Source organism: Crotalus tigris, unplaced genomic scaffold (assembly GCF_016545835.1).
Source record: "Crotalus tigris isolate CLP2741 ecotype Arizona unplaced genomic scaffold, ASM1654583v1 scf7180000024447.884657, whole genome shotgun sequence".
Taxonomy (NCBI): domain Eukaryota; kingdom Metazoa; phylum Chordata; class Lepidosauria; order Squamata; family Viperidae; genus Crotalus; species Crotalus tigris.
Genome location: NW_024100616.1, coordinates 1 through 144,179, shown reverse-complemented (window position 1 = coordinate 144,179; position 144,179 = coordinate 1). Strand labels below are relative to the sequence as shown.

The following is a 144,179-nucleotide window of genomic DNA, read 5'->3' as shown; positions in this document are numbered from 1 at the left end:
GTACTCCTACAACTTGAAGGGCAACACGGGCTGGAGCTCCTGCCACTGCCAGGCCAGCTGGGTCTGGCTGGCAGTCACCAACTGGGTCCCAGATGTGCCTTGGTCTCTTGCCAGCCTCTAACTCACCTAACCTAGCACCATCAGGTGGGGTGGAGAAGGGAATGAAGCCGCCACATGTTGACCCATTCCAAGTGTTGTTCCCCAGGCTAGGGATTTCAACAGTTCCACTCCTTGCATCTCTATCTCAACAAACGTCTCTCGCAGCTGCTCCACCGAAGGCCCTGGGAGGTGGTCAGAAATCTACATCCTGCTGATTCTTCCAAATCCTCAGCTCTCTTGGCCTTCCACTTGCTCCCTTGGGGATATCACAACCTCCAGTGGGATGAGGGAGAATTCCATCTCAGCTGTTTTTTTCACTCCTCTGGTCCATTATATTTTTGAGCTGGTGTGGAAAGAATCCTGCCACACCAGTGGCTGCTCACACCAGTGGCTGCTCAGCTTTCTCTGCTCTCACTTTGGACCATGTTACCACTGGCTGCAATCTGGAGTCCACCAGGGCCAATGCCAGTGCCTCTTGGGCAGGGTTCTGCCCAGACTTTGCGGTGGCATTGATCTTCTTTTCGATACCCGATACCACTATGCTACAGTCTTCTCTGATGAGAGCTGTGTCAAGCTTCAAAGAAACTTGATTCTGCTTCAACCATTGTTGTTTCTTAGCTTGCCAACAGACCCAGGGGGAAGGAAGGGTGAATGGAATGTGCAGCTGCAGCTGTGAGCTGTGAAATCAAGGTCATTCAGATTATTTATGAAGTAACAAAAGATTTATCTCGTAACAATTGCCTGATGTTTAATTGGGGAATGTGACTTGCACTATCAAGGGAAAGGGGAGTTTCTATACTTTTAATTTACTGTTCTGGCGCCAATTTAACTAGAGCTGGTTTTCTATTCATCAGTGCTGATATGCTGTACTCAATAAAGTTTTGCATTAGAGATTGGAATGTCTGAGCTGTGCTTACTTCATTTGGATCATCAATCGGAACCTTGACACTAAACCAGCTCTTCTTTAAACTCAATTCTAACTAAGGGGTCCTGAGCCGCTATGCCCCATTTGGCTAACCCCAGTGGTAAAGACTCAGGAGAAGATGCCTAAGAGGGAGCAACCGGCCAAAGCTGGGATGGGGTCAAAGGACGGAACCCCAGGCAGAGCCAAGGGAGACTCTGGTGCCCAGCCAGCCTCAACACATCCCAAAGTGAAGGCAGAGGGGACGGAGTCACCGGTGATGCTGAGATGGACCAGGGCAGCCACGGCCTTCAGCCAGACAAGCCTGGAGCATTGGCAAGAAGGAGCACGGAAGGCATCCAAGGCTGAGTTCCCACCGGCTTATTCTAGATCTAGGTTCACTAGCCTGGAAGTGTGGGGAGGACCACTCTGAAGACTGGATCTACCACTGCAGATGAGATCTGGTCAAATTTTGGCAGCTGTGCTAACCTCGCCACCTCAACTCTGACCAAGAACTGTGATGGCTGCAACCGTTTCACCTCATCCTGGTCCCAGTCCAGGGCTTGGGGCAGCAGGCCCACAGCCAGCAGCTGGAGCAGCTGGTTAGCAGCAGTCACAGCAGCCAAAGTTTGGGGCCCAAGTGGATGTTCGCTTTTGGAATGGGGTGGTCTCCGGTAAATTGGGGCCCCTGGGGGCCCCCAGCCCCTGCTACTCAGAGCTACTTTCAACAGAGACCCAGAGAAGCAATGTATGCTGATGATGAGGCCCATGTGGATACAATTGTGGCCAGTCTCGAGGGAGAAGCAGCCGAATGGGTGATGGCTCTCCATGACAAGGAAGCTCCCAAGCTGGAAGATCCTGATGCTTTTTTGGGAGATCCAAGGCACCTGTAAACTCTACAATGAGCATGGCTGCAGCCATTTTTTTCTTTTCATTCTAGGTTGCCACATAAAACAGTGGGAGGGGGTTGCCCAAGTGCTTTATTAGACAAAATAATCTTCTGTCCTGTGGGAACCATAGTCATCTGCTGCTCCCAAAATGAAGGACTTGGCATTGCATAAAAGGCCCACCAAATAAGTATATTGGAGAACGTAGCTGCTTGCGTGGTTTTATGGGTGGGACATTTAGCTTTGTAGTTTGGCAATTGTTACTTGTATATTCAGACTTGGTTTCACTTTTGACCATGCTGATACTTTGTAACTAATAAACATGTTCTTTGAGGAATTTTCAAGCCTCGGAATTCTGCTTTATTTGTCTCTGTCTGTCAGAACTATGACATTAAACCAAGTCTCCTAAAACTTTAGTTTTCTTTTTGGGTGCTGGGCCCCAACTGCCTACCCACCCTAAAGACTCGGCAAAGATTTGAGGACGGAGGAAAAGAATGGCGATATCACCCAAACCCAACACATGGAAGCTGAGGTTCGCAACATAAGGCAAGGGACCAGGTCCATGTCAGAGTACATTAGAGAATTCAGGAGACTCATGGGGAAACTGAGGCATTGGCCAGAGCAACTCCTGACCCACTACTTCAGAGATGGCTTAAACTGTGAGGTATACCACATATGCTTGCCTAAAGGGATACCAGGCTGGCTGAATGACTGGTACCAACTGGTGATGAATGTGGAGTTGGACCTGATGGAATACAAGGGATGCGGGAGATTTTAGACCCCCCCCCCAAAGAAGAGCCAGGAGAAGCGCACACTAGGTAGAAAGCAACTGGCTGTGCCATCTCCTGCCCCCATTGAAATTCTGAGGCGTGCTCCCAGCTTGTGCTTCTGTTGAAGTCAGGTAGGCCACAATGTGTCCTGCTCCAGCACCCAGGGCAGTGCTGGTGGCCCTGCCTCCTCCAAAACCCCAAAAGCCACCAAACAAAGGGAAAGAAAAGCTGCATGTGGCTCGCTAGGTCGTCGAGGTCTCACCCCCTAAAAGTGAAGGGGAGGGAACTCCGGCCAAAGAGGTCTTGAAACTGAACCTCTATGTGAGCAACAGTGAAGAAGAAAATGACCCCATGGTGAGTGGACCTGTCAGCCCCCTTGTAACCCAAGTGGATATTGTAGTGCTCCATTTGGGGGCGAGAGGGGTAGTAAAGGCCCTAATAGACTCAGGGTGCACTCGATGCCTAATCAGCCTGCCAACTGTGCAGAAACTAGAGTTGCAAGTATTGGGGGAAAATCCAGCAAAAACAAAGACAGCACATCACAAAAGTCTCACTTTAGAATTCAGAGGTTTATTCTATTGAATTTAGAACACATATAAAATACTTACACTCAACAACCCATTGCAATAAGGATCAACATTGGACTAGCAATAATGACAGTGATGGCTAGAGGCCATGTGGCCCTGAACCAGGATTGCCCTGGCCAGCTAAGTGGAGCCCCAAGGCCAGTTGGGAGAAAACTTCAAAACGAGTAGTAATGAAAAGCAGGAGCCCTGACCTCCCAAGGGAAAAGAAGGATGGGTCCATACTGGAGAGAAAGAAAAAGGGAAACCCCGATGCAGCAAGGCTGCATCAGAGCAGGGGGAGGAGGAACAGACAGTCCCAAGAGAATACCAAGACCTCATGGAAATGTTCAGTGAAAGAGTGTGATGTGCTACTCCAGTGTTTCCCAAACTTGACAATTTTAAGGCATGAGGACTTCAACTGCCAGAATTCCACAGCCAGCAACGCTGGCTGTGGAATTCTGGGAGTTGAAGTCCACATGCCTTAAAATTGTCAAGTTTGGGAAACACTGTGCTACTCCTTCACTGCCCCACAGATTGTGCAATTGAGATTCTGCCTGAAGCAAAACTCCCAAAGCCAAAAATGTATTCCATAACTTCAAGGGAGCTGAGGGACTACATCAATAAGAATCTGGTGAGGAGTGGCAAAATCTCGAATGGCAGCCCCTGTGCTATTCAAAGAGAAGGGTCACTGAGATTGTGCATTGATTTCCATGGAATTAATGGAATGGAAAACATGTACCCACTCCCCCTTATGAAAGATATATTGGGATACTTAGCCAAGGGAAGATCTTCACAAAATTAGACCTGAGGGAGGCATACTATCAAGTGAGAATCAAGGAAGGTGATGAGTGGAAAACTGCTTTCAACTGCCTCAATTTAAAGTGATGCCTTTTGGCCTACAAGGGGCCCCAGCTGCACATTTATGCAGCTCATACAAGGGGTTTTTGGTTTATCTGGATGACATTCTCATCTACTCTGAGACAATGGATGAACATGTAAAACTTGTGCGGCAGGTGCTGAAAAAGCGGATGCTAAACTATATGCCAAACTGTCAAAATGCAAGTTTCACAAAACCAGCTTAGATTACCTAGGCTATAGAGTATCATGTGAGGGGGTGGAGATGGGCCCGGGGAAAGTGAAATCCATCTTGGAATGACAAGCTCCTCAGAACCACAAACAGCTAAAAGTTTGGGGTTCACAAACTTTTACAGGAATTCATCCCCTCCTTCACCAAGATTGCCTTGCCCATCACAGGACTATTGAACATGGGAGGAGGGGGAGAGAAGCACCAGCCAAACTAGCCCTTGAATTGGACGATGGAATGCCAAGTGGCATTTGAAAAATTGAAAGGGCTGTTCGCTGCTGAGCTAGTTTTAAAATACCAAACTCAGAGGAGCTATTTGTAATTTAAGTGAATGCTGGTGATGTGACCATAGGAGCGGTCCTTCTCCAGTGAAACCAGGAGGGGAAACTGCAACTATGCGCATACATGTCCCAAAAACTGAGCGAGACCAAGAGATAGTGGGCCATGTGGGAAAAGGAAGCCTTTGTAGTATGGTGGGTGCTTTTAACCTGGAGGCAATTCCTGGAGGGGAGTAAAATCCAATTTGAGGTGTGGACTGACCATAAAAACTTGGAGGCTTTGAAACCCTCCCCGCAAACTTTCTCCCAAGCAAGTCTGGTGGATGCAGTATTTTAACCAGTTTGACTTTGAGTTGAAATACATCCCAGGGGAGAAGAATTTACTAGTGGATGCCTTGTCCCACATGCCTCAGTATAAGAGTAACCGAGAGGAGGTGGTGAACTCTGTTATCCCAATAAGGCAGCGAGCAGCGTAGGCCACCAGGTAGCAAGAGAAAAAAAGGGGCTCACCTCTTACCAAGGCCTTTGCAACTGAAACAGGAGCTACAAACTGATATGTGGTTTGGGGCTCCTCAAAAAGAGCTGACTCTTAGGGAAGGTTTGGCATGGAAGAGGGACAAGCTGTATATCCCAGACAACTTGCAACTACAAGTTTTACAATGTAGCCAAGACGCCAAGCAAGATGGCCACTTTAGATTCCTAAAGTCTTTACATCTAGCCAACCATCAGTTCTGGTGGCCAAAGATGAAAAAGACATTGAGCTACATGAAAAGCTGTGTTGTGTGTGCAGTAAGAGGTAAGAAGATGCCATGGAAGAGCCCGGGGTTGCTGCAGCAGGTTGATGATCTGACCAGATCCTGGGAGGACATAGCCATGGACTTCAGTGTGGAACTACCTGAGAGTGGGAGGAACACCATGATTTCAATTGTCGTGGACCTGTTCTCCAAGCAAGGCCATTTCACTGCATGCCCTGGACTCCCCTCCACCCAAAAGCTAGCAAAGATGTTTCTACAGCACATTTACTAACTGCATGGAGTGCCCAAGCACATCATTTCAGACCAAGGGATCCAGTTCACTGCTAGGTTCTGGCGGAAGTTTATAAGAATGATTAGGTCCTCCCAGGGGCTTAGGTCAGCTTTTCACCTGAGTACAAATGGTGCTGTAGAATGAGCAATGGTGGAACAGTACCTGTGTTGTTATGTAAATTACCAGCAGTCTAACTAGGCAGAGCTCCTGCCATTCACTGAGGTGGCATATAATAATGTAGTACATAGTAGCACAGGTTTCACCCCTTTCAAAGTAGCCACGGGGTTAGAATTTGCACCTATGCCAGAATGCCCTCAGGAGACTCCCTCCTTTAACTGATTGGGTAAATTCATTCCAGAGTGTCTGGAGCAATGTAAAGAAAGCCTTAACCAAAGTAACAGAGAGCCAGAAGAAAAACGCAGATAAGAAGCAAGCTCCCCAAGGGACATTCCACGTAGGAGATAAAATGTATCTGTCTACAAAGTATTAAAGTTGAGACAACCTTGCAAAAAGTTAGGTCTGAAGTACATAGAGCCTTTTCCTATTGTAAAAATCATCAGTCTGGTTACAGTAGAGTTAAAGCTGCCCATAATATTGGGTAAAGTACATCCGGCGTTTCACTGCAGTCTACTGAAGCCATTTCAGAGTTCTAGGATGAGGCCAGTTGAGAGAGAAGCCCCCGGTCCAGTAATGGTATCAGAAGAGACACACTATGGAGTAAAGTGGATCCTAGACTCTAGGGTCCACAAGGGTAACTTACAGTATTTAATCCAGTGGGTTATCCGATCTCAGAGGCTAGGTGGACAAAAGCCCATAACGTCAAGGCGGATCGATTAGTAGAGAAATTCCATAAGTACCCCCGGAAAAAAGGACCCTTGCAAGAGAAGTAATGTGTGCTTATTGTTTTTTAGGTTCCTTCTGGCTTCCAGAGGGCCAGCCTGTCAAGCTTCAAAGAAACTTTATTCTGCTTCAGCCATTGTTGTTTCTTAGTTTGCCAACAGACCCAGGGGGAAGGAGGGGTGAATGGAATGTGCAGTTACAGTTGTGAGCTGTGAAGTCTGGGAATCAAGGTCATTCAGATTATTTTTGAAGTAACGAAAGATTGCTTGATTGTTTAATTGGGGAATGTGACTTGCACTGTCAGAGGAAAGGGGAGTTTCTATACTTTTAATTTACTGTTCTGGTGCCAATTTTACCAGAGCTGGTTTTCTATTCATTAGTGCCGATATGCTGTACTCAATAAAGTTTTGCACTAGAGATTGGAATGTCTCAGCTGTGCTTACTTCGTTGGTTTAATGTCAATCGTCTGACTAGCATACTCAAAATCAAGGAATCCTCAAGGCTTTGAAATGCTATAAAAGATAAAAACTTTATTGAGTACACATCTCAGAAGTGAAGAAGTAAAACCAGCTCTGGTTTTCCTGCACAAAAATCTGCCTAGCTAACAATAGCTTTCCTTAACCCTCATCTACTGAGTGTTAACTTGCCCAATCATATGTCTTTGGTTTGTTATGAGAATGGTCCACTTCTCTGTCAGACACCTGCATTAGTGACCTTGGCATTCTTGTAGGCTCTCATGGTCTATGGATGGCTTCTTAGACTCAAGTTTCCTCTCCATGCTTTCTACCCTGTTTCTATGGCAAATGAGTAGTGATAGACATTAGCAGGCATCTTAGTAATTCAACCACTTCTTCTGCCAGAGAAGTGGACTATTCTCATAATAAACTAAGGATATATGTCAAAATTGAACAGTCCTCTCTCAACAGAGGGGGGGGGGATATGAAATCATTTATCTCCAGTCTACAACATAGTTCTTTCAACAGTTCCAAGAAGGCTCCACACCCATTTACACTACTCAGATGACCCTGATGACATAGATAAACCTTCAGGTGGCCTCAATGATTCTCTAAAAGAATGCATCCAGACAGAGCTGAAGAAGCTTCTTGGATGAGAAGCAAAACGTCTTCAAAGAAAAACAAGAAAGTCCAGTTGCCTCATGAAAAATCATATTTGGGACAACTATGACCTGGATGACTGAGAATCTCCATAGACAACTCCAGATGAAGGCTAAAGCTACTTTTATTGAAATTGCCTGTAACAATAGAATCTTGCAAATCTGATTGTATTGTGTCCAGTCCTCCCTCTTATACACCAATGGATGAGCAGGCTTGACTTGTTAGTGGCTGAAATATTTTGATGGCCAAATCAAATAGGAATTCTCCTGATAACTTAGGGAAATAATAAAAGGGTAAGGAGAAATTAACTGAAATTAGAAATACAACTTCAGATTTTTTTATTGAAACCATTAACCTTTTGTTGAACATTAGTGGTGTGCAATACTTTGGATTTATTTCAGAAGATAGAATGTGAACTGAGCAGCTGTGACCAAGTGATTAAAGCAGCCTTGTCTGTTTCCAGAATCACCCAGAAACTTCCTTGAAGCAACTGTATGACTCTTGAAAGGATTGTACACATTGTACTTGTATGTGTTCCAAAGCAGCTGTTTCACATCAAATCCAAAATATTGCACAGCTCTACTGGATATATGTGGAGTATGTTAGACAAGCTTGCTGAAACACAGGAAGATATGATTATAGTAACATCCCTATAACAGAATTTAACTGGGCACAGAATGGAATGAATGGATTTCAGCATGTTATTTCAAAAAGTAAAAGATAATTTGATAACTGAATATATGAAAAAATAAACATCAAAGTGAAGGTAGTGTGTCTGGTCAAGATCAATTAAGTTACTAGTTGATGGATATGAAGAGTTGAGTCACACGTTCACTGTGCTGCCAAGAGGTCACATTAGACATGAATAATAGAAGTTGGTCAAAAACACAGGTAGGGATAACATATTTTTGATGTTTGAAAGCAAAGAGAGACAATGGTGGCTAATAATGAGGAATGTTGGAGGGTTTTTGAGAATAGTGGTATATTTACACACAATGGAGAAAAGTATGCAGAGTTACAGATTATATGGTTGTAGCTATGGGTGAATATGATATTAATTAAAACATAGGGATAAAGGAGGTATGGTAGTAATGGCTTTATAGCTGACACTTCTGAGAAATTGTGGAGTAGAAAATGCAAGCAGGTCATAGGTACAATAGATTGAGTGAGGAAATAAATTACTATCTGCCCAAATGTAAAAGAGGGGTACAGAAAGGAAATATCCACTGAAGAGTCAAAGCTATAAGACAGGCTCTTTATGGAAACTTTTGGAACCGTGGTGAAATAATAGAGATTGGCCAAATAAAGAAAACCCATTATAGAAAGAAAAACCAAGCAGAGCGTTCATTTACTCCAAAGATGTTCTGTTGCCCAAGAAAACAAGCAAAAACTACAACTGGGTGAATAAATCTTGGAATCAGCCTGCCAAGAAATGCAGGATACATAAGAAGAGTTGAAAGTAAAAATTGGAGAAAGTATAAGCACGAAGTAAAGAAAAGTGAGCTAGAATACGATTGATGTTTCTAAAAGACACTCTGTTAATGTACTTCAGGTTACAGAAAATGAGAATCATCACCTGATATATACTGCATGTTTCTCTAGATCATTTTGTTTGTTTTAAAAGGCCTTTTCCAAGGGCTTCCACCAAACAGGAAGAGGTAGTGGGGTTATTGATCTTATAGTCATGGGTGCCCTCCCCATATGAATCTGCTTGGCATTTAGGGGCTAACTTACACTTTTCATAATCTTTGATCATTGACAGAACTTGCAGCTAATGAAACAGTTCAATAATACACATTACACATTCCCACAGGAGTATAGTAACTTTGCCCAACACCCCCCCCCCCCGGCATCAAGTTAAATCTTTCATCATCTAAGGGATGTAATATCTTTATTTTCCTCGCTGTTTTGTAAAGTCTTTCCATGTTCATACTGTATAAAGCTTTTGTGATTTGTGAATATTTTAATTGCTTTTCTCCTGGACTGTAGCTTTTCCTTTGAACCAACAACATTCGCCAATCATCATTATCCAAGGTCAATGGACCAATATTTAACATACCTATTCCTTGGTCTGACCCATATATTTATTTGAAAAATGTCAATTATCAACAGTCTCTATCTTCAAAGTTAATAATGAGTAACTGGGCAGAACAACATTCCTCAATTGCACTGAGTGTACATTTTGAAGCTTCCCCAAAATAAAAACAAATGCACTGCATGGTTGTAACAGCCAAGGTCACATTGTTAATCTGTTTTGGAAAGCAGACATCACATTTCCTTCCTTTGGTTTTGTAATTCACCGAAGTCAAAATGGTGCCCTGGACAGTGAAATGGGTTTGAATAAACAGAGCAACAAAGGATCCACTACCCATGGCTGGGTTTAATCTGATCCAGAGCTTTCTCTTGAAATAATGTCATAATTGCAGCAGAACATTTTTATACTAACCAAGGCTTTGCTCCTCTAAAATGGGGACAAAGGACTGGAGAGAGGGGAATAATAAACTATCAGAAAGCAAGACCCCCCTCCCCACCCAAAAGGAAACTTTTTAGTCTTTTCCAGCAGCCTCCTGTTCATTTTTCTCTTTCTGGATGTTATGTTCTTTTTTCAGTACTTTGGTGACTATTTTTCTAGTAATCCCTTCTTTATATCCTTGTTTCCCCACAATTAACTTCCAGGTTGTATTTCCCCCCCCCCTTTTTTTTTAAATCAAAATGAGAAAGGTTTTCCTGACTTACACATTTTCTTCTCTCCATCCTCCTCCTTGAAACGCAGTGAAGGGCATTTGATACTTTCCCCCTAACTGCAGGACATCTCAGAAAATGCACTTTCTACCACCCTTTGCAACATTGCTTTCCATCCTTGCTCTATACACCACATATGTCCAAGAAGCAGAAGGCAGCTGTGAGCAATTCCATACTTGGAATCCTTCTGGAGAAGGACAGAACTATAAAGATGTCCTAGTGAGTTTCCAGATGTGGCTTATGGTTTGTTTATTACATTTGTGTGCCATCAAATCATCCTGACTCCCTTCAGCTTGCAATAAAGTAAAATAAAATAAAAACATGTCATAATTAAAAAACAAGCAAAAAAGTTTCTATAATTAAAAAGATAGAAGTAACAAACAATTAACAATTTTTATTCCAAACCCCCTACAATAATTGAAAACCCCAAACTAACAATAAAACAAAAAACAATGAATACATTATAGGGTTGAGATCATATCTCAGTGCATAAAGGTCTCAAGAATTAGGACTGATGAATGCAGCCAGGTTTCCTTATCATGGCTTTTTTAATTTGAAAAAGCTAAGGATGTTAGTTACATTGCTTCCTTATTTATGGTATTAATGCTGCTTCTTGACAAATTCCATGAAAATAGGCATAACAATTAAAACATCAAGAAACTATAAAATATTAAATCAGCATTAAAACAATATTAGCAAGCTCACTGCACATGTTTTTAAAAGGTTAACTCAAGAGATGTGACTTAATTCTTTCTGAAGCATCTCGAGACAAAGCACTAAGATCATCTTTAAAGAAAGACCATTTCACAGTTGGAATCAATGCAGGAGAAACGTGGTATGTGATACATCTTAAGGTAAACAAGTGACAGATACTCAGTTGAGGGGGGAAACCCCTTATGAAAATCACATTTCATCAGAAATGTTGGGATTATTTAAAAAAAACAGACTAACTGGATACACACATTATGATAAGCCACACTTTGCAAACCCATGGTTATTGAAAAAGCTTCAGCTGAGACTACATTGATTTGTGTTGGTTTATGGCATAGATTAGATTATATCTATACACTTGAGGTATAGTTCTGAAGTAAGCCAAAGTTGGTTTTAATTTTATTATATATAAAATTATACATAATTTGATTATTTTAATATTTTTTTGAACAAGCCATTTTACCTACTTTACATATCAAGCCAATATTCAGCTGCAGCAATGTTGACTTACAAATTACCCAGAATTGCCTGTGACATTCCCTCAAATAATTTCATAAGTATTCAGATCAAGTTTTAGTCTCTGGATCTCTGGAATTTGAGAATTTAGAAAGCATTAATTTATATTGTTTAAAATAAAACACTGAAAATTGAAATTTGGCATTAGAGAGATATATACTATGTTTAAAATTAGTGTTTGAAAATAAACTTATTGCTAGCCTGCTGGTATGTAAAAATGGATCAATGGCTGGATACTGAAGCATACAAGGGACAATGCAGGTAGCAATCTGAGTACAGTACTAATATTTAGAGAGCCTGGCAGGAAATACAATTCACATGCAGTTGCCAACTATGAGACTGCATGTGCTATGTTAAATGGAAGTATATTCTCTGACAAACAATTGAAAAGGGAAATGTGAATAGGAAACAAAAGGATGAGCTAAAAATTGAATTGCATTGCAATGTAGATTCACTCAGTCTCATCCATTTAGTGGTTAGAAATATCTATTGAGGTATCTTCCTAACCAGCAGGTCTGTGTTAAGAGTTTTTAATATGGTATAGGATACATAGAATAATTCAATAAGTAAATAAAGTTTAATTTGGGATATTTTTTTGTTCAAAATTTAGTTTAAAAAATACTTCAAAAATGGCTGAGTGGTCCCAAAATTTAGTTCTAAAACAAAAAATATAACAGCAGCAGAAGAAACAATGGTAATTTATACTAAAATATTAAACAATATTACATATTATTTAAAGCAGGTGATCCTTACTTTGTATTTAAAATTAATCCACATTTTTTAATATTTTTTCAATATGATATGGTTTTCATATTTGTATTTACCCACTGATTTGTTTAGTATTTTATACAGTAGCATTTGATACCATAAACAAGAGGTCCCCAACCTTTCTTGGTTGGGGAAGCGGAAGCATTTTATATGCACGTGTGGGCAAATGGGGCAGTAAGCACATGGGTGATGCAAACAGGGTGGCACTAGTGCCCACGACACTTGCAAGCCCTGCCATTTTTGCTGTGCGGCATCCCATTTTTGCCGCACAGTGCCCAGTTTAGGCCTCATGGTGCCCCATTTTCACCACACGGTGCCGTTTAGGCTGCACAGCACCTCCTTTAGGCCACACAGCTGCAGCGCTAGCACGAGTGGGGATAAGTGCACGCACACACATGCGCACAGTGGCCAGCCTGTCCCACAGCCCAGTAGGCACAGCCCAGTAGTAGGCTGCAGCCCACAGGTTGGGGACTCCTGCCGTAAATAATAGCTTGCTAGCTCTTACCTTATGAAAATTCAGGTTTACCAGTTGCTGAAACAATTTCAGATCTTGAGATTTGAAGTAAAAATATAGCAACCTATTGTACTTTATATAATTTTGTAGAAATGGCAAAATATAAATTATGGTGTTAACCAATGCAGCAATTTTCAAATATTAGTTAATGTTTTAGTTGAGGCTATGCAGAAGGCAAGCACAGCAGTAATATATTTGATATCAAATTTCATCCCTGGAACATCTTAAAGATGTGATCCTCTCGTTTCTCTTTCCAATACACTTCAGTGGAAACGAGGAGCACTGGAGAGACATCACTTGGATCTTGCTTTAACCATGAACCCTCCAAGTAGCTTGAATCAAGCCACATCCTATCAAGGTTTACATTAGGGGTGTCCAACCTTGACAACTTTAACACTTGTGGGCTTCAACCCCAGAATTCCCCAGCCAGCATGATCAAAGAAAGGAAGTGATACCTTTTCTCTCCCAAGGCAGCAATTTTCATTATTATTGTAGTTTCAGTTGGTGGAACTCTACATATTAAACTTACGTATATGAACATCATTTTTTATGGTGTTTGAGGAATGTCAAGGGTCAAAATGACTCTTTACATGACCTGCCACATAAATGTAGAATACTTCTATTTGGACTCCCATTTTATCCTCTCAATTACACCATTCAAACTGGGTGCTGACAGGACAATTTTGAAATATTCCAAGAATTACCAAAGAAATGTTCAGGGCTCTGTGGATCTCATGGCTGAGTACTCCTTTTGTAAAGCAAATCACTAATAAATTGTCTAGATTCTTTGAACACACTGAAAATGCTATACAATTATTAATTATTCACTTTTATTTATGTAAAATCTGTTAGTTTAACACTTCTGCTTTTCTCTGACATTTAACTATAGCTTACCTGTAAAAGAATATATTCCTGTTCAAAGAGAGAAAAATTTCTAATTTTTATTTTACAGCTGGCAGCAGCAAAGGAAGAAAGATGACTTTAGTCAGTTATGGGCCTCATTTCTGCATGAGCCCAAAGTTGAAAAGATGCCATGGACAATGTTTTGAACTCCAATTTCATATGAAATATCCACCATTTGGAAATTGTACAGGTTGAATATATATGCATGAGTTGTTTTCTACAGTTAAACATAGACCAAAGCCAAGCTCTGAGCCCACATTTTGAAAGTTTGTTGGACCTATGGCTTAGAGTGGCTGTTATGGTCCAATAAACTTTAACAGGTGTGGAGTAGGAATTGTAGATTCTCTAATCAAAGGAATGTAAATATCTGCCTGACAAAATTTTCAAAGAATGGTAAGAAAAATTATTCTAATAACCTGGACTTAATTATGAACTAGGCAGAAAGTTCTTTTCCAAGCCTGTATTTCTAGTTCTTCTCTTCTTCCTTTTCTGGCAAAAGTGAAAAGAAATTGAAAACCAGCAAATGAAATGGAAAAGTACATCTACCTGATTTCAGAGATTAATACAGTTTCAACAACTGTTAATGTAAACTGGTTCAGATTTGCATATGGAGTTGTTCTTCAACATGAAGGCATGACATCCCACTAAGGTGTCCCTTGCTTGTAAGAGTTAAATATGCCCTTTAAAAGCTGGCCACAAATAGATTTCTTCTACATACTGTTAGGATGTGAAAATCAGGAATGTGTGTGCTGGAAATGAGAATTATGGCTATCAGTTCAAAATATCTGGTGGCACTTTGCCAAAGAATGAATCTTGGGCACATTCATAAGACTTTCATTAGAAATTGGTAACATTTCAAACAGTGTTGACCCTATTACTGCTCAAAGATTTAGATGGAGATCAAGAGTTTGTAATACAACAGCAAGACTACTCTCAGCAAGTGATGGGAAACATTTATTTTGAATTTGTGCTTGTCATCCGATTGCTAGAGATTTCATGCTGCCTGAAAAAAGATGCTGACAATTCCAAAGAAACAGTTTGGAAGACATACAACCCATCAGCAAATAATCTACTATGTATCACATAATTCACAGCTGGTAATGCAATATAAATCATTATGTGAAGTGATATTGCTTTGTAGGATTTTTTTTTAATCCAAAGCAAGATCACTATATATTTATGATCATGGCTTGACCCCAAAATAGAAGATAAGTTCTCTGACATCCTCAGTACATTGTGTTCTATTCTTCTACTCATGTTGTCTAGATTCTTACAGCTCTTTTTAAAGGGCTTGTTTTGCTCTTAGCCTTTCCTTCCTGAGTCCAGCTTGTTATTTCTTCTCTGAAAATTTGATGCAAAGCAGGTTCCATTCATTTCTCTGCTACTACCATAATGGGTGTGCCTAACAGTGACAGAATGGGAGCAGCGTATAAATAATTGGAAGCAACCCATACAGCTAATGTCAAAGTATACTGTTATAGCTGTGAGTTTTGTTTCCTGCTGTGGCTTTGGCCCATTAAGTTTTATAGTACACTTTGTGTTTGGATAATTGTAGAGGAGCATTCGCCTACTGAAAGATTTTCAGATTTATAAGGAAGTTTGAGAGTTGAAGGACTGATCTAAGAAAAAGAAAGAGCATTTCTACTGCTAAGGCTGTTACAGTTGTATCAAACATATAAATGTAGTTATAAAATGGCTATTATGGTATAAGCCAGTGGTTCTCAACCTTTCTAATGCCGTGACCCCATAATACAGTTGCCCATGTTGTGGTGACCCCCAGGGGCGTGGCCAGGTGGGCGTGGTGGCCAAGTGGGCGTGGCAGCCAAGTGGGCGTGGCGGCCAAGTGGCCACAACCAAAATAGCTCTCAGAAAAACACATGTGGATATGTTTCTCAGGCGAAGGGATATGTTTCTCAGTTTCTCAGTGTGTAATAATTTCAGAGATATGCTACTTGTTATGAGAACATGTAATCCAGTGACATTAAGTACCATATCCATGCAATTTGTTTTATGGTCCATTTTATAATCCCTTGTGTTCAGCTGCCAGAAAACTCTCGTGGTTTTTTTTTTCTTTCTTGTACAAGGGATCTTGGAGACTATCCCTCTGGGATAGTTGGAAGGCCTGGAAATGGGAGACACTGTCTTTTGTAGTGTTTCTTCTCTGTTCTAAGCAGGTGGAGAAAGGAGAAGTTGGGTTCTTGGGAGCTCTGCTATAGGATGTCTCCCCAATCTACATGCTGGCTGGGGAATTCTGGGAATTGAAATGCACACATTTAAAGTTGCAGAGACTGAAAAGTACAACTATACATGAAGGGATTGGGAGAGCTCATCTGCCAGCATGAAAGAGTCATCATGATGCCAATGTTACTCTATTATAGATCTTCATGAGGTGGAGACCTGACCCAGATCCTGAAGGCCCAGTTCTGGATGGGGAGAAATAGACTTAAACTGAATCCCAGCAAGGATGTGTTTGTGGTTTGGTTTGGTTTTGTACCACATTGTCTGGACTCTGGTAGAATTCCATCCTAACTAGGCCAGGGGTTTTTTTGTGGTCCCTAGGCAAGATTGTTCAGGTACTGCTGTTGCCTGTAAAATCTTTATTTTTTAAAGTGTCCCTTTTGACTTTTTTAGGTACAGGTAGTCCTCATTTAGTGAGTGCCTCATTTAGTGACCATTTGCAATTAAGATTGTGATAAAAAAGTAACTTTATGACCAATCATTGCATTTACAATTTTCACAAATATGCAAAGGAAAGCTGAAGTATGATCATAAGTATAATCACCATTTCACTTAGCAACTTAGTGTACACGGACTGGAAATATTCCCTGAGTTCCTTTTCTTTCTGATTTTTGATTATAGTCATCTTCCACAGCCTTATTCAAACATTGCCCTTCAGCCAGCATGAGGCAGGAAGTGTATGTTTAATATTTATCAAGTAAATGGGAGGGGAACAAAGCATGAGAATGTTTATTGTGGTGTTTATTGCTATGCAAAAGGGGGGATGGGGCGGGGGGGAATATTTTTTTTTCTTAAAGCAACACCACTGTCAAGCCCCACAGGGCTTGCCATTCACGGGGGGGGGGGTGTGACACACAACGGAGCCCGCAGCTGCCGACCGCAGTTCCAATGCTGGTCGCCACATCGGAGCAAGGAAGCCTCCAGCGCCATCCCAGCCATCACGGGAGGGAGGGGGGATGGGGCTCCAGAGCGCCGACGAGGCAGCGCCCTAAGAGATGACCGGGCCGGGCTCGGCTTTCCCACGGCAAGAGGGGCCGCCGGGAAGAACCAGTTCTGAGAGGAAGAAGTGGAGGACCGAGGTGGCAAGGATGGTGACCATGTCTCTTCAGTCCGCCGCTGCCTACTCCTCCTCCTCGGAGACTCGGAAGTTCACGCGGGCGCTCAGTAAGCCGGGCACAGCCGCTGAGTTGCAGCAAAGTTTTTTGCTGCTTTCAGACAGACTCGCCAGGCAGGCGGGCGGGGTGGGGGTCTGGCCAACAATCTACAAGTGGGACAGGGCTGGGATGAGCGACTCGGGGTGGCTGCTGCCCCCTCGTTCCAAGCAAACAAGGGAGGAAGGGGCGCAGGGGTCTCTGAACCCACCGGAGGTAAGAAAACCACCTGCTCCGCTCGAGGGTCCTCCCGGATTCACCGCCCGCCCTTCACCGCCACTCACCACAAGAACGTAACCCCGCACCACTTCGGAGACAGCCCTCTACGCGGGTCTCCTTCCAGAAAGAGCCCCGCCAGGCGCGAGCAACCCATCCCCTCCCTTCCTTCCACTTTCCGCCCCGTTTCCCTCCGCAGCCCTCAGGGTTAGACCCAGCGCACCCCCTTCGCCTCTGACCCTCCGCATCGGCCCTCGGCACTCTTCCTTCGCCCAACCCCAGCCCAACTTCGGCTGGCTCCGAGCGGAAACTGCGCCTATCCCTTCTTCCCCCCCACTCCGCCCCGGCCAGGGCAGCCCGAGAAATGGACCGAGCCTGCTCCAATCGAGCCAAGGTTTTTCTTTCGCCTCTTCTTTTCCCTTTGCTTCTGTAAAACCAGATCTCTCTCTTTCTCCCCCTTCCCTCCCCCGCCCTTCTCTCCCCGTTTCCCCTTTTAAAAAATAATAATTAAAGCAGGGCGAAGAATCAACGTGCTGAAAACTTACCGCTTTTGCTTGTTCTCTCTCTTGTTTTCTGCCACGTGCTCTGAAACCGAAACTTCCTAACTTTATATTGGAAAAAGCTGCGCATGTGCAAAGAGGAGGGAATAAAGAGCACAGCTAGGGAAAAGGGAAAAAAATGGCGGACAGTGCTGTTTGGCGACCCCCGTGAAATGGTCGTTCGACCCCAAATGGGGTCGCGACCCATAGGTTGAGAACCGCTGGTATAAGCTTAAACTGGGGGGAAAGTTTTCCAAGAGAACAACATTGTACTTTCCCCTAAAAGAAGAGCAAAATATTGTTTTCTTATTTAAAGAGAGCTGAGGGCATATATTATAGGACCCTTGGGGAAGCAAAGCAGATCAGGATTCAGCCAGTGTCTGGATAGGGGGCCATTGAAACCCTTTGCTATTTATTGTCTTGACTTCCTTGCTGTGAGAAAGCAGATGTCATTCATTAAATCCAGGGACTTGTTTAAAAAGTACCAAATAAATTAATAAGGGAGAGCTACAAATATGGTTGCTTCTACAAAACAATCAGCAACTGGAGAGGTATTTGATTCATCTGAGCAGTTTGATGCTAGGAACACAGCTTGCTAATTTCTGCTCATCTTTTCTCTGGTGACAGCTGGTGAACATCTGTCCTATCATCTATTACTACTGTATGTACTATTTAAGAAAATGAGCTGAAGATTACTAACAGGTTACACATTGAATAAACACTCAAACAGTAATGTAGATAACTGTTTTGTAGGCACAGGCTGACAGCACCCTGAATTGCATCTAGAAACATATTAAAAGCAGTGTAGTATGGTGCATTCAATATTGCACATGATGCTACATTTTGGACTAACTGAAGCTCCTGAATGCTTTTCAAGGTCAACTCCAAGAAAAACATATTGCAATAATCCAGATGGGAAGTGACCAAGCTGTAACTGTGAGCAGAGCCTCCCTAGTCAGAACAAACACTGTTAGTGCACAATATGGATTTGTGCAAAAACATACAATCCACAGCTGCCCCCTGTTCATCAAGCAGGAGTCCAGGAGCATCACCAAATTGTACACTAACTGTGTGGCTGGAGGAGTATTATCCCATTCAGAAATAACAGCTCCAGAACCAGAGATTCTGAAAACCTGGAACAAGGTTTTGTCTTGTTAGAGTTAAGTCACAATTTGTTCATCCCCATCCACAGTTGCAGGCTCAGGCATTGGGTCAGCATCTCCACAGCATTACATGTACAGCCCAGAGTGGAGATGTAAAAGTGGTATCTTTAGCATACTCATCATGACTTCAAGCTGTAGCTTCAGGAGTGGAAAAAGTCAAACATTGAGGCATATATCCACAGAGGTTTAGAATTAGATATCTCCCCCATTATCAACACCAGCTAGAAACAGCCTTGGAAAGAGAACTTCCACAAAGCTCTGCCTCTCATTCTCAATGTCCTAAATTAATTCAGAAATATATCATGATCATTGATCTCTACTACCACCAAGAGACACAAGTGGACAAGAAAGTGGTGCACCAATCCCATCCCAAACCTTGTGGAAATAATCCACAAGCATATACAATGCTGTTTCAGTGATATAGCCTGGCCTGAAATCAGGCTGAATTGGGCCCAGATATCTCATTTTCTTCAAGGCCCTTTGAAGCTCAATGCTGATCAACCTTTCAACAATTTTTCCCCCAAAGGGAAGGTTGGAGACTAATAAAACTTGTCTAATACTGATGTATCCAATTATGACCATCCCCTCTTATAATATAGGTGAAATATTCCCTTCATGTAAAGAATTCACTTCAGCCAGGAAGAAATATGAGTCTAAAACACATGGCAGAACTCACAGCCCAAAGGACTTCCTCCAGTTGAAATACTTCCCAGATAAGCAAACTACGTCTCAGTAATCCCAAGGTGCTTTTTCAAGAGGCAAGTGGACTTACTTGTTTTTCTTTGAAGACATTTCATTTCTCATCCAAGAAGTTTCTTCAGTGCTGAAGAAGCTTCTTGGATGAGAAGCGAAATGTTTCAAAGAAAAACAAAGTCCAGTTGCCTCTTGAAAAACCACCTTTGGGACAACCATTACCTGGATGACTTAGAATCTCCATAGATGTCTCAGTAAGTTCCATAGAACAGGGGTCCCCAACCCCTGGTCTGTGGACCTGTACCGGGCCGCGGCATGCCAGCAACTGGTCCACACAAACAAGCCCCATCCGTGGGATGCTGGCAGCACACAAAACCACACACTCTCTGGTCCATGGAAAAACCTTTCTCTACAGAACCGGTTGTGGTGCCCAAAAGGTTGGGGACCGTTGCCATAGAACCTGCCCAGTCAGAATCTAGCTCTGAGCAATTTCAAATAACTAACTGACGCTTAGAATAATCCTCACAGAAACCCTGCAAAAGTTTCCCCAGACTTCTTATCAAGGGTTCCAATCACTTGAAACAGTGCTGTTTGCCAGCTATCTGCAGATGTGGTAAGAATGGGGAAATCACCCTGATTTGCTGCTTTTAGGTAAACCTTGATAAAAGTTCTTACCTGGACTTGGTTGAATTTACTCTTTGTATTCTGAAAACCACAGGGTGGGAGAGAGAGAGTCCATACAGATGTGATCATGTCCAAGGCCACTGTCACCCACTCATTTCAAGCTGCAACTAAAACCTCAGTTGGGCTGCAGGGCAGAGCTTTAGAGACAATTCTAAGTTCCTTTTGAGTCCATCAGTCAGCTGTGAACTGATTCAATATGTACTTCCTCCCTATACTGTAGATGGGTAAGTGACATGGCACTCCAAAGTTAAGAGGGAGTGATGTGTCTAACAAAAGACTAATGTCACATCATGGCATACCAAATTATGTTTCCACTACCCAAGGTAAAAGTCAGATCTAATGTATAATGCTCTCTCCTGTGAGTAGGATATCCAATAATCTGGATCAGATTGCCATGGTGGCTGTAACCTCCAACCCACCTCTGATTCTCTGGTCAGAGAAAGCATGTTGAGTTCTCCTAGAAAAAATAGCTTGGGAAATTCCATGAACTGGATTACAGGATCGATTGGAAAAAGGAAAACTACTATGCTGCATGAAGGCTGGTACAATGCTTGCAATCCCAATTGATTTCTTTGGTTGAATTTCACAGGGATTCACATCTGGTTATGGCTGATGCAGTTCCCCTGAAACCTACCACGGATATTAAGATGATAACAGCCATACCACCATCCTTGGTCAGGACTGTAGTTAATGTCACACTTTAAACTCAGGAAAGGCACATTTTTGAGAGGAGAAACCCAATATGTTCCCCAGGTTTTAGTAATGTATATGTCACCCATAAATGGTATTATTACAGGCTAATCTTGCATTGCATAGCAGATGAAAAATAAGGTTTGAGAGATTAGGCCTTCAGTTTCAACAGAGGAACATGACGTCAGTACCAAGCAGTGAAGCCATCTTCTGAGAAAAGCCTATCCCACATCACCAACCATACTTTTCCAAAGTCAGTAGGGAGAACAATGATGAGTAGAAAGAAATATAAGTACTTAAAACACTACTAACAATTTCTACAGGGAGCCACATTTCACCAGGGCAAAGAGGTTTTCTCCTTGTGCTTGGAAAACAGAGAAGACTGCACTGGAGCATGGAGCATTTGGAAGCTCTGGCTGTAGTGTTGACATGTCACAAAAGCATGCAAATGCATTCCACGAGTACCAGCTACTCCTGGCCTTATGGAGCATAGAAATGATTGGTTGGTTGTCAGAGTAACACAGTGATGGGGATTTCCATAGATGGACCATTTGGAACCATTCTGAAAAGAATCATTAGGGCATTTGAGAATCCAAACAAAGCTGGAATCACTGTTTAAAGGCAAGCAATTAGGCAAACCAGAGAATAGTTATATCAGACACCAACAGATGAATATTTGTGCACCTGGTTACCATAAAGCAGGGGTCTTCAAACTTGGCCCTTTTATGACTTGTGGACTTCAACTCCAGAATTCCTCAGCCAGCATGCCTGAGGAATTCTGGGAGTTGAAGTCCACAAGTCATAAAAGGGCCAAGTTTGAAGACCCCTGCCATAAAGAGAAAGGGAGAATGTACACAAAATAATCAAAGCTGTTACCGGGCAATTGTTAAGGAACTATATTTTAAATACACGGCAGATAAAATGCTCCAAAGCTTTTTAAAAAGCTGGCATAAGTAACTGAAATACCAGGTTATCGCTATTCTAAATTTGAGTTGGGAGAATTTTGAGAACTCTATTTTATACAGGAAAGCATGGAATCCATTCTTGTTGGGAGACATGAATACTCTTTCTATTTTCATGCTGTCTTTTGTAAATGCGATGAAATTTGTGTCCAGTGTAATGATAACATAGCAGCAGCATTTATAGAAAGTCAATATAGGAAAAATTTTGGACAAGATTTCATTTTATGTTGCCTAGTATGTATTTGGAAGCATGCTGAAGTTGGTTCATAACCTTTGACAAAACCTGATTTAATTCTGGCCTCCTGAAATGTTTGTGAATATATTCTGGAAATGTGGATTCTCCCCCCCCCCCTTTATCTTCTCTTAAGGGGCCAATGGCAATTAAACAAATTTTTATCTTGACTGTAAACTTACACTTGCAAAGTATAAGACATTCAAATTTAATGTACCTTATTTTGGGCTTGGTTATCTTGCAATTATCTTTCTATTCTGGTTGACAGAGCCCTTTTTAAGAGGGAGTTTCAATGCAGACCCTTTAATGCTTGGTCTTGATCATCAGCTAATTCACCCACCGCCAGATTTTCTTGAAGAAGTGATTAATCACACAGCCTTATTTTTCAAGAACAATAATTATAAAACTCTCAGGACAGGCTTCCCAGATGTAATATTTTAATTAATTAGAAAGAGTGGCACTGTTATACAGTACCTTTGACAGGAGTTAACATTTTGAAGATGCCATGATAGCTTTTTTTCCCCTTGCCCACTATAAAATTTACATTGCAAATTGAAACATTAAAATGTAGTGCAGAATGAATTTCCTTACTTCCTTGGATCTACTAATCATAGTAGTTGTTCTGTCATTACAGGTAGTCCTTGACTTTGACAATTGAACCCAAAATATCTGTTGCTAAGCTAGACAATCGTTAAATGAGTTGCCTCATTTTATGACCTTTCTTCCCAGTTGTTAAGTGAATCACTGCAGTTGTTAAATTAGTAATATGATTGTTAAGTGAATATGGCTTTGCTTGTCAGAAGGTTGTAAAAGGTGATCAAATGACCCTGGGACACTGTAACCATCATAAATATGAGTCAGTTGCCAAACATCTGAATTTTGATCATGTGATCACTGGGATGCTGCAATGGTTTTGTGAAAAATGGTCATAAGTCATTTAAGTACTGTTGTAACTTTGAATGGTCATTAAATTAACTGTTGTAAGTTGAGGACTACCTGTACCTTTGTTCCATTAGCGCAGGAAAATCCACAGTGGCAGAAAGAAATTGCTTTTGAAAAAGGATGGCTGCTTTCACAAGCATGGTAAGTTATTATTTGTTTAATATGATGCTGCAGGCTAGCTTTACTCAACATGTTCAGTCATAAACCAAGTTTACAGGCTGCAGTAATCAGATTTACAAAGCAGGCTATGCCAAAACCAAAATACATTGCAATTCAGCACAGTGTGTTACTCTATCATTGTTGCACAGAGTCTACTGTTTCTTCTGTCTGGTCTAGCTATAGAAAATAAAACTGTAGAATCATTTTATAAGTTTATTTAAAACCTAAATGCATGAGTGTTAATAAATGTGAAAATATAGCAAAAATAATTTATATTAAAAATACAATAGTGGTATAACCACTGACTCAATATGGGCCAGCTTAGCCTAATATCCAGCTGCTAACTATTGAATAGGTAATTTCAAGGGCTCAGCTGTTCCTCCTTTGAAAAGAGAAGAATGACATTGCTTCAGACATTCAGATCATATTTGGATAAAGCATTGTCTCCTTTAATTTCCAATGCACTAATATTTCTATTCATATATTCTGGGTGCCAAAACACTTCATATACACAGGGATGTACATGTTATTGCATCATATTTCTGAAATGACAAAAAATTATATTAGCACAGTATAGCAGCTTGAAAAAATATGATCTCAAGGATATTATATACTAAAAGGTTGGTAGAGGTGCAAATCATAATACATAGTTTTATTAGCACAGTATTATATAGCAAGTAAAATATATTTTTATAATGTTAATCACTTGCAATAATCATGCTGTAGCAAAATAGATTCTCTTATTTCATAGAATACACAAATTATTTACCAGTCTTTCCTAAAATATTTATTTCAAAGTAGGTATGTGCCTGTGTTAAAACAAGATTTGGCAATGTTACTCTTATCCTAAGGTTATTCAATATGCAAGAACTTCTTCCAAAGATTTTCTATAAAATTCTCCTTGAAAATAAACGCAATAGTCTACAAGAAATCAAAATAGACCGAATACAATTCTAACATAAATAGTATTTACTCTGCGAGGAGCAAATACATAAATTAAAAAAAATCTATTAGTTCAACTGTAATTCGTTGCTTTTCCTTCCATTGTCAAAAGCAGTTGTGGATTCAGAGCATGTTCTTCTGCTTAGACAAGACAGACTGTCACCTCAAAATAAATCTTACTCTACCTATTCTAGTTATTTAGAACCTTTATGTTTTATTTTCTACTCAAGTTGCAATACAAAACTGACACCCATGTATCTCCTCCTGGGGTCCTAATTGGAGGATCTCCCAAATTAGTCTTTTTTCTTTTATGCAGTTCAGGGTTTTAAGAGTTAAAAGTGGTGCCTTAAAGGTTTGTGAACATCCATTTCACACCTAGAACCTTTTGAAATTGCCCAACTGGGACTTGTTCCTACCCAATTTTGGAATATGGCTGACACAAATTGCCTATCCCTATAGTAGAAACTCTAAATATTATTTTAAAAAAACACATATTAAAACATTGCAATTAATGTTCCAAAACCACAAGATTAATCATGCTCATGGTGTAAAGTGACTGGAGCCTAAGATTATTATTTTTTACTTAAAATGAGACCATCAGTGAAAAGTTTGAAAATGAAAATCAAATATATAAACGGCTTAACTTTTTATATAGCAACTTATTCTATAAGAAATTTAACTTCAGAACTGGCATTATTCCTGACCCATGTTTTGGGCACCGTACAGGAAGGAAGTGACATAATTTTTGACTCTTGTATATACATGGTCTTTTAAATATGGTATTTCCCCTCTGCACTTCTGTTGGTGCAGTAACTATGGTTCCCTAGTGCAACACTGGCAAGGAGCTGCTGAGAATTAGTGGAGAAGTGAGGTGCTCTAAACCACACTCCCCTGAGTATACGTTTGAGTAAATAATGGAAATACATTAACACATGGCTATTGATACTTAAAGGGATATTACTACCAATTGTTCAGAGGGAATTTCTAAATTATGTTCTTGTAGGCAGTAATTATTCCTGTCTCCAAAAAAGAGAACATATATATTTAGTCTAATTAAGTACTTTTGCACAGGAGATTTTGATAAAATTGAAATTGTTCCTTGAAATGATTATTTTAAACAGCTCTGAATTATATATAACACTTCCAGATTACTATTTCAAACAACATTGTATAAATACCAGTCAACACATTGTTGGTATATTGAAGTATATTTAAACTGATGACATTTGTATTGTATTGTATTGTAAAATTGCTCATTGTTTAAGATTTATATACTGCACTCCTAAGAAAGTTTCTTATATGCATAATATGAGTGTATTAATCATCAAAATAAAATGAACCAGTTTTGCAATCTAAAATTCAGCTGGAGGATCTGTTAACTTAGCCTTTTATATGTAAACTTAATTTTAAATCAAGTGTACTTTTTGTTCAAAGGAATCGCTTCGTATTTGTGTTTATGCAGTGCAGTTCTGTCATCACCACTTGAGAGCATGGCATTTTTTACAGGAGTCTTTCTTGTTTCATGATGCAAGGATTAAATAAAAGCATATGTTACATATGCGATTGGGGCCAAGAACACAATTAAGATTTTCACTGTATGAAAACAAGAGAAAGCAATTAATGATTGGTTTAATGGAAATGGGCAAGATTTTGTGATGTTGGATTCTATGCTGGCTTTACAAGTTAATAAGACTTGGATTCTAAAAATGAATAATATGGGCTATAAAATGAACCTGTCTGTTTCGGATCCACAGATCATGTAATCCCACATGCATTTTAATAGTAGCCAGACAGCTGTCTTTTGTGAGCAAAAACAACCTTATCTTGTTATCCTTCTCAACCAAAGGAACTGATGCATTGTGGTCCACTGCCTTGAATACTAAAGTTCTAATGAGGTAGCATGGTCACTATCAATTACATATCTATTCCTGTGAATTGGTTAATCTCTTTTACAAGCATTCTAAGTCATGAGCACATTTTTAGTAATGTACAATAATTTGCAAGAAAAATGAACATTTAAATGCAGAATATTAAAAAAAAAAAAAGCTTTCCTAGATGCCCCTTTCTTTAAAGGATCACTTTCTCTGTGGGCATGGTAATCTCAGCATGCAAATCAAGTACTATATATTTTAATGCAAGCCAGACAATGTCACATTCTTATACACATGTACTATGTTTCTCACTGGCACAAGCAAATTGGGGGGGGAGGGAACCAGAACACTAAGTGGAATTGATATTTAATAACAGAAACAACATATTAATAAAATATTAATCCCAAAGGAAGAGAAATGACTTGTGGACTGGTAATAACTTCAACAATTAAACACAGACAATTCTAGACGCAAAGCTGATCTGCTTTAAATGAGATACAGGTAATCCCCGAGTTACGAGCGTTCAATTAACTCTCATTCAAAATTACATGGGAGCTTCCGGTACAAGGCGACGGCGATGGCGGCTACTTTGTAGCCGTCCAGCTGGGAAGGTGTCAGAACCGAGGAGCGCAGTGTCTATCAGCTGGCCCGCGGCTCGGAATTCCCTTCCCGGGCAAAGGGAAGGGACAGAGAACGCAGGAGTAGAGGTAGAACCCCTGCACTCCCTCTGGATTTTTTCCTAGAGGGGGTGAATGGAGCGTTCCCTCGGAGCTCCTGCTGATCTCCGCCTCCCAGCTGTTTTTGCTTCCTAGGAAGCAAAAGAAACCGCCGCTTCTATCTCCGTGCTTATAGTGTATTGGTGAGTAGTTTTTTTATTATAACGGACAGAGTGGTTTAAAGGATTTTTTTTATATAGTTTAGGCTTTTAATTTCTTTTTATTTAGCTTTGATTATTTCTCCTTTGTTCTTTTTATTAGTTTGGACAAAGGAATTAAGATGGCGTTTTGAAAGTGTCGGAGTTTTTTTTTCCTTGCCTTTTGTTTCATTTTTCTTTTTTCTCTTTAAGGACTGGATTTTGCTTTTGCCTTTGGTATTGAATTCCTTTTTCTGATTTCTTTTTTGGTTTTTTCTCTCTGGATTTCTAAGGATTATAGTGTTTTTGCTGTCTCTTTTAAAAGAAGGAAAAACTTTTTTTCTCTCTCCCCCTCCTTTCTTTTTTTGGGGGAAAGGGAAGTGATTTAAAATGGCTTCAAAGAGACAGCCGCCTTCTACAATATCCAAGGTGGTTTCTTCTCCTATAACCTCTACTGCACAACCACAACAACAATCTAAACATGCACCACCGGCTCAGCCACCACCCTCCCCTCCTTTGCCAGGATTTTCAGCACAAGAGGCTAGAGGCATAATGGGAGATGCTGTAGCTCAACTGAGAGAGGAAATGAAGCAATTTGCTATACAGATTAAATCAGACATTAAATCTGACTTTAAAGAAGAGATAAGTGGGATGAAGGATCAAATGGAAGATAATAACAACATTTTGCGACAAGATATATTTGCAGCAGTCTCAGGCCTGGCTACGGTGGTGGTGAAGCTGGATGCAAGACTGGAGGAAGTCGAAGATAAAGTTGATTCTTTTGATGACAAAATCCAAGAGGTGGAAAGGAAGGTGGAGACTTCACAAGAAGATATTTTGATGTTTCAGTACAGACAGATGGAGTATGCCTTGAGGATCAGAGGCCTCAAGGAAGATAAGAATCAAGATTTGATGGAGGTGGTCCTTACTGATTTAACTGTGGTTCTGAATATGGATAAAGGAGAATTGCGTGGAGAAGTGGAAAAAATTTATAGACTTAACTCTTGGATTGCTAAGCAGAAGAATTTGCCTAGAGATGTGGTGATTTATTTTACAAAGAAGTCTCTGCGTAATGAGATTATACAAGCCTTTTATAATAAAAGATTCCAGATCGCTGCCCAAGATGTCATTATCTTAAAGGAAATCCCATCAAAAATTCTAAGAAGCAGGAAAGATTTTGCTTTTCTAGCTAATGAGCTTAAAGCTAGATTGATGCCATTTAGATGGGAAATCCCGATGGGTATTGTTTTGAGCCATGCGGGGACACGTCACAGATTGAATACGGTTGATAAAGCTAGAGAGTTTTATAACACGGTCCTGGGTGCAGGCTCAATTTTACCTGTTCAGAAATCTTTGAGTGGTAAAGAGGTGGAGCAGCAATCCGAGGCATTAGGTTTGGTTTCCGCTGGGATGCTGCAAGTTGAATGGCAACGCCAAACGGAGGTTAAAGAGCAGAGAATGACTCGTGCAGCTTATAGACGTAAAGAGAAGGAGCAACGTAAGAAAGAGGCTAAAGAAACTTCTTCTGAAAGTGCATCATCGCCGGTGGGAGGAGCAAGACCCAAGAGTTATGCAACACATGCAGCAATGGCAGATCTTGAAGGTGTCTTCTCCAGGCTGCGGACCAAGAGTGATGGCAAAGTTTCTGACCTGGAATGTTAATGGATTGAACTCTCCTCAGAAAAGGAAAAAAAATCTTTTATTATTTGAAGCAACACAACAATGATGTTATCTGCTTACAGGAAACTCATATTTTACTTAAGGATCAGAAATATTTAGTTAATGCTCGTCTGGGATCTCACTTTGTATCTTCTGCTCCTGGGAAAAAGGGGGGAGTTGTTATTTACGTTAAACAAAATCTACCAGCTTGTCTGGTGGAATCAGATCCCCAGGGAAGATATGTGATGCTTGAACTTGGTTTATATGGTAAGAAAGTACTTATAGTGGGACTTTATGCACCAAATCAGCAACAGGAACAATTTTATAAGTTGTTACATCAAAAAATAACATTGCTGGACTATAGATCCGTGGTTTTAATGGGTGATTGGAATGGTGTCTTAGATATACAAAGGGATAAGAAAGGTTCTTCTCCTTTTTTTAAACAAGCAAAATTACCCAAAGCCTTTTTTGATATGAAGGAGGACTGGGAATTAAGGGACTATTGGCGGGAATGTAACCAAGAGGAGAGAGATTTCACTTTTTTTTCTGATAGACACCAATCCTTTTCAAGAATTGACTTTTTTTTGATTACAACGGACTTGTACAATAGAGTAAAGAATGTAAAGATTTTTCCTAGATCATTGACGGATCATAGCCCAGTTTGGCTGGAGTTGACTCAAGAAAAAGAGGAGAGAAGATCCTGGAGAGTGAATGAAAATTTGTTTAGACAAGAGAAGAATGTTCAAAAGTTAAAGGAGTGTTTAAAGGATTATTTTGTTTTGAATATGTATAAGGGGACTTCAATCTCAATGGTATGGGATGCAGGTAAAGCATTTATGCGTGGTGTTTTGATAAAAATGAATAATTGTTATAAGCGAAAGCAGACTCAGAAACGTAAAGAAATGGAAGATGAAATTAAATCAAAAGAGAAGTCCTTGATTTTAAATCCTTCTGATGAAAGTATTAAAGAATCTTTAAAGTTATTAAGGTCACAATTTAATATGTTGTTAGCAGATCAAGCTGCAACTAACTTGTTGTTTATGAAACAAAATACATTTTGTAATGCCAATAAGCCAGGGAGGTGGTTGGCTTATCAATTAAGAAAGAAACAGAGACAGAGAATAATAGAGAAAATATACTACAAGGGTAAAATAGTTTCTCAGAAGGAATGGATTAAGAAATCCTTTTTGGACTATTACCAAAAGTTATATAAATCTACTAATGTGCAGATATTAGATATAAATAAATATTTAAGTGAGGTTAATTTCCCTAGACTGACAGAGGATCAGAAACATGAAATTAATGGGATAATTACTAAGGAGGAAATTGCGTCAGCAATTCAACAATTGAAATCAGGGAAAGCACCGGGTACGGATGGGTTGACAGCTGTTTATTATAAAGCTTTAATGGAGGAGATGATCCAACCATTAGGTGATCTTTTTAATGGTATTTTACAGGGTTCAGAGATCCCTCCTTCATGGCGTAGTGCTTTTATATCATTGATTCCAAAGGAGGATCAAGATCTTACTTTACCAAAGAATTATAGGCCCATATCTCTTTTAAATGTGGATTATAAGATATTTGTTAAAATTTTGGTAAACAGGTTTATGAGGGTTGTGCCTTATCTTGTGCATAAAGATCAATCTGGGTTTATAACTGGAAGGTATATGAAAAATAATGTTAGACAAATCATTAATGTATTAGAATATTTAGATAAGAACAACCAAGTCTCTGCAGGGCTGATATTTTTAGATGCCGAAAAAGCATTTGATCAATTGAATTGGCATTTCATGTTAAGAGTAATGGAAGAGATGAATTTTGGTGAAAATATATTACAAACCCTTACGGTAATATATCAAAAACAAACGGCGCAACTTATTGTTAATGGAGGTTTGTCAGAGGTTTTTACAATAGAGAAAGGTACTAGGCAGGGGTGTCCATTATCACCACTGTTGTTTGTTTTAACATTGGAAATATTGTTGATTAAAATTCGAGAGTCGCAGGAAATTAAAGGAATAGAAGTTAACAAAAAAGAATATAAGTTAAGAGCCTTTGCGGATGACTTGGTTGTTACTTTGTCGCAACCTGTTCATTCTACAGTAAAACTATTACAGTTGATTCATTATTATGGTTTGGTCTCGGGTTTCAAGATTAATGTTAATAAGACTAAAATTCTACCTAAAAATATGACTAGTCAGGAGAAGCAGACCTTGGCTATCTCGACGGGTTTTGAAATTGTTAATAAGGTAAAATATTTGGGGGTGATGTTATCTGTTTCTAATGCAAAATTATTTAAAAATAATTATGAAAAGTTGTGGGTTAGGGTACAGAATGATTTGAAGAATTGGGAGAAGTTGCAATTATCCCTCATGGGAAGAATTGCAGTGATAAAAATGAATATTCTACCCAAGTTTCTCTTTTTGTTTCAGATGCTACCGATTTTGAAGAATGAGATTAATTTAAGTGAATGGCAGAAAGGCCTTAATAAATTTATTTGGGCAGGGAAAAAGCCAAGGGTTAAGTTTAAAATTATGCAAGACTTTCGTGAGAGGGGTGGACTCAAGGTACCGAATTTGAAATTATATTATGATGCGGTGGTTTTAACACTAATTAGTGATTGGGTAAATTTGACAAATCCTGAGATACTCCATCTAGAGGGATGGGATTTACTTTTTGGATGGCATGCCTATTTAATATTTAATAAAAAGATCGACTGGGTTTTTAAATCTCATATTTTAAGAATTTCTTTACTTAGGACTTGGAGAAAATATTATAAAAGTGATTTTAAAGTACCATTATGGGCTATACCTTGGCATGCGATAGAAGGAATAAAAAGAGGGGCTAAAATGGACATGGTGTCTTATAGACAGTTACTTAGGTGGGATGGACAAAACTGGCAGTTAAAATCACGGGAAGAGTTAACACAAGAAAATATTATTTACTCTTGGTTCCAATACAGGCAACTAGCAGATAGATGGAAGGTGGATTGTAAGGTGGGTTTTCTTAGAGAAGATGAAAATTTTATTAAGCAAGTGAAGGATCAAAGACAAACCCACATTAAGAGAATTTATGGGGTTTTAGTTGAATTGGATTCAGAAACGGAACTAATTAAAGATTGTATGATCAGATGGGCGCAGAATTTTGGTGAGCCAGTTCCATTGGACACCTGGGAAACTATTTGGGTTAGAAATGTCAAATTTACACAAGCACAGAATTTAAGGGAGAATTTCTATAAAATGTTTTATAGATGGCACCTTGATCCACAAAAAATGTCTTTTATGTACCCTGACCTACAACCTAAATGTTGGAGATGCGGGTGTATGGATGCTACTTATTATCATATTTGGTGGTCATGCAGAGAGATAAAAGCATTTTGGATTAAGATATGGTGGAATATCCAGAGAATTTTTAAAAGGAGGGTAAAATTTATTCCGCAATTATTTTTGTTAGTTACTGATTGTGATACAAAGGAGGTTATATTGATGTTAAATTTGATTACAGCCGCGAGGCTGTTAGTTGTACAATATTGGAAGAAGGAATCTTTGCCTACACTGCAGGAATGGTTTTTTAAAGTGTCTAACTTGGCGGAAATGGCAAAGATTTCGGCTTTTTTAAAGCAACAAACGCAAGAGAAATTTCTTGCTGTTTGGGATAAATGGATAAAATTTATACAGTTTAAAATGGATATTAAAAAATATTATATAGCTTTTTCTTAATTTTTATTCTTATATATATATATATATATATATATATATATATATATATATATTTTTCTAATTGTTTTTTTAATTAAGCCTATATTCTGCTCTGGGAAGCTCGGGGGGGGGAAGGGCGGGTGCTTGGGGGAGGTTGGGGAAGGGAGGGTTTCTTGTGTAATGTTTAGTTTTTTCTTTGTATATGTTTTTTGTCTTTGTATTGTTTTGTTTTTTTCCTTTTTTGTAAAATTTATAAAACTTTTAATAATAATAATAAAAAAAGTTACATGATGAGCACCCCTAGTGCTTATGAGCAAGTCTCGAAGTTACAAATATTGCAGCACCATGGCAGTCATTCACCCTTACGAGCAACCGCAGTGGCTCTGCAACATTCACTCTGATTATTCCCTCCCTCCCCAACCCTGCCCGGGTCTCCCTAGGCACCAGGCCTTCAATACTCACCCTGTGAAGATTGAGGTCCTTTCTTGGCTGCTCCAGGCCTTCAGTGCGTTTGCAGAGAATGGAGGCCTAAAGTAATGCCAGATCACGCAAGATCAGTGTGACGAAATCTCATGCTACTGATTTTGCATGGTCTCATGGTAATTTAGGCCTCTGTTCTCTGCAACAGAGAACAGAACCGAAGCCAGGGGATGTTTCTGTGTGTCTCCGGAGGCTGGATTTGGACTCCAGAGGCCTTTTCCAGGCTGCTGAAGCCTGGATTTGAGGCTGGGGAACGTTTCCATGCACCCTGTGTGGCCCGATCTGGGCTCTGGAGGCTTTTTCCAGGCTGCTGCAGCCCAGATCTAAGGCCAGGGGAGGCTTTTGCCTCCCCTGTGGCCCCAATCTGGGCTCCGGAGGCCTTTTCCAGGCCTGATCGGGCCACGAGGGGGTCGCGGAAGCATTCCCCGGCCCCAAATCCAGGCCAGAGTGACTTGGAAAAGGCCTCTGGAGCCCAATTGGACTGTGGAGGGTCACAAAAGCCTCCCCTGGCCTCAGATCCAGGCCACAGCAACCTGGAAAAGGCCTCCAGAGCCCAGATTGGGCTGTGCAGGATACGTGGAAGCGTTCTCTGGCCTCAAATCTGGACAGCAGCAGGAACTGCAGCAGAGAAGAGATGGATCTTTTCCAGGTGAGTCCTGCGTGGCAGGAAGGGAGGGGGAAGCATGCAGTATCTTAGTGGGTTGGAGAGGCCTTGGGAGCCTGTTCCAGCACTAGCCCTCCATGGCCTTCCCCACCCTGAGATACCTTATGTTCGCTTAACGAGCCACATGAGTTTTAACAAACAAGGAAGTGATTTCGTACCTCAAATGAGATTCACTCTACGAGTTTTTGATTTATGGGTGGAATGGGCAGGCTCCATTATACTCATAACTCGAGGATTACCTGTACACTTTAAATAATGACTACTGATCTATGGCTAATATGTTAATATTTTTTGTAAGCAAAAGCATCAAACCTTTCAGTGTTGCTATTTTTGTAAATAATTTTATGAAATTTAAGTAGAAATGTTCACAATTTATAATTGTGAACTAGTAATGAACTAATAACAATTCTATTGGGCTGACTTAACTAACCAATCAATAAGAATGCCCAGTTAGTCTCCTAGCACACAGTTGTGAATAAATAATTTCATGGTCTGGGATAATATACCATCCATTAAAGAACTAGAACTATATTAAACTATGGCTACAGGCCACTGTACATTGCTTCCTTCAAACTGCAGCAGAAATATGGGAACAGTGGCAGCATGTCAGCTTCCAGAAATAGGCAAGAAATTGATATGCAGTGTTAAGTTGTAGAGAGAAGAGGGTGGATATATTTTATCAATACAAGATTTGTGCTTTCTACCAAAGGTGATTAGTGATCGTAAAACAAGGAGGAAAAACTAGGAAGATATTATACATGATAAATACAATGTGCTAAAATGCTCATAGAAAGCATATGAAAATGATAAATAAAAATATAATATAGTATTAAGCAAAATATAAACTAATTTCTTGGATACACATGCACAATATAAATGTCCTCCTCCCTATCCTTTGGAAATAAAGGGGTGGCTAGATTATTGGGAAAATAGACTAGGTATTATGGTTGTCATTTGGATGGTGTGCATCTTCTTGCCAATATGGTAACTGGTACAAGAAATGTAAAGATATTTAGCAACTATTTTTTCCAGATGAAGCTGCCTTATTAGAAAAAAAAATATGCCAACATATTATACAAAGTGTCATGTTTTATAGAACAAACTGTATGTAAAATAATGTCATAAGACAGTTACAGGTCGGTGTTGCTCCAATTGAGTTTCCAGTGCAATTCGTTCCCTGTGAACTTCCTAGATAGCACAAATGATATGAAATAATTAGAGAGCATCTTGGTAGAAACATGCAAATATAAAAACAATCTTGCTTTAAAATGCAGAAGTATGAACTCTACTTTTGCAGTTTCTGAGTTTCACTATGTGTCCTTTCAATAAACTATAGCAACAACAAAATTGACACTCAATTGTTGGATAGCTTGGTAATTTATATGTTCCACCATCATTCCCCTGATTTTTTTTAGTTTAGTTTACATTGTGATTCCTCAAGAAGTTCCAATACCGTATATTAAGAGTACAAACATTTTTTTTCTAAAATATGCTTTAAGTTGCTGAAAGCTGAACTATGGACTTTTGATCTATCTTTGAACTCAACTTGATCAAAAATATGAAAGAAATGCAGTCAATAACCCATGTCAATCACTTGATAAGTAGTACCACTGGAAAGAAGATTTAATGTTAATAATGTCACATATTTTTTCCACAGATGTAGGCAGTAAATAAATTATATTTCAGAAAATAGTTGTTTCAATTTTATTTGTAATTTAGGAAGTCTTTTGCTGTCTTATTTGTAGGAAACTGACTTATTTGCAGTTAAGAAAAAGAATTCTGATCAGTATCTTATGTGCATTCTATATGTTATATATGCATACACACACACACACACACACACACACACACACACACACATATATATAACATATGTAATATATACATATATTAAACATATATTAAAAACCCAAATTATCATTGTAGCAAGGTACCTTTTGCTTTAAAAAGATTAGTTAACTAGAAAGAAGACGTCTTACTTTCCACTTCAAATACATTTTGAATAATGGGAGTATGTCTGCCAAAAAGAACATTTCCTCATCACATGACCACAAAGTTTTGGGGCTTTTTAAGCGCTAATATGATTACATATAAACATTTATTCATACAGGGCCATGAAGGGAGGGGGTAGCTTCTGTCAGTGTAGAAAATGGTATGAGGATGTAGGGAAATCATATTTATCATTTCCATAAATATATTTAAATTTATTTAATTTGTGGAAGGTTCCTTTTCACTCCAGTTCTCAGCCGTTCTTCTATTTCAAGAACATTTATATTTTATACTAATTCTTACATTTTCTTCATGTATAAGTGCAAAAAGAGATGCATGAGCATGCCTTACCTTCAATTGTTGCTGGAGTTCGCTATTCAACCGAACTAACACTGCATTAGCTTCTTTGTTTTTACGAATAGCAGTCTGAACAGCTTTCTTCTGTTTTGAAGACTGTCTGCCAGAGATAAAGACAATCCCTATTTTTAATTAATAGGACAATCTGGATGGTACACAAAGAGGACATGGTGGGCTTGAATTAAAATCAAGGGGAAATATTGGGGTGTGCCTCTTTAAAATATGTAACTCCCGTAGAAAGTCAGTACAATATAAGTAACTATTGTTATGGTCTCCAACCTGATGTCTAATTTCCCTACAGAATTCTCCTCTGTGTTTCCTTCCTGAATAGAATCAACTTTATTTCTAAGAACAACTTAGGCCCACAAATATCCTGAACTCTTATTCAGATCTTTCTGAACGGACATAAACACCCTTATTGTAAATTGTATGTTCTGCAACATTCTAACATAAATATTTTTCCAATTCTAGATGTTAAAAAGGCTATTTCCATAAATATACATCATCAAGTTTCAGATAAATCCATATGGAGGGATCTCTAATCCAAAATGATGATGTACTGACCTAACTGCCCTCTCATTATATGGTCATTTCATATGACCATATACTCTGAGTGGCATACAAACAACCCATAAAAACTATTTAAAAAACATTTAAGATAAACAAAAGTTAATATTATTATGAAAAGGCTAAGAGAAGACATCAGATTATAAAAATGGAGCCATCTCATCAGATCTCCATTTCCTTGGGATCCTAAGGCCTGTTGATACAATCAGGTTTTAAGGAACTTCTGAAAAGTTGGCAGAGATGGGACCAATTTTGTCAAAAGTGAGATAACAGAATAGAATAACAGAGTTGGAAGGGACCTTGGAGATCTTCTACTCCAACCTCCTGTTCAGGCAGGAAAATTTATACAATGTCAATCAAATGGTTGTCCAATCTCTTCTTAAAAACTTCCAGATAATAATAAACTTTATTGTCATAATCTGTTCCACTTATAAGGAATGTTTCCTACTGGCATAATATATTAGAGGGAAATGCTTGAATTAAACATAATTTGTTTTCCACAGTTAGAATGAGATGGGGAAGTCAGTTGAAGAGACTATGAACTTTTCAGGAAAAGGCACTGGGAGATTCAAGAGCTCAAACTGTCAATTCTGTCAAACTGTCAAACACTGGTTCTAAGGAGATTTCAAATTTCCACATTATTCCACATTATTCATATTATTTCCCAGAACATTTGGGGAAAAGCAAGGACTGATGCTGAACAGTCTGACACTGTGTATCAGTGCTATAGCACATTTAGTTGTCCTCATCTGTTAACCACATTAGAGTCGTGGAAGGGACATACATTTTTTCTGTCCAGGCTATTGCAAAACATCAATGTTCTCCACCCACAACTGAACCATGGATTAACTATTCTCTAGAGAGTCCTCTACATAGTCCAGAGGGTAATATTTTAGCAGCAGAGACATTTTCACAACGGGTTTGCATTCCCTAAACTAATAATAAGAAACGAATTGCACAAACGCTATCTCTATCTGTTCTTTGTGTACTGTGTATTGTCCCTAAAAGAGATATTTTCAAAGTAGCTGACTTGCATTTTATCCCATATTACCTCTGAAGCATATCTAAGCCCCTCTGTGTTGTCACAAAACCCACACCTCTCCCAGTTTCTCATGTAGCATAAGTCAGCCCTTTTACTTTGGAAATGCATGGTGAGGTTTGATGGTAGGTAAGGAAGAAGCAGTTGCACTTTTCTTTGGGGAAAGTTCCTGGTTCTCCAGCATGTGGCTTTCAGGTTGGAATTTCCTGTGAATTGTCTTTGATGATAGCTGAGAAAGTACAAGGTCCTGTGAAATAAAAAATAAATCATTGTTTTTTTAAAAATATTTTTATTAGACATTTCAAAACAATATGGAAACTTTGAAGACAAGGAACAAAAAAGAGATAAAACAATAAAATAAACAAGGGATCTACAAACATCTTAAAAGCTATAATTTTCCAGTAATGTATACTGAATTGATAGTTGATTGTGAATAATGGAATATACCATATCTTTTAATAAGCCTGAAAATGGCTATTAAACTCCAAACCAGAATTTCCCAAACTTTCTTGGTTAGTGTCTCAGTAATTTTTTTCATAGTGCCTCACAGTTTCCAATTGTGCACCTTATTACCCTAGGATACTGCAGTGCACAGTTTGGGAACAGTGGGGTTAACAAAAGCAGCAAACTCTTAAAGGCACTTTGGGATATTTAAATATTCAAGGTAAACACAGTGATACTAGATTATTTTTTTTTGCACTGTGTCGAACATAAGACAAGTATTGCTTTATTCCATTCGAACATGGAGAATAAAATACAAGTTTGTCTTTTGGTAACAGGGTATTTCGTCAATTGTAAAACCCATTGTGGCATCCTCTTTATGAACAGACAACATTCTTCTGGCTACTTTCATGCTTTCAGTCAATACATCCTATGCTTTATTGATGTGTTCTAAGGCCCAAATCTTTGTTAATTTCAGCAATAAGCTTTGACACTGGCACAATACAAAGATATTTCTGCAACTCTTTGTTTAGGACTGAAGCAATATTTCAAGTATTAAATGAAAAAATGGACTAAAAGTGAGCACTCTAAAAAATGTTACTTGAAATATGAAGCAGAAGATACTATGGAACATAGGTTAGGCTACTCATAAGGGAATGTACAGTATATCAATACAAATATAATACAACACATTACAATACCATCACTCTAGAAAAAAACAGCTTTGTAGAATGAATTATTTTAGCCTGAAAGTTAATTATAGCTGAAAAATATCTGTAAAGCATCCAGTCTGTACACTGTTAATATTAACAGAACTACTGCTAAAAAAAGGAAGTATTGTGCCATCTTGTAGAATTTTACATGTTCAGGGCACATGTGTTTATTTGGCAGTCTGCAATTGCTGCCAATCTCTTGATTCCAATCCAGGTATTTTACTTGAACATTCTGCCAGGGATGCTATACTTTTCTAGTACTGGATTTATTCATATATAGGAGACATGGAGTCCTTCTGCCAAATAATTCATCTTTATAAATGCAACATGAGTTATGCTAAAAAATATTGTCACAGCATTAATCAACTGAACTAAAAAATATATCTCAGCTCAAAATACCTAATTATATAACTTCATGAATTTATTATTATGAAATCCTGGGAAAAATTTCTTACTTTGAAAATTAATTAATGATGGGAAAGTCTGATTCTTTCTACCAGAAATAATTTCAATGGCAGTAGGATATTATTATCCAATCTTTATTTAAAAATAGGTATACTTCTTTTCTTTAAGCCTAATACTGAGATAATCTTTCCTTGGATTAAAAACTCTGAAAGATTTTCAGATGCTCAGATGTATGTTCACTGTCTTGAGATATTTATAAGAATAATAAAGACAGGATTTTTTAAAAACAACAACTAATAAATCATACATCTGTTGATTTTATTAGCTTTTTGATTAAGACTGCAATTTTAAGAAGACAGACTTATATTTTCTCAGTTTTAAGGGACCAAGATTAAAATATTACATGAGCAATTTTCTTAGCTTTAATATTTTCTTTGTTCCATAAAAACACAATGACAATAATACATTTTATTAGAAACTAAAAATGGCAAAATGGCATAAACAATGGGAAATAAAAACAGTAAAGGACAATGCTGAAGTTATCTATGCCATACTGAACAATATAATTATATGTATATATGGAAGTATATAATTAATTTTATACTGTAGATCTGGAAAGAGGACTTACTACTGAAGATTACATGATATGGCCTTACCTTTTTTGCTGGGTTGTTTTCTGGTGATGGAGAAATATTCACTGGCAAATGTGAGTTTATTTCATAGTCTTGTTCTATCTGTAATAATGTGAAAACTTCTGTAATATCAAAAATTGCAGCCTACTTTCATTCTTACTTTGGATATGGTCATGATACAAGCTCTGTCACTTTTCTAGGCACATTCAGACATAACATGCTTCCACATATAAAGAGTAAAATTCATCTCCCAATGTTGATTATTGGATTCTATGGAAGCCTTTTAGTTTTTAACGTTTGACAGGACTTCCAGAGATGAGCTTAGTTTTTAAAGTTTGGGAAGTTTATTCTCCATTCCAATTAGTTTCCTGGATACACACTTTCTCCCAGTTATTAGGAAAAGATGCTGTTCATGCCTATTTGTTGTGTGGAGAGAAAGAAGAGGAAACAGTTGCTGCTACATTTGTTGTCATGTTTACATTGAGAATAAAACCTGGCTCATACTGAGAGAAATTCTGAGCCAAGGTGGGTTTTTTTTTTTTTTGCATATTTACTACACTGTTGTAATGCCTGGAAGTGTATACTGAAACCATGGATACAATCTAAAAGCACTGTCACTTGTCAGTTGTAATTTTGTGCACTACACTAGAAATCTCCACGGAATAAAGACTTTATTGTAAATGAACCTGCTAAATAATAGTGATTTGTGCAATATCAGGAAATAATAAAATAAAATTGCAACAGAAATGTTATTTATGTCATGAGAATGCTATCAAAGTTCACATCTCATTTAGAGTTAACAAGAAGCAAACATTTACTTCCATTAAGAGTTTAGATTTCTGCATTTGATCACCATTGGAGACTTGGAAAGACCTTCATAGAAATGTGTATCTTTGCGAGAAAAAAGCCAAAATAATTCAGAAACAAAATTCCCAGGGCTTTTGTTTTCTTTTGGAAAATGTTGGAAAAAATAAAAACAAAACAAAAATCTCTCCAAAGAAGCACTTACTGTTAAGATAATGCTTAGAATAAGACAAGAGTTTATTCATTGTTATCTTTTACTCTTTCAAAGTATATTAGGGAGACTTTTATCTGGACGACTAGAACACTACAGTTCTATAGAGAGGAGAAGTAGAACTTATTTGTGTTAGTGTCTTGGAACATGTTATTATTGGGGCTGTGCAAAGTTCGTAAAAATGATGCTTCAAAAAGCATATTATAATAAGTGATGCATTCTTCCTCAAAATGTTACAATAACTTTAGAGCTTCTTCGACATCACAGTACAGAGTTTAGCTGACCAAACTACCAGCTTCAACATATGCTAAGAAATCAATTTGGTTCAAAAGAAAAGTCCTAAAGAGAAATGTAAGATGAAGAAATTGAATAAATGGCTGTAAAACTGAACATTTGCCTTCAAAGTCTGGCTGAGAATACCAAGTTAACACTTCACAGCTACAGAACTATTACCCCTTTTCTTTTTCTGTGTATGCAGCTTCTTAGGCCCTATAAGTTATCTTCTAAAAAGTTATTGATATTTCCATAATTGTTTTAATTCTAATTATATATTGGGGTACTCTGTCAATGGGTTGGAGTAGTCTAGAAACTACAGAAATGAATGAATGAATGAATAAATATGTTTTCTGAAATCCTCTTTTAGCGTATAAAACTCCAGATGCCTTACATATAATGAAAAGTATCGAAGGATAACTTCATTTTCAATTAAAAAGATTTTGAATAATATAACCATCAGACATTCCCTACATACAGTCTATGTATAAGACAGCAACAACTATGCATCTCATTTTCTAAACTTTCCTAATTGAGTATTTTATTTTTCATTTTTATCCTTTAATCTAGAAAAACCAGGCCACATAGAACAATGTGTGCATCTTAATAGAATGTTTAGTATAGGTAGTCTTCAAGTTATGAATATAATGGAGCCTGATTTCCAGCTCCGTGGTGTTTCTCCCCACAGCTCAAGATGCTCTTCTTTAGCTGGACAAACGAAAAATCAGCACTGCAAACAGAAGAAATGTGCAGGGAAACCAAAGGAGTTTGTGGGATTAAAAAAAAAAAAGTTCAATCAGACCTTCCAACTTTGTGAGATCTTTCTTTTTTTTTCACGAGAAGTTAGAAGGTCTGACTGAACTTTTTTTTTTTTTGTAGTCCTACGAACTTTGGTTTTCCTTCATGTTTCTTCCGTTTGCAACATAGCTTTTCCATTTCTCCAGTGAAAGAATAGCATCTTCAGCTGCAGGGAGAAACACCATGGAGCTGGAAGCAGGTGTCAAGAATGAAACATGGGCAGCTATATGCCTCTCCGTTTCAACTTGTCATTAGAGATGGAGAAGGTATTGACTATGAATGGATTAATTTGCAGAAATGAAACATCTGCAGTCCCACTGGGCCTGTACGTCACAAAATGACCCTGTAGGTCACAAAACAGGCCTGTACATCATGTGATTGAGGTTTTCAGGAAGGCAGTTGGAGTGGAAGTTTCCACATGGTAGTGGAGTTGAGCCAAGATGGCAGCAGCGTAGGAAGCAGTATCAGTTTATGAGGAGAGAAGTTACAAAATTAAGTAGGAAAGTACAAAGAGAGGAGGGAAAAGAGAGGAAAAAGGAGCAGAAAGTTAGATAAGGAAGATAGAAAGAATAAAGGAAAAGAAGAAATTGTGGTAAGGAAGCAAAACAGCAGCACAGCAAATGAATGGTTGTACGTGGAGTCAGAGGCAGACGGCAACAGAGAACAACAGATCCAGCTCAGGAGCCCAACTAAGCAGCCCGATGCTGGAAAAGGGGCAGCTGAGAGCAGCAAACTGGTGGCTGGACAGCAGACAAGAAGGGACGCTGTTGAACTGGTGGGTCACAGTATATTCAGTAATTGCCTAGATCCATACTCCAATCTAGGTAGCCCAGCTTGAGGGGGCAGTCAGGCATCCCGACCTAGGGCACAGGAAACTAGAGGTAGCCCGACTACCACAGCCCTCCCCCTGCATCTTTCCAGCCCCTCAATCCTCCCCAATGACTTGTCCAAGGTGGAGGGCTTGTGGAGAACTTGATCAACATTCCCTCCCCAGAGAGATCAACAGTCTCCCCTCAGTCTCCTGCTAGCCTGGCAGCCTATCTGGTGTGGCAGAGGACAAAGGGCCTGGAGCAATCAGTTCGCTGTGAGAAATTGGTGATAGCAAAATCTGTGGAGGGGAGAAACGTAGCAGCAGAATCAGCAAAGAGGAGAAATGCAGCAGCAGCAGAGAGATGAACAGCACAGCAGCAGCAATAGAGGCGCATTGAGTTAGAGAGCTCTGATCTCTAAAGCTGAGTGGCCGGCTGAGCGGAGCAGACCAGATAGCAGAGCTGAGCCAATCAGAAAGCTGAACAGCAGGCCTGATCAGAGCAGAGACAAGACCGAAAATACCCGAGCACCGAAAGAAAGAATGGAGCTGGCAGAGAAAACGACAAGAGGCCAGAGCAGCAAACAACAGAAGTGAAGGGAACTTAAGTTTGAGGTCCCAATAGGAAGGGAGGGAAGATCCCAGTAGAGAATAAAAATAAATATAGGACAGAAAATAAATAAATAGGCAAATAATAAGGACAAGAGTGGAACATTAAAAATCAAGGAAGAATAGCACTAATAAAGAGGCAAATCTTAACAAGATAAATCTCAAATAATAAGGTAGGGAGGAATTGGAGCTCAAAAACATTAAAAAATAGATGGAAGAAAAGGATAAATAAAACATAATAGTAAGAACGTTAAATGAACAATAAAATAGAAAAAGGAGCACAAACAGGCAGAAAAAAGGAGAGGGAAAAAATAGGCAAAATTACCTAGAACAGAGAAGGAAGAAACAAGGCTAACAGCAAAGCACATCCGCCAAAGAGGGATTTTCAAACAACAAACTATTGTGGAATGCAATACATGTTCCATGTATGTGCTTATGCCCAAAGAACACCCAAAGTTTGCATTAAATGTAAACTATGTGAACTACTAGAGGAAAAAGTAAGGGATCTAGACGCAATTCTAGCCAGACTCCAACCTACACAAGAAAGCTATACCCAAACCGAACCAAATAAAGAACAAATAACTCCCAGAGGATTTGACCCTACTGATAAACACTTGGAGGACGACAAATGGAGGTATGTCACACATAGAAGGACAATAATCAAAGAAAGAAGCAGCATAGATCTAATAAACTCCTACTGCCCAATCTAACCCAATCAGAAGTAGACCCATTAAAACTGAGCAATCAATTTGTCCCCCTAGATGGAAATACGCAGACCCACAACCTCCCCTCCCAAAGAAAACATGCAGACAGCTAGCAAAGAAACATCACTACAAACCAATCAGTCTAACATCAATACCTGGGAAGATCCTGGAAACAAACAAAGTTATAACTGGTAGCCAGCAGGGATTTGTTAAAAACAGATCATGCCAAACCAATCTTATTTCATTCTTTGATAAAGAGACCAAATTAATAGACCAGCGAAATACTGTGGACATAATACACTTAGATTTCAGTAAGGCATTCAACAAAGTAGACCACAACCTACTGCTTGGTAAGGTAGAAAAAGGTGGAATAGACAATATCGCTACCAGAGGGATTTGTAGCTGGTTGACAAACTGTACTCAACGAGTAGTCCTCAATGGTACTACATCCACATGGAGAGAAGTAAGCAGTGGGGCACCACCAGGTTCCATCTTAGGCCCAGTACTCTTCAATATCTTCATCAATGACTTACTGTAGATGAGGGAATAGAAGGGGAACTCATCAAATCTGCAGGAATAGCCAACACTCCAGAAAACAAGCTCAGGATCTAAATAGATCTTGATAAACTTGAACAATGGGCCCTATCAACAAAATGAATTTTAATGTGGAGAAAAGCAAAGTTTTACATTTAGGCAGGAAAAATCAAAGACATAAGTACAGATTAGGTGAGACCTGGCTCAAAAACAGTAACTGTGAGAGGGTCCTTGGAGTCGATGATCACTTGACTATGAGCTAGCAGTATGCAGCAGCAGCCAAAAAAGCTATACAATCCTGGGTTGTATAAACAGAGGCATAGAATCAAGATCACACAAAGTATCAGTACCGTTTTATAAAACTCTAGTGAGACCACACCTGGAATACTGCAACCAATTTTGGTCACCATACTACAAAAAAGATGTTGAGACTTTGGAAAAAGTTCACAGAATAGCAATTAAGATGATCAAAGGCCTAAAACATCTGAAGAACAGCTGCAGGATTTGGGTTTCGTTAGTCTAAAGAAAAGAGGAAACGGGGGTGACACGATAGCAGTATTCCAGTATTTGAGGAGCTGCCACAAAGAAGAGGGCATCAAATTATTCTCCAAAGCACCAGAGGGCAGGACAAGAAACAATGTTTGGAAACTGACCAAAGAGAGAAACAACCTGGAATTAAGGAGAAACTTCCTAACAGTGAGGACAATTAACCAGTGGAATAGCTTGCCTTCAGAAATCATGGGTGCTCCATCACTGGAGGTTTTTAAGAAGAGACTGGACAGTCACTTGTCTGAAATGGTATAGGTTCTCCTGCTTGAGAAGGGGGCTGGACTAGAAGAGCATCCAAGGTTCTATTCTATTCTATTCTATTCTATTCTATTCTATTCTATTCTATTCTATTCTATTCTATTCTATTCTATTCTATTCTATTCTTTGCAGAAAAGGTCACCGAGCAGTCGGCTGTCGCAGCAGACTGCCAATGAAAAGGAAGGATCGCCAGCTGAGCTGAAAATCAATGAAAGTCGCACTGAGCCAAAAGGAGTTGGCACTGAGAAACGCGGAGGTTGTAGAGCTCCCACGGCCTCATGGGGTGGAGGGTCGAGCTCCGACCTCACCGGGCGATGACGTGGAAGCCGCAGAGAGCCACTACAATGATGACCCCTGGGTAAGTGGGTCGATCAACCTGATCACAGTGCCCCATACCAAGCACTGGGAATAACATTGGCAGCCCTACTGGGCTCGGGGTATACCCACTGCCTGATTAGCTTAAAACTAGTGGGCAGAATGGGGGCACCCCTCAGGACATTGAAGACTCCCCTTGCCTTCTGCCAACTTGATGGGTCCCTTGCAGGGGGAATCTGGCCAGTTTTGCCACCAGACCCCTGAACGTAGTGATGGGAAGCCACTAAGGACTTTAATGTTTATCCTACAGTAGCCCCTGGCATGGAGTGGCCACTGGTGCTGAGGCTAATGTGGCTAAAGAAATGGAACCCCATAGTTGATTGGAGGGACACCTGAAATTCCTGAAGAAGAGGACCCCTCCCCATCCAAGGATGAGAGTGGGAGGAGTAAACCACAATGCAAAGTAGCATCTGCCCTCAGTGAGCAGGAACTACACAGCCTCACTCCACAATACTGGGACTTAGCAGAAGTGTTCAGTAAGCAGAGATCGGATAAGCTCCTGCCCCACCGACCTACAGACTATGCCATTGAGATTGTCCCGTGGTCGAAACTTCCAAAGCCAAAGTTGTATTCCATGACCCCTAGGAAGTTGGACAAACTTTGCAAGTTCATCGATAAAAACTCGGCACTGGGTTTCATTCAACCTGCCAGACCCAAGTCCTATTTAGGGAAAAGAAGGATGGCTCTCTTCGTCTCTGCGTGGATTATAGGGGTCTGAACACTGTGTGCATGGAAAATGTGTACTCCCTTCCTCGAATGAGAGACATGTTAGCATACCTGTCAAAAGGGAAGATTTTCTCCAAACTAGGCTTGTGGGAAGCTTACTATCGAATACGAATAAGGAAGAGGGATGAATGGAAAACGGGTTTCAATTGCCCCCTGTGTTTTCAATTTAGGGTGCTACCCTTCAGACTTCAGGGTGGCCCTGCTGTTTTCATACAGTTGATTAATGAGGTTCTTTATGAGCATCTGTACAAGGGGTTTTTGATATATCTTGATGACATCCTAATCTACACTGTAACAAAAGCAGAGCATGTCAAACTGGCCAGAGCAGTGTTGAATAAACTGTGCTCTCCTAAGTTGTATGTCAAACTTTCAAAGTGTGAATTCGACAAAGATCGCATTGATTACTTGGGCTATCACATCTCATGCAAGGGGGTAGAGATGGATCCAGAGAAAGTGCGGGCCATGCTAGAATGGGCCCCCCCTTGTATCAGAAAGCAACTGCAAAGCTTCCTGGGCTTTGCAAATTTTTACTAGCAATTTATCCTGTCCTTCACACAAATTGCGCTCCCCATTACAAATCTGTTAAAGATGGAAGGTGGGGGATAAGCCAAAACCCAGCCAACCACTGAGATGGACGGTGGAATGTCCGGCTGTCTTTGAAAAGTTAAAGTGACTTTTTTCCGCAGAGCAAGTGTTTAAACACTTGGATCTGGAGAAGACTTTTGTCATTCAAGCTGATGCCAATAATGTGGTGGTAGGCGCAGTACTCCTCCAGAAAAACAAGGTGGGCCAGCTACAACCCTGTGCTTACATGTCTAAAAGGTTATCTGAAATGGAGCAAAAGTGGACAGCTTGTGAAAAGGAGGCCTATGTGGTATGATGGGCTCTCCTAACTTGGAGACATTTCCTAGAGGGGAGTAAAATACCCTTCCAGATGTGGACTCATCATAAAAATCTCAAAGAATTATAAACTCCTAAAAATCTGTCCCCAAAACAAGCTCAGTGGGCGCAACACTTTCACCGGTTCAACTTTATGATTCACTACATCCCTGGGGGAAAGAATTTTCTGGCAGATGCCCTATCTAGAATGCTGCAGTACAACAGTGTACAGTCTGAAATAGTTAAGCCAATGCTGTCTCCAAAACAATTGGCAGCACCAGTTACTACATGGGCGCAAACCAGAACCCCTGCGCAACTAGATCAGATAACAGCCCACAAATTTAAAAAAGCACTAGGAATTGATGAGTAGTTTTTGAACCATAAAAACCTGTGTTTAATAAAAGATGACCTGGCCTGGGTGGAAGATTAACTGTTTGTTCCAGAAACCCTGACTAAAAGTTATGCACGTGGGCCACGACTCCAAGATTGCTGGACATTTTGGGTTTGTCAAAACCCTACACCTACTTAAGAAACAATTTTGGTGGCCCTCCTTAAAAAAGGACATTGAAAGCTATGTGGCCAGTTGCCCCATGTGTGCAGCAGCAAAGCGAAGGCAAGGAAAAATGCCAGTGCTGCTTCAGCCGTTAGTGAGCCTTCAGCACCCTGGAGAGAGATATCTATTAAATTTATTGTAGAGCTTCCTGAAAGTGCAGGAAATATGGTTATTTGGGTGGTTATGGACCTGTTCTCGAGGCAGGCCCATTTCATCCCATGCTCAAAAATCTCAACTGTCAAAATGCTGGCTAAACTCTTTATAGATTTCATGGAGCCCTGCAACATATAATCTCAAACAGGGGGGTCCAGTTCTAAGTTCTGGAAAGCTTTTCTCGACTTTTTGGGTTCTAGCCAGGGACTGTCATCTAGTCATCCTCCTCAAATGAATGGTGGGACAGAGAGACTGGACTCTATTCTAGAACAATATCTTAGATGCTTTATCAACTATCAACAAGATAATTGGACTGATTTGTTACCTTTTGCTGAGGTTGCTTACAACAATGTTGTGCACTCAAGTACAGGTTTCACCTCTTTCCAGATTGCAAATGGGCAAATCTTTGTCCCGATGCCAGAGATACCCACAAAAAAAACCAGACATCCCATCCCTGCAGGATTGGATCAAGCAATTGCAAAATACATGGCCAGTAGTTCGCAGGGTACTGGATGATGCCAAAGCCGCTTATAAAGCTCAAGCTGACAAAAAGTGGAACCTAAACCTTTCAATGTGGGAGATAGAGTTTACCTTTCTACCAAATACTTACAGTCCTTGCAGTCCTCTAAAAAATTGGGCCCCAAATTTGTTGGGCCTTTTCCTATTAAGCACATTATCAACCCGGTAACTGTCGAACTAGAGCTCCCTAAGAGCCTACAACAAATCCATCCTGTTTTCCATTGTAGCTTATTCAAACCAGAGATTACATCTAACCTTAGGCTACCTGCACCTGTAGTGCCTACACCCATATTGGTCGAAGGTGAACAACACTTTGAAGTGCAGGAGATCCTAGACTCCCGCATACACCATAGTTCCACCTAGTACTTAGTTGCTTGGAAAACCTTCCATCCTCCCAGAAAGAATGGGAATATAAGAAACATGTTAGGGCTCCAAAGTCAGAGCTTTTCAACCTTTTCAACGATTGTACCACTTTTAGGATACGGCAATATTCGAGTACCACCAGTTGCCTAGCAAGGTGTCAAAAACTTGATGACTCCCCTAAAGGAGGAAAATTGATAAAGTACAGGTAGTCCTCAACTTACAACAGTTCACTTAGTGACTGTTCAAAGTTACAGCAGCACTGAAAATGTGACTTATGACCATTTTTCACACTTATGACCGTTGCAGCATCCCCAGGGTCACATTTACATTCGGATGCTTGGCAACTGATTCATACTTATGATGGTCACAATTTCCCAAGGTCATGTGATCCCCTTTTGCAACCTTTTGATAAGCAAAGTCAATGGCTGGGGGTCATGGCCAGCTCAACATCACTCAGGTTGGGAGGCATCTGTGGGGGGCAGGCGGGGGTGTGGAGGAGATCCAGGGATCTCCGGTAGAGGGGGGTGGGACTGGGGTGAGCACCAGGGCATGGTCCACTGGAGGAGCCTTACTTTCCCTCTTGGGCTGCGCAGGGGACTCCCAGACGGTGGTGCGGGCGGCACGGAGCCCTGGACAGTGGAGGGCAAATGCCCAGCCCGACCCTTGAGCTCCCGGGGCACCAGGACCCTGCAGTCCAACCCAGTCCAGCCCCACTTCCCTGAGAGGTTGCCCGGCTGCACTTACCTCCTCCTCAAGGCTGCTGCTGCTGATGTGCCCACTTTCCTTGGCCTGGTTGCTCATGGTGGATGCAGGAGGACAAAGTGTGTGGGTCAGAGGGAGACCCATTCCCTCGCCATGTGAGGAGATCCGGCTTCGTAACCAAAGCATCCTTTGTGATAGGTTGGGGAGACCACCAGGATAGACCAGGAGGAGGGGGCAAGGGGATAGCGAAAGGGCAGCAGGGCTGCTGGTGGCCAAATGGTAAAGCAGCTTCCCTCAGACCCTTCCTTCCTTCCTTCCTTCCTTCCTTCCTTCCTTCCTTCCTTCCTTCCTTCCTTCCTTCCTTCCTTCCTTCCTTCCTTCCTTCCTCTTTTTCCCCTTCCCTCTTCATTCTTTCTTTCTTCTTCCTTCCTCTCTTTCCTTCTTTTTTCTTCCTCTTTCCCTTTCTCCTTTCCTATCCATTCTTGGATGCGCAAATGCAAAAGGGGAAACATTTCTCGATGCTTCCTTGTCTTGTGATTAAATGCCACTTTTGCTAGTAGTTTGTGGCCACTTAAAAGATTGAGAACAAACCAGGCTCAGTTTATCCCATACTTGCATTTAGTGGGGCGTCCACAGACAACATCACAGCAAAACTGTTGAAATTGTGGCTGTGATAGTTGATCAGAGCTCCTTCACTTTTTATGTGCAACAGCTTTAGCGTTTAGGATCATAGGTATCTTAGTTGCTTTTCTATTAATACATAATCTTAAAAGGGCTCTTCTATAGAGACCCTGACTTGGTCTAATTCAGACTGGAAATATAGTAAAGGAAAATATTTTTCCCCACTCTGCTTTGTCCTGTTTTCCCCACTGGAAATGGCTGTTAGCAACACACAAGGAGGGGATACTTTCCTAAGAGCTCAAGAATTGGTATTCATGAAAATTGCTTTCTCCTTTGAAATGGGGCATTTCCAATCAAGTTGCCTCTCCTTCCTTCCTTCCTTCCTTCCTTCCTTCCTTCCTTCCTTCCTTCCTTCCTTCCTTCCTTCCTTCCTTCCTTCCTTCCTTCCTTCCTTCCCTGCTTTTTTTTTAAGCTGCAGAGGCTCTGGGCAGAGGTGACAGCAGGCAGGCAGCGGTGGGCAGAGGCTTCACATTTTGACCCCTCCCCGTCGTTGCCTCTGTGCTCTCCTCTCCTAGACCCACACACGTGGCAGACTGCAAACTAATGAAAGCTGGTTTTTTTGGAGTTGTTTCTTTTTCTCAATTTGCCACTTTTTCTCAATGTGCCTGCCCCTCTCAGCTCCCACCCCCAGCCCTGTGGAGGGCTGCAAGAAACTCCCATCACAGCTTCTCTCATCTCTCCTGTTCTTTTTCTCCCTGATGTTATAGAGTGGGGCTGCAAGGAATGAGATCCTCCCATGCGCACGCACACACACACACACACACACACACACACATGTGCATGGGTCTGGTAGAGGTGAGCTGAGAGCCATGCAAAGTCCCTTCAGGCACAAAGACAATGACAGGGGGAAGGGGAGGGCTCAAAATGGGAAACCTCTGCCCGGACCCTCGGGCAGCTTAAAAGAATGAACCTTCCTTCCTCCGTTTTTTCCTCCCTCCCCTGCTTCTCTTTCCTTCCTCCATGCTCAGGATGGGATGACGAGAAGGGGAGAGATTGCCAGTGCCCTCTGGTGGCTATAAGGCTAGGTCAGCGAATGGGCATGGTGCTGATCTAGCAGTGAGGGCCATCAAAGCCGGAATGCACTCAGCCTTAGATCCACAGGCAAGCCCTGGAGCCTGCGAGGGCCCCCGTCTCTGCCCAGTCCCCTGGGGGTGCACAGAGGAGATGGCAAGTGTGTTTGAGCGCTGGTGTCCTGGGGGAAAGGGAAGCACTTCTCTTACCTTTTTTCTTCCTCAGTGGTCAGCAGAGATGGTCAGCAGGGATACCGGGTACTCACTGCCTCCTCTTTGTGCACCCAGGGGGCGGGACGGGGGCAGCCCCTCGCTGGCCCTTTCCCACCAAAACCTTCTTTTATATCCTCTCCTCTCCCCCCTTCCTCCTTTTCTCTTCCGGGCACCTCCAGCTTCCAGAAGCACCGGTCAGCTGGAACCCAGGTGCTGATCCTGGCGCCTCTGCCAAGTCCCGACAGCCCTGCAGCTCCAGCTGTCTCTCCCTCAGGCTTGTGCGGCACTGCTGCCACTTCACCTCATTCCTCTCCACTCCACTACCACTTCTCTAGGACAGTTGTGTACCACCTGCCAGGTGCCAAAGTACCACCGGTGGTACGCATCCCACCAGTTGAAGAGCCCTATCCTAGATTACTGAAATAATTTTACTCTAAGTATCCTAATAAGCCTAATTAACATGCCTTTCTCTATTTGTTTTCCCCTCTCCTTTCTCTCTTTTACAAGTGGATCTGTCATTTTTTTAGAGGGGGCTGTATGTCAAGCCCCAAAGAAATGTATCACCTTTCATTCTGTTATATATATATGTACATAAGAAGATTTCTTTCTCCCATATTTGGGTTGACAGGGTGTTCATTCAAGGTAAAAATATATACACTTCTATATTCATTTTTGGAAGCCTGCCTTCTGTTGGGGGGGGATGCTTTCCTTTGCCAACCACACTGCCCTTCCCCCAGGGGAAGGAATGTAGCCGAATACCATCAGCCTTATCTGGAAGACGGTTTGCGCTTGGAGCCAGAGGGAAACGAAACTGAGAGAGACTTTGAGGAGCACGCCAAAGGGGCCAGTTACCAAAACAATGTGGATTGGCCAAGATTCAAACAGACAGTGGGACCCTGGGGAGAGGGGTAATGAATATTGCTTTTGATATAATGCTTGAGAGGTTTTTTTCCTCAGACCTCGCTTTGCTTCCTAGCTGTCACTAATTCCCAATAAAAGTTCATTTTGAGACAATGCCTGTTTCAAGAGTTCTGCTTTCTTGGGAGACCTAGTTGAGGCAGGTCCTTACAACCAAGTAGGAAATTGGGACATAAGTTTCTCGGTCCTTTCCCTATAGCCAGAATTATAAATCCTGTCACAGTTCAGTTAAAACTCCCATAGCTATTAGGGAAGGTTCACCCTGTGTTCCATTGCAGCTTGTTAAAATAAGTCACAGAGTCATCCTTGAGGCCTGGTCTTGTTTTGGTAGAGAGAGAAACTCACTATGAGACAAAACACATCCTTGACTCTAGATTACAAAAGGAAAAACTTACAATATTTGGTGTAATGGAAAGGATATCCCTTGTCAGAAGCTACCTGGCTGAAATATACCGATGTGAAGGCAGACAGATTAATAAAAAAAATTCTATGACAAACATCCTCAGAAGACCAGGAGAATTCCTAACCTGCACTTTTGCTTCCTTTACAAGACTTGCTTTCTTCCTGGGGGTGGGGGTGGTCTGACAGTCAACTCTACAACAAAACTGGCTGCAGCCATTCTGCTCATTCTAGATTGCCACAAGAATGGGAGGGGGTGTGGAGGAATTCTGCTAGTCTAAACATTTCACTGTCCCATGGAAATCAAGGTCATTTCTGTCAGTTAGGTGGGGGGGCATGAGCATTTGGTTAGAAAGCCTGCCAAACTGTTCGATTGGGAAACGTAGCTGATTGATAGCAATGGGGTGGGAAATTTAACTTTGTAATAGTGTTTCTCCTTGAAGGGGATTTCAGATTTGGTTTCACTTTTGATCATGCTAATCTATGTAACCAATAAACATGTTCTTTGAGAAAATCTCTAGCCTCGGAGTTCTGATTTGTTGGGTCTCATCTATTGGAACCTTGACAGTAATACATTCCACCAGAGAATGTTCAAGTCCAAACCTGGAAAAATGGAGTACATAAATATTATGCATCCCTGTTTTAAATAATAAAATTAACAGAAATAAAAACTAGTTGCTGTATCCTTAAAGTACCATCTAGTGGAATTTGACAAAATATTTAAAATTAGAGTGAAGCACTCCTATGATCACCACCTCAACATAACAGTATTTAGATTTTTTTCAACATACAGTATTTAGAATTGTCTAAACCTGGCAATTCCAAATATAATATGTTGAAAAAGAATTAAAGTAGCCAGCTGTAAAGAAGACATGAGAAAAATTATTTACCTGAATATTTTTGTTACTGTGACCTCGGAAATACACCTTGAAATCTTATACAGCACTCCCATTATTTCAAAACCAAAAATAGGTTTTCTATTTATTTGTGCTTTGTTTTATTACATTGGGAGTAGAGGGTTAGAGAAATAAACTGGATTTTAGCAAATTATTTTTTCATGAAGAGGGGATTAATTAGTTTAATAGGGCTGATTCCTGGATAATTATGTGTACTGGGCTGAATTGTACTATCAGCTGCCTAGAATCAGAAATTACATAAAAGTTGCACTAAATAAATCAATAATCAATCATATTTATGATTTCAGCCTTTTTAATTATGCATAAGAATAATTTCAGCCTTTTTAATTATGCATAAGAATCATGCATGCAGTCCAGTCATGATGACTGGTCATGGCGCTCCAAACTTTAGAAACATTTGAAATTGTGCCCATGAAGGTACCTAGTTGCCCTGAATTTATACAACTTGTCCACAACATAAAGTTGCAATCTCAGCATGAACATTTTCCCTCTTGTCTTGCCTAGTGGGAAGATGATTCACAGTAATTTACTTATTTCATTTATCAAATTTACTTATTAAATTTAGATACTGCCCATCTCACTCTTAGACTATTTACTACATTTTTATACTACCACATAGGTGGTATAAAAGATGGCTGCTGCATTTTGTACTAATTTTGTAACAACTGCAGCTTCTGCCAAGGTAACCTCATGCAGAGAACATTGCATTCATATATGAGATGTAACCAGGATATGGGAAGCAATGGTTTTTACCTGCCTATCTAGGAGTAACTCAGTATCTATACAAGTTATATATAGTTGTAACCTGATCCTTGGGGTAATGTTATTACATAATTTCTGAGTACACTGTAGCTCAATCTCTCTAGGATTTAGCTTCAGCTTGCTTTTTCCTATCCAGTTTCTTAAAGCATCTAAACATTGGGGCAGGACTTTCACTATATGACTGAGCCAAAGATATTTGTTTATTAATACTGTATTGTGACACCCACCCAATGATGTTTTGGTTATACATATGAAATCCACTTACTGACAAATAAATCATGAATGGATATGGTCTTACTCGACCAGCAATAATCTTGTTCACCAGCAATAACCTAAAGCCAAAACTCTAGCAATCTCATGATCAGCAGGAGCAACATATCCAGACACCAATCAGTACTAAATTGTAGGACATTCTTCCCTGGAGCGGTCAACCCACTGTTTTCCCATAGTATCATCCCCTACCCATCTTCATGGAAATTTGATATCTCTGACATTTATCTGCTGAGTCTTTCCAAATCTCCTTGCCTCTTTTCTATCATGACCAATAGAGCCACCCTGAATCAAATTCCCTGTCTTCTCCATTTTCCAACTTCCAATTAATGCAACTGACAAAGTCACAATTGTTCTCACAAGACAATGTCTTGTGGAAACCAACCACTCAGACCTGCTTCAACCTCCTTAATCCATACATCTTTAATTCAACTACTTTCCATTCCCTTAATGTGGGAAAAGCTTAATGTGGAAAAATGTGTATTACTGGAAGAAGAGAGGATGTATTGGATGGTGTAATATTGGATTTAGTTTGAAGAAGCTTATATGTACCGCGGAATTACTAATGGACCCAGTCAACACGGTGTCTATTAAGCACTTGTTTGTAAAAATAGAAAATTAATAAAATATTTATATAAAAAAACATAACAGGAGCCCCTATTCCCTTATTCCAGAGGGCTTCCGTTCCAATCTGCCTCTTGTACTTTCTTTGTGATTGTATACCAGTGGTTCTCAACCTTTTTAATGCCGCGACCCCCAACCGGTTGTAAGTCAAGGACTACCCAACCGGTTGTAAGTCGAGGACTTTCCCTGCCCGGGAGCACCGCGCATGTGTGGTGCCGCCCCCTGCGCCAGCCGAGGCGTAGCTGGCAAGCGGCAGAGATGGAGCAGGCCAACCACCGGCTGGGCCACCAGCTGGCCCAGCCCAAGGGAGGTAAGGCACCCGCCGAGCCCCACGCGCGCCAGCAACCCTCCCTGCGCCTGCCGGCCTCCTACCTCCCACCCCTGGCCCTCTTTTACTTACATTTTTAGTAGTTGCTCAGCAGGGAGGGGTGGAAACTTCCAGACAGCTCGCCTTCGCTGCAGACAACTTGCAGCACCGTTTGCAGAATGGGACTTTTGGCGGGCTCAGCAGGGCAGAGACAGCCTGGACAATTCCTATTGGCTTTTGAAAGCCAATAGAATTAGACTCTATTCAAGAGAGTCTATTCTATTGGCTTTCAAAAGCCAATAGAATAAAAGGGAGTAACACAGCTAAGGAAAAGGGGGAAAAATGGCGGACTGCGTTGTTTGGCGACCCCCGTGAAATGGTCGTTTGACCCCAAATGAAGTCGCGACCCACAGGTTGAGAACCGCTACTATATACAATTAATAACAATCTTATCGATAATCCAAGGTTTTATATTGATTCAGAAAAATCGTGACTTCCACTAATACTTTTAGGTCCACAAATCACTCTCAACTGGAAACTCAGGCCCAGCAGCTCTGACCCCAGTCCTCAGGATATATATTCTATGAAATTAATCTTTAAAAGCTCTAGTCTGAAAAAATATGATTAAAACATTTATATAACCACTTTTTTGTACCAAATGTAGGGCAGCTTATAACTTAGAGATATGACCACTTATATGTACAATAATATTAAAACCAAAGTAATTAACCTCCCCCAAATACTAAAATCAAAAGCCTGACACCACAACTACTGTAAATTTAGTTCCCTCTATTCCAGCACTTTGAAGGGGCGGAGCCAGATCTTGATTGATTTTCAGAAGGTTAAAAGGGTGAGATCCTTTCAGGAGAAAGGATTAATATGAATACCCTGTATTAATAAGTTCTGAATTATTGCTGAATTCTTCTTCATATCCTTACAGCTTTAACAGTTTTTCAAAAGTTTTTTTTTTTATTTCAGATGCATGCTTGTCTATAAAAGATAAATAAATCCTCAGTCCAGCTGAAAGACGGAGAGGTGGCCCAGCAACCCAATCTGGCAGCTGAGCAGAGGCGGTGAGGTGCAAACGGAAGCTCTTGAGTAGAGGTGAAACAGAACTAGGTGGCAGCAGACGAGCGGCTGAGAGCAGCACAGAAGACCCTGAGCAGCAGCTGTACAGAGTTAAGTGGCAGAGGAGCAGAATGCCCGGAGCAGTGACTGAAAGGAGCACAGCAGTGGCTGAGAGCAGCATGGCAGATCAACTGATCAGCAGCAGTGCAGAGCTAAGTATGACAGCAGGCTGGAGTGCCCATAGGAGTGGCTGAGAGAAGCGTGGCAGACCAGCAGTGGCTGAAAGCAGCGCAGCAGAACAGCTGAGCAGTAGCTAAGCACCCAGATCAACACATTGTACCTGAAAACCCCAGTAATGGCCAGGCAACTGAAGGGCAAGAAGGCAGGGAGGAAAAGTAAGTACATAATAAGTACTTAATACTTGTGGACAGAGAGGAAAGGGATAAACTTTCAAGGCAGGGTGTAGATGGTTAAGAGCTAAGCATCTCCTAGAAAAAAGCCTGAGATTTCCAACTTAAAGAAGTGTATAACACTTCATAAAGGGCCAAGAACTTTTGTAAATTTTTAAAATTTCTCAATTTTTAAAAATCTTTCTCTTTAGTTTTTTATATTTCTTTTTCCAATTTTCAATTTCTTTTTTCAATTAACCTTTTCAATTTTTTAAATCTTTTTTCAACTTTTATGTTTTTAAAATTTTAAATTTCATTTTCAATGTTTAAAACTTTTTCAATTTTAAATTCTTTTTTCAATTTTTTCAATTTTGCAATTTCTTTTTTCAACTAAACATTTGAAAAATCAGTTTACTTATTTTAATTCTTTATAATTTTAAAATTCTTAATGATCTAACAGAAAAAAAATAAAAACCACAGAAAAAGAGACAGACACTCAAAACAGGGAAGATAGTGACGAATTTTTGAAGACAGAATAAACGGTCAAGAACTTTTGTAAACTATTGTAAACTGACACTTCGCAACGGGAAAAATAAATTTTTAGAAATTTTTAATTTTTTAACAAAAAAAATCATAGACATAAAGACTCACATTATAGTAACTTGCAAGATATGTCATATGTTTGAGCTTATGACTACAGAAGACTTAAACTATATATTTATCAAATGTAAATCATATGAATTACTAGAAGAAAAAGTAAAGGGTCTAGAAGCAACTGTAGCCACTCTGAAACTCAATGAACAAAGTGAGAATCTCCAATCTAAACAAGACTACACCAAAATTAAACACAATAGGGAACAAACAGCTTCTAAAAAAATGACCCCATATATGAACAAAAAGAAGAAAACTGATATACCCAAATTGAACACAATATGGAATAAACACCTTCTCACAAAAATGACCCTATATATGAACCTAAAGAAAAAGACCGATGGAAACATGTCAGTTTTAGAAGAAAACAGCAACCAAGAACAAAGCTGGTCTAACCCACCCCAGTGAAGCCCCTCTGGATTGAACAATAGCTTTCTTAGCCTTCCTCTGGGAAAAAAAAATATGCAGACACCTATAAAAGAGCAGTCACCAATAGTTTTTAAAAAGGAGACATAATCCAGCATTCCTGTGACAGGAAGAATAGTGTAGTGGAGCTGTCTGAAAGTGTTTGCAGGAGCTTGGCCGGGAAGAGAAAGACTGGGACAGCTGCTGCCAGTTTTGGGCATGGCAAGTGTGGACTAGGGGGAAAGACAGAAAAAGGAAGGAAGGAAAAGGGAGGGGTGGTTGTCGTTGCAGTTCGCTGCTGCTGCTGCTGTTGCTGTGAAGATTGGGGGCTATCCAAACTGTGACTATTGCTGCTTGTACAAGTTTTAGACATTGTGGGGAGTTGCCCTGGGAGGGGAGCTGTTACTGCAGCACGCTGACTGCTTTTGTTCATGTTTCTACTGCTGCCTAGAGACGGGGTTTTTCCCCACCCCACTTGTTTCCAAACGGTTGCTAAGGAATCATTGACTATTGCTGCTATGACAGCCTGGGGCTGCTAGACACCATCACAGCATTGACTATTGGGGCTAGGAGCTGGTCATCTTTGTTCCTGGAACCTCCTTCTCGATGACAAGAGCCTGCCACCTCCTCACTTTGTGAGAGCCTCTGTTAGAAGAGACACTTTACTAACCCCTAGAGCAGGGCTTTTCAACCTTTTCACCTATTGTACCACTTTTAGGATATGGCAATATCAGAGTACCACCAGTCGCCTAGCAAGGTGTCAAAAACTTGATGACCAAAAAAAAAAAAAAAAAGGAAAAAAGTGATAAAGTACAAGTAGTCCTCGACTTACAACAGTTAGCTTAGTGACTGTTCAAAGTTACAATGGCACTGAAAAAGTGCCCCCCAAGCCACAGCTGAGCAAGACACCTGCCTGCCCACTTGGCAGCACTCTTCCTTCTGTCCAAGGTTTTCATTGTCGTGAGCAGTTCTGTTGAGGATTGGCAGTGGGGGTGGGGTGGGGGTGTTTGGTTTTTATTCCCCCCCATCTGCTGGGTAGTTGCAGCAGGTTTGGGTCACTTCACATGACTCTGGGACACTGTGGCTGTCATAAATATGAATCAGTTGCCAGGCATCTGAATGTAAATCACAAGACCTTGGAGATGCTGCAACATTCCAGCTGATCGGCGCTTCTTCTGGGCTCAGCAGAAGCACCAGGATCAATGCTGCTTTTCAGCTGATTGGTGCTTCGTCAGGGCTCAGCAGAAGCACCAGGATCAGCGCTGAGCTCCAGCTGGAGCCTGGCGCTAATCCTGGCATTTCCACTGAGCCCTGACAGCCCCAAAGAAGTGCCGATCAGCTGGAAAGTGGCACTGATCCTGGTGCTTCCGCTGAGCCCTGACAGCCCTGCAGCTCCAGCCATCTCTCACTCAGGGCTGTGCGGTGCGGTGCTGCTACTGGTTCAGCTCATTCCCCTCCCCCGCTACACTTTTCTAGGATGGTCGCGTACAACCTGCCAGGTGCCAATGTACCTGAAGGCAGGACAAGAAGCAATGGGTGGAAACTAACCAAAGAGAGAAGCAACCTATAACTAAGGAGAAACTTCCTGACAGTTAGACCAATTAACCAGTGGAACAACCTGCCTCCAGAAGCAGTGAATATGTGTCCAAAACTGGCGAGCCCGGGATAGGGGTTATTCCTCTATCCTGGTGCTTCTTGACCTCTCAGCAGCTTTCGATACCATTGACCATGGTATCCTTCTGCGTCGTCTTGGAGAGGTGGGGGTGGGCGGCACCGTATTGCGGTGGTTCTCCTCCTATCTCTCTGACAGGTCGCAGTCGGTGTTGGCGGGCGGACAGAGATTGACCCCTAGGCGCCTCGATTATGGGGTGCCTCAGGGCTCGGTCCTGTCCCCCCTCCTTTTTAACATTTACATGAAATCGCTGGGTGAGATCATTCGGCGACACAGGGTGAGGTATCATCAGTACGCGGATGATACCCAATTGTATATCTCCACCCCGTGTCCTTTCAGTGAAGCGGTCGACGTGATGTGCCGGTGCTGGAAGATGTGAGGGTCTGGATGGGGGTGAACAGGCATAGACTCAACCCTGACAAGACCGAGTGGCTCTGGGTCTTGCCTCCCAAAGGCCAACTGGATGGTCCATCTTTAGTCCTGGGGGGGGGGGGATTTACCTCCCTCAGTGCAGGCACGCAACTTGGGTGTCCTCCTGGACTCACAGATAAATTTGGAACAACATCTATCGGCTGTGGCCAGGGGGACCTTTGCACAGGTTCGCCTAGTGCACCAGTTGCGGCCTTATTTGGACCGGGAGGCTTTACTCACAGTCACTCATGCCCGTGTCACCTCAAGACTGGATTACTGTAATGCGCTCTACATGGGGCTACCCTTGAAGGGCGTTCGGAGGCTGCAGTTGGTTCAGAACGCAGCCACGAGAGCGATTGTGGGCGCGCCAAGGTACGCCCACGTGTCACCTATCCTCCGCGAGCTGCACTGGCTTCCTGTGGGTCTCCGGACGCAATTCAAGGTGTTGGTTATCACCTTCAAAGCCCTTCATGGCATAGGGCCAGGTTACCTACAGGACCGCATTCTGCCGCACAGCTCCCAGAGACCGGTGAGGTCCCATAGATTGGGCCTCCTTCAGGTCCCGTCAGCCAGACAATGTCAGCTGGCGGGCCCTTGGGGAAGGGCCTTTTCTGTGGTGGCTCCGACCTGATGGAATCAACTTCCCACCGAGGTTCGAACTACTCCCACCCTGCCGGCCTTTAAGAAAGCCGTTAAAACTCTCCTGTTCTGGCAGGCCTCGGGCTGATGTCCCTGGGGGGCCGGGATATGATCGGACTTGCGGTATGACTGTATTATTTTATTGTTTTATGATTGTTTTAACTTTGTACGCCGCCCTGAGTCCTTTGGGATTGGGCGGCATATAAATATTTGAAAATAAATAAATAAATAAATGGAAGACCAGGGAACCCAGTACAGTCGGGAACTGTGAAGGGCCCCAGTAAAGGAGCTAGCTGGGTGCCCGGTGATATCAGTCAGCCCGACAATAGAGGGTTCTCTTGGAAATCCTTATCAAAAATGGGAGTGATTGGAGTACCCCCTTCAATAAGGAATCCCCATCCTCTTGAATTGACAGAGGCCGAAGCCATGGCCCCCCCAGCAACAGGAGAACCAGGTGTGGGTTGGTGAACCAAACACTGTGTTTTCCAATATTGGGCTCCTCAGCAGCTGGTGGGCCCCTCTCCAGTGGTGTCAGTGCAGGTAGAAGGTATTTATACTAAGGCCCTTTTGGATTCAGGTGCGCAGGTGACGTTATTATATAGGGATTTTTATGATAAGTATTTGATGTATATGCCCATACAGGAGTTGGGTGATTTGAATATCTGTGGTATTGGGACTGAAAAATTTCCCTATGATGGATATTTATCTATACAGCTGATGTTTGGGCCTTCTGTTGCTGGGTATACGGAGACCTTTGATACTCTGGCTATTGTGTGCACTCGTTGCCCGGGAGTTAGTCAGGGTTCATTGACTGTGGGGACTAATGCCAGTTTAGTTAGGCGGTTACTCACCCCAGTCATTCCCTTAGGGAACAGACAATATGTCAGGGTTTGGTGCAGGAGCAGCAGATCCCTGCAGAGGGAGTGGGGCGATTATGGAAATTGGGTAGGAAAAAGAGGATAATACAACCAGGGGAAGTGGTGTGCTTGAGGGCTTCCATTAAGTTAGATTGGGAACAGCCTGGGCCATATCTCATTCTTGAACCCAAGGGGGCGGAATGGTGGAGTGGAATTAATTTCAGAGGTAATCTCCATGTGGGTTTTACAACAGGAAAAAGGACAGATCTCAATTGGGGTTTGGAATATCACGGGCCTCCCTGTGCGGCTGTGGGATCGGATGTTGTTGGGGCAGGTGAGCCCAGCTACTCCGATTGAGTCTCTGGATGGTAACAGAGAGACGGAGGGGGAGGTTTGATAGATCAGTTTTATCCCAAGAACACCCAGCTTTTCTTGAGTGGTGAGAGAGAGCGAGAGACCAGCTTTAGAAGTGGAGACATTTATTCTTGAGAGACGATTTTGTTGTGGGCTGTGCTAGGAGTGCCCAACATGAAATCTGACTGAGGGAGGATAAACCTTTTAGGGAGAGATCTCAGCGGATCTCCATAAGCGACCTAAATGATCTTAGGGAGCATCTAGCTCCCTAAGCTAGATGCTCCCTAAGTTGAAAAGGACTGGGGTCATTAGGGAATCCCGAAGTCCTTATGCTTCCCCCATAGTGGTGGTCCGGAAGAACGGGACTCTAAGAATGTATATAGATTACTGCACTCTTAAACGGAGGACCATCCCTGACCAACTCCTCGGATAGAGGATGCTTTGCAGTGTTTGTCAGGGGCGAAGTGGTTTAGTGTGCTGGATTTAAGAAGTGGTTACAATCAGATCACCATGCATCCAGAGGACAGGGAGAAAACCGCGTTCATCTGCCCACTCGGGTTTTATGAATTTAATTGAATGCTGCAGAGGCTATCAGGGGCTCCAGGAACTTTTCAAAGACTCATGGAACAGACAGCGGGGGACATGAACCTGATAGAGATGTTGGTCTATTTAGATGATATTATTGTTTTTGGTGAGACACTTGAGCAGCATGAGGAGTGTTTAGAGAAGGTATTGATAAGGCTCCAGGAGGAAGGGCTGAAATTGTTGTTAGAGAAATGCCAATTTTACCAGCCATTTGTCACTTATTTAGGTCATGTTGTCTCGGCCAAGGGGGTGGCAATGGACCCCGCTAAGCTTGAGGCAGTGGTTTCTTGGCCCAGGCCTCAGAGTGTAGCTGAATTGTGATCATTTCTGGGATTTTGTTCATACTATTGGAGGTTTGTGGAAGGGTTTGTGAAGATAGCTCACCCCCAAAGAATGGGGAAGTAGAGCATGCAGTGGATTGTTCGAATCCAACCCATAAAACCAGGGGACCCAGGAAGTCTCAGAAATCTATTCAGGCAGAATGGACTGAGCGCTGTGCTAGGCTTTTGATCAGTTGAAGTAGAGGCTTACGAGCACCCCAGTCCTAGCTTATGCCGACCCCAATCGACCGTACGAGTTACATGTGGATGCTAGTCGGGATGGCCTTGGGAGGGGTTATAGCAACGTTTGAAGCCCACTGCATATATCAGCAGGGGCTTAACCCACAGGGAAAAGAACTATCCCCAAAATTGGAATTTTTGACCCTCAAGTGGGCGGTTGTGGATAAATTGAAGCATTATTTGTATGGGGCAGAGTTTGAGGTTAAAACGGATAATAATCCACTTATGTATTTGCTCACAACCACTAAACTTGATGCCACGGGGCATCGATGGCTAGCTGCCCTTTCTGGATTCAGGTTCAGTTTGAGATATCGCCCGGGTGTGGGGAACATCAATACAGATGCTTTGTCAAGGAGGCCCCAGGATTCAGGGGCAGGCATTGGAGAGTGGGTACAATTGCCCCCTGATGGTATTCAACACTGTATTGAGGGATTGAGCATCGAGCTAGGGGAGCAATTGGGCCTGAATCGGTGGGGATTACCTCCGGGTACTAGGGGACAGCACCCATGATACTGCTGAGCCTAAAGTGCAGAGACCGAGGCGGGTGATATACCCGGTGAAGAGACTAACATATGATGCCCCAGGCCATAGCATAGAGAGAGAGTGACGTTCACTCCCTGGATTATATAGATGCCTAGCAGAAAGTTCCCTATGTTTTGGGGGACCAAAGAAACTGCTTAGGTGGGGCGAGTGTGTAGTGGGGCTGTCTGAAAATGTTTGCAGGAGCTTGGCCGGGAAGGGAGAGACTGGGACAGCTGCTGCCGGTTTTGGGCACAGTAGGCGTGGATGAGGGGGAAAGACAGAAAAAGGAAGGAAGGAAAGGGGAGGGGAGGGGTGGTTGTCATTGCAGTTTGCCAGGTAAAGGCAAAGAGGGGTTGGAGGTTTTAAGCTGATCCCTTCTTGTGGAGGAGGGGGAAGGAGAGAGTGAGAGAGAGTGAGGGGGTGGAATTTTACTGCTTTCTTGCCTCTGCTTGGATATCCCAAGCAGAGGCAAGAGAGAGTATATGGAGAAAGAAAGTGGCTGGGGCTGATAACATCAGATTTTAATAATAAAGGATAAGTGGGAGGGGTTTGATACTGACTGGACCGGAAACTGCAAGAAGCAACAGAAGAGGAGGAGAGACTGGTCGCTGCTGCTGTTGCTGTGAAGACTGGGGGGCTATCCGAACTGTGACTATTGCTGCTTGTACACGTTTTAGACATTGTGGGGAGCTGCCCTGCAGGGGCAAGCTGTTACTGCAGCACGCTGGCTGCTTTTGTTCATGTTTCTACTGCTGCCTGGAGCTGGGGTTTTTCCCCACTCTACTTGTTTCTAAACAGTTGCTGAGGAATCATTGACTATCGCTGTTATGACAGCCTGGGGCTGCTAGACACCACCACAGCATTGACTATTGGGGCTAGGGGCTGGTCATCTTTGTTCCTGGAAGCCCCTTCTCGACAAGAACCTGCCACTTCCTCACTTTGTGTGAGCCTCTGTTACAAGAGACACTTTACTAACCCCTAGAGAACACAGCTGCAGAGCTCGACGGAGGGGAACGGGGCTGGGAAGGCCTGGGTTTGGCGGCCTCTGAGGAGGTAACGCTGCAATAGTATCCCAGAATTCCCTAGGAAAAAAAGGTGAATATTGGTGGTAGGAGATTCAGTTGAAACTTTATGAATATGTTAATTACATATTGCCTAGACCTATGCAATTTCAGGTAAATACAAACTTTCTAAGCAGGCAGAAAGACAATTCAATTTTCTCAGGACTATATGGTGCAGCATCTTTTTTTAGAGGGTGTTTGAAAAAGCAGTCAGAAACAGCAAAGCATGAATTATGTAAGAGGTATTCATATTTCTGTTCATTAACTGAATATATTAAGTTTAGAGTGGCATAGTGGTGTAGAGGTGAAGATGCTCGCTTCTCACTGGGAAGGTTGAGAGTTCAATCCTAGGCAGTGACAGAAGTTTCACTATCTGGGCACAAAGAGAAAATATCTGGTGCGAACTCCTCATAGGCGTCAGGACGGGCATCTGGCCAGTAAATGCTCATCTCCATTCAATCACCCTGACTCCACTCTGATAAAAGGGATTACAGGGTCATAAAAAGAAAAAAAAATCTGAATATATTAACTTTAATATTTGACATTAGAGCAGCTTATGTAAATTATGGCCACATAACCCCATTAGTTATATTCACATTTCTATTTGGGTTGCTTAAGAATGGCACTTTGGTGTGCTGAACAACCTGCCTCCAAAGTGGTGAATGCTCCAATACTGGAAGTTTTTAAGAAGAGACTGGACAGCCATTTGTCCGAAATGGTATAGGGTTTTCTGCCTGAGTAGGGGTTGGAATAGATGACTACCAAGGTCCCTTCCAACATGGATCATCACACAGTCAGCCAGATGTTCAGACTGGATTTGGCATTTTGTCTACCTACCGAGTCCTTACCCAGGACCTGGGATAGGCAGATGTGGATGTTTCATCATTGTTCTTCAGATATTCTTCCAAAGCCATTTTTTCTTCTTCAACCATCTGATGTACTTGTAGCATTCCATGCCCACCTATCTGCCTTGGTAGATAAAGTCTGTCAATGTCACTGCGTGGATGAAGGGCATGATTCATTGTCATTATTTTTCTGGTCTTTCTATCCATTGCTTTTAGTTCTGGTTGAGTCCAGTCCACTATTCCAGCTGTGTACCTAATGACTGGAATTGCCCAGGTGTTGATTGCCTTTATGGTATTTCCTCCGTTGAGTTTGGACTTTAAGATCTTCTTCACTCTCTTGATGTATTCACCTCTAATCTTTTTCTTGATTTCAGTGTGCTTGATGTTGTCAGCTTGAAGGATACCCAAGTATTTGTAGTAATCTTCCTCATCCAGACTCTTAATGTTATTTTCGTGGGGCATCTTGATTCCTTCAGTTTTCACTACTTTTCCTTGTTTGATAATAAGTGTGGCACACTTGTCCAAGCCAAACTCCATTTCCATTATTTTTGTTTATTTTTTATCACTGTAGTTGCTATATAGAAATTGACCTATGTGAAATTACAGGTAGTCCTAGACTTAACAACAGTTCATTTAGTGACCATTCCAAGTTACAACAGCACTGAAAAAAGTGATTTATGACCATTTTTCACACTTACTACTATTGTAGCATCCCCATGGTCATGTGATTAAAATTCAGACACTTGGCAACTGACTCATATAACAGAATAACAGAGTTGTAAGGGACCTTGGAGGTCTTCTACTCCAACCCCCTGCTCAGGCAGGAAACCCTATACCATATCATACAAATGGTTGTCCAATCTCTTCTTAAAAACTTCCTGTGTTGCAGCATTCACAACATCTGGAGGCAGGTGTTTCCATTGATTAATTGTTCTAACAGGAAATTTCTCCTTAATTCTAGGTTGCTTCTCTCTTTAGTTAGTTTCCATTCCATTGCTTCCTGTCCTGCCCTCAGAACAAGAACTTGACTCTCTCTTCTCTGTGGCAGACCCTGAGATATTGGAACACTGCTATCATGTCACCCCTAGTCCTTCCCTTCATTAAACTAGACATACCCAATTCCAGCAATCGTTCCTTATATGTTTTAGCCTCCAGTCCCCTAATCATCTTTGTTGCTCTTCTCTGCATGCTTTCTAACTTTCAACATTTTTTTACATCGTGGTGACCAAAACTGGATGCAGTATTTCAAGTGTGGCCTTACCAAGGCAATATAAAGTGGTATTAACACTTCACGTGATCTTGATTCTATCCCCCTGTTAATGCAGCCTAAAACTGCGTTGGCTATTTTGGCAGCTGCAGCACACTGCTGGCTCATATTTAAGTGATTGTCCACTAGGACTCCGAGATCTCTCTCATGGTTACTACTATTGAGCCAGATACCACCTATACTATACCTGTGCATTTGTTTTTTCTTGCCTAAATGTAAAACCTTACTTTTTTAACCACTGAATTTCATTTTGTTAGATAGGGCCCAATGTTCAAGTCTGTCAAGATCCTTCTATATCTTAAGCCTATCTTCTGGAGTGTTGGCTATTCCTCCAGCTTGGTGTCATCTGCAAATTTAATGAGTTGCCCATCTATTCCCTCATCCAAATCATTGATGAAGATGAAGAGTACTGGGCCTAAAACAGAGCCTTTTGAAACCTTCTGACAAGCAAAGTCAATGGAAAATACAAAATCACTTAACAATGGTATTACCAACTTAACAACTGCAATGATTCAGTTATTCTGTGGCAAAAGAGGTTGTAAAATGGGAAAAAAACCTCACTTAACAGCTATCTCTCTTTGCAACAGAAATTTTGGGCTCAATTGTGGTCTTACATCAAGGATTACTTTTACAGAGCATTATGTATAGCTGTCAGGTCCACCAGGGTTTCTGGCATTCTTTGCATACTTTCACTTTTGTTGTAACTGGTGGGGAATTAGGGAGGGGGATTGTCTTTGGAGAAGAAACAGACTCCTTCCTAGCCAGTTCCCACCTACTCCCAAGGCCATCATGCCCTGAGAGTGATCTGTTATTTACCTAGCACCTCATATGAACTCTCTTTCCAGTGGCCTATGGACTGTGCTATAGAAATCCTCCTGAGGGCTAAGCTACCAAAACCAAAACTGTATTTGATGACCCCACAGGAGCTGGAGGAATTGTGGCTGTTTATGGACAAGAATCTTGCACTAACCAGTGTGACCGGGTGGCGGCCCCGGTTCTGTTCCGAGAAAAGAAAGATGGGACCCTTCATCTAGAGGGGTTAATGCAGTGTGTGTGAAGAATGCCTATCTCTTAACCCTAATGGAGGACATATTAGCCCACTTGGCTAAGGACAGAATATTTACTAATCTGGACTTGCGGAAGGCTTACTACCATTTGAGAATCAGGGATGGGGATCAATAGAAAACTACTTCCAATTGCCCACTGGCTTGTTTCCAGTTCAAGGCACTCCTTTTTGGGCTGCAGGAAACCTCTGCTATGTTCATGCAATTAATCAATGAAGTTCCGCATGAGCACTTGTATAAGGGGGTACTTGCATAACATTTTGATTTATACTGAAACAAAAGTGGAGTATGTGAAGCTAGTAAGGGCAGTCCTGTACAAACTACAAGCTGCCAAATTGTACACCAAACTCTCTAAATGCAAATTTCACAATAGAATACCTGGGCTATCGCATCCCACATGGGATTATTGAGATGGACCTTCAGAAGGTCAAAACGGTGTTGAAGTGGGCTCTGTCCCGAACTAGGAAGCAACTGCAAAGTTTCCTGGTCTTTGCTAACTTTTATCGACAATTCATTCCATTCTTTGCCCAAACACCCCTCCCCATTATGAACCTGTTAAAGACCAAAGGGAGGGGGGAAACAAGCCTAAACTCAGTCAACCTCTAAAATGGACAATGAAAGCACAAACAACTGTTTGTAGCTGAACCTGTTCTAAAGGACTCCAACCCGAGGGCTCCATTTGTCATTCAAGCAGATGCTAGAGACATAGCTGTAGGGGCTTCCTGTTACAGAAGAATGAGAGTGGCCAGCTGCAACCATGCCCATACACCTCTAGGAAACTATCAGAGACTGAGCAAAGGTGGGCTGTGTGGGAGAAGGAGGTGTACGTAGTATGCTGGGCGTTCTTGACTTTGAGGCACTTCCTAGAAAGAAGTAAAATACCTTTCGAAGTTTGGATCAATCAAAAAAATCTGGAGGCATTAAAAATCCCATGGAATAATCTCCAAAGCAAGTGTGATGAGTGCAACATGTTAACCACTTCGACTTCATGTTTTATTACCTCCTGGGGAAAAAAATTTCCTAGCTGATGCACTATTGCGTATGCCCCAATACAACTGCCCAAAAGCCGATAGTCAAACCAGTACTCCTGTCCCACCAGTTAACCAGCCAAGTGACTACACGAGGAAAGTGAAGGGAAGGCCGCCAATAGACAATGGAGTGGCTGCAGCCCTTAAGGCCATGCTCAAAGAAGACCAGTGATTTCAAAGTCATGCAAATGTCTGCTCGATCCAAGATGGGCTAGCTTGGATAGGGGGTAAGCTTTATGTACCAGAAGCCCAAAGATTGATGGTTTTTGAGAAAAGCCACAATTCTAAAGTGGTGGGACATTTTGGTTTTGAAAAAAGGTTACACCTGATTAAGAAGACAATTTTGGTGGCCATCCCTCAAAAAGGACATTGAAAGCTATGTGGCAAGCTGCCCTGTCTGTATGTCAGTCAAACAAAGACAAGGGGAAACCCTGGGACTCTTTCAGATCATAGCCCAGCTGTCAGTATCACGGAGACAGATCTCCATGGATTCCATTGTAGAACTCCTCGAAAGCTTGAGAAACACCATTATATGGGTTGTGATTTGTTTTCTAAACAAGTACACTTTGTTCCGTGTCCAAAAATCCCATTGGCACAGGGATTAGCCAAATTATTTTTACTCTGTATTTACTGATTACATGGGGCACCTCAGTGCATCATTTTGGACAGAAGGGTGCAATTTACTTCCACATTTTGGTGGGCCTTCCTTAACTTGGGACTGATCAGGGGCTCAGTTCCAGTCATCATCCCCAAACAAATGGGGGGTGTGAATGAACGAACTCACTATTGGAACAATACCTCAGATTCTTTATTCATCATCAACAAGATGATTGGATTGTCTTGTTGCCTTTTGCAGAAGTGGCTTACAACAATTCTGTACATAGTAGCACAGGATCCACCCCTTTCAGGGTGGTCTTGGGTCAAGACTTTACTACTATGGCTGAACTGTCCCTGAATGATCCTCTGGTGGCGTTGTTAAAAGAATGGGTTTCCCAATTATGAAATACATGGCCTGTTGTGCAAAAAACTCTTGAAGATGCCTGGGCTTACAAAGCTCAAGCCGACAAGAAAAGCACAGAACCCAAACCATTCAAAATTGGTGATCGTGTCTACCTCTCCAAATATTACCTATAGTCTTTGCAACCATTGAAAAAGCTAGGATCCAAGTTCATGGGGGCCTTTCCCATCAAATGTATCATAAACTCTGTGACTGTGGAGTTAGAATTGCCAAAATCACTGCATAGGGTCCATACTGCATTCCACTGTAGTCTATTAAAACCTGAGGCTGTTTCTCCCCTTAGACCAAGCCTTCCACCACCTCCTGAGCCAATAATGGTCGAGGGGGAGCAACATTTTGATATTCGTGAAATTTTAGATTCCCACAGGCATAGGGGAGAACTCCAATACTTGGTTACGTAAAAGGATTTCTCCAAAACTCAAAATGAGTGGGTGAATCACTATCACATTAAAGCTTCCAGACTTGTAAAATATTTTCATAACCAATACCCTAATAACCTAAATGAGTTTTCCATTAATCTCATTTTCTCTTTCTCTATTTATTATGTTTTCTTTTGCAGGACTAACGTTGTTCTTTCAGGGCACAGCATGTCAGGTCCACTATGCTGGTGTCCTGTCATTCTGTTGGAGAGGAAGGAGGAAGGTTTCTGGCATTCTGTAAGTAACTGCCTCAATCAGTTCTCCCCAAAAAGCAGAACTCTTGAAACTGCATCATTTCAAAAGGAACTTTTATTGGGAGATGTTGATAGCAGGAATAGAAGGCAGGGTTTGAGGGTTTCTCACGTGAATCAGTAAGTCAAGAGTCAATGGTAACCCCACCCCAACCGTCCATCTGGATGGTTCAAACAGGCCAATCCGCGGGTGTGAAGGCGCCGTGGGAACAGAGTGAAAAAGCACTGCTTCCAAGGCTGTTAAGTCTCTGCACCACTTCTTCCACACCCGGAGATAAGGCAGATGGCCAGAGGCATATTCCATTCTCACCAAAGAGGACAGAGCAAGGAACAAAGTAAAGGAAACACACATTAGCAACCCCAGGCTTCCCCCTCCCACCCAGGAGAATGGCAGAACCCGAAAGAACAAGAAACCCCATGCCCATAGAAAGATAGGGTTCTAACACATTCTTTGCATGCTTTCACTTTTGCTGTAATCACATGGGAATTAGGAAGAGGGATTGTTTTCAGAGAAGAAACAGACTCCTTCCCAGCCAGTTCCCGTCTGCTTCCAAGGCCATCGTGCCCTGAGAATGATCTGTTATCTACCCAGCACCTCAGCATTCTCATAACATTCCTACAACATCACATTGGCTGCTGGTGGATTGGTTAGGGGGATTGGGTTTGTGGAAAACAAAATAATTGTTTGGCGCTTTGTGTGGAAACTGACTTCTCTGCAACCACTATCTCTCAATATGTGATGACTCAGGGCCCCGAACGGAGGAAAAGCAATTAGCTGGTCAAAACAATTGTCTTTGTAAGCACTGCCAACGTTCACTCAACAGCCCCCACATATGCTGGCACAAGTTCAATAAAATAGGGAAATTTACACGATTCTTTAAAGAATAACAGATAACAAGCAAACGTATAATCCTTTCAACTCCCAGCTTGCCTGTGAACTGCAAGCTGCAAACCACAGACAGCAAGGAAAAATAAGCAGGAAGCAAATTTGGTCCAAAATACAAAGTGTCCAGGTACAAGAGCACACTATCACAAGAGTTCATGTTTGTTCCCGGCAAATGCTCCACCCCACAGCATCTCCTTAAATCCTACTCCCCAGGTGTGCCTTGTGAAGTGGGGCGTGACACTCTCCTCCCGAGCAAGTGAGCCTGTCTCCATTGTTCCCTCCTCCTCTCTGCTCTCCTTGCTCTGGGATCTGGTGGGGAGGGGCCTTGCTCCTCACCTGAGCTCTGCCTTCCCTGTTCCAAACTTGAAGGGCCCTGGCCTGCTTCAGCCTGCTCCTCCCCACAGTCCTCCGAAGCCACAAACACCCCCTCCTGGGCCTCAACAGGGAACTCCTCAGAGTCAGGCTTGGATGGAGGCATGACATAATAAAAGTGCTTTTGGTTAAACCTCAATGGAGTCAAGAGTTTTACTTTCCTGAAGGACCAGCTGGAGCAGGTACTTACAATAGCACAGACATGTCAAACACAAGGCCCAGGGGCCGGATGCGGCCCACAAAGTGGTTTCATGTGGTCCACGAAGCCATCCTGGAAACAGTGAGGGAATGGCCCCCACTGCCTTGGCCCTGGCCCAGGCTGGCCAGGAGCCAATGTACAATTTTGTGGTGGCCATATATGCTGAAACACATTCAGTCTTAGCTCCACAAGGCCATCTGGAAATAGCGAGGAACCAGCCTCTGCTGCATTGGCCTCACCCCCTGCTGCATGCTGGGGAGGTGTCACCATGTGTGAGGAATGAAGAAATGCACCATCGCCTAGCCAGCAAATGGCCATCGCCAACCTCACATATCTGGCTTGATGGGCTCTGGGGGAGGGATTTCAGCAGGCAGCAGGGCGCTCTCCTCACAGCGTTGAGAGACTGAGCCAGGCGGCACAAATCCAAAAAGAAATGCGAGGCTGCCCAGCTCCCAGCCTGCCTGGTTTCAGTAGGCAGTGGGGTGCTCTCCTCACAGCACCAAGAGCTAAGCCAGGTGGCGCGAATCTGATAAGTGCAATGCTGCCTAGCCTCCAGCCTGCCCAGTTTCAGCAGGCAGCAAGGTGCAAAGCTGGTGAGCTTCGCACCACCTGGCTCAACCTCTTGACGCTGTGAGGAGAGCGCCTCACTGCCTGCTGAAACCAGGGAGGCTGTGGGCTGGGCGGCATCGTGCTTCTTTTTGGATTTGTGCCGCCCAGTTCAGCCTCTTGGCACTATGAGGAAAATGCCCCGCTGCCTGCCGAAACCGGGCAGGCTGGCGGCTGGGCAGCATTGCGCAGGTAACATTGACTCTCATGCTGCTCATGGCATTCCCTCCCCCACAGCTCACCAAAACAGATATGTGAAGTAGGTGAGGGTCATGTGCTGGCCACCTCCAGGCGATGGTGCATTTCTTCATTCCTCACAAAGGGTGACACCTCCCCAGCTGTGTTTCTTGCCTGTTTTTCTTCCTCCCTCATCTCAAATATTTTCCCACCACTCTGTACTTAGGAAGGAAGAAAGAAAAGAAGGAAAGAAGGAAAGAAGGAGAGGGAGAGTCTGAGGGAAGACCTGCCTTAGTCCTGCCCTGCTGCCCTTTCATCATCCCCTTGCCCCCTCCTCCAGGCCTATCCTGGGGGGTCTCCCATCCTATTGCTAAGGAAGCTTTGGATACAAAGCCAGGTCTCCTCCCATGGAGAGGGAATGGGCCTCCCTCTGACTTTGCCCTCGTACCCATGAAAAGCAACCTGGTTAAGGAGAGCAAGCACAGCAGCAGCAGCCTTGAGGAGGAGGTAAGTGCGGCTGGGTGCCCCCCTTGGGGAAGTGGGGCTGGGCTTGGTGCTGCGGGTGCTCGAGGGCCAGGCTGGGCATTTGACCTCTGCTGTCCAGGGCTCCCGGCAGCCCGCACCACCATCCATCCCCCCCCCCCGCATGGCCTGAGAGGAACAGTGAGGCTCCTCCAGTGGACCATGCCTTGGCACTTGCCCTGGTCCCACTCCCTTCTGCCAGAGTCCCTCAGATCTATCCCACTGCTACCCAGGCCCCCACATGCACCCTTGACGTGAATGATATAGAGCTGGCCATGCCCATCCAGTAGGCCACACGCACTCCATCCACACCCACACAGTAGGCCGCACCCACCCTGGCCACACCCACCCAGCCCCCCAAGGGTAACCACAATGCTGATGCGGCCCTCAATGAAATTGAGTTTGATACCCCTGCAATAGCAGGTCTCTATGTAAGCAATGCCCAAATACATGGGGTTAGAGAGGAGGCACCAGTTCTGGAAGTGTTCATAATTTTGCCTACTGCTGTTAGCATATGCTCCTCATTGGAAAGCCACAGAAACAAGAGACTATCTGCCCAAAGCACAAAGAAAGGAGGTCTACCTTAATGTGGTATTGAAAACCTTGATATTAAATCATATTATAAATAAAAAGAAATGTTCTATCTTTCTGTCGGCCTAGATTGCCATCTGGCTTTCTAAACACGGTTGTTCCTGTGAGGGTTTTAAAAATTACTGAGATTAATCAAGCTTTAGAACCAAGTTATATTATTTCCCACCCATCTTCCTGAAGTATATCACATATATTTTAGTAAGCCAGTCAGACAAAAAATTTGAACATGTGCAAAACTGTTCAGTCCTTTTCTAGAATGCTATATATAATATCCTAGTGCTTCTCAATAACCTATGCGTAAAAACAGTCTTAAAATAATGCAGCTATCTGGCCATGACAATATAGAGTGATAATTCTATGAAACCAGTTACAAAAAATCAAAAAAGCTAAAGAACGCGCAATGCCAAAATCCTCTTTCCCTTTGAATCATTTCCATCATTCCTTTATTCTGAAAACTGGTTTTTTTCACTTGTATTTGGTATGCTCTTTTCGGCCAAGAACCCCATTAAGTAATATAACCCATATGTGTATAACAATTCCAGTTCTGTACAAAGCTGATTTATAAGTTCCAACTAGTACGTATAACATTTTGATTGCTTTAATACCTAGAGACATACAAGATGAGTGGATGGCTTTTAGCTTTGGCCAAAATACCAATTTTTGGTGAGTTTTTAAAAATTAAGTTATGCTTCATTCGATAGTATTATTTTCTCCAGCTGCAGCAATGATGATAATGACAGTATGATGTAGAGAAAATTAAAAGTTGTCCTTTAACAGACAAAATAAAAAAACTTTACCACCGTAGCTCAATGTTTATTCAAATCCTTGTGAAACCTTTTAGGGACTCTTTACAAAGTTACACTGCATTCTCATGGGTATACAATAAGCTCTCTCTATAGTTTGAGGAATAAACTATATCATGCAAAACTTGATATATTTAGAAACAATTTTAACAATTTCTCTTTAAGATTAAGCTTAGTCTAGCTGCTCAAGAGTGCAAAAGAATAGGATACACAAGCATATTCTGTCTGATTTTTTAATTGGGTTTGTATATCAGTTCCAATATTTTTGAACTTCAAGAATAGTAAAACCTGAAAAAAAAATTGTTCTTGACCAGTAATATATAGTTTTCAGACATCTCTGTGTATAAGGCTGCTGAAAAAAAAAAAGACAACAAAACTCTTTTCTTGCATATCCTCATGAATGCACTATGGGATTTTTTTACAAATTAGGTGTAACAGAGACTTCTCTATTACTTATACAATCCATGGTTAGAAGCATAACTTACAAGGAAGAATCAACATAACTAAATAAAATTAGGTTGCTATCCTCAATTAAAAATACCTGCTTTTTCACCTATTAAAATAACAATTCTTACTGTGTGTGTGTGTGTGTGTGTGTGTGTGTGTGTGTGTGTGTGTGTGCGTGTGTGTGTGTAGCCAGTTTGGTTTAATGGTTAAGATACCAGACTAGACACAAGGAGATTGTGAGTTCTAGTCCCACTTTAGGCAGGAAAGCCGGCTCAGTGACTTTGGGTCAGTCATTCTCTCAGCCCAACCTACCTCAAGGGATAGTTGTTGTGGGGAAAATAAGAGAAGGGAGGAGTATGTTCATCACCTTGAGTTATTTATAAAAATAATAAAAATGGGATATAAACTATGAAGAATAAAAAAGCATGTTGATTCTATATTTATAGTTTAAAAATCTACCTGTTCCTGAAGACTGAAGTTCATATAGCTTGATTTGGGTTGAGTGCTTGGCTCAGTACTTATAACAGGAAGAGAAATCTGCAGAACACAATCAGAATCAATCTTTTTATGTAACATGATCAGAAGAAGCAATAGTTAGATAAATAAATATGAGGCTGAAGTTTTAACTTGAATTTTAAACTTGCAGAATATTTTAGAATAGTTTTCTAAATTTCTACTTTTCAGTGAAGTAGGAATTCAAAAGAAAAATGAATAAATATAATAAATATTTAAACAGGAAACCAAACTTTGGTTTAAAAAGAAGCAAATTTTGTTATGTGGACCAGAATATGAATTCCATTGACCCTGGAAAATGATAGACAGAAGTCAAGGAATGTGAGAAAACATAAGATATAGAAGAAAAATTGTCACCAAATGGCAACTTGTGGAAATACTTCCTGAATAACTAACATAAAATTAACAAGATCAATACTGTTCTTAGTATTTCCATACTGATCAACCTCTTTTTTGTTGTTAGTCTTTTTAGTATTTATTTAAACAAAAATATAGCTGCAAACTTACAATTAGGATTTTTAATTTACCCAAATTTACAAGTGAAAGTATTGTTTGTCTACTGGATTCTACATAACTACAGGTAGTCCTCAACATGACCACAACTGAGCCCAAAATTTCTCTTGTTAAGTGAGACATTTGCTAAATGAGTTTTGCCCCATTTTAAGATCTTTCTTGCTTCAGTTGTTAAGTGAATCATTGTAGTTGATAAATTAATAAGTCAGTTGTTAAGTTAATCTTGCTTCCCCACTGATTTTGCTTGTCAGAAGGTCGCAAAAGATGATCACATGATCTTGGGACACAGCAATGGTCATGAATATGAGCCAGTTGCTAAGCATTTGAATTTGATCACATGACCATGGGATGCTGCAAAGGTCATAACTGTGAAAAACAGTCATAAATCACTTTTTTCAGTGTTGTTCTAACATTGAATGGTCACTAAATGTTGTAAGCTGAGGACTACCTGTATTCCGGAATGCCCAATATTTTTGGCTGATAGAAATAATGGATGTTTGAAGAGTTTGATGTGAACTGAAGGGCTGCTGAGGAAGTCTTTTGCTTACCCAGTTAGAAAAAAATCTAGTGGTGGTGTTACCATTCTTAAAACAAAAGAAATCAGTGTGATCCAGATATTGGTCAGTAGCCCTCAATCATATTATTATTTCAAAAATAAAGTAAATTCTAGTGTTCTGCATAAATTAGACACATACTTTTAAAAGATTATTTCCAATAACAAAACAATCTTGAGAAGGGCCTTTAATGGGTACTATGTGAACCCTTCAATTCTTCAGAATTTATTAAGCCTAACATTGTTCTGAGTTTTTTGGTTCTTTGCTATTTTCCACTTATAATCTACTTTTTCCTCTCAGGTTTATTTTTAGGCTACAATAACTAAGTTTTGCAAACAATGACTGAACTTGTTCTGATAGGCTGAAATAGTAGTAGTCTGAAAATATTGCGTGTCATAAAAGGCATCACAATCAAGTGAAATTTATGCATCCTTATAGATTCTACTATTTTTGTTGGTTTTTTATTTTTTGTCTATCAGTTTTTATTCCTGACAAGCAACTGGACAAGTTCTATACAGTTTTCCTGGCAGGAAGTAGTTTGCAATGAAAGTGAATGGCCCTTAGTTGGCTTTGTGATTAAGACAGGACTAGAACTTACTGTTTCCTGGTTTTTTGCTTGGTGCTTTACTATAGTATTTTTATACTATTATATATAAATTAATATATAATATAAATTATATATATAAATATATAATATTTATATATATAAATTTATATATATAAATTAACCCCTTTATGGATTACTGCCTTGTCGTGGCGAAGGGGCTTGCGTAACTCAATGAAGCTATAAGCTATGCCGTGCAGGGCCACCCAAGATGGACAGGTTATAGCAGAGAGTTCTGACAAAATGTGATCCACTGGAGAAGGAAATGGCAAACCACTCCAGTATCTTTGCCATGAAAACCCCATGGACAGTACTAAAAGGCAAAAAAGATATGACGCTGGAAGATGAGCCCCTCAGGTCGGAAGGTGTCCAATATGCTACTGGGGAAGAGCAGAGGGCTAGTACTAGTAGCGCCAGAAAGAATGAAGCGACTGGGCCAAAGCCGAAAGGACGCTCAGCTGTGGATATATCTGGTGGTGAAAGGAAAGTCCGATGCTGTAAAGATTTTTTCTCCATAGGAACCTGGAATGTAAGATCCATGAATCAAGGCAAGCTAGACGTAGTCAAAAAAGAGATGACAAGACTGAACATCGACATCTTAGGAATCAGCGAACTAAAATGGACAGGAATGGGTGAATTTAACTCAGATGACCATCAGGTATACTACTGTGGGCAAGAATCCCTCAGAAGAAATGGAGTAGCCTTCATAGTCAATAAAAGAATAGGAAAAGCAATACTGGGATACAATCCCCAAAATGACAGAATGATCTCAATTCGAATCCAAGGCAAACCATTCAATATCACAATAGTCCAAATCTATGCCCCAACCACTGGTGCTGAAGAGGATGAAATTGACCAGTTTTATGAAGCCCTACAGCACCTTATAGAATTAACACCAAAAAATGATGTCCTTATCATCATGGGGGATTGGAATGCTAAGGTAGGAAGCCAAAAGATAACCGGAATAACAGGCAAGTTTGGCCTTGGAGTACAAAATGAAGCAGGGCACAGGCTAATAGAATTTTGTCAAGAGAATACGATGGTCATAACAAACACTCTTTTCCAACAACCCAAGAGACGGCTCTACACATGGACATCACCAGACGGTCAACATAGAAATCAGATTGACTATGTGCTCTGCAGCCAAAGATGGAGAAGCTCTATACAGTCAGTAAAAACAAGACCAGGAGCTGACTGTGGCTCAGATCATGAGCTTCTCATTGCAAAATTTAGGCTTAAATTGAAAAAAGTAGGGAAAAGCACTAGGCCACTCAGGTATGAACTAAATCATATTCCTGATGAATATACAGTAGAGGTGACAAATAGATTTAAGGAATTAGATCTGATAGACAGAGTGCCTGAAGAACTATGGATGGAAGTTCGCAACATTGTACAAGAGGTAGCAACTAAAACCATCCCAAAGAAAAAGAAATGCAAGAAAGCAAAATGGCTGTCTGAGGAAGCTTTGCAAATAGCTGAGGAAAGAAGGGAAGCGAAAGACAAGGGAGAAAGAGAAAGATACACCCAATTGAATGCAGAATTCCAGAGAATAGCTAGAAGAGATAAGAATGCCTTCTTAAATGAACAGTGCAAAGAAATAGAAGAAAACAACAGAATAGGGAGGACCAGAGATCTCTTCAAGAAAATTGGAGATATGAAGGGAACATTTCATGCAAAGATGGGCATGATAAAGGACCAAAATGGCAGAGACCTAACAGAGGCAGAAGAGATTAAGAAGAGATGGCAAAACTACACAGAAGAACTATACAAGAATGAGCTTAACATCCCAGATAACCACAATGAGATGGTCACTGACCTCGAACCAGACATCCTAGAATGTGAAGTGAAATGGGCCTTAGAAAATCTGAGCAACAACAAAGCTAGTGGAGGTGACAGTATTCCAGCTGAGCTATTCAAAATCTTAAAAGACGATGCAGTAAAAGTGCTACACTCAATTTGCCAGCAAATTTGGAAAACTCAACAGTGGCCACAGGATTGGAAAAGGTCAGTTTACATTCCAATTCCAAAGAAAGGCAATGCCAAAGAATGTTCAAACTATCGCACCATTGCACTCATTTCACATGCTAGTAAAGTTATGCTTAAAATCCTACAAGCTAGACTCCAGCAGTATGTGGATCGAGAACTACCAGAAGTACAGGCAGGATTTCGAAGAGGCAGAGGAACTAGAGATCAAATTGCCAACATACGCTGGATCATGGAGAAAGCTAGGGAGTTCCAGAAAAACATCTACTTCTGCTTCATTGACTATGCAAAAGCCTTTGATTGTGTGGATCACAACAAATTGTGGCAAGTTCTTAAAGAGATGGGAGTACCAGACCATCTCATTTGTCTCTTGAGAAACCTATATGCGGGTCAAGAAGCAACAGTGAGAACTGGACACGGAACCACTGATTGGTTCAAAATTGGAAAAGGAGTCCGGCAAGGCTGTATACTGTCGCCCTGCCTATTTAACTTGTATGCAGAGCACATCATGAGAAAGGCAGGGCTAGATGAATCAAAAGTTGGAATTAAGATTGCCGGGAGAAATATCAACAACCTAAGATATGCAGATGATACCACTCTAATGGCAGAAAGTGAAGAGGAACTAAAGAGCCTCTTGATGCGGGTGAAGAAGGAGAGTGCAAAAGTTGGCTTGAAACTCAACATTAAGAAAACCAAAATTATGGCAACCGGCCCTCTCAATTCCTGGCAAATAGATGGGGAAGAAATGGAGGTAGTGACAGATTTTATTTTTCTGGGCTCCAAGATCACCTCAGATGGGGACTGCAGCCAAGAAATTAAAAGACGCTTGCTCCTGGGGAGGAAAGCTATGGCAAATCTAGACAGCATACTAAAAAGCAGAGACATCACCCTGCCAACAAAAGTGCATATAGTCCAGGCCATGGTTTTCCCAGTTGCAATGTATGGCTGTGAAAGTTGGACCATAAGAAAGGCTGAGCGCAAAAGAATTGAGGCCTTTGAACTATGGTGCTGGAGAAGACTCCTGCGAGTCCCTTGGACTGCAAGGCGTTCAAACCGGTCAGTCCTAGAAGAGATCAACCCTGACTGCTCTTTAGAAGGCCAGATCCTGAAGTTGAAACTCAAATACTTTGGCCACCTAATGAGAAGGAAGGACTCACTGGAAAAGGGCCTAATGCTGGGAAAGATTGAGGGCAATAGAAGAAGGGGACGACAGAGAATGAGATGGCTGGATGGAGTCACTGAAGCAGTAGGCGTGAATTTAAATGGACTCCAGAAGATGGCAGAGGACAGGAAGACCTGGAGGAACGTTGTCCATGGGGTCGCGATGGGTCGGACACGACTTCGCAATTAACAACAACAACATATAAATTAAAGTAGTAGCCTGATTTTTTACAAGCCACATAAAAGTTAAAGCAGCAAATGATAGTATGTAGAAGTTTGAGCATAAGCTTAGACAAAAGTCCTACACTTATTTGCAAAAGAATATGTGCCACAGAACATGGAGGAAATTATTTCTGAGTAAATCTTTACAAGACTGCATTATTTAATAAAAATGGAAAAGAAAAAAAATATCCATTGTTATTCCCATAAAATTAGAAACATTTGGGACAGTAACCCACTTCACTATATGTTTAACTGATTAGACAAGTATTTGTGAAGTATGATTTATTACAAAATGCTTTATGCTGTATAATATTCAGTTCTCACCACCTAATCGGCAATGTCTGCGACATATCTACACTTATGGACACACTTACTTATGGAAGACATATAGAAATTTCCTTTTGTAAATATTATAAATATCAATTTTTTAAAAAATAAAAAAAAATTATTAGGGATTTTTGAGGATTTTGATGTCAAAGAAACTATTTTAATGTTGAATTTAATTATAGCAGCAAGGCTATTGATAGGTCAATATTGGAAGAAAGATTCGTTTTCTACAATAGAAGAATGGACACTTAAGGTTTTTAATTTAGCAGAAATGGCTAAAATTTCTGCTTATTTAAAGGATCATACACAAGAAAGATATATTATGGTATGGAGAAGATTGTTGTTGTTGTTGTTGTTAATTGCGAAGACTCATTGCGACCCCATGAACGTTCCTCCAGGTCTTCCTGTCCTCTACCATCTTCTGGAGTCCAGAGCTGTCTCTTGGGTTGTTGGAAAAGAGTGTTTGTTATGACCATTGTATTCTCTTGACAAAATTCTATCAGCCTGTGCCCTGCTTCATTTTGTACTCCAAGGCCAAACTTGCCTGTTATTCCGGTTATCTTTTGGCTTCTTACCTTAGCATTCCAATCCCCCATGATGATAAGGACATCATTTTTTGGTGTTAATTCTATAAGGTGCTGTAGAGCTTCATAGAACCGGTCAATTTCATCCTCATCAGCACCAGTGGTTGGGACATAGATTTGGATTATTGTGATATTGAATGGTCTGCCTTGGATTCGAATTGAGATCATTCTGTCATTTTGGGGATTGTATTCCAGTATTGCTTTTCCTATTCTTTTATTGACTATGAAGGCTACTCCATTTCTTCTCAGGGATTCTTGCCCACAGTAGTATACCTGATGGTCATCTGAGTTAAATTCACCCATTCCTGTCCATTTTAGTTCGCTGATTCCTAAGATGTCGATGTTCAGTCTTGTCATCTCTTTTTTGACTACGTCTAGCTTGCCTTGATTCATGGATCTTACATTCCAGATTCCTATGGAGAAAAAATCTTTATAGCATCGGACTTTCCTTTCACCACCAGATATATCCACAGCTGAGCGTCCTTTCAGCTTTGGCCCAGTCGCTTCATTCTTTCTGGCGCTACTAGTACTAGCCCTCTGCTCTTCCCCAGTAGCATATTGGACACCTTCCGACCTGAGGGGCTCATCTTCCAGCATCATATCTTTTTGCCTTTTAGTACTGTCCATGGGGTTTTCATGGCAAAGATACTGGAGTGGTTTGCCATTTCCTTCTCCAGTGGATCACATTTTGTCAGAACTCTCTGCTATGACCTGTCCGTCTTGGGTGGCCCTGCATGGCATAGCTTATAGCTTCATTGAGTTACACAAGCCCCTTTGCCATAACAAGGCAGTAATCCATGAAGGGGATGGAGAAGATGGATAGATTATATTCAGATTAAATATGGAACTAAAAAGTTCCATTTATTTTATGATTAAATTTTAATATAATAAGTATTATTAATAGTATTTTATAATTGGAATTATTTAGTTTATTTATTGTTATTATGGTTTTTTTATAATAATTGTTTAAAAATGGATTTGTTTATAATATGTTATTAAGGTTTAAAGGGAGTTAAGGGTTAAGTATGAATTTAGCTGTTGTATAAATTGTTAAATTTAATTAGATTATGTTTAACATATTTGTTAAATTTAATTAGATTATGTTTAATATGTTTGTAATAACCCTGTACTCGGCTCTGGGAAGTGGGGGGGTAGGAGGGTGGGGATGGATGGGTTAGTGGGTTTATTCTGTTAATTGTTAATAAAACTTTTAAATAAAAAAAAAGAAATTTCCTTTTGTAAACATTATAAATATCAATTAGATTTCATTTACACCTGAAAGTGTGATAGAAATAAAAAAATGGTTAATATAATAATATTGGGCAGAATTCATCAGTAATCTTAAAACTAGTATCTCCAAGACAAGCAATTAAGCTTTATTAGAAACTATCATGTAGACTTCCAAAATAAGTTTCAATGTGTAGGAATCTTTTTTTTAAACTGCATTTTGCATAACAAGAGCAGGATTAACCAACTATTATTATATGACGAAAAGATTCAGAAAGGATAGGACTGGCTGTACTGGTCAACTGATATTTTCAATTCCTTAAGTTCTATCAACAAACACATGTTACTAAAATGTATAAAGAAGTACTTGTAAGTTATAATATTAAAAGGTCGCTACATACAGGTAGTCTTTGACTTTGTTTAGTGATTGAATCACTGAAAAGTATTTGGATTATTATTGATTACTGATTATTTGGAAAAATAATTACAGAATTTATAACAGTTTATTTGGAAACATTTTCTCCATCCTCTTTTCCCTTTGATTACTATTATTTTTAAACTATAGGACGTCTTGTTCCTAAAATTATAATTAACAATGCTGCCATTGTCTTGTGTGTTTTGATGAATGGTTGGCAAGAAAAAATTCTTTTTATCTCTCCCTTTTAAGATAGATATTAAGCATAACATCATGCTGAAATTAATAACATACCTGTGATACAAAGGGCCTGGGAGGTAGAGCAGGTGGTGGTGGTATCCAGCCTGATCTAACTGTTAAAACCAAAGGACAAAAATAATACATATGAATGTAATGGGTAGCCATATGTGTCTAGCAGGACAATTTAACTTCACAAAAGTTAATTTAATAATACAAACTTGAACAATTTGTTACCATACTTCCGTACACATACACACACACACAAACTCAAATACCACCCAGAGTTGGACTGAAATGGGTGGCTACAGAAATTGTAATAAATATACATACATACATACATACACACATACACACGTGTGTGTATATATAATAAAATACTACAAGTCAATATTGATTCAGTTAAATATTGGCAAAACATATATATGCCCTGTCAGCTACACTTTTAGAAAGGAAATAGAAATGAAATAGAAATAGAAGCAAAATTCCAGTATCAGCATTAATATTATATAAATATTAGAAACCATTAAAAAAATGGGATTATATGAAAAAGTAAAATTATATAGATAAGATTTGTTGTTGTTGTTGTTAATTGTGAAGTCGTGTCCGACCCATCGCGACCCCATGGACAACGTTCCTCCAGGCCTTCCTGTCCTCTACCATCTTCTGGAGTCCATTTAAGTTCACACCTACTGCTTCAGTGACTCCATCCAGCCATCTCATTCTCTGTTGTCCCGTTCTTCTATTGCCCTCAATCTTTCCCAGCATTAGGCCCTTTTCCAGTGAGTCCTTCCATCTCATTAGGTGGCCAAAGTATTTGAGTTTCAACTTCAGGATCTGGCCTTCTAAAGAGCAGTCAGGGTTGATCACTTCTAGGACTGACCGGTTTGAACGCCTTGCAGTCCAAGGGACTCGCAGGAGTCTTCTCCAGCACCATAATTCAAAGGCCTCAATTCTTTTGCGCTCAGCCTTTCTTATGGTCCAACTTTCACAGCCATACATTGCAACTGGGAAAACCATGGCCTGGACTATACGCACTTTTGTTGGCAGGGTGATGTCTCTGCTTTTTAGTATGCTGTCTAGATTTGCCATAGCTTTCCTCCCCAGGAGCAAGCGTCTTTTAATTTCTTGGCTGCAGTCCCCATCTGAGGTGATCTTGGAGCCCAGAAAAATAAAATCTGTCACTACCTCCATTTCTTCCCCATCTATTTGCCAGGAATTGAGAGGGCCGGATGCCATGATTTTGGTTTTCTTAATGTTGAGTTTCAAGCCAACTTTTGCACTCTCCTTCTTCACCCGCATCAAGAGGCTCTTTAGTTCCTCTTCACTTTCTGCCATTAGAGTGGTATCATCTGCATATCTTAGGTTGTTGATATTTCTCCCGGCAATCTTAATTCCAACTTTTGATTCATCTAGCCCTGCCTTTCTCATGATGTGCTCTGCATATAAGTTAAATAGGCAGGGCGACAGTATACAGCCTTGCCGGACTCCTTTTCCAATTTTGAACCAATCAGTGGTTCCGTGTCCAGTTCTCACTGTTGCTTCTTGACCCGCATATAGGTTTCTCAAGAGACAAATGAGATGGTCTGGTACTCCCATCTCTTTAAGAACTTGCCACAATTTGTTGTGATCCACACAATCAAAGGCTTTTGCATAGTCAATGAAGCAGAAGTAGATGTTTTTCTGGAACTCCCTAGCTTTCTCCATGATCCAGCATATGTTGGCAATTTGATCTCTAGTTCCTCTGCCTCTTCGAAATCCTGCCTGTACTTCTGGTAGTTCTCGATCTACATACTGCTAGAGTCTAGCTTGTAGGATTTTAAGCATAACTTTACTAGCATGTGAAATGAGTGCAATGGTGCGATAGTTTGAACATTCTTTGGCATTGCCTTTCTTTGGAATTGGAATGTAAACTGACCTTTTCCAATCCTGTGGCCACTGTTGAGTTTTCCAAATTTGCTGGCAAATTAAGTGTAGCACTTTTACTACATCGTCTTTTAAGATTTTGAATAGCTCAGCTGGAATACTGTCACCTCCACTAGCTTTGTTGTTGCTCAGATTTTCTAAGGCCCATTTCACTTCACATTCTAGGATGTCTGGTTCGAGGTCAGTGACCATCTCATTGTGGTTATCTGGGATGTTAAGCTCATTCTTGTATAGTTCTTCTGTGTAGTTTTGCCATCTCTTCTTAATCTCTTCTGCCTCTGTTAGGTCTCTGCCATTTTGGTCCTTTATCATGCCCATCTTTGCATGAAACGTTCCCTTCATATCTCCAATTTTCTTGAAGAGATCTCTGGTCCTCCCTATTCTGTTGTTTTCTTCTATTTCTTTGCACTGTTCATTTAAGAAGGCATTCTTATCTCTTCTAGCTATTCTCTGGAATTCTGCATTCAATTGGGTGTATCTTTCTCTTTCTCCTTTGCCTTTCGCTTCCCTTCTTTCCTCAGCTATTTGCAAAGCTTCCTCAGACAGCCATTTTGCTTTCTTGCATTTCTTTTTCTTTGGGATGGTTTTAGTTGCTACCTCTTGTACAATGTTGCGAACTTCCAGCCATAGTTCTTCAGGCACTCTATCAGATCTAATTCCTTAAATCTATTTGTCACCTCTACTGTATATTCATCAGAAATATGATTTAGTTCATACCTGAGTGGCCTAGTGCTTTTCCCTACTTTTTTCAATTTAAGCCTAAATTTTGCAACAAGAAGCTCATGATCTGAGCCACAGTCAGCTCCTGGTCTTGTTTTTACTGACTGTATAGAGCTTCTCCATCTTTGGTTGCAGAGCACATGGTCAATCTGATTTCTATGTTGACCATCTGGTGATGTCCATTTGTAGAGCCGTCTCTTGGGTTGTTGGAAAAGAGTGTTTGTTATGACCATCGTATTCTCTTGACAAAATTCTATTAGCCTGTGCCCTGCTTCATTTTGTACTCCAAGGCCAAACTTGCCTGTTATTCTGGTTATCTGTTGGCTTCCTACCTTAGCATTCCAATCCCCCATGATGATAAGGACATCATTTTTTGGTGTTAATTCTATAAGGTGCTGTAGGGCTTCATAGAACCGGTCAATTTCATCCTCTTCAGCACCAGTGGTTGGGGCATAGATTTGGACTACTGTGATATTGAATGGTTTGCCTTGGATTCGAATTGAGATCATTCTGTCATTTGGGGATTGTATCCCAGTATTGCTTTTCCTATTCTTTTATTGACTATGAAGGCTACTCCATTTCTTCTGAGGGATTCTTGCCCACAGTAGTATACCTGATGGTCATCTGAGTTAAATTCACCCTTCCTGTCCATTTTAGTTCGCTGATTCCTAAGATGTCGATGTTCAGTCTTGTCATCTCTTTTTTGACTACATCTAGCTTGCCTTGATTCATGGATCTTACATTCCAGGTTCCTATGGAGAAAAAATCTTTACAGCATCGGACTTTCCTTTCACCACCAGATATATCCACAGCTGAGCATCCTTTCGGCTTTGGCCCAGTTGCTTCATTCTTTCTGGCGCTACTAGTACTAGCCCTCTGCTCTTCCCCAGTAGCATATTGGACACCTTCCGACCTGAGGGGCTCATCTTCCAGCGTCATATCTTTTGCCTTTTAGTACTGTCCATGGGGTTTTCATGGCAAAGATACTGGAGTGGTTTGCCATTTCCTTCTCCAGTGGATCACATTTTGTCGGAACTCTCTGCTATAACCTGTCCATCTTGGGTGGCCCTGCACGGCATAGCTTATAGCTTCATTGAGTTACGCAAGCCCCTTCGCCACGACAAGGCAGTAATCCATAAAGGGGATAGATAAGATTATTGAATATAATTAGAGATACTATGGCACTTGTTCTATTATGTTTTATTTTAAAATTTGTATGAATAGATTAATTAACTAAATAGGAAAGATTAATGAAATAATATTTATTAAACGATTTGTAAGTTATCAAGAAAAATTCCTAAACTTATAAAATATTCAGTACTGTTTCTATTGCATCAGAATGATATGATGCAGATCAAATGTCAAACTCATACATTTTTAATATTCACATTGGTTTTAACTACATGGCAGATATCACATTTAATATGACAATCAAGTTACTGAAAGCTAAGGTGACCAATCGTCCTCCTTTAGGGAGGACAGCCCTTTTGTAAATTTTGTCCTCTCTCGAAAAGTGTCCTCCTACATGTCCTCCTTTTTGATATTTGAAGACTAATCTGTAAATCTCCATATTCGATCGATGCCAATCCGATCCGCTGCGTGTGATGTGATGTATTTGACATGACGATTCATCAAAGCTCGGTACAGTGCAGCGAGACGCGATTATGAGATGCATGCACCCAGCACAGGAGAATTGTTTTGAGAGAGTGCGCCATGCGCAAGAGTTCGCCACACGCAAGTGGCTTTATTTCTTACCGAAACACAACACGGCACACATGCACGCATTAGACTCACTTCTTTCTCAGTGAATATTCAATCATACACAGGTGAGCACAATAATTCACATTTTATTAATTCATTATCTATTTAATAATTTCCAAATATGTATAATTTCATTAACAAGTTTATTTGCTTATGTTATTGTTTCAGTTTTAATAATTAATTTTATTTATTCATAATGAATGTTCTTGCATTGTTCGTGTAGCACTATATTTTATTTTTAATTTTAAATTTCATTTAGGGATGCAAAAATCAAAAAAGAGGAAATGCCATTTCAACGATAAATTGAATAAGGAATTTCCATTCCTCATATCAAAGAAGGATAACATTGTTTTCTGCAATATTTGCAGTGGAGAATTTTGTATTGCAGTTGGGGGAAGAGCAGCTATTACGAAACACTTGACCACCAAGAAACATAAGCAATCATCAGATGCATCTGCTTCCAATTGTAAAGTAACAAGTTTTTTTTAAAACTTCAAAGTATTCTGAAGATAAAAAACAGCTGCAATGGAGGGAACATTTGCATTCATTACCATACCATAATTCACAATCAAAATTTTCGTAGTATGGATTGTACAACTAAATTATTGAAAAAGTTTCACGATGCTAAATTTTCATGCACCAGGACAAAATACGAGGCTATTATTAAATCAGTATTTAAAAATTACTGTGACAAAATACTTACAGAAGACATGGAAACTGCAGCATTTGTAACGGTTTTATCTGATGCATCCAATCATAATCAAACTAAATTGTATCCAATACTAGTAAGATATTTTAATGTTACCAAGGGCATTCAAGTAAAAATTTTAAATTTAGAATCCATTGAGGGAGAAACTGCTGAAATTTTGTCAAACCATCTATACAGAGTAATAAATAAAAACAATTTGAAATCCAAAGTTGTTGCACTAACAGCTGATAACACAAACACAAATTTTGGTGGGCGAAGACGCAAAGGGTTGAATAATGTGTATTATTTACTCCAAAAGAACATACCAGGAATAGGCTGTAATGCACATATTTTGTCAAATGGAATCAACACGGTGTCATGTGCCATGCCAACTGATATAGAAGTTATAATAATAACTACAGTTTATTTGTATTTTAGTCATTTTATCGTTTGTGTGGCTACTTTAAAACAATTTTGTGAAGAAGGGAATGTTCAATACAAAAAACTTAGGATATTCAAAAGTTAGATGGCTTGCTGTAACACCTGCTATAGAGCATGTTCTACAATTATTTGAGCCTTTCCGTTCATATTTTTTAAGTTTAGACAAATGTCCTAAAATCCTGGAATCGTTTTTCAATAATGAAATATCTGAGATATTAATGTATTTTGTACATAATCAAGCATCTATTTTTCACAAAATGATTCAAAAGATTGAAGGTGAACACATTTTAGCTACAGAAGTTAGTCTTATTTTGAATGACTTTATCCTTCAATATAAAACTTGATTTGAAGAAAAAATTCTTTCTTTAGTTATAAAAAGAAAATTGTCAGACTTAGAGGAATCAAATCCGGGCATAACAGAAAAGTTTATCAAAGAAGTGCAGAATTTTTACCAAACATGTTTTCAATATATCGAAGAATGGTCTAAAACAAACATCACAGGAAATAACAATGGTGGTTTTTTACTTCATTGCAAGTATATTGGACAGATATTGAATCTTGTGTTGAGTTTTTATCTAAAGAAATGCCAGACATTAAAATAGATGTCAATTGTCTCTTTGAAGAAATTAGAAGACTGAATTTATTTTTAAATTCTGAAAAATTAATACAATGGGAAAATTGATAAAAGATGGGTGGAAATATTCAGCCATTTCAAAAATGAACATATTCCATGTGAACATTTATTTATTCTTGTTCAATTTACGTTGTATTGACCTGGAACTAATGCAGCAGTTGAAAGGGTTTTTTCAATTGCTAATAATTTTTGGAAAAGTGAGAAATCGAGATTGAATTGTTGATACTCTAGCTGCAGCACTTGCCGTAAAATTCAATATGAAGGATATTTCTTGTTCAGATATTTCCAATATATTGTTAGAAGATGATACATTGACAAAAAAATATTCATTCAATGGAAAAGTACTCATTTAAATAATAATTAAAAGGCATGTAAGCATAATTACAATATACCATGTTATTGTTGCAAATGTTTTTTATTATGCATTTATCATATTATAGTGTATTCTGTATTATTGTTGCAATGAATAAAATGTTTCTTTTATTTACATTTTTTTTCTTCAATTTATTTGTGTCCTCCTCATTGTAAAAAAGTTGGTCACCTTATGAAAGCAAATATACATTTAGATATAATACAAAGTCTTAATTAATTATATGGTACCACTGGTATATGTATATCTATATCTATATGTTTACATGTGTATATATTTGCATTAAAAGAGTCTTGGGTGCTGGAAACAATATTTTAACAATATTTAAGTATTATTTTAAATATGCTTGTGTTGGATTTTTATTTCAAGTATTCAATGTTTACTTCAAATAACAGCTATGCAGAGAAGATTTATTTTTCAATTTTTCAACTTAGGGTTGTTTTTTCTTCGTCGTACTTAATATGCATTTTCAATTCTAAGTCACTTGTTTCATGTAACAACTGAACAAAAGTCTGGAATGGCATTTTTAGTATTTTCTTTGAATTTTAATCTCTGTTTAGAATTTATTATTCAATTCTTATTTTCTCAGATAATAGGAAATTAAAGCATCGGTATTTTCTTCTACATATTTCCTTGGTTGGGAAAATCTTACTGACCCTTCTCTAAAGGACAGTGAATCTAGCTGCATTTTGAGAAATTGTTATCAATTTAACAAAAGACAGGGAGGCACATTTTCTCCTCATCTTAGTGCAAGTAAGAGAGAGCAGCTTATCCTCAGTCTATATTAAGATAATACTGAATGAAGTGGTGCAGTCTGATAATTTAAGCCTTTATTCATCTTAGTTGCTCTTCTTTGCATTTTTTCCAAAGTCTCAAATATCTTTTGTAATGTGTGACAAAAAGTGAATGCAGTATTCCAGGTGTGATCTTACTAAGGATTTATAAAACAGTACTAATACTTCACGAGATTTTGATTCTATGCCTTGGTTTATACAATCAAGGATTGTATTAGCTTTTTTGGCTGCTGCCACACACTGCTGGCTCATGTTTAAGTGATCGTTCACTCAGACTCCAAGGTCCCTCTCACAGTTACTGTTTTTTAGCCAGGTTCACGTAATCTGGACTTGTACCTTTGGATTTTCCTGGCTTGGTGTAAAACCTTGCTTTTTTCCACATTAAATTTCATGTTGCTAGATAGGACATTGTTCAAGTCTGTCAAGATCTTTTTGGATCCAGAGCTTGTTTTCTGGGGTTTTGGCTCTTCCTGCCAGTTTAGTATCATCTGTAAATTTGATGTGTTTCCCTTCTATTCCCTCACCTCAGTCATTTATGAAAATATTGAAAAGTACTGGATCTAAGACAGAACCTTGTCTCAACACTGTGACAATGGATGTTCCCGCTCTGACAACTGAGGGGAATTGCAGCCATTTTTACTGTGCTTACAGCTTGCTTTTTCTGCTGTTTAGAAATCAGATGTAGAAGGGGGGGTGGGGTGAATGCTTGAGCTCAACTAGCCATAACAATAATGCAGCTTCGTGGGAACTCAAGGACACAAACTGATAATGTTTTGGCAGGCTGAGGAGCTGGAGAGGAAGCCCGTGCTTCAGGCTAATTGGGGAATGTGATTTATGACTGTTTCATGGGGATGGGAATTGCAACTTGTTACTTTGTATCTGGGGGAAGGGAATTTAGTTTTGGGTTCAACTATGTAGTGCCGATATTTTGTTTCCTGAATAAAATGTTCTTTAAGGAAGAATTCTTGCCTTGAAGTTCTTTAATGGATTTCATCTATTGGAACCATGACATTAAACCAAAACTACTTTCTACTTTAACCACTTTGGGGTCTCGAGCTCCAGTCACCTTCCTGAAGTCAAGGGATAGGCTGACCAAGACTCAGGGAAGTTCTCAGCATGGAGAAGGAAGAAGCACCTGCAACTAGCACCCCGGCCATGGCTGCTGCCTCAGCGGAGGGAGCTCAATCCATTGCACCGGCAGAGAAAGTTTGGAAGCTTTGCAGATGACAGTAAGACCAAAAACGCGGGAGTTGATCTGGTCCTTGGAGTGGACCCTGCCCAGCGGAGACTCCAAGCATCTCGAGGCAACCCTGTCAAAGATAAGCTCTTTGAAAGCTTCCGAGGCCAACTTGCAGGCAGGGGCCCCTCGAGAATCACGCTCCCTGGACCGCCAGGGAACCAAGAGATTGACAGCCACTGAGGACCAGGGGAATGGAAGTACCTGTCTGCAGTCCGTACCTAATCGGTAGAGAAATTAGTGGAGAAGTTCAAGGGGCTGGAAGTAAGAAGCGGGGAACAACTCTCCCATTCCTCACATGCAAGTGAACATGATGACTGGTGGGATCGACACAAATAGGTGCCCAAGAGAAGCCCTAGCCCACCAACGGAGCACAAGCGGCTTCCCCACATCCAAAACCACCGGCGTTAACCTCCAGCCCATTGGAAAAGAGGGGACTGGCAGCCCGGGATGTCACTGCTCCTCTAGGACCCCAGAGTGCCGCTCGCGGCACAAGAGCCCCAGCCACCAGAGAAGCCCTGATCAACGTCACTCATCGTGATCTCCTGACAGACACCACTGTCATGATAACTCTAGACGGCAAGACTACGATGACAGCCCCAAAAGATTCCCTCACTACCGAAGCCCGAGCCGCCACCAATACCATCAAAGCCCGGATTGTTATTGGCATTGTGAGAGCCCTGACCATTACTACTATTGGTCACACAGCCCCGAACATCGCCACTGGTGAAGCCCAAGCCCGATGCAGAGAGAAGATCCAAATGTGGGCATTCAACGCGATTTGACTCAGCAGCTGTGTGACCTGTTGGACAGGCAGCAACAGGTTGGAGCACAGCAGCCGCTGGGGGGCCTGCAGCAGTTGGGGATGCCACAGCCACCACTGGGAGGTCAACAGCTGTTGGGGTGCAGCAGCTGCCACTGGGAGGTCAGCAATAGCTAGGAGTATAGCAGCAATGGGGGGGCAATAGCCTATAATGGCGCCGCCCATTAAGGCAACTTTTGATGGCAACCCATCACTGCTAAGCTTGTAGTCCCGAAGACAAGGGTACAAATGGATCTGAAAGCGCTAGTGGGTTAAGGGTGTTCCCGGTGCATTATCAGTTTGCCAATTGCCCTTAAGATGGGTATATGAGCAAGATTAATCTCCAAACCCATGAGGTTTGAACAGGCAGATGCTCTTTAATGAAAAAAACTTTAGTCACCCATCTAACCGAACCTATATGCTTAGAAATAGGTGAACATTGGGAGTTCATCCGTTTCATGATGGCTCTGAAGATGACTGAGGCTGTGATTTTAGGTCTAACCTGGTTAGACAAGGGGAAACCTTTTATCTGATGGGAAAAGGGGATGAGGATTGTGAGATTGCCCATAAAGTCCAAACCTCTCTTGATTCTGCTGACGTTACTGGAAGGCCTAAGTCATTTGTGGAATCAGCAAAGATAGCTGCCATTCCCCGGCCAGGCAAGCCACTCATTCCCAGCGAGTACCGGGATTTAACGGAGGTGTTTAATGAGAAAGAGAGCAACATCCTGCCACCTCATCAGCCAAATGACTGCGCCATTGAATTATTACCGGGAGCCAAACTCCCAAGGCCGAGAATGTACGCTATGACCCCCCTTGAAATGGAGGAACTATAGCAATATGTGAACAAAAACCTAGCGAGAGGCTTCATTGAACCGGCTAAATCCCAGGTGGGGGCTCCGGTGTTATTTAAAGAGAAAAAAGATGGATCATTTTGTCTCTGCATGGATTATAAGGGATTAAATGCTGTGAGTATAGAAAACATAAATAACAAGAACAATAACAATATAAATAACATATAAATAACAATAACCCCCTCCCCCTCTTAAAGGACTTACTAACCCATCTAGCAAAGAGGCGTGTCTTCACTAAATTAGACCTAAGAGAAGCATACTACCGAGTAAGAATAAGAAAAGGTGATGAATGGAAGACAGCTTTTAACTGTCCTATGGGCAGCTACCAGTTCAAAGTTATGCCATTTGGACTACAGGGGCCTCCAGCTGTCTTCATGCAGCTGATCAACCAGGTGCTACACAATCATTTGTACAAGGGGTTTTTGGTATATCTTGATGACATCCTGATATACAGCAAGAATATGGCCGGACTTCCAGTTCTGGATCACGGCGTGTGCAGCCACGCGGAAAGACTCCTCTCTTTGCTGGCTGCTTTCCCTCTGCTGGTAGACCCTTAATCTGGTCAAAAAGTTGCCCTGGAGGGGCGACTACCGACGAGGAGGCCCTCGTCGACTGTGGAAGGGTGGTAGCTCCTTCTGCGGTCCAAGATTGCTCCTTAGGGCCGACGGAGAAAAAATCTGCCAGTAAAATGGCAGATCACTTTGCTGCTGTAACCGAAAGTCAGAAGAACATCTAAGCATAAAGAACCATCGTGGTTGATCTGGGTGAGACTTTTTTTCCCTCTCTTAGCCCTTTTCTCTTTTTTGTTTCCTGTAAAAAGCATTTTTGGAACTATTTCCCTTCTTTGAGAGAGCGGCATTTGTTAGTGTGGGAAGAGAAGCTTTGAAAATGGAATGAAAATTAATTTTAATTGACTATTTTCTATTTCTATTTAGTTTAGAGTCTTGCCAAAAATCTTATTACTGAATTTTATTACTGGATTTAGTTTTTATGTGAAGAATATTATTTTTTCCTGATTTTGTCAATGTCATTTTTGGTGTCTGGGAAGAGATTTTATAGTCTACTGAGGACACTCTGTGGAGAAATTTAAAATTGCAACTGTTTTTTTTCTGTTTGATGCTGAGGTTGGTTTTGACCTTCAGTTCATCATAAAAGGGAAAAGACAAAGAAATTCAACAGCTGTTAAATCTGTGGGGGTGGACATTGGCTAAATGTTATTAAATATAGCCTCCACTAAAAGATAACAGGACTGTTTCTAGTTACTATTGAAATGGAGAAATCCTATTTACAACTCAACTATAAACTTATATTGGAAAAAAAATCTATGAAGCCACTAAGCAAATATGTCTTCAAATAAAAGAGATTACTTCAGAAACAAAAACCAGAAACCCTACTTTGAACTTATAAACCGACCTTCAGACTTCATTTGACTATTCTGCAGACCAAAAAACAAGAGAAGAGGAATTAATCAACATTAAAGAAGATTCTATGTCATTCTATATACAACCTATTGAGATTCCTGATGATCAAAAAATGACTTTAACTAAACCATATACAATTTCAAAAGTAACAGAAATGGACGTGCAAATATAACTGATTTTGATAACCAACTACTAACCACAAAATTGGACATAGTTGAGTGTCTTCCTCAGCAGATTCAAATGTCGAGACTTGAACTTTTAAAACAACAGGGGATTATCTACAAAGGAGTCAGGTTCCTAAAGCAGAGGAGGAGATGTTCTTTCTTGACTCAAATGATACCACAAGGAATAAAGAGAGATTTATTTGTTGATATAGAGGCTCTTTTATGGAAAGCTGCTTGGCACAAAAAGAAAGCTAGAATAAGACTTAAGAGTGTGACCTAAAATTATATGCAATGGGTTTAAAAGGCTTTTTAGACACGGATTGACTCAAGGTTTAAGATTGGTAAATAAGGCATTAGAGATCTTGATTGAATAAAGATTAATTAAATATGTGAACGTAGTAGTAAGATGTTTTTTTCTGTATTAATATGTTTGTTGTGGATATAACAATTATTCAGATTGGATTTAAATTTTACCGAATGGGTTAAAAGAGTTTTATATAGATATTGATTGATTGATAGATTATAAATTTAAAATAGAGTAGAAATGTACTTTTTGGAGTAATATTCTTGTTTTTAGGAAGGATAGCTATTTTCTAATGGAAGGAGAATAAGAGGGATTTCTGATAAAAGAAGAAATGGTATTAATAAATGAGTTACTAGATTAAAAAATAGAATACTTGTAGAAAATACAAGAATGTTATGGTTGAAATAATATCTGTATTTTAGAGATAAGGATTAAGTCAAGGAAAAAGGGAAAGGTGAGACACCTGAAGTGTTAATAATATGTTCATCTAAACCAAATTGGAATATGGTAATTGTAAATAGTAAAGCTTAAAACGAGATTTGGATTTATATAGATGGAATGTTATTGATGATTGTTTTGATTGATTAAACGTTATTGAAAAATACATTAATTTGAATATATTATATTATTTGAGGGAAATAGAGAGGGAGTTTTTAATGATTTAATCTGAGTTACATATGTATGATTTTGTTTTTGGATAATTGATTACCCCGTCACCATGTTGTTTCTCAAGCACCTTGCTGTAAAAATAAAAAAATCAATAAAACTTGTTTAAAAAAAAGAATACGGCTGACCATGTGAAACTAGTGTGAAAGGTGTTAAAAAATTGTTGAGTGCCAAACTATATGTTAAATTGTCGAAGTGTGAATTCCATCAGACCCAATTGGATTGTTTGGGTTATAGAATTTTCTGTGAGGGCATTGAAATGGATCCTGCAAAAGTGAAAGCCGTAATCAAACAGCAACCCCCAAAGACTCGCAAACAGCTTCAAAGCTTTCTGGCTTTTGCCAATTTTTACCATCAATTCATCCCCTCATTTGCCAAAATTGCTTTATTTATTTATTTCTTTATTTCTAAAATTTATATGCCGCCCAATCCTGAGGGACTCAGGGCGGCGTACAAAATTAAAACAATAATATAACGATAAAACAGTAAAATAAATACATTCATACAGCATGTCCGATCGCATCCCGGCACCACCCCGGGGACATCAGCCCCAGGCCTGCCGGAACAGGAGAATTTTAATGGCTTTCTTAAAGGCCGGCAAGGTGAGAGTAGTTCGAATCTCAGGGGGAAGTTGATTCCACCAGGTCGGAGCCACCACAGAAAAGGCCCTTCCCCGAGGGCCCGCCAGTGGACATTGTCTGGCTGACGGGACCTGAAGGATGCCCAATCTGTGGGACCTCACCGGTCTCTGGGAACTGTAAGTAACAGTAATATGCGGTCCTGTAAGTAACCTGGTCCTATGCTATGAAGGGCTTTAAAGGTGATAACCAACACCTTGAATTTCATCCGGAGACCCACAGGAAGCCAGTGCAGCTCGCGGAGGATAGGTGACACGTGGGCGTACCTTGGCGCGCCCACAATTGCTCTCGCAGCTGCATTCTGAACCAACTACAGCCTCCGAACGCTCTTCAAGGGTAGCCCCATGTAGAGCGCATTACAGTAATCCAGTCTTGAGGTGACAAGGGCATGAGTGACCGTGAGTAAAGCCTCCCGATCCAAATAAGGCCGCAACTGGTGCACCAGGCGAACCTGGGCAAAGGTCCCTCTGGCCACAGCAGATAGATGTTGTTCCAAATTTAGCTGTGAGTCCAGGAGGACACCCAAGTTGCGTGCCTGCACTGAGGGAGGTAAATTCCCCCCCCCCAGGACTAATGATGGACCATCAGGTTGACCTTTGGGAGGCAAGACCCATAGCCACTCGGTCTTGTCAGGGTTGAGTCTAAGCCTGTTCACCCCCATCCAGACCCTCACATCTTCCAGGCACCGACACATCACATCGACTGCTTCACTGAAAGGACACGGGGTGGAGATATATAATTGGGTATCATCCGCGTACTGATGATACCTCACCTCGTGTCGCCGAATGATCTCACCCAGCAGTTTCATGTAGATGTTAAAAAGGAGGGGGGACAGGACCGAGCCCTGAGGCACCCATAATCGAGGCGCCTAGGGGTCGATCTCTGTCCGCCCGCCAACACCGACTGCGACCTATCAGAGAGGTAGGAGGAAAACCACCGCAATACGGTGCCGCCCACCCCCACCTCTCCGAGACGATGCAGAAGGATACCATAGTCGATGGTATCGAAAGCCGCTGAGAGGTCAAGAAGCACCAAGATAGAGGAATGACCCCTATCCCGGGCTCGTCAGAGGTCATCGGTCAGTGCAACCAAAGCAGTCTCAGTGCTGTAGCCGGGCCTGAAACCAGATTGAAAAGGGTCCAGATAATTGGTTTCATCCAAGGATCGCAAGAGTTGGGATGCCACCACCTTCTCTACAACCTTACCCACAAAGGGGAGGTTGGAGACAGGACGAAAGTTCTTCAAAACAGCTGGGTCCAGGGAAGGCTTCTTGAGGAGGGGCCTCACCACCGCTTCCTTTAAAGGATGCGTTCATTATCGCCTGGAGCCAGCCTCGTGTCACCTCCCTACTGGCAGAAACCAGCCAGGAGGGGCACGGGTCTAATAAACAGGTGGCGGCATTCATTGCCCTCACGGCCTTGTCCACTTCATCAGGGGTCACAGGCTCAAACTCGCTCCAGATAACATGACTAAGACCAGCCCCTGGCAACTCGGCTGGCACTGCCCAGTCGGAGTCCAGGTCTCTCTGAATCTGAGCGATTTTATCCGAGAGAAACTGAACAAACTCCTCAGCTCTCCCCTGCAAGGGTTCCTCCACCTCCTCCACTTTAAGAAGGGAGCAGGTCACCCTAAACAAGGCGGCAGGGCAATAAGTGCGGAAAAGTGAACATGCTTTGCCGCCCTTATCGCCACTAAATAAGTCCTAAGATAGGCTCTTAATAGTGATCGGTCAGATTCAGAGTTACTGGCCCTCCAATGTCGCTCTAGACGTCTCTTGTTGCGCTTCATCTCCCAGAGCTCCTCAGTAAACCAAGGTGCCCTCTGGGGACCACTACCACAGAGAGGTCGCAAAGGCGCAATTCGATCCAGGGCCCCGGACGCCGCCTTATTCCAGGCCGCAACCAGGGACCCGGACGAGTTGTGGACAAGGGAGTCAGGTATTTCCCCAAGCTCCTTTTGCAAGCGATCTGGGTCCATTAGGCGCCTGGGGCGGAACCACCTAGTCAGCTCCATCTCCCTGTGGTGGGGGAGTGATGCTCTGAAGTCCAGCCTCAATAGGAAATGATCTGTCCATGACAAGGGAGAGATCTCTATTCCCCTTAATTCCAGATCATGTCTCCATTGCCCCGAGAGAAACACAAGGTCGAGTGTGTGACCACCCCTATGAATCGGATCCTGGATTACCTGGGTCAGGTCCATGGTTGCCATGGAAGCCATGAACTCTTGCGCCGCCTCTGAGCGTTCGCCGAGTGATGGCAGGTTAAAGTCCCCCAGTACCATAAGTCTGGGGAACTCCACTGCCAACCCGGCTACTGACTCCAGCAGTGCAGGCAGGGCTGTTGCAATGCAGCTGGGAGGTAGGTACATCAGCAACAAGCCCAGCTGAACCCGTGAACCCAACTTCAATAGGAGGGACTCACACCCAACAACCTCCGGGGCAGGAATCCCACGAGGACTCAGGGACCTCCGAGCGATGACTGCCACTCCCCCACCCCTGCCCTGATGTCAAGGCTGATGAAGCACCACAAACCCGTCCGGGCACATCTCCAAGAGGGAAACACCCCCCTCAGGGCCCAGCCAGGTTTCGGTTATACATGCCAGGTCCGCCCCGCTGTCCAATATTAAATCACGGACAAGGGGGGCTTTGTTGACAATGGACCTGGCATTAAGCAACAGCAGCCTACAACTAGGGCCCTGTACTCCCCTGTCACCAGTACTACAGGATGGGCCTTTTGAGGGGCCGGACAAGGTATCGCTCTAATATAGCGAGTCCTCGTTCCCCGAAAATGGCCTGCCCCTCGGCTCCCGCCATATCTGCCCATCCCAGTCATAACCGGGATGCTCCGACCTTCTCCCCTCCCCGGAGTACCCCCACCCTCACCAACCTTCTCCCTTCCTGACCGGACTAGCTTTCCATGCACACCAAGCCCAAGGGTAAGTCCTGCCCCCCGCTTTTGCTATTGCACTCAGCAGAGGGGGCACCAGACTCCGCCCCCGACTCCACCATTCTCCTACCACAAACACTCAATACACATTCACACTCAATTAATGTACATAAAAAATAATTCACATTCATACGCCCTAAATACAATAATAAAATTTATACCTAACAGGGCCACCATTCATCTACATACATACACATACCCACAACAAACATTCTTTAAGAATGTTACCTCTCACGGATTTGTTAAAAACCAGCAAAGGTGGAGGAAAGCCACAACCAGGCCAGCCGCTAACATGGCCTATGAACTATTAAACTGAAAAGACTGTGGTCGAGCCGGTCCTAAAACACCCCTGCCCGGGGAAGCCCTTTGTGATCCAAGCCGATGCCAGCAACATGGCAGTCGGAATTGTACTATTGCAAAAGAACCATGAGAGGGTCTTGCAGCCCTGTACCTACACCTCAAAAAAGTTCACCAACTGTGAGAGAAGGTGGGCAGTGTGGGAGAAGGAAGCTTTCGCAATTCGTTGGGCTCTGTAAACTGGTGACACTACTAGAAGGGAACAAGGTGCCTTTCAAAGTATGGACTGGTCACAAAAACTTAGAGGCACTGAAAACCCCTCGCAAGCTTTCCCCTAAGAAAGTATGGCGGGCACAGTATTTTAACCAGTTTAATTTCACCCTAAAGTACATATTGGGAGGGGGACTTTTTAGCTGACGCTCTATCAAGGTTGCCTCAGTACAAGAGCTAGCTGAAGAGATTAATGAATCAATCATACCTACACTGCAAATTGCATTTCAATTAATGCCGCGAACAGTCCCATCTTCGAGATTCCCAAACACCAATGATCCTGGGACAAGAAAGCTAAAGCAGAAACTCCTCAATGATCGATGGTTTAAGGACAATCAAACTACCCTGACATGTAGGGATGGATTGGCTTACAAAGGGGGGAAATTGTATCTGCTCGAAACCCTCCACCTCCATGCTCTCCAGAGCAGTCACAATGTGAAACAAGCTGAACACTGGCTATTTGAAAACGCTGCATTTGATTCATCAGCAGTTTTGGTGGCTGGGCTTGAAATGGAACATCAAAAGCTGTGCTGTGTGTGCCACCCTGAAGAGAATTCCGGGGAAGCTCCCTGGATTATTACAACTGGCCGTGGACTCTTCCCAGCCATGAGAAGAAATTGCTATGGATTTTATAGTTGAGCTACCTGAAAGTAGAGGAAATATGGTGATTTGGACTGTGATTGATCTGTTCTCTAAGCAGGCTGATTTTATAGCCTGCAAAGGACTCCTGTCAGCCCAGAGACTGGTCAAGATGTTTCTTAAGCACATTTACAGACTGCATGGCACGCCAAAGAGGATAATCTCTGAAGGGGATACAATTTATGACCAAATTTTGGAAGGGTTTTCTCAAATTAATTGGCTCATTGCAAGGGTTGTCATCAGCTTTTCACCCGTCTATGAATGGGGTGGCTGAAAAAGCGAACTTGGTGGTGGAGCAGTAGCTCAGATGCTATGTGGACTATCAACAAATGAACTGGACTGCCTCCTCCCTTTCACAGAGGTGGCTTACAATAACACTGTTCACAGCAGCACCAGTTTTACGCCTTTTAAAATTGACACAGGAAAGGAAGTCAAACCAATAGCTGAGTATCCTCAGGGACCCTGTGCCTCCCAAACTCTTGACCAGTGGGTGAAGGGGTGGGGGGAGATTTGGGACAAAATGAAACTTGCTCTGAAGAAAGCTTCCGAGACGTATAAAAAACAAGTGGATAAAAAAGGGCTCCCCAGAGGTCATTTCAGGTTGGGGAAAAAGTTTACTTATCCACAAAATATTTAAGATTCAAGTTGCCTAGTAAGAAATTGGGACCAAAATACATTGGTCTTTTCCCCATCGTAAAGATCATAAATCCAGTTATGGTGGAGTTGAAGCTTCCCCGTCTTTTAGGGAAAGTCCATCCTGTGTTCCATTGTAGTCTATTAAAATCTTTTCGGCGTTCTACTCTACGACCTCCCCCTCAACAGGCACCTGGACCTCTGGTAGTAGCCAGACAGACACATTATGAAGTGAAGTGTATTCTTGATTCTAGACTTTATCAGCGAAAGTTACAGTATTTAGTACTGTGGAAAGGATACCCATTATCCGAGGCCTTGGAGTTCTGATTTGTTTGGTCTTGTTTTTCGGAACCCTGACATTAAACCAAGTCTCATTCAAAATGCTTTCTTTCTTGGGGTGCTGAGCCCCGGGACTCAGCTGCCTACCCACCACTTTGGGAGGACAGCAAAGACTCAGTGAAGATCTCGCTATGGAGAAAAAAGAGGAATCCGATGCTGGTCTCAGTGGGGATTCGGGTATCAGAGCTCAAGCAGTTGCTCTGACCACCAAAGAGGTTCTGATGATGGGGATCCGCCAAAAAGCCAGATAATCCAGCCAGAGAAGTTGATGCCTCAAGAGGGGACTGCCATCCTGGCGTAACTATCAATCGGAACTGATCCCTTGGTCTTGTCTATCAGAACCCTGACACTAAGTATACTATGTCCACAGCATCTTGCCGGTCTACTAAGTTAGTCACTTTGTCAAAGAATGAAATAAAATTGGTTTGGCATGATCTGTTTTTAACAAACTCATGCTGGCTACTTGTTATAAATTTATTTGTTTGTAGATATTCACAGATCTGATTTTTGATTATTTTTTCCAATATCTTCCCAAGTATTGATGTCAGGCTGATTGGTCTGTAGTTTCCTGGGTCTGTTATTTTTCCTTTTTTGAAGATGGGAACTACATCAGCTCTTTTCCAATTCTCTGACAGTTTCCCGGTGCTCCAGGATTTTTTAAAGATATGGTACAATGGCTCTGAGATAACATCTGCCAGCTCCTTCAGAACTCTGGGATATAATCCACCAGGTCCTGATGATTTTTTAGAATAGAATAGAGCCGGAAGGGACCTTGGAGGTCTTCTAGTCCAGCCCCCTATTCAAGCAGGAGAATTTATATTCACCAAGATCAGATAGGTGTTTTCTAACCATTTTCTCGCTTATTTTAATTTTTATTCCTAGTCTGTCTTTTAAAGTTAAGTTTTTGGTAGGTTGGGCTATAGTTTCTTTTTGCGTGAAAACTGATGCAAAGAATGAGTTTCTTGCTACTGCCTGTTACTTCCTTGCCATCTTCTCTCTTTAGTGGACCATCTGTTTCCTTGACTTTTTGCTTGTTATTTATATGTGGAAAGAAACTTTTTTTTAATTATCTTTGACTTTGCTTTCCTGATTCATCTCTGCAGATTCAAGCTTTCCTTTTTTGTACTTATCCTTTCTGTCTTTCAGTTTGTCAGAGAGATCTTTGTGCAACCATGCTGGTTTCTTCTTGGATTTCTTGTTGAAATTCAAAGAGTTTGTCTAAAATAACAGGCAAGCAGTTGAGTGCTGTTAATGATGGACCTTTTTTCACTAGGTTGTATGTTTTATTTTTTTAGTAGTTTATAATATATAATACAGAAATACAAAAGAAAATAGTAGGAAAATGGGGGAGGGAAAAGGGAAAAGAAAAATGTGGGGCAAGGGGAAATAAGAAAGAAAAGGCATTGACTTCCGACTCTGTTTGGTGCAGTAGAATAAGATAATTACATCAAACCTCCAATTTTTACTTTTACATAATATTATAAACTAACCATTTCTACAACAACAAACCTATTAATCAGTAAAATCCCAAATCAAAGTTTCATTTTTTTCCACGTCAAGCATTTCCAAGTAGAAACAAAAGTAATTGTATTTTTTCTTTAATCAAATAAGTCAATTTGGCTATCTCTGCTATTTCCATCAATTTTTGCAACCATTCATCCATTGTAGGAATCAAAGTGTCCTTCCATTTTTGTGCATAGAGTAATCTTGTTGCTGTCAACGTATATAACTACAAAGTTCTAAATTTTTTCCAAATCTTTTTCCATTAAACCCAGAAGAAAAGTTTCTGGTTTTATCTTTATATTCACTTTGAGAATCTTCTGTATTAATCTTCTGTCAAACCCATATCTCTTTTTATCTATTTTGAATCTTTCTTTCAATTTTAAATATGTAAACCAATGGCAGATACATCCTTCTGATTTTAACTCCTCTTTGGGTTTGAGGATAGCATCACCAAAGTTAAAAAATATTATTTGACCATAAGTCCACCAGTCTGGTTTCACCACCATTTCCTTTCTAAAAATAGCTTCCTGGGGGAGAGGCATCTTCACAAAAAATCTTGTTTTATATTTATTCCAAAGTCTTAGGATGGCATGCCTAACAAAATGGTTATTAAAATCAATATTTACTTTAACATTGTCACCATAAATTGCTGTGCCATCTAAATCTTAATTCATGGCCGTCTAAACTGAGTAACCTATTATTCTGAAGATTAACCCACTCTTTTAGCCAGACCAGACAACAAGCATCAAAATACAATTTCAAGTCTGATAAACCCAAACCGCCTCATTCCTTAGCATTTTTATCTAATTCTGGTCTCGTACCCTTTTGAATTTCATAGGGTTGATTAAGTCCCTATTAATAATTATCTTTGCTTGCTGTAATGTATAAACTGCTTTAATCTCTTGGATAAAATTTGCCCCAAAGTCTATGTCTTCCAAAACTTTAAACATAAAAACACAATTTAAATTATCAAAAGCCTTCTCTCCATCCAAGAATATTAAAGCTGTCTATTTCTCATTGTAAAGTTGTAAATATTCAAGTAATATTCAAAACAGTCCTCACATTATCCCTTAACTGTCTTTTTGGCAGAAAGCCAATTGATCTTCATGAATATACCTTCTTTAGTCTTTCTGCCAAAATATGAGTCAACTGATAAGCATCTGAATTTTGATCATGGGGATGCTGCAATGGTTATAAGTATAAAAAATAGTCATAAGTCATTTTTTTCAGTGCTGTTGTAACTTTGAATGGTCACTATAAGAACTTGTAAGTTGAGGACTACCTGTACTTTGGCTAAAAAGGTCAGTCTCTAGTAACTCCACTGAAAAGTTTGCAATTGATGCTACATAATTTCTTTGTGGCATTGGTTTTATTATGTTTCATTTATATATTTAAATTATCAACTAGATAGCAGCTATCAAGGATCACCTATTTAAATACTCCATGTACTACTACAGGAGTGTTTTTAAAATTATTTTCTTTCAGGTTCTTTTCCCACTTTTAAAAAGTATGGAAGACCCAAAAATAATTTGAATTTGTATAGACTACATACATTAATGTTTACCATATTAAAAGTATAATTGATGCATTTGCTGATACTACGACTTCTCATGATCGTTTGATGTGATTTTAATACTTTATTATTTTTCAACAAAATCTAGCTTTATTTTTGCAGACCCTTGAATAGGTCTTGGAGTTCTAGAAGCACATTTTAAAAAACACTATACTATGAACCAAAAAATTAAGAACATAGACTCTCAACTAGAAAACTTTAAACAGATGATCACAAAAAATGAACAAAGAATTCAAAAAGTAGAAGATAAGTCACTAGAGACTGATCAAAAGTTGGCAGAATTGAAAGACGAGAACCAAAAGCTGATGCAGATTAATAAAGAAATGGAATACACAATTGCAGTTATGGAAATAGAAAAGGCATCATTTCCTAAGATTCCAAAATATAATAGAGGACAAAGAAGAGAATCTTGCGGATCTGATAATGGAGCTATTGGCTAAAGCAATGGAAATAGGGAAACAAAAAATGGAAGGAGAGTTAGATCAAATACTTCGAGTCAATTCAAGCTATGCGAGAAGAAATAAAGCCCCCAGAGAGGTACATGATAGATTTGTCAAAAGATCCAGGGTGAGATTTTGAGAAGAGTGAGAGATGATCCTTTGCGATAAAAAGAAAAAGAGATTGTAGTCCTGAAACAGATTCCAAGGAGAATAAGAGAGGTACAAAGAGAATATCAATTCCTGACTAAATTTCAGATGGCTGATTCCAAAAGGGATTCTAATTAATTGGGATTGGAAAGGATACAGATTGGATACACCACATAAGGCAATGGAGTTTTATGATAATCACAGAGTTTTTATGGAAGAGAAAAGTTCTGAACCCTGTCCAGAGAGAGAAACAAAGAAACAGGAAGAAACGGCAATAGAAGGAGCAGCCAAGCCAAGGGAAGAAGAAGAAACTGAAAATAAAAAGATAGAAGAATTGATAAGAGCAAGAGAACAGAGACAGATAAGAACAACTAGAAGGTTAAGACCTATATATAATTGAAGGAGATGGAGAAGAAAAATGGGATTCTTACAATGAATGTAAATGGATTGAACTCCCCTATAAAAAGTAAAAAAGTTTTTACACGTCTACAAAGATTAAAAATGGATATAATATGTCTCCCAAGAAACACATATTAAGAAACAACACTACAAACTGTTGGAGTAACCGAAAATTGGGAAACTTCATTGTGCATTAGCTCAACAAAAGAAAAGAGGAATAGCTCTATATATTAAAGAAATAATGAATCCCAAACAAATCTATGCAGATGAAGGGGGAAAAATATTGATGGTGGAAATAATGATAAACCAAAAACAATATTGATAGTAGCAATATATGTACCTAAAAATAAAAAAGAAGAGTTCTATCAAAAACTGCATAAAAAATAGTGGAACTAGAATACCAAAATATTTGTTTAATGGGAGATTTTAATGCAATAGCAGATGGAACACTGGACTATAAAGGAAGTAAAATAGGGGGGAAAGGAAAAAATATACTCCCTAAAACTTTTTTTAAAATGGCAGAAGAAATTTGTATTCAGGATATATGGAGAGAAAAGAATCCAAAAAAACTACAATACATCTTTTATTCAAATAGACACAAATCATGGTCCAGAATTGATATGATATGGATATCTCCTGAACTAAGCACAATTATACAACAGATCGAGATAGAACCTAATATATGGGCAGATCACAATCCAACAAAGATGACTTGGAGAGGAACTGAGAAAAAATTAAGATGGTCTATGAATAAATTTTTACTAGAGGAGAAAGAATGTATACAAACAGCAACAAAGGAAATGGAATTCTTTTTTAAAATAAATAAAAAAGAAGAAACATTTCTTCAAAATGTATGGGACACAGCTAAAGCATACTTCAGAGGGTTGGCTATAACTTACATGGCAAAAAAGAATAAAGAAAAAAAAACAACAGTTAAAACTACAAGAAAAACTTAAGAAATTAGAATCAGAACTACAAATAGCCTCACAAAAGAAAATACTTAAAAAACAAATGGAAATAATAAAACATAAAATAAATTTAGCAGAGGCCAAAAAAGGGTGCAACAAATTAAAAGACCTAAGCAGAATTTTTTTGAAAATGCTAATAAACTGGGGAGGTGGCTAGCCTACAAACTGAAAAAAGAAAGAGAGAAAAAAGTGATAAATAAACTACAAGACTCAAAAGGAGATTTACAGTTTCAAAATGACACAATCAAAAAAATAATTACTTTTATGAGACACTTTACAATACAGAGGAAACTCCACAAGAAAAAATAAAGCACTATATTAAAAAAGCAGATTTATCAAAAATTCCAGAGAATATACAAAATATTTTAAATGAAAAAATATCAATGATGGAGACGATAGAGGCTATTAAAAGACAAAAAAGTGATAAGACTCCAGGCCCAGGCAGACTACCCACAGAGTTTTATAAATCTTTACCATATACTTTAAGTCCTATAATGAAAGAACTATGTGATGAAGTACTTTTAGAGGCTAAAATACCAAATACATGGACAGAAGCTAATATCACTTTAATACCTGAAGTATAGACCAATATCTTTATTAAACGTGGAGTACAAAATTTTTGCCTCAATAATAGCAGAATAATTTTTGACTGAATTTATACACACAGTTCAAAATGGATTCCTACCTAAAAGGCAAATAAAAAATAACTTAAGAATGACTTTAGACATTTTGGAATACTAAGAACTTCATCCAGGAAAACAGATGGTGTTAATATTTCTAGAGGCACAGAAGGCTTTTGACAACGTAAATTGGCAATTTATGTTTCAACAACTAGATGAAATGGACTTTGGAAAAAACTTTATAAATATAATTAAAACAATTTATTACAGACAAACAGCAAAAATAATCGTAAATGGAGATTTTACAGAAAACTTCAATATTAAAAATGGCACAAGACAAGGATGTCCACTATCTCCATTGCTATTTATACTAACATTGGAGGTATTAAATAGAAACATTAGACAAGATATGAAAATTAAAGGACTGGAAATAAAAAATGAAAAATACAAATTACAAGCATTTGCAGACAATTTAGTTTTTATACAGAAGAGTCTCTTGAGATAAGCTTTAAGCTTATGAAAAAAGATAGAAGAATTCGGAGAAGTGGCAGGTCTGAAAATAAATAGAGAAAAGACTGAAGTGTTAACTAAAAACCTTAAGAAAAACAAAACAAAATCAATTATCAGAAAAAACAGGTCTTCAAAAAAGTTAAGTACTTGGGAATCTACCTAGCAGCAAGATGTGCAACAATAAAAGAAGATAATTACATAAAACTATTAAAACAAATAAAATAGACTTGGAAAAATGGAAAAACCTACAACTTTCAATGCTGAGGAGAATAGCAATAGTGAAGATGAATATTTTACCAAAAATACTCTTTTTGTTTCAAACAATACCTATAAAAGTGGAGAAAAACTTCTCTGATGAACTAAACAAATCAATACTGAAATTTATTTGGCAAGAAAAAAAACTAGAATAAAATTAAAAATGCTTCAAGAAGCAAAAGAAAATGGAGGTTTTGGACTGCCAGACTGGAATCTATATTACCAAGCAGCCATTCTAACATGGCTAAAAGAGTGGATAACTTTTAGAGATAGAAGATTACTATATCTAGAGGAACATGACCTACAACTTGGATGGCATGTCTTTCTATGGTACAGGAAAAATAAAATTCACTGATACTTTCAATATCACTACATAAGAAACACACTTTTGCTAGAATGGGAAAAGATAAAAGTGAAAATCTATACCTGGATGGCTTTCAACAATGGAAGCATTTGTTCACCCAAACTTAATAAACTATGACAAAATTGTGACTTATAAAGACATTTTGAATAACGAAGGAAAACTAAAACATAGACAGGAACTAAAAGAAAAGAGTATTGACTTATCATGGTGGTCATATCTGCAAATCCAAATGAGATATGAAAAAGATGTTAAAATATCTGGATTCTATAAAGAACAGACAGAATTTGATAAAATATTACTGACATCAGATGAAAAATTGATTAAGAAACTTTATAAATATATGCTAAGTTTAAAGATGGAAGAGGAACAAGTTAAAGAAACGATGATAACATGGGCAAAGAATTTTGGACATAATATAGAACTAGAAAAATGGCAAAAGCGGTAGCGTACAAAGAAAATTTATACAAAATGTTCTATAGATGGCATCTAACACCCATGAGGTTAGCAAAAAAGTTTTACAAATACATCAAGCAATTGTTGGAAATGTAAACAAAAACCAGGCATTTATTACCATCTTTGGTGGACATGCTCTAAAGCCAAAAGATTTTGGTTAAGAATACCTACAGGGTTAGAGAAAATGATGAAATAACATATAGAGTTTAAGCCAGAATTATTTTTGTTAGGCATAATTGTAGGTAATTATGAGAAAAAGTGTATATATTTAATTTTACATATATTAACTGCAGCAAGAATTGTATTCACTCAATATTGGAAAAATGAAGATCTCCCAACGGAGGAAGTGCTAATTAAAAAAAATCTTAGAGTATGCAGAAATGGATAGATTGACATTGAAAATGAAAGAGAAAGAAGACTCAGTTTATTTTAGAAAATGCGATACTTTTTACCATTGGCTAGAAAAACGAGCAGAGAGAAAGGAACTTAATATGTATTAATAAACTAAGCATTGAAACCCAGACAATATGTTGCTGACAATATTTTAAGCACTTGTGATTATAAAAAAAACTAATACATACACACATACATGTATACATACATATGTCCTTAACGACTGTAAAAATCCGAATTCCGGGCATATCTGTTCAATAATATACAATCCTCGAACTCCGGGAGGAATATAAATCAGCTGTTTATTGTTAAAAAATTTAAAACAATAAAAACAACTATTTACAATACTAAAACAAACTTAGCTTTCGCTGATCCACTGTCAGCGTCTTCAGAGTGAAGTATTGGGGGTGGAGAGATCTCTTATAAGCCTTGATAACCTAGTTTCTTACTCATTGACCAGGTAATAGGGCCATTCGTCCTGACCGTAATTGCCTCAACTGTCCCACCTCCCCTTGTTTGCATTCCAGTTCCACAACTTTTCTCCCTCCCCTCCTTGTCCATCTTCTCCTTCCTGGTGTTGTTACCGTTGGTATGCCTTCTAGTCACTCCCCCACACTCACTTTGGGCCGCGGGTCCGGATCCAGTATCCCAGGTGCCCTTTCGCTGCTGTTCCCCTCTCTTCCATTCCATTTATCTGCCTGTTGCTCCTGTCTTCCACTGTTTATCATCGTGAGTCCTATTTTCCCCAGTTTCCCCTCATGTCTGAGTGTGTGTGCATGCAGCCCTGCCCTGTCCTTCTGTCTGCAATCAGCTGGGCTGCCTGCCGACTCGCTCCTGAATTCACTCCCTCTCATCCTTGTCAATCCTATCCTTGCATCGGCCTGCTGTCTCCCTGTGGTCATTCTGGGCTGGGCGCTCAGAATTGGCACTGTCAGTACTTCTCCACTGTTGCCCCCCCTCTTTCTTACTCTGCTGATCCATCCGCTGTTCTTGCCTTCCACTATCTGTCCCTCTGGGCCTAATTTTTTCCAATCTTTCTCCATGCTTGGGTGTGCGCACACACAACCGCACCCTATCCTCCAGACTTATCCGCCTGTGCTCAACTAGGCTGCCTGCTGACTCGCTCTCAGATTCACTCACTGTCCTTCCTAGTGCCATTGCCTTTAATATACCCACCATCCCTCCCCCCATGAGCATTTTGAGCTGTACGGCTGGGTCTGGTATCATCGCTGCCTTCTCCTTTCTGCTTCCCTCCTGTTTGTGTAGATCCACCCGTTTATCTGACGTACCTCCATCTATCCCTGTTGGCCTATTTCTTCTAATTTCCCTTTATTCCAAGCTGTATGTCTGCCTAGTCATATCCCTTTTCTCCATCTCGTCTGGCTGCGGTCATGTGGATTGCCTGCTGACTCGCTCCCAGATTCACTCCCTCTCATCTTTATCCTTCCTAATGCTGTCCCCATTGATATGTCCCTCAGCTGTCTCCTCATGTACATTCTGGGCCGCCCGTACGGGTCTGGCATCATCACTGCCTTTTTATATTCATCCACCTCCCCTCTATCCCGTTTGTCCATCTGCTGTTCTGGCCTCCCGCTGCCTATCCTGGTTGGCCGTTTCCTTCAACTCTCCTTCCCGTATGGCCATACGTGTGTTTGGACGCCTCCCGTCCCGCCACCTCATCCGCACTCGTTGGTCGAACTGGCTGCCGCCCCACTCTCAGTTCTACTCTGTCGCCCGTATTCCAATATACGGGTGTATCCCATCTGCACTTGGTCGACTGATGTGGCTGTTAGCTTGCCCCCAGCTCTCTCTCATCCATGCCCCACTGGTCGTTCCTCGTCTGCAAGCATGCATACGTTTCTCTCCCATCGGTCACACCGGGTGGGCAGTTGCTCATCTCTCTTCTCCTCCTTTTTGCAAACCGCGCTGTTTTTCTCCTGTTCTCGTTCTTCCTCCCCCCCTGGCTCCAGCAGCTCGTCGTGGGTCTGGTCCTCCCTCCATAGGGTCATTGCTCTCCTTAGTCTTCCTCCTTGCTAGCACTGTCCGCATCCTGGCTTGCTCGTGTGTTTTTAATGCTCAGTATGCTGGGGGCAATTCTATATGTCGATTAATTGAACCTGCATCCGAGAGCCAGGCCTCCTTGAGCAGGTGCCCTCCTTTGGAGGTCTTCTGAGCAATGGCCTCTGCCCCCATGAAGTCAAATGCGTGCCCCTTGCTAGCCATATGTGTCCATATTTCTCCCGGTGTTTGAGGATTATATATTATATTATATATATATTATATATATATAAAACTTCTGGGGAAGTTTAAAGACTTCTACAGCTTACCTTGAGTGTTTTGCTGGAAAATTTTATTTAAGTCTAAAGAGGAAGCTCTGGAATGTGATTTTTGAGGTCTTGGTGGAAGAGCTGGTGGTTCTCCCCCTTTGTTCGTTGTATCTTCAACAGATGTGCTAGAGTAAGACCTCAGAGGAAAAATATGAAATTGAAAAAAAAATTATTGATGGTTTTTGCTCATACTGCAAATAGTTCTAATCACTCATTTTTTTCATTATACTATCATTCATCACTCATCAAGGATATAGCTTATCTTTCATAGAAGAAATAAAAGCAATTTACATGACAATCTCTTCATTTTATCTGCACAAAAAATCTTGTGAGGTAGTTCTGCCCAGAATACAACTCCTGCAGGACAATTCAACAGTTCTATCTAATTATTTAGAATTATTTAAAAATATTTTAATTTTTGTCATTCACATTTCATTTTGTCTCTCCTTTGGCATCCTTTCTTTAATGATTCTACTCCACTATTTCTTGATATGAGTATAACTCTTGTCCTGCGGTGTGTTGGCCATTGTGAGTTGTCTCATGGTGAGTTGGCTGTGGCAAGATGGTCAAGGCAAGTTGGCTACAATGAGGTGTTCCAGATCCAGTTTTGCGTAGAATGTACTATTGACCCAAAGTCACCAAATGACTGAGTCTTTTCAGTTCTACTTGTATATCATAAATACCTTAACTGACTTACAATAATATGGGAAGCTGTTCATTAAATTATGATATATCCCTACTTGTCTGTTTGGACAGGGCCCTGATATCTTCCTTGAAATTGAACTGCTTTGTATGATTCATCAACACCACCTTAATGAAAAATTGAAGAAATGGGGACTTCCGGTTTTGCACGGTAGCAACCAGTTGCTGGTTTGCAGATTCTCTGCACCCCCGCAGCTAATTTCGCCCTGCCTGGGGACCCCAAATGGGTCTAAGTCACCCTGGAGAGGTGACGAAGAAAGAAGGGTGCTCCAGTGATTTTGGAATGGTGGCGGCTATTCCATTCAACTTAGGGAAAGCCTTCTAACCTGACAGGAGGAAGGCTGGCTATTTTGCGTTGACCAGCCCAAACTACTAGCAACCAAAGTCCAAAAGCACTAACCAGCACAACTGTGAACAGCATGCTTGAAACTGGGTGAGGAATTCGATCTTCTATTTTCTATTCTACATTAAATTTTCTGGAATTAAATTTCCCAAGAAGCAAAATACCTCTGAAAGCAAAGAAGGGGGATTTGTACCCATCTCTTATACTAATGGAAGCAGCGAATTAATTTTTTTATGGAGGATCAAAATATATGGAAGTGAAATAAGTATAAAACCTGAAATTTAAACATTAAATGTGGATAAATCTAAAATTGTTTGAATGGTTAAAACTCTCATTTTAAAGATAATTGTTCTTTTTGGAAATTGAAAAATAAATAGTTGCTGACACTTAGTAGTGGATGAAGACTATGACAGCTATGACTTTAATATTAAGACTTGGCAAAACCTGGGAAAAGCTCATCTGCATTTGTGACCTTCAAAGTTTTAACAACAAAGGACAGGTGTGACAAAAAAAGACAATAATCTGGGCTGTAGACAAAGAGAGAATTATAAATTTCAGGAAAAAAAAACTTTTTTGAACTATCTGGATTACAAATATCTATTTAATTGAGACTCTAAAGCTACTTGCAGAGAAAAGAAAGGAAGAGAAAAATTCAAATTCTTGGCCATCATGGATCAGAGACATGTAGAAAGAACATATCAAAAAAACATAAATACTTCACAGGAGGAGATATATAGTATACTGCAACTAATTCAAACAACAATGACTTTAAACCACAAAGAAATCCAAAATAAGTTTGAAAATATAAATTAATTTATTTCTAAGTTAACTCCACAACAAAAAAATTCCCAGAAAACAATAACAGAGCAGATCAAACAGATAAATGGATATAGAATTGAGAATAGAGAGTTAAAGATGGAACTTAACAAAACAAGGAAACATCACAATATTAATGGGGAACTTTAATTACCCTGACATCAATTGGGAGACAAACTCTGCACCAAGTGGAAGATCAAACAGGTTCCTGGCAAACCTAGCAGACAACTTTTTCTCCCAAAAAGTAGAGAAGGGAACTAGGGATTAGCCATTTTGGATCTAATTCTCACTAACAGAGATGAAATGATAGAAGGTGTTGAAGCCATATGAACCCTGGGAGGAAGTGATCATGCAATATTGGAATTCAACATTATGGAAGCACAAACAATAAAACACAGTCAAACTAGAGTCTTGGACTTCAAGAGAGCTAATTTCAATAAACTAAAAGAGGGCTTGGGAAGGATTCCATGGATGAGAATCCTCAAAGGGAAAACAACTCAAGAAGCTTGGGAAATTCTGAAAAATGAGACAATAAAAGCCCAGTCTAGCACAATACCAACAAAGAGGAAAAATAACAGCTCTCAAAAGAAACCAGCATGGCTGCATAAAGAACTATTTGACAAATTGAAAGATGAAAAGGACAAGTATAGAAAGTGGAACGAGAGGCACTTAACTAAGTCAGTATATCAGCAAATAGCTCGAGCCTGCAAAGATGAAGTGAGGAAAGCCAAGGCTCAAAATGAACTAAAGCTTGCGATCAAAGTCAAAAATAACAAAAAAAGTTCTTTCAACATGTAAAAAACAAGAAAAAGTGAAGGAAATGATTGGTCCATTAGTGGGTGAAAGTGGCAAGAAGGTGACAAGCAACAGGGAGAAAGCAGAACTATTTAACTCGCTTTTTGCATCTGTCTTTACACAAAGGGAAAAAACAGACCAATCTATCGAAAATAGTGCCATAAAAAAACAGAATAGGAACACAAGTTAAGATAGGCAAGAAGTTGAAAAGTGGGCAGCTGTCCAGCCTAGACGAGTTCAAATCACCAGAAGCAGATGGATTACACCCCAAGGTTCTCAAGGAACTGGCAGATGTGATCTCACAACCACTGAACTATATTTTTCAAAGATCCTGGAGTACTGGGGAACTACCAGAGGACTGGAAAAGAGCTGATATAGTTCCAATCTTCAAAAAAGAAAAAAAAAACGGACCCAGGAAATTACAGACCTATCAGCCTGACCTCAATACCTGGGAAGATCCTGGAAAAGATAATCAAACAATGAATTAGCGAACACCTAGAGGCAAACAAAGTCATTACTAAAAGCCAACATGGGTTTGTCAAAAATAGATCATGCCAGACAAATCTTATTGCATTCTTTGACCAAGTGACAAAATTAGTGGATCAGAGGAATGTTGTGGATATAATTTACTTGGACTTCAGTAAGGCATTTGATAAAGTAGATCACAACCTACTACTTGACAAGATAGAAAAATGTGGAGTAGACGGCATCACCATCAGATGGATCCGTAGCTGGCTGACTGGCCGTACTCAGTGTGTGGTTCTCAATTGAACCACATCTACATGGAGGGAAGTGTGTAGTGGGGTGCCCCAGGGCTCTGTTCTGGGCCCAGTGTTCTTCAACGTCTTCATCAAAAATTTGGACGAGGGGATAGATGGGGAACTCATCAAATTTGCAGACGACACCAAGCTGGCAGGAATAGTCAACACTCCAGAAGACAGGCTTAAGATACAGAAGGATCTGGACAGATCTGGGCACTATCTAACAAAATGAAATTCAATGGTGAAAAAAGCAAGGTTCTACATTTAGGCAAGAAAAGCCAAAGGCACAGGTATAGTATAGAGGGTACGTTGCTCAATAGTAGTAACTGTGAGAGGGACTTTGGAGTCCTAGTGGACAATCACCTAAATATGAGCCAGCAGTGTGCTGCAGCTGCCAAAAAGGCCAACACAGTGCTAGGCTGCATTAACAGAGGGATAGAATCAAGATCACGTGAAGTGTTAATACCACTTTACAATGCCTTGGTAAGGCCACATTTAGAATACTGCATCCAATTTTGGTCACTGTGATGTAAAAAAGGTGTTGAGACTCTAGAAAGAGTACAGAGAAGAGCAACAAAGATGATTAGGGGACTGGAGGCTAAAACATATGAGGAATGGCTGCTGGAATTGGGTATGTCTAGTTTAATGAAGAGAAGGACAAGGGGGGGGACATGATAGCAGTGTTCCAATGTCTTAGGCGCTGCCACAAAGAAGAGGGAGTCAAGCTATTTTCCAAGGCGCCTGAAGGCAGGACAAGAAGCAATGGATGGAAACTAATCAAGGAGAGAAGCAACCTAGAACTAAGGAGAAACTTCCTGACAGTTAAAACAATTAACCAGTGGAACAACCTGCCTCCAGAAACGGTGAATGCTCCAACACTGGAAGTTTTTAAGAAGAGAATGGACAGCCATTTGTCCGAAATGGTATAGGATTTCTTGCCTGAGCAGGGGGTTGGACTAAATGACCTCCAAGGTCCGTTCCAACTTTATTATTATTATTATTATTATCGATCATCGCACAGTCAGCCAGATGTTCAGACTGGATTTGGCATTTTGTCTACCTATCGAGTCCTTACCCAGGACCTGGGATAGGCAGATGTGGATGTTTGATGGTATTACAGATATCGTCGCAGGATGGAAGCAGTTCCTAGTAAGGCCGCCTTTTGCAATTGACTAATAGCGAATTTGTCAATGCCAATGGTGTTCAAGTGGTGCTCCAGTTGTTTTGGGATTGCACCCAAGGAGCCTATTACTATTGGTACTACCCTTGCTTGCTTTTGCCACAGTCTTTCTATTTCTATTTGTAGGTCTTTGTATTTTGTTATCTTCTCCAGTTCTTTCTCGTCTATTCTGCTATCTCCAGGCACTGCCACGTCCACTATCCAGACTTTTTTGTCTTTCTTATCGACAATTGTTAAGTCTGGGGTGTTATGTTGCAGGTGCTTGTCTGTTTGAATTCTGAAGTCCCAGAGCAGTTTAATTTTATCATTTTCTATGACTTTCTCTATTTTATGATCCCACCAGTTTTTGCTTACAGGCAAATGATATTTTTTGCAGATCTTCCAATGCACCATTGTTGCTACTTTGTCATGCCGCTGCTTGTAATCAGTCTGTGCAATCTTCTTGCAACAGCTTACCAAGTGGTCCACTGTTTCTTCAGCTTCTTTGCATAGGCGGCACTTACTGTCTGTTGCTGTCTTCTCAATTTTGACTTTGTATGCATTTGTCCTTAAGGCTTGGTCTTGTGCAGCCAGAATTAGTCCCTCGGTCTCTTTCTTCAATTTTCCTGCTCTTAGCCATTGCCAGGTTTTATTATTATCTGCTTTCCCAGCTATTTTTTTCATGTATTGGCCATGTAGTGCTTTGTCTTCCCATGCCTCTATTCTGTTCTTCATTTGGTCTTTCTTGTAGGCCAGTTTGGTCTCTCCAGTAGTCAGTAAGCCTTCCTGATATACTAATTTCAGTGCATCTTCATCATTGTTCTTCAGATATTCTTCCAAAGCCATTTTTTCTTCTTCAACCATCTGATGTACTTGTAGCATTCCACGCCCACCTATTTGCCTTGGTAGATAAAGTCTATCAATGTCACTGCGTGGATGAAGGGCATGATTCATTGTCATTATTTTTCTGGTCTGCCTATCCATTGCTTTTAGTTCTGCTTGAGTCCAGTCCACTATTCCAGCTGTGTACCTAATGACTGGGATTGCCCAGGTGTTGATTGCCTTTATGGTATTTCCTCCATTGAGTTTGGATTTTAAGATCTTCTTCACTCTCTTGATGTATTCACCTCTAATCTTTTTCTTGACTTCAGTGTGCTTGATGTTGTCAGCTTGAAGGATACCCAAGTATTTGTAGTACTCTTCCTCATCCAAACTCTTAATGTTATTTTCGTGGGGCATCTTGATTCCTTCAGTTTTCATTATTTTTCCTTGTTTGATAGTAAGTGTGGCACATTTGTCCAAGCCAAACTCCATTACAATATCTTGGCTATATATACGGACAGTGTTGAGCAGCGATTCTATTTCAGATGATGTTTTTCCATACAGCTTCAGATCATCCATATAAAGGAGGTGGGATAGTCTGGCAGATGTTTTTGATGTTTGATAGCCATGTCCTGAGTTATTCAGTATTGTTGACAGAGGAAACAGTGCAATAACAAATAGTAATGGTGATAATGAATCTCCTTGAAATATTCCTCTCTTGATATTAACCTCTCCCAGCCTCTCACCATTGATCTGCAACTGTGTCTTCCATTGTGCCATCGATCTTTGCACAAATTTTCTGATGTTTCTACTGACTCCTGTTATTTCTAGGCACTTTATTATCCAATCATGTGGCAGAGAGTCAAATGCCTTTTTGTAGTCAATCCATGCCACATTCAGGTTGGTCTTCCTTCTCTTGCAGTTTTCCAAGATCATTTTGTCTATTAGGAGTTGATCTTTTGTTCCTCTGCTGTTGGGGCGGTTTCCTTTCTGCTCAGGTGGAAAGAGATTGTTTTCAACTAGATGCTGTTGCACTGCATCAGCTACTACACCAGTTAGTAATTTGAAAGTTGTTGGTAAGCAGGTAATTGGCCTGTAGTTACCTGGTGTTGCCCCTTTTGCTGGATTTTTCATTATTAGGTAGGTTTTCCCAGTTGTTAGCCACTTTTCAATTTCTCCTCCTTGTAGTATATTGTTGAACTGTTGGCAATGAGTGGGTGTATAACAGTTAGATGTTTCAACCAAAACCCATGCAGTTCATCTTCACCTGGTGCTGACCAATTTTTGATTTTCTTTGCTCTTTTTTCTACCATTTTTGTTGTTATTACTAGTTCTTTCATTTCAACTTCTGTTTTATTTGCATCCACCTCTTTTAACCAAGCCGCATCCTTGTTGTATTTCTTTGGGTTATCCCATATCTGCTTCCAGAACTGCACTGTTTCTTCCTTGTCAGGTACTGACTGATTCCTTGCAGTTTCTCCATTGATGGATTGGTAGAAACGTTTCTGATTGGATTGAAATTGGAGGTTCTGCCTATAGTTTGCAATTCGAGCTTCATATCTACTGATTTTCCTGGCTATAGCTGTTATTTGTTGCTTTATTATTTCCAGTGCTTCCTTGATCTTCCTTGTTTCTAAGTGGTATTTCTTGATTAGGTATTCTTTGGTCTTCTTGTTCTTCAGCTTCTTTTCTTTCATCTGTTCTAGCTTGCTTGCATGTGATCTTAACTTGCTGATCTTATTTTCTAGTCTAACCTTCCATTTTTCTGGTGCACTGTTTGTTTGTTTTTCTTCTTTGTTGATTTTGCATCCCAGGTATTCTGTTATAACTGCAGCGGTGCTGTACATTAGTTGGTTTGTTTCTTGCAATGAATTGGTGCTTATACTTGATATTGCAATATTTGCATCTTTTAATGCTTGTGCTAGCTGTTTCTTTGGAACAAGCTTCAATGCAGGTAGCCTTATTCTGTTGTTTTTGTGCTGTTCTAGATGCTCAGTTATTCTTTGTTTCAATTCTTTTATTTCTTTAGTTAGAGGGTTTTGTTCTTCCTGAGGTAGAGGTGCCTGGTTTCCAAATGAGAACAGTTGTATATCTCTGCTAGATTCCTTCACTGCCAACTCCCCCTGGTTTGCCTCTACATTCTGAATTACTTCTGGTAAGGCTTTGATTTCTTTGCCCTGGGTAAACCTTTGCAGTTCGTCCAATTCTGTTTCTGTGAATATTTTATTTCGTGTTATAAATCGGCGTTGATCTGCTAGTCTCTGTTCTGTTATTTCTGATTCTGGATGTTGTTCTTTCCAGAACTGGTGCATTCGTTTTAGATATCCTCTTCTTGTTGGACTTGATCTGTAGTAACAGATCATTATTTCTTTGTTTTCCATCACTGTGTATCTGCGACGGGTAAACACCTTTTCTTCCAGTAGTTCTGCAGCTGCTGGCCCTGGTTGCTCAGCCAACAGTCCTGAGTCCTGTAACCCATTTTTCACCAGATATCCAGGAACTCCAATATCTAGTGCGGACCTTGTTAACCCGGGCGACGTCCGAGCCGGTATGGCATTCTGAAATTTACGTCTCACCATATTTTTTATGGGAGAGACACTCTTTGTCTGACTCCTCTGATGAGACCTGTCCAGTATGGTTGAACCTCTAGCATAGCTCTCATCTTCCTCAGAGTACACAAGCCCCACAACCACGTCAAGGTAGTGCCTCACTGGGGGTTATTATTATTATTATTATTATTATTATTATTATTATTATTATTATATCCTAGTGGGGAAAAAATCACAAGGATTGGAAAAAACAACTTATCCCTTAAGACTCCAAAATAAATCTGAGGACAAGAAAACAGATTGGATAAAATGGACTGTAGAGATGTCAGGAACATCGGAAAGAAAGGAAATGATAAGAGAAGCGGAGAGAAAGAAAAAGAAAAAGATTTTCAACAAATATGGAAAGGCAGAAGCCCCGTACAAAGACACTTCACTTGATTTACTTTTTATATCTACAGCAACATTTACGAACATACAGAAATTTTTTTTGATTCAGCAAAATACATTGATTAAGAAAGATACTGGGCAAAGGAAAAAGACTAAAGTGGAAACCAAGAAAATAGATGATGGGACTTACCAGAGAGAATACTTAAAAAGGAAACATTTGTTTGAATATGGTTAAAGAAATAGAAAAGTTTTGGAATATATATGTCATTCTAAAAGGGATGAATTCCCTAAATAATACAGTATGCTTTTTTCCCTTTTCTGTTCTCTTTCTTGATATGAGCAATATAAAACAGTTGAAATGACTTAGATAAAGGAAATGTTTTAGATACCTAAATGTGATTGAATTTAAGAAAATTATAATGGATAAAAATGTTTTGAATAAGAGTTAAAGGACTAGATGACTAGATGTATTAAATGGAATGTTTAAAGATTAAACATATTTTTAATTATGGTTAAAAAGAATAAGAAATTTAGGAAATAAATATATATTAGCTTAGGAGGGATATATATTTTAAGTAGTATGTTATTTTTTATGTTTCTTTACTCTCCTTTCTTTTTTTCATTGTTTTAGCTATTCCTTAAGAAATGTAAATTATATATTTAATTGTTATCTATCAAAACAATAAGAATTGTATTAAGTCAATGTTTGCAAAAGAGGATATTTTGGGAAAAGAGGAAATCAAATAAAACCATTATGTGGAATATGGATTATAGAAATCAATTGTTAATGATTGTTTTACAAATGTAACCAAGACAACACAGTTCACCAATTATTAAGTGATTTATGTTTTTAAAAAATCAATAAAATACATTACAAAAAAAGAATTGAAGGAATGGGTGTTTATTAAAATAATGTCTTCATCTAAAGAATGATTGGTATAATAATAAACAGGATGAGACTATTTCACAGAGTAGAATAGAATAGAATAGAGCTGGAAGGGACCTTGGAGGTCTTCTAGTCCAGCCCCCTGTTCAAGCACGAGAACCTATAACATCTCAGACAGATGGATATCTAGTCTCTTCTTAAAAATCTCCAGTGATGGAACGCCCACGATTTTGGGGGTTAAGCTGTTCACTGGTTGATTGTCCTCACTGTTAGGAAATTTCTCCTTAGTTCCAAACTTGGAGGGCCCTGGCCTGCTTCAGCCTGTTCCTCCCCACAGTCCTCCGAAGCCACAGACACCCCCTCCTGGGTCTTAGCAGGGAACTCCATGTCATCCTCAGAGTCAGGCTCAGATGGAGGCATGACACTATGCCCCCCGCAAAGGACCCCCTCCCCCAGGACCATGCAGACTAGGACGGTGCAGGAACCGGGTATGAAAGTCGCGAACCTGATGAGGGGCATGCCACAAGATACTGAAACCAGCCCTGCAACCGACGGGAATCCTGAATACTGTCCACTTCATACTCCATATCTCCATGGGGGATGTCCGGACCTAGCGGTGGTGGAGCTGGCCAATGTGGATCGTTGGCTGCGACTGGAACCAGCAATGACCTATGGAAAACCGGGTGAATCCGCATGGTCCGGGCAATGACAAGCGAAACGCCACCTGATTGATCACTGCTTCGACCGGAAATGGACCCAAGTAACGGTGATCGAGTTTTTTCAACGGCCGTGCTGTAGGCAGGTGCCGCATGGAAAGCCAAACCCGATCGCCCAGATAATGGAAGGACATCTTGACGATGACGGTCGGCAAATCGTTTGTAATCCTCCTTGGCTTTCTCCAGCTGGTACTGAACTATGTCAATGCTGCAAATACTGTATATTCTTGCTTTGACAATATGCAAAACTGTCTGGCATTTATTGGGTTAATACTTAGCTTAGACTGGGCGGGGGAAAAAGCCCGGGAAAGAAAGAGGAAGTAAAATTTTGACCTTCTCACTAATTGGATAATGTGACCTGTGACTGCATGAGAAGGGAGGGGTTGAGCAAGGAAAGCTTGATGCCAGCGACAGGAAGTTCAGATTCTGGCATCAACCAGTCTATTATGTGGACCGGCAAAACTGTAGCTGCAAATAAAGACTTTAGGAAACATGCCTGAAAGTTCTTTGAAGTGCTTCATTAGTCGGAACTTGTGACATCATGCCAGAATCCGACCCTCTTTTCAAACAATCTACGTCCCGATCTATCAACAGCTGCCTCTAAGCCTGAGAGAAGCTGGCAAAGTTTTGGGGGAGATCTCATTATGGAGAAAGAAAAATTTCCTGAAACCAGCCCCGTAGCTGCAACAGTTTCCCCGGGGGGGAAAGCGACAGCCAGCAACCCGGGGGAGAGAGGAATTTGGCAGATTTCCCAGCTGAGAGCGAAGACTTCAAAAGCAGAATGGACAGATAACACAGTTATGGGTGAGTCATTGGAAAGATTTCAAAACTTAGAAATGAGAAACAGAAAACAGTTCCTACAAAGTGAAACCTTCAGCCCTAAGCGAGAGAATCCCAGTTTGAATCCTCTGCAGCAAAGGGGAAATTGGGTTCCCCAGCAAGTGGCTGATCCATGTCCTCTGAACTTACCACAGCCAATAGAGGCCTTGCAATGTCTTGGGGTGGTACAGAAGCCAGGAAATCAGCAGCTGGGGGGAGAACAGCCACAGCAAGGAGGTTGGCCACAGCCCCCAAACGTGCAACCCCTGGGCATAAATCTTGCAGCCAGGTTGGGGCCTACAGCAACTGGGGTGGCCACAAGAGCGATGGGGAGCCCAGCAGGAAGCCTGTCAGACCCTGCCTTTGCCGGTCAGAGACCCCAACCCTGATGAGAGGGTGAGTTCCAGTCTGAGACATCTGCAGCAATGGGTAGATGGGTTTCCCCAGCAGATGAATGATCAGCAGCAGCAGAGGGCACCACCACCCCCTGCAGTCCAACAACAGAGAAGACCACTACAACCCCAACTTGCGCAGCCACCATTGGGAGGCCTACAGCAGCAGGGGGTACCATCCAACCCCGCTGGCCAGCAGCAGAGGGCCCAGCAGCCATGGAACCAGCCCCAGTGGGAGCCACAGCAGCCTGTGTTTGCACCACCCTTCAATGCAACGTTCGATGGGGACCCAGAGAAGCTGATTTTTTTCCTCAACCAAGTGCGTTCTCATTTAAATCGCTGGGCCTATCTCTATCCGGAACCAGGGGCCATGGTTGACGTCATTGCGGCCAACCTGGAGGGAGAAGCATCTGAATGGCTGAACAATCTATATAGCGAGCAAGCCCTCGAATTGGAGGATCCCCATCTCTTTCTCTTAGGACTGAGAGAACGATTTGAAGACCCATCCATCGGCCTCAAAGCAGCAGGACAAATTCACAAAATAAAACAAGCAGGGAGGCCTGCCCTGGAGTACGTGCGAGAGTTCCGCAAGATGGCAGGTCGAATAGAGGGGTGGCCTGAGCAGTCCCTCATCCATCACTTCATCGAGGGATTAGATGATCACCTCTCCCAGGCTTGCATCTATCGAGAAGTACCTGATCGGCTGCAGGAGTGGTACCAGACAGCCGTGAAGCTGGATGTTAAGCTCTCTCGCTATAAAAAGCCTCCCCCACAGGAACCCAAACAGCAACCAGAGCTACCTGAACAGCAATCACCCCCACAAAAGCCTTCAACTACTGCGAGGGCTGAGAGACCCAGGCCACCTGCACACCCTTCCTTCGAGTGTTTCCGGTGTGGACAAGGAGGACACCGAGCGGCCACCTGTCCAGTCCCCTATCCTCGACTGCAGAGCAAGCCAGGACCGGCGATGCAAAAGAAACCTGCTCAGCAGCTAACAAGAGAAAAATCCAATCGACTCACGCAAGAACCAGTTGCCCAGGTTACACCCCACACACAGGAGGATGCCAAGACTCCAGGTGGACCTGCCCCTGCTCTTCCCTTCTTTGATAGTGACGATGAAGGAGAAAAAGACCCAATGGTGAGTCAACAAATCCTGCCTTTCTCACTGCCCGCCAAACTTGTAATCCCTAAGTCTGGGGCACAAATAGACTTAAACGTACTAATTGATTCGGGATGTACCCGCTGCATTATTAGTCTGGCGTTTGCCATGAAAATGGGCATAAGGGCAAAACAGCTTTCCAAACCGATGAGATTTGAGCAAACCGATGGCTCCCTGATGGGAGGGACTCTTATTACACAATTAACTGAGCCCTTACGCCTAGAAATAGGTGCACACTGGGAGTTTATTCGTTTCCTGGTGGCTCCAAAGATGACCGAGGCAGTGATCCTAGGACTAGCCTGGTTGGACAAATGGAAGCCGTTTATCTGGTGGGAGAAAGGAATGAGAATTGTGAGACTACCTATAGGGCCTGATCCCCCCATTGATTCAACAGATGTTACTGGGCATCTTAGGCCACCCAATGAGCGAGCGCACATGGCCGCCTCACTGACCCCAGGTGAACCAGTCATCCCCAAAGAATACTTGGACCTGGCGGAGGTGTTCAGTGAAAAAGAATGTGATGCCCTACCCCCTCACAGACCCAATGACTGCTCCATCGAACTGGTGCCCGGAGCCAAACTCCCACATCCGAGGATGTATGCTATGTCCCCCCTCGAAATGGAGGAGATGCAGCGATATGTGAACAAGAACCTAGCGAGGGGGTTTATTGAACGGGCCAAATCTTCCGTGGGAGCCCCTGTGTTGTTCAAAGAGAAAAAAGATGGGTCTCTTCGTCTCTGCGTAGACTACAAGGGACTCAATGCTGTAAGTGTGGAAAATAAATACCCCCTCCCCCTCCTAAAGGATTTATTGACCCACCTGGCTAAGGGGAGTGTCTTCACTAAGTTAGACCTAAGAGAGGCATACTACCGGGTGAGAATAAAAGAGGGAGACGAGTGGAAAACTGCCTTCAACTGCCCTATGGGGAGCTATCAGTTCAAAGTCATGCCATTTGGACTACAGGGGGCCCCAGCTGTATTTATGCAGTTGATTAATGAGGTTCTACATGATCACTTGTACAAAGGGGTTTTGGTGTATCTTGATGATATCCTGATATACAGCACAAACATGACTGATCACATAAAGCTAGTGAGAGAAGTGTTAAAGAAACTATTGAATGCCAAGCTTTATGTCAAATTGTCAAAATGTGAATTTCACCAAACCCAATTAGACTATCTTGGCTACCGAATTTCCAATGAGGGTATTTCCAATGAGGGTATTCTAAAGCACCCCTGCCCAGGGGAATCCTTTGTAATTCAACCCAATACCTGAATATCCTCAGTTGCCCTCCACTTCACAGACACTTGATCAATGGGTGAGAGGATGGGAAGAAGTTTGGAAAAACACAAAAACTGCTTTAAAAAAGACTTTTGAAACCTATAAAAAGCAGGCTGATAAAAAGAGGGCTCCCCAAAGAACATTCCAAGTTGGGGAAAAGATCTATCTGTCAACTAAATATCTATGCCTCAAATTGCCCAGCAAGAAATTGGGACCAAAATTCTTGGGGCCTTTCCCCATAGTAAAGGTCATCAACCCAGTCACAGTACAACTAAAACTCCCTAAACTGTTAGGGAAAATTCACACAGTTTTCCATTGTAGTTTGTTGAAGCCTTATCGGGGCTCCACTTTGAGACCTCCTCCAAAGAAGGCACCTGGACCCCTTGTAGTGGCAGGGCAGACCCACTATGAAGTGAAACGTATTCTTGACTCCAGAATCTTTAGAGGGAAATTACAGTACTTGGTACAATGGAAGGGATACCCATTGTCTGAAGCCACCTGGGTGAAATCTAGTGAAGTGAACGCTGACAGATTGATCGAAAAGTTTCATGTGAAACACCCCAGCAAACCGAAAGATAACCCTTAACATATGCTTTTGTTTCCTTACAGGATCTGTCCTTCTTGTAAGGGGGGCCGGATGTCAATGCTGCAAATACTGTATATTCTTGCTTTGACAATATGCAAAACTGTCTGGCATTTATTGGGTTAATACTTAGCTTAGACTGGGCGGGGGAAAAAGCCCGGGAAAGAAAGAGGAAGTAAACTTTTGACCTTCTCACTAATTGCATAATGTGACCTGTGACTGCATGAGAAGGGAGGGGTTGAGCAAGGAAAGCTTGATGCCAGCGACAGGAAGTTCAGATTCTGGCATCAACCAGTCTATCATGTGGACCGGCAAAACTGTAGCTGCAAATAAAGACTTTAGGAAACATGCCTGAAAGTTCTTTGAAGTGCTTCATTAGTCGGAACTTGTGACAAACTACTTGATGCACCGCCTTCAGCTCCTGGAGGAACTTGTCCATGGCCGGAACTGGGGAGTCTGATTGAGCCAACGGAAAGAGCCATGGATAAAATCCATAACTGGCAAAGAACGGTGACACATGGGTAGATGCATGCTGGGCATTGTTATAGGCGAACTCCGCCACAGCCAGCAGCTCTGCCCAATTGTCCTGTTGGGTGTTGCTGAAACCGCAGAGGTACTATTCCAAGATGGCATTCACCCTCTCTGTGCCCCCGTCGGTTTCGGGGTGATGGTGGAGGACAGACACACCTGTACCTGCAGTTCCGTGAGTAGAGTCTGCAGAAGCGTGCCATAAATTGTACCCCCCGATCTGACACGACTCGGTCTGGTAACCCATGCAGCCGAAATACATGGGCGATAAAGAACTGGGCCGTCATCCGTGCTGTAGGGAGGCCCACACACGGGATAAAATGAGCCATTTTGGTGAGCATGTCCACCACCACCAAGACGGTTGTGGCACCCTTGGAAGGGGGCAACTTGGTAATGAAGTCCAACAAGACCACCCCCCAGGGTCTTTCCGGCATGGGTAGCGGCTGCAAGAGACCAGGGGGCGCACCAGTAGCATACTTGGCCTGTTGACAAATGCTGCGCGATGCCACATAACTAGACACATCGTGCTGGAGCCGCGGCCACAAAACATTCTGGAGACAAGGTGCAGTGTTTTGAAGACCCTGAAGTGACCCACTGATGGACTATCATGGCATTGTTTCAGAATGATGCCATGGAGGTGTTCCCCAGGAACATAGATACACTCTCGGAAACGCAACAGGTCATCCGTGTACATCCAAGGGATCTTATCTCCCTCATCGCCAGCAAACTCATGACGTCGAGCTGCCACAAACAGATCCTGCCGCTGCGCGTCACGAATTCTGCCCTGTAGGTCCACGGGCTCCTCTGTGGCCGCCAACCATTCCAAGGGGATAACCGTTCTGGGCATGATTTTGTCTGCCTTTCGGGTGAATTTGGGCTTCCAAGACAGCGCGTCCGCACGCTGATTCTGCCCGCTAGGGACATAGGTCACCCGAAAGTCAAACCTCGCAAAAAACAGTGACCATCACACCTGTCACTGATTTAGCGTTCTGGCAGTCCGTATGTGCTCTAGGTTCCAATGGTCTGTTCAAACCTCAACTTGGTGACGGGCCCCCTCTAAGTGGTGCTGCCATGTCTCAAAAGCGACTTTGACCGCCAACAATTCCTTGTCCCAGATGTGTAATTCCGTTCGGGGTCCGACAGCTTCTGTGAATAATAGGCACATGGTAACAAGGTACCTGCGGGAGCAATGGCTTGCAGAAGCACCACCACGATGGCCACATCTGATGCATCCGTCTCCACCACGAATGGCCTTAAGGGATCAGGATGCTTGAGGATAGGCTCGGAGGCAAACACGGCCTTAAGGACATCCAAGGCCCCCTGTTCCTCCATGCACCAGTGGAACTTCACCCCTTTCCTTAACGGATTGGAAAGGGGAATGGTCAGGGTCGCAAAATGAGGAATGAACATGTAATAATTTGCAAACCCCAACAGATGCTGCACGTCCTTGACCCTCCGTGTAGGCTGCCATTCCTGCAGGGACTTTACTTTCTTCGGATCCATCTCCACACCCTCGGGCGAGATGCGATGGCCCAGAAAGTTGATCATGGTTTGCGCAAACTGGCACTTCTCACACTTGGCAAAGAGATGGTTACCCTGCAATCGTTGCAACACAAGCCGAACATGGTTCCAATGCTCTCGTGGGGAGGACAAGTAAATCAGGATTTTGTCAAGATAGATGACCACAAATGTATCCAACAGGTCCCTGAACACGTCATGAATAAAGTGCATGAACACTCCCGGCATGCTGGTCAGGCCAAAGGGCATAACAGTGTACTCAAAATGTCCATAACGCGTCTGGAAGGCCATCTTCCACTCATCTCCCGCTCGAACTCAGACTAAGTTATAAGCTCCCCGTAAGTCCAATTTAGTAAATATTTTGGCCTGGCGGAGCCTCTTGATGAGTTCGGGGATGAGCGGAAGTGGGTACCAATTACGGATCGTGATGGTATTCAGTTTCTGGTAATCACAGCACAGTCTAAGGTCCCCTGACTTCTTCTTCATGAAGAGCACTGGTGCAGCCAACGGGGAGGTAGAAGACTGTATAAACCCCTTCCGGAGATTCTTGTCGATGAAGTCCCTTAAAGCTGCCAACTCCGATTCTGACAGAGAGTAAATCCAGCCAACCGGCACTAAATCATCTGGGCAGTCATAACACCAATGCAGGGGCAACTGATCTGCCTCTTTTTCCCCAAAGACATCAGCATAATCCCCCAACTCTGCCAGTAGGTCCAGGTCCACAGGGGTAGCCACCTTCCCTGAGCAGACATGCAGGTGATGGGTGGCACACCTCTTGCTGGGAAACCACACTGCCCCACATGACCAAATAATCTGCGGATCATGAGCCCTCAACCATTCCAAATCCAACACCACAGGAAAGTGAGAAACGGTAGCCACATAGAACATGGCTTCTTCCATATGCGGCCCAATATGCATGTGAAGGGGTCTGGTTGCAGCAACCACTGGGCCGGAATGAAGGGGCCGCCCATCAATCGTCTCCACCAAGACTGGCGGTGACAACTGCTGCTGGGGAATGGACCACTGAGCGACAAGATCCGAGTCCATGAAATTAGCAGTAGCCCCGGAGTCCACCAAGGCCTGGACCTCCACCACTCCCTGACCAGGCACGAACACAGTCGCTGGTAACACAAGGTGCTTAACAAGAGTCTGCTGAGGTGGAAGTACTGGACACGTGTCTGAGCAAGCCCGGCCTATAGAGCCTTTAGGCCAGGCCTGGCCCGTTTCCCACTGCCATTTTGGGTGCCTTCACCAGACACTTGGCCGCCATATGGCCTGGACCACCACAATACAGGCAAAGGCCTTCATGGCGGTGGCGATCTTTTTCAGCTTGGGTCAAACGGGGTCATGCAGCCCCCAACTACATTGGCTCCTCCAGAGGTGGTGCCAATGGTGCCACTGTCTTAACAGGTGCGGGCAAGGCCTCCGTCTGTCGTTGTGCCCGTCGCTGCTGGAGTCTTGCATCAATACGGAGACACAGGTGCATGAGCTCCTGCAAGGAGCAAGGGCATTCACTGCGTGCCAGTTCATCCAGGAGTTCGGACGAAAGTCCCTCCTGAAACTGGTCCATAAGCGCCGCCTCGTTCCACTGCAGTTCCTGACAAACCAACTGAAACGTAGCAATGTAGTCTGTTAGCGAACCACGGCCCTGTCACAACTCTCTCACCCGATGGTTTGCAGTCTGGGCCATAACTGGGTCCTCAAACATGGCCTTGAGTTGCCGGCAAAACTCTGCATAATTGTCCAGCAGCTGATTGGGCTGAGTCAGCAGAGACGTTGCCCAATGTGCTGCTGTTCCTGTCAACAGGCTTAGCACAAACCCCACCTTATCCCGGTCAGTGTGGAAGTCCTCTGGCCGAAGGCTCATACATAACTGGCACTGCCCAAAGAACGATGGGAATCGTGCCTGTGAGCCATCAAATTTGTCTGGCACTGGAACAGGGTTTCTGTGGCGTGGCTGAGCTGCTTGCATCTGTGCCATCTGTGCAGTCAGGAGGGCCACCTGCTGTTTTAGCTGATCATTTTCCACACGGAGCTGATCTATGGTCGCCCTACTTGGTCTGGAAGAGCAATTGGGAGTGGGCCGGGAACAAAATGTGATGACCCAGGTCCCCGAACTGAGGCAAAGCAATTAGCTGGTCAGAATAATTGTCTTTGTAAGCACCGCCAACATTCACCCAACAGCCCCCACTTATGCTGGCACAAGTACAATAAAACAGTCAACGGAGTTAAACAGTTCTTTAAAGTAAAATAGATAAAAAACAAAGTATGATCTTTTCAACGCCAGCTTGCCTGTATCCTGCAAACTGCAAAACTGAGGACAGCAAGGAGAACTCAGCAGGAAATAAACTTAATCCAAAATGCAAACAGTCCAGGTACAAGAGCTCACATCATAAGAGTTCACGTTTGTTCGAGGCAAATGCCCCACCCCACAGTGTCTCCTTAAATACCTACTCCCCTGGTGTGCCTTGTGGAGTGGGGCATGACGCTCTCCTCCCGAGCAAGTGAGCCTGCCTCTGTTCCCTCCTCCTCTCTGCTCTCCTTGATCTGGGATCTGGTGGGGAGGGGCCTTGCTCCTCACCTGAGCTCTGCCTTCCCTGTTCCAAACTTGAAGGGCCCTGGCCTACTTCAGCCTATTCCTCCCCACAGTCCTCCGAAGCCACAGACACCCACTCCTGGGCCTCAGCAGGGAACTCCATGTCATCCTTAGAGTCAGGCTCAGACGGAGGCATGACATATGCTATCTATAAAACATCTTATATAAGTTTAAAGAAAACAAATTTTTATGCCAGAGAAAGAGGAAAAAAAACTTTTCTCCTTCATCCCAACAGTTGAAAACAATTTTAGTAGCTATCTACCATCTTTATATACAGCATAATTATCCCCATACCTCATCTCTTAATTTAAAAAAATCAAAATATTTCATTAAATATTTAGTTCTTTACTAAAAGTCCAATAAGGACAACATATATTCATATTTTTTCTCTCTCTCTCTTTCCTCTCCCTCCCTCTTTCCTCTCCCTCTCTCTTTCTCTCTCCCTCTTTCCTCTCCCTCTCTCTCCCCCCTCTCTCTTTCTCTTTCCTCTCCCCTCCCCCCCTCTCTCCCTCTCTCCGATCTTCTGCTCACCTGGCCAGCTGGCCTCACGCTGTTCTCCGACAAGCTCACACATTCTTATTGGGCTGGCTCTCTTCTGCCCTTGGTCTGCCAGTCCTCTTCTCCCACTAACTAAGTAAAAGTGTGTGTGTGTGTGTGTGTGTGTGTATGTGAGAGAGAGAGAGAGAGAGAGAGAGAGAGATATGCTGCTTTCTGCTGCTTCCTGCGGAGATGCAGCAAGGGCAGGGAGCCCACCCAATAAGCTTGTCAGCTTGTCGAAGAACAGCGTGAGGTCAGCTGGCTAGGTGAGCAGAAGATCGGAGAGAGAGAGGAGGGGAAGCGCAAGTGCCTCTCTCTGTCTCTCTCTCTGCAAATAGCGGAGGAGAACAGGGAGCCACAGTAGAAGGCTGAAAGAGCCACATGTGGCTCCTGAGCCATGGGTTGCCAACCCGTGGACTAGCCAGACCCAAATTCCATAGCTGTTCTTCGTATGTTTTAATCTCCAAGCCCCTGATCATCTTAGTTGCTCTTCTCTTAATTTTTTCCAAACTCTCAACATCTTTTTTGTGGTATGGTGACCAAAATTGGCTGCAGTATTCTAGATGTGGTCTTACTAGGGCTTTATAAAGCGGTAATAGTACTTTTTTTTAATAAGAAATTTTATTGTTTTTTTCATTTTTACATCAAAGTGCTTAAGAAACAACATGGTGATGGGGATATCAATTATTCAAAAACAAAATCATGCATATATAACTTAGATTAGCTCATTAAAATTCCTTCTCTTGTTCCAACATATAGTATTACATATTCAAATTAATACATTTCTAAATAGAATGCAATCGATCAGATCAGTCATAAATCACATTTCAATTGTAAAAAATCCAAGTCCTATTTTTAAGCTTTGCTCATTTACAGTTACCGAATTCCAATTGAGCTTAAATAGACATATTATTAACATTTCGGGTATCCCTCATTTCTCCTTTTCCCTAGCATAATAATTCTATCTAAGATAAATATATTATTCCAATAACAATAAATATATTTTCCACATACAACCTATTTCTTAATCTAATAAATCATTTATTAATACCATTTTTTCCTCTTATTACAATTCCCTCTTCTTCTCCTTCTATTACAAAATAATTATCTTACTTAAAATAAAAATATCAATAAAAATACATTTCTATTTTAAATATATATTCTGTCAATCAGTCTATATCTATCAAAAGTCTTCTTAACCCATTAAATGAAATTTATCCCTCCAAATACTTATCATCTTTAATGCAAATTATTACAAAAAATATCCTTTTATAGAATTCACCTACTCCGTTTATTATTAAATCAGTCCGAGTCTAAAGCCTTTTTAACCCATTAGATAAGATTTTAAAACACCTTTTTAAATCTAACTCTAGCTTTCTTTCTGTGCCAAACCGGTTTCCATATTGGAGCTTCTGCATCATCAAACTTCAACATTTGAATAAAGGTATTTCTTGGTACTTCAGACTGGTCAAAGTTCTCTTCCCTTTCTTCCAATGTCATCTGAATGGTATACTCAATTTTATTCCGTGTTTTAATTACTAGTTGATTGTCCACATTATCACAGTTTTCCATAACTTGTATCTGGATGTCAGTCTCTGTTGTTTTTAGCAATTCAGGTAACATAATTAGAGTTATTCTTTGGTCATCAAAATTCTCCATAGATTGTATATGGGGTTGTGTAAGATTGATTTGCTCAGTAGTTTCCACAATCTCTCCCAATGTAAGTTCATAATTAAGTTGTAGGTATAATTCCTCCGTCTCTTTGGGTTATATATCCTGTTGAGTAGAGGCCTCCTTGGGGTTACTCTGTTCTTCCTTTATTGTGCTTTGGCCTATAGCTTGATCCTTTATTTGAAAGTCAGTTTGTGGTTCTGAAATATCATCTTTAGATTTTCTCCAAGATTTCATATATGTTTTCATATACTCCATAGTTTCCACAATTTTCTCCAGTATAAGTTCATAGTCAAGCTGTGGGTAAGGTTCCTTCATTTCAGTGGTGAAATAGTCTTTTGATCTTTTAATGGAGGCTGTATTTAGTAAATGTCAACAAATATCCACCTCCAAAATTCCAGTAGACAAATTCACCACCCAGCTGTTCCAAGTCCTTTATCTTTCCCCTTTTATTGTCATTTGAAGATCAAATCCATCTTCAAGTAGCAAAAAAAAAAAAAACACAATTGCAATGACACTTTTCACCACAGGATGTCCGCAGTGGATTGTAGAATGTTTTTTCCAAGTTACCTCAGGACCCCTAGATATCCAAAAAGTTACACGGTCGATAAAGAGTTAACTATTTTGTTTCTTTTAAGCTCTTTTTCCCAAGTACACAAATGCCGCTCTCTTAGAATAGGGAAGCAGTTCAAAGGCTTTTTACAGGAAAGTAGTTAGGGCAAAGAGAGGGAAGAAAAGGTCTCACCCGGATTCACCACAGTGGTTCTTTATACTTAGCTGTTCTTTTGACTTTCGGCTGGCATGGCTGGGTGATTGGCCATTTTACTGGCCGATCTTCTCCATCAGCCCTATGGAGTTAGCTCGGACTGCAGAGGGAGCTGCCGCCCCTCCTCAGTCAGACAAACGCCTCCTCAACAGTGGTTGCCCCTCCAGGTCGACCCGATTAGGGGTCTACCGGTGGAGGGAAAGCAGCCGGCGAAGAGAGAAGTCTCTCCGTGCGACTGAATGTGCCGAATCTGGAACCAGAAGTCGGTAATAGTACTTTTCATGATCTTGATTCTATGCCTCTGTTTATACAACCCAGGATTGTGTTAGTTTTGGTTGCTGCTACACAATGCTGGCTCATAGTCAAATGATCGTCCACTAGGATTCCGAGGTCCCTCCACGGTTACTGTTTTTGAGCCAGGTCTCGCCCAATCTGTATTTGTGCCTTTGATTTTTCCTGCCTAAATGTAAAACTTTGCTTTTCTCCACACTGAAACTCATTTTGTTGGATAGGGTCCATTGTTCAAGTTTGTCAAGATCTTCTGGAATCCTCTGTTTGTCTTCTGGGGTGTTGGTTACTCCTGTTGGTTTGACATCATTTGCAAATTTGATGAGTTCCCCTTCTATTCACTCATCTAAGTCATTGATGAAAATATTGAAGAGTACTGGGCCTAAGACGGAACCTTGTGGTACTCCACTGCTTACTTCTTTTCATGTGGATGTAGTACCATTGAGGATTACTCGTTGAGTACGGTTTGTTAGCCAGTTACAGATCCATCTGGTAGTGATGTTGTCTATGTCACCTTTTCTTAGTTTACCAAGGAGTAGGTTGTGGTCTACCTTGTCAAATGCCTTACTGAAGTCTAAGTATACTATGTCCACTAAATTTCACTTGCCTACTAGTTTAGTCACTTTATCGAAGAATGAAATGAGATTGGTTTGGCATGATCTATTTTTGACAAACCTGTGTTGGCCACTAGTTATGATTTTGTTTGCTTCTAGTTGTTCGCAGATCTGTTTTTTGATAATCTTTTCTAGGATTTTCCCAGGTATTAAACTGATTAGTCTATAGTTTCTTGGGTCTGTTTTTTTTTTCCTTTCTTGAAGATGAGGACCACATCAGCCCTTTTCCAATCCTCTGATACTTCCCCGATGCTCCAGGATTTATAGAGGATGTGATGCAATGGTACTGAGATAACTTCTGCCAGCTCTTTCAGAACTCTGGGATGTAGCCTGTCAGGTCCCGGTGATTTATATTCATCAAGGTTGGATAGGTGCTCCCTTACTATTTTCTTGCTTATTTTAATTTTTGTTTCTGTTACATCTTTTACAATGGTTTTTTTGGTATGTTGGGCTGTAGTTTCTTTTTGAAGACTGACACAAAGTATGAGTTAAGCAGCTCTGCTTTCTCCCTGTTGCCTATAATTTCCTTGCCATCTTCTCCCTTTAATGGGCCTACAGTTTCCTTGATTTTTTTTTTTGTTGTTAGTATGTTGGAAGAAGCTTTTTTTATTGTCCTTGATTTCTGTTGCTAGTACTTGTGGATGACTGGTATAATAGTAAACAGGATGAGACTGTTCCACAGAGTACCTGGAGTACTGTTACTCCAAAGTAGGATATTGTTTTTAAGATACATGGGGATACATTTGGGATACATGTTTTATACATGTTTTATACATACAAAATGAATATACAGTATATAGTCATTTGTAGATGCTTGCACATCTGCCTCTGACTTCTTACCCTCATTTTTTAAAAGAACACTCAATTTAGTATCTGGCAAACTGCTATGGTAAAGAATTTGTTTAAATTGAAAGTAGTAATTTTCCAGGGAATACATATAAAGAATAAGGAAAACATGAGGAACAATGTATTCAGAGAAGGCTGTGCCAGTTTTTGTATTTGATACCAGAAAATAATTTGGAGTATGTAGGATTATGAATGACTATGAAGACATCAAGCAGTGATGTCTTTTTCAAGGATTATTTATGTAACTACACTTTGTAGCTGCTGCAAAATCATAGGAAAAGTGGGGTGCTCTGGGGAGTTGCAGATATTTATTTCATACATTTATAAGCCTCTGACTTCTCAACCAATGTGATTCCAAGAGGCATTTAACAAAAATAAATATTAATAAAAGGTGATCACACATTATTAAAAAACCCAAAAAACCAAAATCCAATAAAGAAAAGTGAATAAAAAACAATAATTAAAAGAAGCAGAAGGGGATTCTACTTAACTAGATCCAAATGCTGTTCATATTTCCAGGCACTTTGAAGACCCTTTCCAAAAGTGAATTCTAAAAAGGCAGAGTTTAGCAACTGCAACTCAGATAAAGCTGACCTTTGAAAAGTTGGGGCTAGAGTTAATTCTGTTTTGTTTTTATTGCTTTCAAATCAGTCTTTACTCTTGGAAACATGCATATTTCAAATACCTTGAACCACACATTTTGAAGTGAAATTATATAGTGGACATATTCTTATATAGTGATTTAATTTTTGAAAATATGCGAGAAGGAACAAAAATTAGTCCATAAATATATCTGTATTCTGACAGTTATTAAAAACATCTGGTTAAAAATTGCATAGGTTGTCATTTAGAAACAATAAAAATATCATCCTAAAAAAGAATATCTTATTTGGTTGATACTTATTTTTTCCCTCTATTTAATCTTAATACTATAGGAAGAAAAATAGAAAATATTTTCTGAAGGACAGTTATCCACTTTGTTTGTACAGTTTAACTTTTTTAGGCTTATAGTACTTGTAGCTTCATTGTAAGGTTAAGATAACAAAAAAAAATAAGTTAGGTATGGCATTTGTTGAAGATAAGAATTAGATGTGACCATATTTAAAAGTGAAAAGTATACAAACAATTATCACAAGGAACTTTTAACTGTATATGTTTAGAAATGTATTTAGTGCTACATTGTTTTTATTTTATTATTTATATATTTACTGTGACATGTTTCCATTAGTGTAAGTAGAATAAATAAAATCCATGCATTTCACAAAAATAAAACAATGCAGGAAAGTACAATTACCTAATAAAGTATATCATAAAAACTTTTAGGTAATTAAAACTGCAGAAATAAAAGAAAAGTGCTATTTACTAAATGAAATGTTTATTTTTGAGGTGTGAATTTTATCTAAAACAGTTTATGTGATGCATTTCTATATCAAAGCTATCAGGCACAGAAGGTATCAGTCAAAAGGCATTCAAAAATAAATTATTACTTGTCCGACAAATTCAGTGTAGTATTTGAAGGTCCACTTCAAAAGTATTATCTGAATTACTGTAATAGCTAAATCCCCTGGTTTACTTTAGAATTGCAATTTATTGCAAAAACAGCAAAATAAATACTGACAGATTGACATTTTATTTTTGCTTACTTACCTGGACCTTGGTCTCGTTTTAAGTGTTTTTGATTCTTGAGCAGCTATAATGTAAGATAATTTGTTAATAACATTGTGAGGAAATAAAACTATTCATAATATCAAATGATGCAACAGTATAACTAGACATGAAAACTGCGAATGGATCTCAACTACATTTAGGTAAAAACATCATTTTCATGATAAAAGTATTAGAAAATAAGATTCCCATAGTACAGTTTATATTAGACATTTTTTGTCTTTCTTTTCTGTGAACAATGACAGAGTACAATGAATATTGAGTAAGGTCAAATTTGAATTACATATTAATGGTCTACAATTAACATGTAATGTTACTGAGTTTTGGAATAGCAGTTTTATAAGTGTTCAGACTTGAGCAAAATGAGCAGAATCCTGTGACAGTATTCCTTCTTTTTTCCTTCCTCAAAAAGACAAGGTTCTTTAACACATTCACTCTTGGCAGACAGTGAATTTGCATACTTTACCATTGCCTGTAAGGCATTGATAGGTAATAGCATCATTGAAACACCATAATTTTGAAGCCCTTATTTTGAGGGGGGGGGGGAGTTAGCCACAAGATACTCATTCAAGAAAAAAGGGAACAAGAGGGTGAGCGGAAATGATTTATTTCTGTTCTATTAAAACATGATTAATTAGACTGAACTAATTATCACTGCCAGTACACTGATGTAGTATAATTTTTATATAAAACTACAAGGATGACTAAAAGCTAATCCTCACATCTCTTTAACTATGGCACAAAGATTACTAAATATTTAAAAGAAATGTCCTCACCTTGTTACCTTCATCTTATGGTCAGCCCACCATTAAAGGAATTTAAATTTGTCTTTAGTTGCTCCATTTTAAAAATAGTATTTTTTTCTTTTCCCCTAGCACAGGTCTTGCCATGGATAGAAGAGCACAACACATAATTAATTGTGCCAGTGCAGACACAATCAAGGGACAGGACCTGCCCAATTTCTGTTAGGTACTTTGCTAGCAAGTTTCTCCTCCCTGGTCTCTGGCTCTCTCTTCCATTTCTTTTTGTTTCAGGAAAGCTGAGAAATTTACCAACTAGCTCTATAAGAACGTGTGAGAAAAATGAGTATCTTTACAAATCAGTTTATTTTTGAAAGAAATTGCTTTAAATGGGTCAAAACCATCTTGGCTTTCCAGGCCTTTGATCTGTAGATGATCTGAGAGGCTGCCTGGTGAAGTAGGAAATCCTGCTTTATCATGCAGTCCCTTTTCACCCAGTGTATCACTATTTCAGTGCCAGGTTCTTACAGAGGGCTAAATCTATGAATCTAGCCATTTGAAGGAATTCATGTTTAAGAAGAGTGATCAATGACTGAGTTTCCTACTGGCAGGTGACATTGTGTGGCAGAGGAAAAAAAAAATCTGGAGACTCCACTCATCACTTTCCTTACTTTGTTTTCCATTAAAACTGTATGGCAATTAGTCCACTGAGTTTTTCAATGAAACAGAAAAGAGGTTGGCTGTCAGGGGAGTGCAATTTATGCAGCCTACTTTTCTTCCAAGTCATAGATTAGAGAAATGCACATTAATGTAGTCACAAGGAAGAGCTCTCAGTCTTTTTTTTTTTAAAAAAAACCTTTTCATCTCCTCACTTTGGCTTTGAGACAGTTGCACTGTTAAAGAAAAGTCCTTTTAACTGTTGAATAATTCCTCATTTTTAAAAACAAGGAGGAAGGGCATGAGAAGGGAATGAAGAGAATCTTTGAGGGTTGTACTGATTTTACCTTTTCCTTGTTGCTGCCTACACTTTCTTACTATTATTAGTAAACCCATTGTTCTGCTATTAGCCAGTCTGTTCAGATTGCACTGATTTGCTATTTTAAAAAGCCTATTTTTGTACTAGATGCTCACAGAAGCAAAATATTACAGCAGCAATCCCTCAATATGCAATTCATTTTAAAATAATAAAGGTAATATTTGACAATTAAAAAGTCTTTTGGAATCAACCTCACACTTGGTATTAATCCATTTTAGATGTGTGATGAAGATGGCATTTATCTACAAATTATGATGCCACAATACATCAGTTAGTCTGTGAGACATGATTTGATTAAACTATAATGCAATCTCCTCTCTCTCTCTTTCAAAAATAAAGAGCACTTAGTCATATCCCAGCAAGCATCAAGTATTCCTGGAATTCTAAAACTGCACAAAGGGACTGCAGTGACTCCCTATCAGATTCCATCAGTAAGAATTCCTAGTCATATACTATGCAATATACTATGTGATAGAGCCCTGGTGACACAGTGGTTAGAATGCAGTATTGCAGGCTAAGTCTGCTCACTGTCAGTAGTTCAATCCTGATCAGCTCAAGGTTGACTCAGCCTTCCATCCTTCCAAGGTCAATAAAATGAGGACCCAGATTGTTGCGAGCAATATGTTGACTCTGTAAACTGCTATGAGAGGGCTGTAAAGCACTGCAAAGCGGTAGTTTGCGATTACTATGCAAAGTCCCAGGAAAAAACCAAATTGCCAGTTGTTGATAATGACTATGTTCGAGCTTTAAATGTCATCTGAATTTGGTGAAAATGTAAAAATGGAAAGACGTGTATTATGACCAAATTTATTTGACGCAAGGTAAACCAAGGATATACAGAACATCTGTAGAATAAACAGAAATGAAATGAAATGGCTATCAAGAAAAAAATATTACAGTGCATGCTATATTTTGATAAAGTTTGTATTGTGCTTAATTGTAACTATATGTATAATCAGTCAAAATCCATCCACTGCAGGAATGATTGCCCCTTTATTGGAGATTGTGGACCGTAATCTACCATGTTGGTCTAGTGGAGACTGGCTTTATATTTCCCAATCTAGGACTGAGAAGGGTGACTGGCCCAAAGTCACCTATATATTCACTCCTGCCCTTGCTTCTGCAGCTAAGGGAGGATCAGATCTGGATCTCTGTATTTCTAGACCACAGCCTTTATCTACCACATTGGCAGATAAAGACATGAAAGATTTAGAATCCTTAGAAAAGAAATAGATTGATTCTCTTCATTCTAGTACTGACAGTGATACACTTCAACATTCAGGAGAAACAGCATTGAATCTGTCTCTTGGAAGAACCTGCATCTAGGTTCACCTGTGACAAATATGAATTCTAAGATAGACAATAGAACATTTTACAGTTCTAGAATGGAATCATTAATAGGAATTGCTAGCCTATTGCCATTCAGTGAACAAGATTCCATATAAAAGCCCAATAATGAAACTCCTTGTAAAATGATAGCTCTCTGCAACTAATGGATTTTCAAAAGAAAGTAGAGGGTTTCTTGAGAACAGAACTATTTACTCAGAGCAAGAGCTTGATGGGACTTGGAAACCAGACTAAAGCTGTTAGTTGAGGCTCTACATCTGCTGGAACAATGCATGCTTTTCAGATCCCAATGTTTGGCAGACTAGCTAATGAAACTCAATTTTACTTGTTAAATGGCCCTATGTTGTAAACCTTAGGCTTGGATCGTGCTGGTTTTTGGATTCTCCATTGTCCTTTAACCCTGACTTTACTCATTTTTTTTCTATATGACACCATTTGGGGACTTTACTAATTTTCTTTATATGACACCATTTGGGGAATTTGATAAAGGGAAAACTTTCTCTTCTCACAATATTAGACATTTAGAAATTCTCCACTGTCTATATTTGTTTTTATATAAGAAACTTTTCTTACCAGTTTTGAAAGGTTTAAATTCCCTTGGTGCTGCTTGGATAGAACCACTCACTTTCAGACCTAATTGAAAAGAAATAATGAATTATTATTTGAGACTAAATTATTAATTATTTGAGACTAAATTATTAATTTCCATTAGAAATGCCCTTGGGAATATTTTGCATCATTGTAAGAAACAATGTTTGACAAAGAGAGCAAATTTACAAACAAATTATTCTGCAAAGTTCATGCATAAAGCTTAAAATCAGACTCAAATTATCATATATGTAAAGTGTTCAACAAACAGAGCTCTGCTAAGAATTGAGTGTTCTCACCAATCAATTCTCTAACAATCTGTTGTTGAGGCTGAGAAAGTTTCCAGAACAGAATGAGCTGCAGTAGAATGATGAATTAGCAAAAAAACAAAAACCCAAATTGTCTGTTCTGTGGATCAAAGCTTGTTAGATTCCAATTCATTCTGCAGCAGAAAGCAGATGCAAACAATATCTATTCATCAATGACATAATGTAAAATAAACTCTCCAATATTCAAAGAACATTATACAATAAGTTACATTATCCAGTTGCATTATTTATTCTAAAAGGAAAGAAAAACTGATTGCAATAAAGAGAAATCATATAGCAGCAATGCTAGTAGTGAATTTGGAATTAATGACTATAACCCAAATAATTATTTGGTGCAATCAGAGGCAGAACTAATAATGAGACTTTTTGCACCCTATAATAACTTATTTATATAATTATAACTCACATTTCTCCCAAATTAGCCCTCTATATGTGCTTGAGTAAACTATAAACAAAACAAGCAGACAATAATCAATAGGCATTATAGATTTTCTTAAGAATTTTTTGATAATAAGAGAATACAGATTGAATACAACACATAATGTTGAGTGGGACCTAAATGAATTGTACGATTATTTTTAGCTTCTAGGTTCATAGTTAGTATCCCAATATTCAGTTTTATAGTTCAAAAGTGGGATAATCTGTCAAAAGATAGTGATTTACAGTGAGTAGATAGTGACATACACAGATACACACATACAGATTACTTTCTGCTAACCTCTACATGAATTTATAAATGCATTCTTAACAAGAATTGAGTATTATAAGGAGCTTGAAATTCAGGTTGTAAAGTATAAACATACTTCCAAATATATCCAAATTCATGAATTTGTTGCTGTTCTTTTGCAGTACCTTAGAAGCATAAATCTCCCAACATAAATTACTCTCATGAGGTGTATTTTGTCTGATAACACAGAAGAAACTCTGGAGGTGCATGGGACTATAATTAGACGGTTATCTCATTTAGGTATCCACACAAAATAATTCATATATTGTTACATACTACAAGATTATAGCAATTTTATTCTGAGACACTGACTCAGCTGTAACTTTCTTACTGTGTGCTATCTTGTAACTATGTTGTTCCTAAAGGAATTAACAAGGGGCACAACATGAGGTCTTATCTTCACATTTTGGTAGCCTCCTTTTTATGCCTCATGATGTTGCCTTTATCTTATTCCCTGCCAGCTGACACCTGAAATAGCCTAAAGTTATCTTTAAATATTTCAATTTTGACAGTAGTGTTTTCCCTTTCTCCCAGCATTTTTTGCTATGACATAATGCACGGGTGTCAAACTCGCCACGTCATGTAACGTGTTGCGACGTATCATGACTCTTTTTGCATTGCCGGCAATGGGGTGGGCGCGGCTTCAGTATGATGAAACTGGCTCTTGGGCTGGCAGTTTGACACCCCTGACATAATGTGTCAGGCTTTACCAATAGCTGTGGACATCATCAGACCACTGAAGGAATATCTTCTTCCCTCCCATCACTGGGACTGCCCTTCATTTTGCTTTCACCTGAACAAGAGAGCACGACTGATTTCCATGGAGGCACAAGTCAGTACAATAACTCACTGACGCTATCTAAAGTATATATCAAATCTTATGCAGGTTCCATATCAACTGAGGTTTAATGCTATTTTGAAAAAGCACTAGTCCTATGTTGCACTGCAAGTCTACTTAAACTGAGAAGAAAGAGCCTGATTCTATCAATTGTGTTTGTAAAGGAATTTAGAACTGACATTGGAGGCAAATGCCTATAGAGATTCTCAATCATCCAGGTCATCGTTGTCCCAAAAGTGTTTTTTCCCAAAGCCAACCAGACTTTCTTGATTTTTTTTCCTTTGAAAATGTTTTGCTTCTCATCCAAGAAACTACTTCACTAAAGTAGTTTCTTGGATGAGAAATGAAATGTTTTCAAAGAAAAAAGAAACAAGAAAGTCCAATTGCCGTTTGGAAAAAGCACCCTTGGGATGATGTTGGAGGCAATATGAAAGACTCTTACAGAGAGAATTTGAAGAAGAGGATATGTGGTTCTGAGATAGACAGAAACATAAGAAAGAAATTCAAAATAACCCTGCCTTAATTTTGTTTCATAGAAGATGGGACAGAAACTTGGGTATACAGAATATGTTATTGGGTATATAGAATATATTATTCTACATTATTATAATAAAGAGTATTCCAGCAATCGTTGCTATGCCTGTTTCTTCATCTGGACTTCCTCAAAGGGTGGGTACATTTACTGTATTATTAAGTGTATTATAGTTTTTTTATCTGCTTCTGCCATGAGAAGGTTTGCGTGGCATCAGGGTAGCTTTTTCCAATAAATTAAGTATTTTAATTTTCCTCTTCAATGTTGAAAAATTAAAATTTATTACATCATCTCAAATTCTTCCTGCATTCTCAACTATAACAGGAGGGAGAAGAGGGTATGTGGGATGGAGAAGACATGGAGGGCACAGAATAATGAAAAACTGGATGGATCTTCACTGGAACTAAAATCAAGATGTTCCTTGAGGAGGAGTTGGGTTGTTTGTCACTTCTCCTAGAAAGAATGAATTCACAGAATAGAGGATGAGGGTATGTTTGAAAGCCAATAGTGACAATCGTAGCTGCCTAGATGCGCCAATTGTCATACACAGAGAATAACTACTGGCAAGTTATTTTCTAAAGACAACAAAGTTAGCTAATATTCCTTTTAATATGAAAGATATGAGCACAAATATTTTTTCTACAGTTGCACTGATTTTCTCCCTCTCCCCATTCATTTGAAGGTGATTGGAAGAAGATACAGTAAATGAAAGCCAACTAGCAGTCAAA

General features: G+C 40.7%; 1 protein-coding gene and 1 long non-coding RNA gene across 3 annotated transcripts; one reads left to right on the top strand and one right to left on the bottom strand.

Annotated features, from left to right (window-relative positions):
- Positions 1-23,371: 23,371 nt before the first annotated feature.
- Positions 23,372-142,042, bottom strand: LOC120303015 (ralBP1-associated Eps domain-containing protein 2-like). 2 transcript variants are annotated; one of them, XM_039332098.1, is made up of 11 exons: positions 141,761-142,042; positions 141,011-141,070; positions 137,297-137,339; positions 112,119-112,255; positions 83,682-83,740; positions 75,744-75,821; positions 39,721-39,798; positions 37,604-37,752; positions 35,894-35,999; positions 34,688-34,741; positions 23,372-23,931 (listed from the first exon to the last, which is right to left on the bottom strand). In XM_039332098.1, exons 1-11 carry the CDS (start codon positions 141,834-141,836, stop codon positions 23,893-23,895), a joined length of 879 nt encoding a protein of 292 aa, XP_039188032.1. In that variant the 5' UTR covers positions 141,837-142,042; the 3' UTR covers positions 23,372-23,892. The 2 variants fall into 2 exon arrangements, 1 of the variants encoding a protein (XP_039188032.1); XR_005555312.1 differs by lacking the exon at positions 141,761-142,042 and having other exon boundaries at positions 137,297-139,935; positions 141,011-141,575.
- Positions 55,959-73,211, top strand: LOC120303016. The gene is made up of 3 exons (XR_005555313.1): positions 55,959-57,078; positions 70,571-70,667; positions 73,148-73,211. It is a non-coding gene; the product is annotated as an uncharacterized LOC120303016 (long non-coding RNA).
- Positions 142,043-144,179: the final 2,137 nt, after the last annotated feature.

Bases quoted from the DNA above. Each gene is read 5' to 3' on its own strand.
- LOC120303015 (XM_039332098.1), bottom strand. From the start codon at position 141,836: ATGCCTATTGATTATTGTCTGCTTGTTTTGTTTATAGTTTACTCAAGC. The intron at 75,822-83,681 runs GTATGTTATTAA...TGTGTTCTGCAG, and splicing joins CCAGGCCCTTTGTATCACAG to ATTTCTCTTCCTGTTATAAG. The intron at 23,932-34,687 runs GTAACTGTCTTA...TTGTCATTTCAG, and splicing joins AATTGGAGCAACACCGACCT to AAATATGATGCAATAACATG.